The sequence below is a fragment of the Eutrigla gurnardus genome (assembly GCF_963514095.1).
Source record: "Eutrigla gurnardus genome assembly, chromosome: 4".
NCBI lineage: Eukaryota > Metazoa > Chordata > Actinopteri > Perciformes > Triglidae > Eutrigla > Eutrigla gurnardus.
The window spans coordinates 27,530,401-27,669,668 of record NC_139918.1 but is presented as its reverse complement, the minus strand read 5'-3'; the positions used below and the strand labels follow the sequence as shown (position 1 = coordinate 27,669,668).

The following is a 139,268-nucleotide window of genomic DNA, read 5'->3' as shown; positions in this document are numbered from 1 at the left end:
CAGCCACAAAAAAGTTGCTCGTTAGCGCCACCTAGCGTGGCCATTCACTAGCCCCGCCACACAGTAACTCCGATTGACATGAAATTTTGCACACATGAGCGGACGAGTGTCCTCTACAAAAAATCCTCTTGGAGTACCAAAGTCCGCCTACCGAAATTTTCCGCCATCTTGGATTTTATGAAAAACCAGATGTTACTAATTTCTCCGACACCGTTGACCCGATTTGGACGAAATTTGGTGTGTCTACTCGTTAGACCTAGATGGGGTCATGTCCCAAAAAGGTTTTGAAAACATGGTTTAATTCAGAAGATATTGGCCAATAAACATAAGAGGGTTTTGCTACCAAAACGGTAGTCAATGAATGGATTATTATCCGTTTTAAAATGGAGTAGCTCAACGTATAACCACTGAGCCCGATGAGGGTTGGGTTTAACTGACACCCACTAAATGACTGAACTGGGAGCAGTTTTTCAGCCTGGCTGTGTGGAAGGTCCAGTCTGCTGGTTCATCAACCACTTTGGTCTTCATTGAAATGTCTCAACAACTTTTGCAGGATATCTGAATTTAAAACTGCTTGGGAAACTTGAATAAAAATAGTCCACCTTTTATTTGGCAACAGCAAGCAGAATACCCAAGTGACCATAACTGTGACTGCGTTACATCACTTAAAAAGTGGATCTGCCGTATCAAACCCAGGCACAACTTCGTTGGGAATCATGTGGCGTTCAATCAACGCTCCAAATAAACGTAAACTGGGTTGCATTCTCCTTTTCATGCCAAAGCGGCAGACTTCAAAAAGGAAAAAAAACAACAACAAAAAACATCCTCGCTCGAATCTGAGCGGCGCCTCCGAAAAGTGGATCATCCCCACATCTGTCTGCTGAGGTCACGGCCCGGGGAGCAGGTGTTGCTGCCTCTGTCCTCTCTGCTGATTGGACGGATGGATTAGCTGCTTAACGAGGTGAATTTGTTTAATCTGATAATTGTCTCGGCGATGAAAACATATTCAGTAAATCTCTGTGGCCTCGGTTTTTTCCTGTCCTCCTGATTAAAGACACTTTTTGGCGCACACACACACACACACACACACACACAGACACACAAATAATGGAGCAGTTGTTATTATGACCAGAAGACAATGCTCAGAGGGTATACACACACACACACACACACACAGTCCCCTGTGTGTAGCCCCCCTGTGGTATGGTAATGAGCTGCTAATCTCTCTGGTTTACACAGCCAGAATGTGTGTGTGATTGTAAGTGTGTGAGTGTATGTGTGTGTGTGTGTGTGTATTTGTGTGTGTGCATTAAGGTGCAGTGTGGAAAAGCCTGAGGAATTCTCTTAGGCCGTCAACCTTCTGCTCTCACTTGGGCGCAGGCTGTCAACACATTAAGTAGTTGAATCTGTGTGTGTGTGTGTGTGTGTGTGTGTGTGTGTGTGTGTGTGTGTGTGTGTGTGTGTGTGTGTGTGTGTGTATCAGTGGGAGAGAAATGTGAAAGTGAAAACTCAGCAATAACACACTGCAAAGGTGAGAAAAAGAGAGAGAAAGTGAGGAAATTAGGGACCGAACAGAAACACTATGGATCAGACAGCATCAGCGCATTTGTTTACTTCCCTAAATGTACGTTCTCCCTATCTGATCTGTAAATCCTGACTCCCCTCTAACACTCTCTTCTGTGTCCTTTTGTGTGCGTGTGTGTGCGTGTGTTTTGATGCTGCAATGCTGCGTACGTGTGTGTTTATTTATTATGCCGAAGTCACATCACTAATTAGTCCCTGGGAGAAGCCCGAGGCCATTTGCAAAATCCCACTGATTAAAAACAAGTCCAAATCCAACCTTGTGTCGTGTAGGTACACACACACACACACGCGCACACACACACACACACACACACACACACTGCACTCGCACATCCACACGTCCGTGTGTTGCTGAGGAAAGCTACTTACTGTCAAGGCTGGAACACGTGTGGGCGAGTGTTTTTTTTTTGCGAAGCGGGGCCCGGGCATGCATGTTGAACGGCTGTTGAGCGGGTGTTAGCGAGCTGTCAGTTTGTTAAGGCCAGTTTAATATTTAAACTCGCCGTCTAAAGTTGTCACACCCCAGGGTGGCTCCCGTCACACACAGGAAGCACACGAGCGTGCACGCGCTCCTCAAAGCCTTCAGGAGCTCCGGCTCGTCACAAATCACATTCGAGATGTCAAGGGCATCGCGTATTAGCCAGCGTGACGGACGGAGGCAGAGAAACACACACACACACACACCAGAGAGAGAGAGAGAGTTTCCACAATAATTTGATCTTCCTTTTGAATTATATTTACATTTTTTACGCAACCTGCTTCAGCCCCAACAAAAACATTAAAGTCCCGCCGATTAATCCTATTTGAATTTTAATTCCAGCAAAACAGGGAGAGCGGATGGATGTGATGGATGGAGACGGAAGGAGGAGAGGAGAAGGAGGAGATAGTGACAGTGTGTTTGGGGGGGTGGGGAGAAGAAGGAGGAGGAGGAAGGAGTGAGGGATGATGGGAGACGTAGAGAGGAGGAGGACGGCGATGGTGATAAATTGCTTTGAACTTTAATGGACGTCTCAGATGCTCCTCTTGTGATGTGTTCGGACAATACACAACATTACTGGCACACGTGAGGGCTGATAGCAGCTGACAGCCAAAGAGGCCTGTCCCCATCGACCTACAACACACACACACACACACACACACACACACACACGCTGCACCATCCAAAAAGTCAGCTAGAACAAGAAGGCGGGGAGGCAACTTCTGAGCAGAAAGTGCAGACGAGAGGAGGGTGAACAGATGAACTGTGGGTGAGGGACAGGAAGAGAAGAAGAAGATGAAGATGGAGAAGAAGAGGTTGACGTGTTAAGTCTAGAGGGAGGACCAGAGAGGGAGGAGAGATGGGAGGAACGTGGAGGGGGAGGAAGAGGAGTGAGCAGGGGAGAGGTGTTGCCATATGGTCAGGGTTGGGTTCAGGCAAATAAAATGTTGCCTTCTCTCCACAATGGTTAACTACACACAAATGAATCACTAATGGAGCGCTCATTCACGCCGACGAACCCATAAACACGGACACACTCATGCGTGCACACACACACAGACACAGACACACACACACACAATGGCTGACACTTGAATGAAACTTGAAGACATTCACACAGGAGGAGCAATAAATGTAGACGGAGGAGGGCGGACGGGCTGGGAAGTACGGAGGGTTCGAGCTGTGTGTGTGTGTGCGTATCGTTGGAACCGCCCCACTTCCCTTCCACCCGGCTGCCTCTCTGTGAGTGTGTTAGTGTGTGTGTGTGTTAGTGTGTGTGTGTCAACCTGTCTTTGTGTGTGCTTGAATGGGGGGTTTGTCCCTCAATCTGTGCCCCTCCACTTTGCCAGATTTCTAATGATTTTCCAATGATGATTTAGGTTGTGTGTGTGTGTGTGTGTGTGTGTGTGTGTGTGTGTGTGTGTGTGTGTGTGTGTGTGTGTGTGTGTGAGAGAGAGAGAGTATATGTGTCCAAAGATTCCACCATGTTGCTTTGAGGTGCTTTTCTAAGTGTGTCTCACTACAACACTAATAGTGTCATGTGACTTTCCAGCTGTGGTAAAAAAAAAAAAACACACACACACTGTCCACCTTCCCCTCCCTAACAACCAATAAATAAATCCCCAAATTTCCAGATCAATAAGCGGACTCACTACTTGTACTTTTGCGTCCCTGCCGATCGTTCCCTACAGTTTACAGTAAGATTCAGATTCATTTCCTACCTTCCTGACGGCTGTTGTGTTTTTTTCCCTCCTCCATTCATTTCAGATGTTATTCAGCTTGCAGAGAGGCTTGAAATAAGCAAATTACCACAGAGAAACACTTTGTCACTCTTGGTTTTTTTCCTTGGGTAATTCTGCAAACTTCCTTTGGATGTCTTTCAAGGTTGCGCCAACATCCACAATGGCAGCGTGGGCCACAATGGAAACACATTCATGTCAGGAAAATAAAAAACCTCGGAAAAACGACGACCTTGGACATTGCAGGGAGGATTAAGTGAATATGTTCGCCTCTTGAATTCAAAAGGTGAACACAACGACAGTGGAAGATTTGAGCCGTGCTTGTGATGTGGGTCTACGACTGAGATTCCCATGACCTGCTATATAAACATTCATGGTCACCAGAGGATCATTCCTGCTGGCCGTTTTAGAGCAATGTGGACGGATCGTCATTGTGTCTTAGCTTTTATCCCATTTGGTCAACCTCAACCTGCTTCTAGTCACGTTTTAGTTGAAGTCTGGATAGTTTAGTCTTATTTTTTTTTACCACAAAGAAAATCGTAACTATTTTAGCAGTTTTAGTTTTAATCAATGAAAATGATTGCAGATTATTTTAAACATTTCTGTCAATCTCTTAATGGAGCCAAAATATGACCTTGTTTCTGTCTCCCAAGCCCTGTTGAATTTAATATTCCATCATTACATTTTATTTTGTCCAGACTAATGACATTCCCATCAGGTTGTACTTTTTGATTAGTGGTGCTGACGTTAAAATAACATGGTGGCGGCTGTTTGGATGTGGTGGGCTCTGACTCGGGAGTCGGACGGGGGGCGTCTCCACGACTCCACCAAAGATGTTGGGACAGGACCGGCCATCTTACCGCCGTGACGGGGCGGTGAAGCGGTTCCGGTGTTACCGGCACGGCACCTTTCTATACGGAAAAACAATCTAAAGTTCTCTCCATTTTCAGTTTCACACGTAGTATATTTAGGCTTCTACTCTCTTTCCCCCACCAACATTCAGCCATGAAGAATACCGGGGTCAGAGCCAATCAGAGATGAAGGGCCAAACTCTACTCTCACCTCTGATTGGCTGAGACTGTGATATTCTTCTTCACTGTATGCTGGCGGAGGAAAAACAACAGACTAAACGTTACACCGGTGGGACAGTTTTGGTTGCTGGAGTCCCGTTTGGTTCTGTTAAGTAGGTCAAAATTTTGTTGTTGTTTTTTAACCAAACTGCAGATAACTTGAGGAAGTCAAGGTAAGGTTTGTGGAGACGGACTTGGCAGCCGGGGACCCCCCGAAGCTTCTGCCATAAAGCGAATGTTTAGTCCACGTGAATAGAGGATGAGCGCCGAGAGCGTGTATCAGTCTGAACCACAAGCTGAATATTTCATGGCAACACAATGGGGATATATTTGTGTTAATGTTTCATAACTGTACGTTTATCAAGGCGCCGAGGCACGAAGTACCCCCCCGCCCCCAACCACCCCCACCCCACCCCGCCCCCGTTTGAATGTTTGATGAAGGTTTGAGGTTCGAGGAGGGAGGTGTTGCGTGGTTGTTTACGCCTCGATGCGTCCTCTTTGGGTTTATTCGCAGGAGGATGACCTGTGAGCTCCAACGTGTGGCAAGCATCCATGTGTGTGTGTGTGTGTGTGTGTGTGTGTCTCATAGTGTGCGTCAGAGTGTGTGTGTGGGCAAGGGAGTCATAAAAGATTCAACTCCTCTGGCTGTATTGTCGTGGAGATAACAAATGTTTCCATTTAGTGATCATGCATGAGTTATAACTCACAGGACGTATGCTGTTTGGGTGTGTATGTCTGGATTTGTGTGTCCTCACGCTCACCCTCCAACGCGGCTAACGAGCGGTCAGACTCCGGCGGAAGGAGCCCTGCGACGACGTTTTTCTGTTTTTTTTTTATGGCCTCAGGTGAAAACACACACATTCCTGCTGGGCTTCTAAGAGAGCTTTGTCCAAGTCTTCACATTGGGCTCTATTCTTGACACACACACACACACACACACACACACACACACAAACACACACACACACACACACACAGCTCTATTATGCAGTAGACCCCTCCATCCAATTGATCACAGGCATGAATTTCAGAACAAAAGGGAAATATTCCACCTCAAAGAGCAGAGAATTTCTAACAGAATGCCTAAACGCGGCACACCGTCCTCACCGTATACTTCTAAAGCCTTTGTAGCGCTGAATGAGTTATAAAAGTGCGAAACACTGTGTGTCCACGCATGTGTGTGTGTGTGTGTGTGTGTGTGTGTGTGTGTGTGTGTGTGTGTGTGTGTGCGTGCGTTCCCGAAGGTAAGCCGCTGAGCACTTCAAACCGAGGGCCTAATCAGCACCCCAAAGCCCACCCACACAACCTCTCTCTGCATCGCTCCGTCCTCGGCTCATCTTATTTTCATTCCCTCTTCCCCTCCCACGGACCTGCCTCTGCATTCTTCTCTCTCTCTCTCTCTCCTCCTTCTCTCTCTCTCTCTCTCTCTCTTCCTCTCTCTCTTTCTCTCTCTCCCCTCCTCTCTCTCTCCCCCCTACTTCTCTCTGCCCCCCCCCACTGCTCTCTCTCCTCCTTCTCTCTCTGTCCCCCCTCCTTCTCTCTCCTTCTCTCTCTGTCCCCCCTCCTTCTCTCTCTTTCTCTCATTCCCCTCCTTCTCTCTCTTTCGCTCATTCCCCTCCTTCTCTCTCTTTCTCTCATTCCCCTCCTTATCTCTCTCTCCCCCCTCCTTCTCTCTCTCCCCCTCCTTCTCTCTCTCTCTCTCCCCCCTCCTTCTCTCTCTCTCTCCCTCCCTCCCCTCCTTCTCTCTTTCTTGATAAGGCAGCGATGGTGAGGGTGAGGAGAGGGGGGAGGTGGGGGGGGGGGGGGGGACACGATGACCCCTGGGAAACACTGGGCACATCTTCAAGGTCAGCTGAGTGCTTTCCCCCGTCCTGGTGGGTGAGGACACGCCGGGCTGATCTAGGATCTGTGTTCCCCGGGGAGCAGGCGGTGACAAGGCCGCCGGCGAATGCTATGACGCTGCTGAAATATTAAAGCTAATGGGATCGCAGAGCTGCGTGGCTGCGCACGCATTGTGCGTGTGTGTGTGTGTGTTTGTGTGTGTGCGTGTGTGTGTGTGTGTTTGTGTGTGTGTGTGTGTGTGTGTGTGTTTGTGTGTGTGTGTGTGTGTGTGTTTGTGTGTCGGCGTGAGCGTATGTTGCTCATAAGTTAGCAGCTACTTGAAGTGAAGTGGAGGGAACAAAGTGGAATGGAGATGGATTATGCATTACACTCTAAACAACGGCACGGACGGGAGTTTGTGGCGATGTAATAGGACTAAACCTACTTCTGAATGTGAAAGAAAAAGGGGTGGAGGAGAGGAGATAAGAGGAGAGGGGAGGAGATAGGAGGCCAGGAAAGGAGTCGGGAAGAGAGGAGACATGGGAAGGGAAAGGGGGATGAGAGGAATCAAGAGGAGAGGAGATAGGGGGTGAGGAAAGGAGATGGGAGGATGAGAGGAATCTAGGAGGTGAGGAAAGGAGATGGAAGAGGAGATGGAAAGAAGGGGGAGAAAGGATGAGATCAAATTAGAGGAGGGGGGAGGGGAAGAGGAGACATGGGGGTGAGGAGAAGGGAGGAAAAGAAAGGAGACATTAGAGAGAAGAGTAAAATGAAAGGAGAGCAGAAGAGGCAACGAAAGGAGAGGAGATAGGAAGTGAGAAAAGGAGATGGGAAGAGAGGAAACAAGAGGAGGGGATAGGAGGTGAGGAAAGGAGAGAGGAGAGGAGATGAAAGAAGGGGGAGAAGGGAAGGGATGGGGTGAAATGAGAGGAAATGGAGGTGGGAAAAGGAGACGGGAAGGGAGGAGAGAGAAGGAGGAAGGAAGGAAAGAACATAGGAAGAAAAGAGAGGGAAGGACAAGAAATGAGAGAAGAGAAAATAGGAAGAAAAAAATGAGTGTTAAGATCCCTCAGCTGCCAATAAGTAGGCACACACACACACACACACACATACACACACCGGCTTCGAGCTATCACACACATGGCCTGGAGCACAATACAGCTCGTTAGTGGATACATGCTCAGAATGAGTCCCTCTCCCTCTCAGCCCCTCCGTCTCTCAAGCAGTTGTCAATATTATTATTTCCAAATGAATTTCGCCCAAATGCAACACAACAGAAAATTGCTATAAATACACTCCACGCCTGTGTGTGTGTGTGTGTGTGTGTGTGTGTGTGTGTGTGTGTGTGTGTGTGTGTGTGTACGACAAACACACAAACCGAGCAAAGGAAACGACAAGAGTGCCACGCTGCAAAAACAGCAAACTCTGTGATGCTGTATGTTTGGGGGAGGGAGAACATGAACAACAATTAAAAATACAGTAGTAGGTTGAAGCGTGTGCACGTGTGTGTGTGTGTGTGTGTGTGTGTGTGCATGTGTGTGTGTGTGAGGAAACACCCACAGCAAAACTTGTTCATGCGAGACCTGAGAGAGAAGCGTGTTGAAATCGGTGTTGCTGTGTGCAGCTCGTGGGCATTGCGGGTTAAATTATGGATTTCAGCTCGCCGCCTCGTCTCCGTCACTCACTCGCGGAGCAGAAGGCGGATGTGGGATCTCGTTGCTGCGAGATATAGACAGAGAACGCCGTTTTTTTTTTCTTTAACATCAACGACTGTGATGTTAATTAAAATCAGACAGACGTTCGTTAAAAAAAAAAGAAGAGAGAATTAAGTTGAGCTCATTTCCATTTCCTGTGCGAGAGCAGGCGGCGGGAGGAAAAAGTAGGCCACGCTTTTTCGGAGGCGCGTCACCTTCGCCTGTTGTCCTATACAGATGATAAAATGAGTGACAAATCGGGGAGTCGCACCCCCCAACCCCCGAGAATCCACACAAACAGCGGTCTGCCAATGTGTCACACACTCTGGTTGTCACCCATCAGGTCCCCAAAGGCTGGAAGTGGGCCACGGCCTTGACTGTTGCTAATTCTTGCCCTGTTCCCCTCACATGGGGCCCATTGATTCGTCTGATGGGTGAGCGCCACTCCTCAGCCCCGATGGCGAGCCGTAAAGCTCGGTGGCGAGGCACCCTCGTCACACAACCTAATTTGCATTTAAAAAAATGCTTCCCATCATCCCTTGGTGGAGACACACACACACACACACACCTAATTTCCCCAAAACCCCTCACAGTACGCGCCCGCCGAGATCCAAGGATTTAAGGGAATTTGCCTGCCAGAGGGAATCGTGCTGGATTTCATCATTCAAAATGTGTTATTCCGACGCCTTAGGACAATGTGTCGCGTATTCGTGAGCACTCACTACTCGTTTCCATCGCCAGAAACAAGACAGAAAAGTTTTCCGCTCCCGTGCCGCTGTGAATTCACACAGTGAAAATAAAGTGGAAAAAGGTCATTCTGGCAATATGAAAGAGGTTTTTTTTTCTCTCCCTTGCAGATAACAGTCTATTTTCTGGTTCAGAAGTGATAGATGATGTAAATTTCAATCAGATGAAAAGATATTCTATTATTCCCGCCAAGTTAGTATCTCCTGTGCTTCATCAAGGAAGTGGCCTCAGGAGCTACGCGGGTCTCTTACTTTGTACCAGAAGCACTTTCTTTCGTTTCTGGATTTGGCAGAGAGATTTTCATATTCACACAATATTGATTGGACTGGAAGGTCAGCGTGAATCTGAGATTTGGGTGAAATGGTCGTCTTTGAGATGGATTTTCCAGTGGTGGAAAATAACTGCACCTAGGTACCCGTTTGAGGTACTTGCGCTTTATTTCTACTCCATTCAGAGGGAAATATAGTACTTTTTACAATTTCACAAATCAAAATCCGATGCTTAGACACAAAACTTAAATTGTTTAATTTAATATGGAAAGTGCTGCTGGAATGATAAGTAACTGATGTAATTTCACAGTTTGCCCAGCAGATTGCTATAAACTATTAAACTATAAAACAAAAATGTCATTTAAGCGTTTCCTTCTATTTCATTCACTCCAGTAAAATGTAGGGCTTTTAGTTGCCTAACTACTTTACTTTTACTCAATGTAAGAGATCTGAATACCAGAGGTGGAGGAAGTAAAAAGTACTGTTACTTTATGGAAACAATACTCAAGTAAAATTGCTTTAAATGTCGACTTATAGGAAGATTTAACAATAAATAAAACTAGCTAGGCACAAAATGGCGTCTGAAACTACTTCCGGAAACAACAGTAGCATTAAAACCTCACCAAAGCGTGGACATAACAATATAGTCATAACAATATAAACCCGCAGAAAGTCATATATTACAGCAAAGGATATTAGACTTTCTTTTAACAACGCTTTTTACACAGGAAGTGGGCCTACGCACCCACGTTGCTAGGCAACACTGTGGTTATTGGTGTATGTTCGTGGTACTCACCTGTCTGTCTGAACGGCACCGTGAAGTCCTCAAGAATCTGGTCCGGATTCAACTGGCTCCGCTCGGTCGTCCACAAAGCATCATGTGACCAGTCGGCCTCTGTGTCGCGAGCCATAGGTCACCGCTGTTGGCATGTAGCATGTTAGCCCGGACCCCAGTCTGCCTCCACTGTACAGGTACACGCCGCTGTTAGCATGTAGCATGTTAGCCCGGACCCCAGTCTGCCTCCACTGTACAGGTACACGCCGCTGTAGCATGTAGCATGTTAGCCCGGACCCCAGTCTGGATCCACTGTACAGGTACACGCCGCTGTTAGCATGTAGCATGTTAGCCGGGACCCCAGCCTGCCTCCACTGTACAGGTACACTTAACTGTACGTGCTCCTCCCAGGTGACACATTAAAACAGCCATTTATTAAAAAACATAGATGCAACACTTTGCCAGACTTCATTACGTAACCATTTTCGGTGCGTACGAACACGGAGTTACGCCCCCGTGTGGCCGCAGACACACCTGCAGCTTCTCCAGCACAGTTTATCAGGACTTTTTCCTTGTTTTACTTGGTAAATAAAAAATGTAGGCCTAAAATATATACACATATATACATATATATATACAAAAACAACAGCAATGACATATTATCTGTTATCTTCAGTGTCATTTGAGGTAAAGACCTATGGACACCATCTATAAATAAAAGACTGGTATGAGGACGTCCAACCATTATAATATTGCCAACTGTTTTTTATCATCAGCCTGATTTTCTGTGTTTCACTAGGGGTTGTTGTTTTATTTTTTTTCTTTGTCAAGTTCGAGATAAAGTAGCCTAACTCACAACGTATTTTTATTATTATATTTATTCATTCCCCTGAATGGCTGTCCACGTCAGCCCGTCTGCAGATGCAGCCAATAGCGGACGTTTCATCTGTCTGGTTAGAGTCGGAGCCCGGTGCGGTCCACGGGGGGGTGTGGGGGGGGGGGGTTTGCGGCTACAATATAACTCCCGCTGCTCGGACCCATTCGGTACTGTTTAGCGCGGAAAGGCCTCTGATGGCTTTTGTCTCGTGCGGACTAATGGCAGAAAGGCTCAGCACGACGCTGCCTTTGATACGTCCGACGCGCCTCATTAACAGTTTAAATTTACACCTGCCTCGTGCATTCCTGCGGGATCCCTCCGCGCGCGCACGTGAATGGGAATGTTTGTTCTGCATAACCAGCCTCACTCTCTGATGTCATAATGGAGTCGCACTTATTGATTTTTTTGCATAAATGTGATTCCTTTTTGTCAATTTAACAGCAATTGTTGTCCCGTAGCCTAATAATGCAGACAGTCTGGTGTGACTTCTGATATTATATTTAACAGGATGGTTACTGTATTTAATCTATTATTGCTGTATTACTGCTGCTCACATAATAAGAGGTTCTCTCTGTTGACGTTAATAAGCCTCGATTGATCCACTTATAGACCGACCATATAGCCTTAAACTAACAATGTGAAGAGAATTTCACTTTAAGAATTCAAACCCCAGGCTGCGGCTCCGCTGCTGGAGGCTTTTATCCTTAGTTAATAAATGCAAACATTTGTTCCTGATGGCTCACTTAACCTCTTAATTTATGTATGACCACCGGAGCCCCATTCAGCGGAGAGCCATCGGTCAAACAGGCTTTCACAGAGAGGCACCGCATGGCCCTTTCCCCCTCTTTCATCTCCGCTGTAATCACCGCGTGTTTCACGCAGCAACGAGCGCCGCCGCGCAGCCAGAGCCGGCGCTAAAATGCGCCTAATTGTCCTGCGTATTGACGAGGCCGGTTCCGGCGTATTACTGATTCTCCACAGCTTCGCGACGGAGCTCTGCCTGGGCTTTTTTTGGGGGGGGGGACATCTGTGGGGGTTCAGGGGGTGAGGGCAGCCCCGGAGCTGCGTCCATCTGCCCAACAAATACCCACGTCTGAGGACTACAAGGCCCGCTAAACACCTCTAATAGCCTGTATCACATTTGCATTATTAGACCCTAATGAGCTAGAAGACGTGGATGGAGGAGCCTATTTAGTTCTCAATGAAGAAAAAAGGACATCTATAATAAATGATCGCTGTGAAAATAAAGACACGGTGCCGATCTCTCCCCAATTCTCTTGGCCAGAAGCAGCACAGCCTTGATGGAGGGGCTCTCTTTGTGCAATCAAATGATATCAGGCTGAATCTGGGACACAGACATGAAACAGCAACTTCAAGATGGTTTTCCTAATATCTAATCTTTTCTAGGAGGCCAACTCCGAGATGTGTCCTTAAACTCACGCTGTGGATTTTTGTCAAATATTCAGTGCCTCTGCCTATAAAAAAAATATGAATCCACATTAAACACCAACACACTCTATATATCTCTCTGTCACTCTCAATCTGCTTCATTGACACGGGTGACAGGTGAACATTATTACCAAAGCAACATTTAAAATAAGTGCACTAAAATAGATTCATAAAAACATACAAGAAAAGTAGAATTTTACAGACTTTTTACTTTTACTTCCTACATTTCAAAACATATACTTTCCTACCTTTTGTAGCTGTACACTGATCAAATATTCTGTTTCTCTGGGGAATACCAGGCAGCAACCTCCAGTTCTTTAGAGTGAAGCCAAAACTAAAGTGCCTTAAACTTGCATTCTCTCTGCTGGCCATCAGGGGGCGACTCCTGTGGTTGCAAAAGGAAGTCCGATTGCATTGAAGTTTATTAGAAAATGACCCATCTTCTCCTTGTTAACATGAGTTTATGGTCTCAATCTTTAGTTTCAAGTCTTGTTCAACACAGCATGATGTTCATTTAGTAAATTATGGTCCATTTAGAGTCAAATAGACCAGAAAGCAGGGGGTGAGTTAGGTCGCTACCACAGCCTGGCTTCCATGCAACCAATTAGCTACTAAGATAACTTTAAGGCTTGGCCGTGAAGTTTATTGCAAATGCTGGACACTAACATTGTTAACTTTGCACCAAAAGCCTGATGGAGTCTGATGCAGTAAGGTTGCAATGGCCAAAATCCAAGATGGCAACACCAACACTGGGACTTAAACGCAACGCCAGCAATCAGTGAACAGAAACATAGGAGTGAAACTTAACTCCAAACCAGAGAGATTCAGGTAGAAGTTACAATAGTGACCGGTGAGGGCAGTAAACAATGAATGAATCAAAATCAGTCACGCTTTAGGCCGTAAAAACCAAAACGACGAGCTGAAAGATGCTAAAACACGCTGTAAAGCTGAGAGGATAGTAGTTCCAGCAGCTTTAAAGGACAACACGGATGCTGACCAGGTAAACCGAGGCAAGAAACAGAGTCAGACAATCAAACCGGTTTTAAACAGAAGCCCGTTTCGCTAAATGAAGGCAGATTGCTACCACTTCTTAGCCACCTTTTTTTACTTTGTCGAGTAGAAACAACCGCCAAGGCATCGGGAAATAACAGCCCACATGGAAATTAACCCAAATTATATTCACAAAAATATCAGTAAGAAATCTCAACACCTGACAAAGATGTCATTCAGTCATTGTTTCTGAACTCCAGCTGAGAGAGAGACAGCGTGGGGAAAAATATATATAATACCACCTTTCACTTCACTGTATATCAATCTGGGTCTGTGATGTAACCGACCTGATTGGATCACTTAAGGACAATTTGTGCTTCAAATCCGACAGGCTTTATTATGTAGTCCACCACACCAACATTCTGCTCAGCGTTGGTGAGATCCAGGTTTTGAAGGACCCGTCTGCCCCCCCTCCCGGTACCCCAGCCATCCCCGCCCACCAAACACAAAACAAAGGGGGACCTTGCTCTGGCGGAACGAACCGAGTTTGGCCCACTCGTTGCGTTTGTTAGCCCACAGAGACCCTGAATATAGAACAGCTATTCTATCTAATGAGGCAGAACTTCATGGCTGCCTCTATAAAACTTTGTCAGCCTTCTGTTCTCTGGCAACAAAGCCTGAATTTTTTAAAGTTTCACCCATTTTTTCTCTCCCCCCAGTGACACACAAACTGTTAAGATGAATCGAAACGCGGGCTTTTTCTTTTTTTCTCTCTCTCCCTCTCGGTGACGCGAGACAAGCGTTGCAAACAAAGATGAGTATGTGGAGAAATAGGGCGCTTATAGGCGGGAGGAGCGATGAGAATAACGCCTCCGCGGGGAGAGCTTTGATGACACGGGGTTGTAGTTTTATGAAATAGCCTACATTTGGCTTTGTGTCGAGGGCTCTGGGAGGAATCGTGAGTGAGGATGCTTCTCCTCCACTTCTTGTATTTTCATCTATGAAGACACTTCCTAGACCCAATACTAATTTGACTATTCCTCATTTATTGTGAAAAGATAATTGGCTGGTGCCTGCTGAGCGTGAGTTAGTTTGCCTGCAAGGATCCCTGTGTTTACATAGCTTGTTTTTTTCTCTTTGAAGGCAACAGAGACCCCCGAATGTAGCACGATAACAGCGTTTCATAACTTTATCGCTCGAATTAATAGTCCAAACTGTAATGCCTTTTATTTCGGCATTTCGTAACACAAAAGTGAAGTCAATAGAAAGGGGGGCAGATCTGGGATCAAAGATTTCGCCTCGCATTTAGGGACCAAAAATGATTTCGGAACCTTGTAGGAAGAAAAAACAAGCTCCTCCCCAGGGTTATAGATGTTTTCTTTGATCCCTCCTCTTGACTTTAAAATGCCAACATGCCATGTCAAAATAATCAAACTGTGTACAACTTGTTCAAACCCTGTCCCAATTTAAACTTTAATATCTTCAGGGACGACCGTTTACAGGTCTTTGGGGGGGGGGGGGGGGGAAGTATACAGGAAGTATACAGGAAGTATGCAAGTATGCAGGAAGTCTTTTTTTGTGGTTCCGATGGGAGCCGCGTAAAATGTCTGTAGTCCGCATCTCTGCCGCTAGCATAACACACGGAAATGTCCAACAGAACCTTCTGCAGTTGAGCTGCATTTTGGGTAATGTAGGAAATAGGTTTTTACAAGGTTTCCGTGGAATCAGAAAGTCTGAAAGCTGCATTGAGTTTGACAATGTTTGGAGCGCAACAATACGCGTTAACTAACATTTAGTTATTTACTTAAAACTACTTTCAGGGTTGTGGGTGTATGACACTTGATCTAGACAACATCTTTAAGTAACTTGACGATATTCGCGATTATTCCGATAGTGAAAATTCCGTACGATCAACTTCATTTGACAGTTTTTTTATGATGAATTTTATACAATCCCATCCCTCGTTGAGTATATTACAAAGCAACTAGGGGACTTGTTAACTAGGGGAAAAAAGACCCTCACCTCGTTCCTGAGGCTGTTTTGTTCTCTTTGCAGAAACATTTTGTCTTTTTGTATTAAATATTCAAACCGCTGCTAAAACACAACATCCCACATCTATTTGCGGTTGACATTTCCCCCCCAAAAGCCCCTCAGAACTCCAAACTCTCAATTCGGTGTCAATCCATCAAGTGTAATTTATTTTTGCCTACCGCGGTTTTTCCCACATAAAGTGCGCCGCGTACAACAAACAGCAAAGCGGGGATCCAGGACTTTGACAAACGGCGGATCAGAGGAAACCCCGGCTGTGCTCTCACAGACGGATGTGCCTTCTCATGAGCTGTCATGCAGCTGAAAAGGTCTCGAGCGCTTCAGTGGCATCACGTCCTGGGGAGCGCCGCTGATCCAGGAGATCTGAAAGATCATTTTGTCCTTTTGTAGATAGCCTACCTTGGTGTGGTGGATTGCCTTTGCTAGCCTCGCCTCATTAGCCCTCTCGTGGCCCTGCATGAACAATCAAGGCCGGTGCTGCTGAAATATTGATTAGCTCTATAGAGAGCGGAGATGTATTTCTGTGTTGTGTTTTTTTTTCATCGCTGTGAGGCGTTTTCGGATGTTGAATATAGTTATTTGTCTTCGGTGGGCTGTTTACTCCCAAGGGGAAAACAATGCCTTCCTTCAAAGTATCGCTGGAACATGCGGAGAGGACACGCGACTCGTCGCATAGTGCCGCGCTTGTGTTGCACGTGCGCCTCCTCCGTGCACGTGCATGGTAGGCGGCCGTGCGCGGTGCCCCCCTCATATTTTGCACCGTTTTATACGAGGCATGTGCTGTAGCGTTTCAAAGAGAATTATATAGTATTGTTTATGGAGGTCGACTGCATAAACAGGGGGAGCTTTAATGCTCCACGAGGGAGGGAACCACACCGCCGGGTTGACTGCCAGCTGGACTTGTGTTACCTGTACAATCCTCTTTAGCCACATTAATACAGCCTCCCGTGCCTCCGCTCTAAATAGCACTGCGGGGAACTTGAAACTTGAAAGTGAGAAAAATAGAGAGAGAAAATGTGGGGGAAAAAAGGTACGAGGAAGAGGAGTGGGAGAGGAGATAAGAGAGAGGAATTACAAAGTGATTGAGTGTGGGAGTTCTGTTGCCTATCAAATAGGCAAGTTTAAGGAGCGTTTCCACCTTGGCTGCCACTGCACTCGCCGATTGTCTTGTGTGACTCAGAGTCTATAAAGTAGGTTAGTGGGTTATTGCTTAAAGTTAAACAGCTAATCAGCCTCAAAAGGTTTGTTTTTTTTCTCCGTTGATGGGGGTCGTCTGTCATAAAGTGTTTCTATATGATGAGGAAGTGTGACGCTTTAAACCCACACAACAAAATAAATGACTTATTTGTTTGTTAGACTGCAGACGAAAATCTTTGATGTCATCTCAAGTGTTTTATCTGTCTGATCAGGATAAAGAAGGTATTTGAGAGGCCTCGTGTTTGGAGAAATGTCAGCAATCACAACCTTTAAATGGAGGATCTGTTGCTATAAGTAGGGAGTGAATGTAAAACACGCATACTATTATCATGCACCTAAAGTGACTGTGATAAAACCCAAAAGTCTACGAAGTGGACCTTCAAGAAACTAGTCTTAGAGGCCGTCCACACGTACTTTTCTCCGTTTTTCCTTGGCGTCGTTTCAAGAAAATCTGCATCCACACGAATCCACTGAAAATGACTCGGCACACGTTGCTTGACCGGATGTTTGCCGTTGCTATGGTAACACTCGAAAGCTACGGCTACTAGCCACCTGGCCACCGATCAATAAACACCCATAAGATGACAATTTGGCCTCATATTTAAAAAAAACAACAATAAGCGTCATCCTAAGGACCTTAACGAGGCGTTGTCACACATTGTGATGGATTAATTAGAAAACTATATGCCAACATTCATGGGAAGTTAGCTAGCGGTTGTTTGTTAGCATCGTAAAAAAGTAGCAAATCTGCGACTTTTTTCCTGGAATATCGCCCCCCTCTCTCGGCTCCGTTTTCATACAGCGGGCCTTTTTGCCGTCTACACAAAAACGAGCACGAAACGGAGGGGCGCCGTTGTTTTCTTTTTCACCCTGAGAGCTGGTTTCAAAAAAGTGTGTTTTCAGGCCGCGGAAACGCCGGATCCGTGTGGACGGTCGGCCGAAATGCACAAGACTTGTGCGTTTACACACAAAAAACGTTTCCGTATGGAACGGTTCTTGGAGCTAAATGCTAACATAAGCATGCTAACAGGCAAAAAACAACACCGGACTTTCACACCACGTGTCGGTTACCTCACTGAGTTATTCTGTTGCCCAAACCTCACTTTTGTTTTGTTTTGTAATGTATGTCATGCTGAACAATTCATGTCACTACGAAACCAGTAGATCAGATTTCCTGGATTTCCAATGCAAACATGCTGATAACGTCTACTTTTTAACCATGTGCCACCTTTGGTAATTAGCATTGAACACAAAGTATAGTTGAAACTGATGGAAATGTATATTTTTGGTCATGCATGACAAATAATAATCTTAATCTGACGATGCCTCCACACTGACCACACAGGTTCTGTTCCTACCTTTCACAATAAAATCCCTAAACATGTCACTGCGTGCCAGAGGAGCTTAAATTACAACAAATTAGTTTACGATATTTACAGTGAGCTCCCCGGATAGAGAGTACAGGGAGGAGTGATTTCAGACACAACTCACAGACTTGTCTCATTTGTCGCTTTCTCATTTTTCCTCCAGCGCAATGCATGATGGTACGTAAAGCTTGGCGGTTGAACCCTATTAAAAGAATCCACTGTATCGAACATAATAATTATTTGGACAACAAAATGGCGAAGGTGTGAGTGATTCAAAACACTACAGTGACTCAACACTGCCCCTCGAGGTACAAAGCTGTACTACAAGAAAGTCGGTTAGATGCCTCTGCAACATTGACCTCTTTGACATCAACGTCATAAGCTCTTCATATTGCTAATAATGTTTTACTTGCTCTTGCACACATCGGTACAGGCTTTATTCTCTGGGCATCATTTTCAGGCGATCCATCACAGAGTCCTGCTGCTAGCCTGGAGAGAGACAAAAATAAGTAGAAACAAAACTTTTTCAGTTGACTTTTCAGTGACTCACACTTGTCAGTTCTAAATAACGACGCGTGATTGAGCTGATCTGTCTCCGGAGCAGCTGTTGAGAAGTGTTACTCCATAAACGCCGATCTAATGCTCTCAGTTTAGCCGAAATATTCATCTTGGAGCAGCGATGCAGCAGATTACTCACTTCTCATCGCAAGGTGTCTAAGTGAGCCATTTGGCCAATAAAAGTGCTCAGACAATGTGCCATTGATTGATGAATTATCACAGTGCACTTCTGGCGATACCAAGCAGCTCTCGGCTAACACCGACCTCACACTGTCAAAATGTGGGAAGCTTATATTTATTTGTATTTAATGCACGTGGTCCATGCAGAAGGGGGGGCGAAGGAGAAGATGGGAGACATAACTTCACATGAGTGATATGCAGACGCCTGCCATTCCCTCCCTCCATGCTTCTCTTAACTCATCCAGCCCCATCTGTTCACCCAAAACACGCCACAATCTGGCGCACTGCAACCATCAGGTGTCCCCCCTCCCCCTCCCAGTCTTTCATTACCTCACGCACGTTTAGCTGCTGAACTAAGGCATTCTCAGAAACATCCTCAGACATACAAGCCTTCTAATTCTTTCCCCCGGTTCTCCCGTTACCAGACGGAGGCAGGGGGCCGAAACTTGGTAACGCGTATCGTTCTTTTATCCGGGTTCTGGATCTTTATGTGCGCACCTCCCGACCTCCCCTCAATCACGGCTCCAGAATGTGATGGAAACAGCTCCAGACAAAAGCGGATGAGCCTCCAAAGCAGTGAAAGGGAGAGTGGGGGGGAGTTTGGAGGGAAAACGGGGCCTGCGAGCTTTTAAATCATCATTGGAAAGTCATTAGAAAGCTGGCGGGGCCGGGCGGAGACGGCCGCACAGATTGCGCGCTCCCGAGCACAATACTGGTAATGAAGTGGAAGCTAAGAGGGAGTGTCCCAGGACAGATTTCTTTGCACTGGTTACTCCACTGGCCCTAAAGTTTTACCCCTCTACAATCTGTGTGTGTGTGGGGTGTGTAAAAAGAAAAAAAAGAAGCTGCATTCATGAGATGTTAACAGCTTTGTTTGCTGGGAAGGAATTTATTCAAAGTGTTGCAGCATCAGCGACAGATGGGCCGGACGGTGATGGATCGGGGCAGAAGTTAACTAAAGGAAAGAGGGAGAAAACAACCAGAGAATAAATGTTTAATGTGACTGGACGTTATCAATCTGGTGGAGCTCTGGTGCCAGTCCGGGTTCACTGCCTGTTGCACCATTATGTGCCATGCCGGGGCCCCTGCTGGCGCAATCAGCATGCAGATTAGCAGACCGGAGTGTCGGTTTATTGTACCGTTATCAATTATGGTGTTGTTTCCCTTAAAGCGAGGAGATTTGCAATGAGGTTTGGTGCATTGTCTTCATGGCTGAATGTGTTATAGTCTGACTTTTTGTGTCTCACGTCACCATCAGATGTCTGGATTAGTCTGGATAAGAAGCAGAAACACAAATATGTATAGTTAAATATAACATAAGGGTGAGAAAACATCAAATTCTCACATTGGTTAACGAATTACTAAAGTATGAATTCAACAAATGTATCTTTTCAGATCTTGAAAATAGAATGTTTGTCGTTTTTACAAAGTGAAACAAACAATCAGCCCTTTAAAGTAAGTTAAAAACGTAAAGAAGTCGTCACGTTTGGCCTATCACACAATTAACTGTGTCAAGTGGACATTTCACTGTGAATGAGCTGAACAGGAGCGCCAGACTTCGGCTCTGCAGCCAATACAGCCTTTAATTTTCACCTTTTAGGGGCCACACAAAGGAGGCCTAATTAACCTGCACACCACTTTATCATGCGTTCAATTTTCCACGAGAGTTTAGGGGATAATACAGGTCTGAATGGGGCGTAAATGAAGAGCTTTAAGACCTCTATACACGGGGGGACATAGAGTTCCTCAAGTATTGCACTCTCGAGCTGTTGGGCGCATTCACTCCTAATCATTTTCATCAATAGTGTCATTAGACGAGCCCGGAGTGCGCTTTCTCCGACGGAGAGGCGATAATTGGATAATTAGTGCGGGGAACCAATTAGGGCTCTGTGCTTGTGATGGCACGCGAGTTAAGCAAAGGTTAGCTGGGAGGAGAAAGGGTGAGGGGTGATGGGGGGGGGTTCGGAGCTCTGATCGATTACCTTAGACACCCCCTCCCCCCCCCTCTCTCCCCCCCACACGCACGCACACATACTCCTTTCTCACCCTCCTGCTCTCTCCCTCCCCACTTTCTCCTTCCACCGCTTATCTGCTGGACAAAAGACACCAAATCGCCCATTTCCATCTCAATGAGTTAAGCCCCAACGAGAGGCAGGGATCGGGCGACCAGCTTCAGACCCCCAAATACCCGGCGATCACTAGAGCAAATGGGGACCACAATGGGGAAGAAAGGAAAGAAAGGGTGAGGAGAGAGAGGGGGGGGGTCTCTAAAGATATATTTATATACGTTAAAGAAAATGCTAATATGTCCCGTGCAGAATAGAGGGGATTTCGGAGACTCTCTCTAATTCTGCTATTGTTGAACTCGCGTGCAGACGGGCGAGAGCGACACGGTGGTCACGTGACAGAATGATTTCATTCATTTTTTTCCTCTTTTCTTTTAAGTGTGTGTGTGTGTGTGTGCGTGTGTGTGTGTGTGTGTGTGTGTGTGTGTGTGTGTGTGTGTGTGTGTGTCCTTCAGACGACAGCTTTGCTTTTTGGGGAGGTGCAACGGGATGCATGGAAGAGCCCGTCAAGAAACATTGGAAAGTCTGTCTGGTGCACGCGCACGTGCACGTGCATGGGAGTTTAATCCGCGAGGCGAGACTCAACATAAGAGTGTAATTTGCCTTTGATTGCTCTGTCTTTGTGTGTGTGTGTGTGTGTGTGTGTGTGTGTGTGTGTGTGTGTGTGTGTGTGTGTGTGTGTGTGTGTGATAGCTCCCGTGTTCCTCTAATATATAGAAATTAGAATAAACACGACGGTTCTCACGCGACGCAGCAGCGAGAACATCACTGTTATTGTTGTTATTATTATTATTATTATTATTATTATTATTATTATTATTATTATTATAGGAGCTCAAATGGGCTTCCCACAATAAGAGGGATCTGTTGGATCAGACCTAATGTTGCTGCTGACACGAATTCATCAGCTGCCATGATCACTCAATACTCTGCACCCTCCACAGATCACTCACTAATGCTCCATGTGTCAGTCTGACCATTAACATTTGCAGGGGACGTGAAAACAAATATTTGGGGAATAATGCAGCTATTCGTGGTACATCAATAAAAGCTTAATAAAGTGTGGACAAAAAGCTCATATATAAACAGTTTATAGGGTTCCTTTTCTCTGAACTCTCCTCTGGAGTCAGAAAAATAACTGCATCATCTTCCACAACGTGTCACGAACGTCTTTAATCAAGTTTATAATGTCTTCATAGAACTTCCAATATGGGGTCTTGTCTTTTTTTATGTATTTAACTTGCAAAAGAAAGGCTTTATATTGAATAATCCACTTTATGATCTCTTTGTAAAAAGTGCCTGATTGGAAAATCGTTACCCATATTTTCATAAGGGATGCTCATTTTGGTTGTGAATCCTAAAATGACGTCTCCTTATCCTTCCAGACAGGCCTGACTGTGTCTAACTATGCAAGCTGCTTGACTAGATGTTGCCCATTCAGGTGTCTCCTATTTGACTTTATGTGGCAGATGGGTTCTTTATAGAACATGCCAACTGATATTAGCTTCCACTGCAAGGCAAGTGTTGCCCCCTGAATAGCTGTGTGTGTGTATGTGTGTGTGTGTGTGTGTGTGTGTGTGTGAGAGAGAGAGGGAGAGAGAGAGGGAGGGAGGTGAGTATGGAAGAGAGGGAAACAGTGAAAGAGGGACTTATTCCAGGGAAAGAATGAGAAAATCTCCGTGACGGGGTCTAAATGTATTTTAATAGGAGGGACCCTGATGTCCGGGGCAATTCATCTCCCATCTCCCCTGTAATGAAAGGAGGGGAAGGGGGGGCAGGTCTGGGGAGAATGGGGATGGAGGGGTGGTATGACACAAAGGCTGCATGTGGCTTTGCCTCATTATGCTCCAGTTAGACGGAGGGCTGCATGGAGGCAGCGGGGGTGAAAGGGTCCCCCCACAGACCGGCTCAGGGGCCCACAATGCCGGCATGGACGGCTGCAAAGGGAGACCCTGCCACGCCATTATCCCGTCTGCTACTAACGAGGGCTTCATACGCCTTTGATATAATCTCACTATTGAAATCACGATAAATCCCCCCCCTTCCCTTGCGTTCACAGCCAAATCCCATTTGTAACGGGCGCGCGGAAGACTGAGTGCGTGCGTGCGTGCGTGAAACGCCAATGAGTGTGTGTGTGTGTGTGTGTGTGTGTGTGTGTGTGTGTGTCTTCACCTGCGCCTCATGTTCTGGCAGGCGAGGCCGAGTTGAGTCTCATGTTAAACCCGTCCGTTACACTGGCTTTGATTTTTTTCTTTTTTTAAAGAAAGCCTCTCTCGCGCGCAAGACGTCTCGTGAGCCGCTCTGAGCTGAGACCGAATTAGAATAAAATCAATGTTTAAGTGGATTTTATAGTCCCTTTCTCTAAAGTCTCAGATATGATCTGATGGGGGCCAAACAATTACTGGATAACAACACACCAGGGGGATGAATAATACACGACAGAAGCCAAATTTATGGAATTTATTAATGAGAATAAAATGAGCAATAAAACGACGCTATTACCACCAGTTACATCCACATTCCTCGAATCCCGGCCCGGCCGTTACTCAGCGCGTGGAGCTGCCTCAGCATTATGGGAGTCTATCAGAAGTGCATTATGTGAAATCTTATCTGTCTGGAGGGGGGGGGCAGTCACTCAGAAGGACAAATCACGTCATATATATATTCCTGCACTCACGAGAGTTTTTTATCCTTCCGGAGGGTGGAAGAGAGGTCACTGGGACAGCTCGGCCCATGCCTTCACTCTCCGGTGTGTTACACGCGGGACACGTGCGTGCGTGCGTGCGTGCGTGGAGGGAGGGGGGGGGGGGGGCAACCTTACGGTGCTCACGCATAAATCTCTTTATAGGGGAAAAGTGCGCCTTTATATTATAGCATCCCGAACAGACACTCCTATTCAAAATGCTTTGTCCTCTAGCTCAGGGACACTGCGCATCTCTCCCCTCCTCCCCCCTCCTCCTCCCCCCATGTGTCGGTGCGCAGACTCATTTAACGGCCCCGAGGAACATAAACAAGCAACGGAAACTATAGCCGTATTAAATCAAGCTCCGCGTTTAGCCCACATATCGGGATGCCAAGTTTCTCCGCACAGTCCAGGAATCTCTAAACAGGGTTTTAGAGGTCTTTCAGAAGTCCCCCTTTTTCTCTCTCCCCCCCCTTCTCTCTCCCTCTCAAAGCGCGGATTGGTCACAGTGCGGCTCATTTGCATGCCTCGCCGTATAAACCCTCCCGCAGACACTGCAGCCCTCTCGCGCTGAGAGAGCAGCACACCTCAGTAGAGAGTGAGAGAGTGAGAGTGAGAGAGAGCGGAGTGCATCCAGAGTGCGCATTGAAAGACATATGGAATATTTATTGCTGGCTTTATACATAAAGATCAACAACCCGGGAGAGTCGAGGAGAGCGGAGGACGGATAGCTTCCAGTCTTTGTGTGAAACTTTAAATCCGACTCACAGTTTCTGAAGAATTTCAGAGTGTTATTTTGGGGGGTGAAGATGGGAGAAACAGGGGGGACCAGGCTGTTGGCGCTAATGTGCGTCTCTTTGGCGAGCCTGGCCGCCGTCGCGCACGGAAAGACGGTGAAATATCAGACGTTTGAGGAAGACGCGCCGGGGACGGTGATCGGAAACTTGGCCAAGGACGTGGTCACTTCTTCCTCCTCCTCCTCATCCTCAACGGGATCCAGGACCAATTTCAGGATGATGAAACAGTTCAACTCTTCCTTCATCCGCCTGCGGGAGAGCGACGGGCAGCTGAGCATCGGGGAGCGGATAGACCGGGAGCGGGTGTGCAAACACACCCTGCACTGCCTCATCGCCTTCGACGTGGTCAGCTTCTCCAAGGAGCAGTTCAAGCTCATCCACGTCGAGGTGGAGGTCAAGGACATCAACGACAACTCGCCCGAGTTCCCCCGGAAAGAGTCGAGTCTGGAGATCTCCGAGAACACGGCGGTGGGCACGCGCATCCCGCTGGACTTCGCCGCGGATGAGGACGTCGGCGCGAACTACATCCAGAGCTACCAGATCTCCGTCAACAGCCACTTTTCCATCGACGTGCTGAGCAGGGCCGACGGGGTTAAATATGCGGAGCTGGTGCTCATGAAGGAGCTGGACCGCGAGACCCAGGCGTCTTACGCGCTGGAGCTGGTCGCCATGGACGGCGGCAACCCGTCCCGCACCGGGACGACGCGCGTCAACGTCAAGGTGAAAGACTACAACGACAACAGCCCGGTGTTCGACCGGAACAGCTTCTCCGTGGACCTGCCCGAGGACGCGCCGGTGGGCTTCCTCCTGCTGGACCTGAACGCGGAGGACCCGGACGAGGGGCTGAACGGCGACGTGGTGTACGGGTTCGGCAACCAGGTGCCCGCAGAGATACGGCAACTCTTCAGGGTGGACCGGAAGACCGGACGCCTCACCCTGGAGAGCCCGGTTGACTTTGAGAGCAAGAACACGTACGAGTTCGACGTCCAGGCCACCGACCTGGGTCCGAATCCGAGTCCGGCCATCTGCAAGATCGTGGTGCAGGTGCAGGACGTGAACGACAACGCGCCCGAGATCTCCATCACCCCCATGACGTCCATCACGGCGGGCATCGCGTACATCACCGAGGCGGCGGCGCGGGAGAGCTTCGTGGCTCTGGTCAGCACCTCGGACCGGGACTCGGGCGCCAACGGGCAGGTGCACTGCACCCTCTACGGACACGACCACTTCCGGCTGCAGCAGGCGTACGAGGACAGCTTCATGATCGTCAGCACCAACCCGCTGGACCGGGAGAAGATCCCCGAGTACAACCTCACGGTGGTGGCGGAGGACCTGGGCTCCCCGCCCTTCAGGACCATCACCCAGTACACGATCCGGCTCACGGACGAGAACGACAACGCGCCCGTGTTCAGCAAGCCGGTGTACGAGGTGGCCGTGGTGGAGAACAACGCGCCCGGCGCGTACGTCACCACGGTGGTGGCGCGCGACATGGACATGGGGTCAAACGGGAAGGTCAGCTACAAGCTGGCGGACACGTACTTCATGGGCTCCCCCATCTCGACCTTCGTGTCGCTGGACCCGGCCAGCGGCTCCCTTTACGCGCTGCGCAGCTTCAACTACGAGGTGATGAAGCAGCTGGAGCTCCGGATCACCGCCAGCGACGGCGGCTCCCCGCCGCTCACCGGCAGCGCCAACGTCTACGTGAGGATCGTGGACCAGAACGACAACGCGCCGGTCATCACGCAGCCGCCCCTGAACAACGGCTCCGCGGAGGTCCTCCTGCCCCGGGACGCGCCGACCGGCTACGTCATCACCCGCGTGGAGGCGCGGGACGCGGACGAGGGGGTGAACGCGGAGCTGTCCTTCGGTCTGGCCACCGGCGAGCCCTCCGTGTTCAGCGTCAACAAAGCCACCGGGGAGATCTACCTGAACCAGGTGCTCAGCCACGACGTGGACGAGACGCTGAGCGTCACCGTGACGGTGAGCGACAACGGGAGGCCCGCGCTCACCTCCACCGCCGCGCTCCACTTCCTCATCGTGGCGGGCTCCCCGCCGAGCGACCGCGCCGTGTACCAGCCGGGCGGCGCGGGCGACGACGTGCACGCGCAGTGGGACCTGTCCGTGGTGATCATCGTCGTGCTCGCGGGCAGCTGCACCGCCCTGCTGCTCGCCATCATCCTCATCGCCACCACCTGCAACCGGCGCAAGCGGGACAAGAGCAGCGGCGGCGGCGGCGGAGACGACAGCGACTCGTACGGGGAGAAGGGCACGCTGGAGCGCGGGCGGAACCACGTGGCGGACAACCCGCTGCTGCCGCTCCACGGGGCCGGGGGGGGAGTGAGCTTCGACGGACAGTCTTACGGCAGCCAGCCCGGTGGGTTCACCTCGGCTCACCCCGGGGGCAGCGACATGTGCTCGGCCTCGGAGGACGGCAGCGAGGTGCCCTGTGTGTATGACTCAGACAGCAACAGCAAGCCTCGAGGGAATAAACACGAGGTGAGACGCACCTCCGGGTGGGGAGAGGGAGGGGGTGGGAGGTGTTGGGTGGTGCGCACAACAATGAGTAATCACGCAATGTGCTCATCCAGCAGACACTAACCTGTGTTCCTTCTCTGGTCTCCTTCCCTGCAGGGGTACTCCACTCTGCCCGGCTACGGGAACGCCAAGGAGGCCGTGCGGCCCATCACCATCTGGAAGGGGAACTCGTACACCACCATCTCCGCCAGGGACCCGGCCTTCAGTGGCAAAGACAGCGGCAAGGGAGACAGTGACTTCAATGACAGTGACAGCGATGTCAGTGGAGACACCGGGCTGAAGAAAGACGGCATAGTGGTTCCTCCTATGGGGGGTCAAAATGGTAAGGGGAGACATTATAAAACCGGATTATGATATTTGATGTCTTTACGCGTCTGAATCTAACCCCACGGTGTTCTTCCTCTCCAGCTCTGTGGGCTTGCACCAGTGAATGTAAGGTCCTGGGTCACTCGGATCGCTGCTGGAGCCCCTCGGCGGTGAGAGCCAACGCGGCGCCCTCTCCGGCCCCCACCCTCTCCTCCTTCAGCAGCCTCTCCAAGACGGCGTCCCTGCCCCGGGACACCCACCGCCAACGGGACAACTACTACCAGGCGCACCTGCCCAAAACCACGGGGCTGCAGAGCGTGTACGAGAAGGTGCTGCACAGAGAGTACGACTACGTGCTGGTCACCCCACCCAGGCCCGTGAGGGTGCAGGAGATCAGTGACGTAGCCATCCCCGTTTACACCCCCACCCCGACACACTGCCCCAACGACGACGTCTAAGGAAAAAAAAAAACACAAAAAACAAGACATTGCACATGCGCACCCAAGCCCACTCAAAGAAATGTATAGTGCGTTCAAAGTTTTAATTTATGTTTCATCGGCTTGTACATGTTTGAAAGTTAGAGCGTGCATATATATATATATAAGTTTATATCCTAATATTTGTGTTGTTTTATTGTAAGAGCCACATTTGACGGCCGTTCAATCACTTTAGACGTTTTTCTGTTGGACATGAAGTGTATCATATGCAGGTTTTGTACATACAGAGAGTCTATTTTTTATAAAAGTAATAATGAAGCAAATATATGTACATAGGAATTGTAAGTATTGATCTTTTAAGCACGTTGACTATTTAAAAATGCCCCCCTCCCCCCTCCACTAGAAACAGTTGGAAGGGACCGGAAACCCACAATGTATCAAGTTGATAACGATGTATAAATAATTATTTGAATGCAATAATAAGTAAGTGTACAGTTCTTTTTGGAATCATCACAATATCCTGAGGAAAATAAACTTTGAAATACTGTTCTGAAACACGAGTGATGTGTTTTTGAAGATCCAGGTGAGAGCTGGATGTTTGTTTCAGCCGACAGGCGTCGCTGTTATTGCAGCAGTGAAGTCTCTGTCCTTGCAGCCCACCGACGAAGGTCAGCTGAGTTTTGTTTTTTTTTCCTTTAGTGAAAACGACTCTGCTGGTGAGATGCCAGAGCAGACGCCAAGGTTTTCTAGCAAATCACCCTCACAGCTCATGCATATCAAGAGCGAACACCTTCAGAGGCTTTCTCTCTCTCTCGTTCTCATGGATGTAATAACGTTTTGCGTTTTACTGCCTCAGACCCGCATGTTAATGCAAGAATTAAAAGATTATGCTGAGGTTTCCCCCCATTAGGCGCGCATAAATCATCATCACCACCTGAAACAAGTGCGCGCGCGGTGGAGATGGTGAGATCGGCTGTGCGTAAAAGGCGCATTTACTTTCTCCAAAAGCTGGAGTCTAACAGTGTCTAACACGAGGTTTCATCGAAAGAGCGAGGCGCCCTTGTGAGCAAAAGAAATCCTCTTGCCACCCTGTCAGGATGTGTTTTTGTCTATCTGCCAAATACGCTTACGTAATACCCCCCCCCCCCCCCCACACACACACACACACACACACACACACACAGACACACACACACACACACACACACACACACACACACACACACACACACACACACATTATCATTCATGGGTTTAGGGCATTTTTCATAACGCAGTTCTGGACTCGGATAAAGAAGAGAGAACGTCTGTCCAACGAGCCTCCATGTAAACACACAGTCTCCAAGCTGGTGCCAAATTCCACCGGAGTCACCTTTGACCTGCAGGAGTCTGTGGAGGTATTGACAGAGAGGGGGGGGGGGGGGGGGAGAGGAGGGTGCTGCTGAGGTGTTTCCAACCTCACCCTTCCTTCATCATCTTTTTTAATTTCCCAATAGATCTTAGTCTGCACTCGGCGGTGGCCTCGGTGATATGAGAAGCAGCATCAGTAGAAAGCAAAGGTTGAACAGCAGAGATATGACATTGAAAAGAGAAAACACCATGAAGGAAAAGAAAAGAAGGATTTTTTTCTAAAAAAAAACACCTGATGTTTATGATGCTGATGATCCCCCAGCGGGAAGATTATTAATGAAACATCTGCCTTTTCTTTTCATTTTTAAATCACATTTTCTTACATTACAGCGTGAAACATGACCTGTCTGTGTGGATGTGGAGGGAGGGATGGGGGAGGGGGGAGGCGGGGGGGAGGGGGGAGGGAGAGAGAGAGAGGGAGAGAGAGAGAGGAGTTAGTAGACTGGGGTTCCCTTAGGTGTTTGGCTCCAGTCATGGCCGGGAACTCAGAGAAAGTACCGATCGCCTCGGCGGGACCGGAGGACCTGCAGCACTTCATGCCCCCGGTGAGTTTTTCCAGCTCGGTGCGTTCGGATAATCCCGGTTAACGGAGATCTATAACGACCTCGGGTATAATACGGTAGGTGTTGGGGTCAGGGGCCACATCTTTGACCTCCTATTCGCCGCAGAGATGACCGTCTAACCCATCATACTTCTAATTGGGTCGTCACATCGTGTCGTTATCTCCCGCGGTGATGTTGCGTTTGCGGACGTGGTAATTTTGTGTGTTTTTCTTTACGGTATAGGCATACTCTGCCGTGGCCGTGAAGCCCGCGGCCACCGGCCGCCTCCTGAAGGCCGGCATCGCGGTGCTAGTGGCCGGGGCTCTGCTGCTGCTGCTGGGGGCAGTGGGAGCTTTCTACTTCTGGAACAACAATGAAAAACACGTAAGACTGATGTGTTATTGTTATTACAAGAAATGTGTTTATTAAAGGGACTGGTGGGAAATAATTAGGGAGTGAGTGAGGTAGAAGATAAGCTACAGGTACATTTAGATTTTGTTCAAGCCTCCTTTTAAAATATTGTTAATAGTTACATTAAAATCAACTGTGGAGGTCACCAACATGCAGATGTGTTTATTCTGATATATGGGTATTCCACATTAAGATATTACAAATAAGATATTCAAAGAAAGCATCAATTACCAAGTGGAAGATGTTTCTTTTTCTTTTTCTTTATTTTTTACAAATGAAAACATAAGGCTCAGCCCACCAATAACATCCACGCAGTCCCTTTGGACTTAATCATAAATCTAGTCAAAGGAAATCTGCTAAATAATTCCTTTTGTTCCGAGCACACTCTGCTGTTTTAAACTGTGAAATGAAGTTGTCATGTTGGAACGTTTAGGAGACGATTAAAGGAGACTCCAGAGTTTTCCAAGATGGATTTTTTCCCCCCCTCCGCAGTGCAAACAGTAAAATGTAAATGAAACTCTCCAGCTCCACGGTGCAGTCTGCTTGGTGAATGGGGGCGTTGTGTGTGTCGGAGGATCCTGGCAGGGTGGAGGGGAGGGGGGTTCGGGGAGTAGGGGGGGTGGGGGCTCTTTGGTCCGGCTGATGCTCCAGGGGCAAGAGGTGAACGAGACCAGAGGGAAAATGTAGGTTTTTAAGTGTTTTTCTTCCAATATAGAGTTAGAAAACGCTATTAAAGGCTGGATGAAAGGCTCCGTGGGTCATCGTCACCTGGAGCTGTACGGATCGTACCAACGTGTGAAAGAGAAATCCAGAAAAGAGATTGGAGAGGGGCGGCGAGGAAGAGTGTTGAAAGAGGAAGGATGACTCTCGTACCTTACATGCCAGTCTGACAATGTGTGTGTGTGTGTGTGTGCAGATCTACAATGTTCACTACAGCATGAGCATCAATGGCAAAGTGGAGGAGGGCACAATGGAGATCGACACCACCAACAACATGGAGCGCTTCAGCACCGGCGGCGGGGCGGACGAGGCCGTGGAGGTCCACGACTTTGAGATCGTGAGTCGGATCGAAAAGATAGTTCAATCAAATCAAATGAGTGAAGCAGCAGTTTTGGCCTTTTAACTATGAACACATGTCACCTTTAATCATAGCGTCCCTATTAATGTTTTCAAACCTAGACTATAATGCAGCGTTGCCCCGGGACGTCATCAAAATCAGCTGATTAGCCCCCGAGACGCCTGCAGAGTGTGACGGGTTAAATGCCGTCTAACACACAGCCGCTTGTTTGCCCTCTGACCTTGTCCAGGGAATCACAGGGATCCGGTTTTCAGGAGGCGAGAAGTGCTACATCAAGCCCCAGGTGAAGGCCCGGCTGCCCGACGTGGAGACTCTCAACAAGGACTCCATGACCTTCGACCTGGTGAGTCAGTCTACCTCCTGAGAAACTGAAAGGCTTTGGTACAAAAAGAGGAAGCAAAGAAAATTCTTAGCAAATAATCTTATATAAGTAATAAGAGACTAAAAGGATGAACTTTTGTCCACTTCACTTTCAACAAGTCCTGACCAGATTCATGGTCCCCAGAGGATAAAACATACTGACCTTGTTGACCTTTTCTCTTCACACCACCAGCTTGTAGAAATGTGCATTTATCCAGTCAAATATCTCATCCTCTAATAGATCAACTGAACATCACAACATATGGTACCGACATTCATGTCACCCAGAGGATGAACCGCCATTAAATGTCGAGCTGTATATCTGAGAGATTGTTTTTTTTCCCCAGGAAGATTAAAACAATGGATTTTGATATGAAAAACACAAAGAAAGCAATCATTTAGTCATTTATGGTTTAATATGCGACACCAGGGAGGCATTTCTCCATCATTAAGTCTAAGTTTTAATTTGTCTAATACTTTAGTTTATGACCAGATACCTGGGAAACTAACATCCTCCCCATCGGCCTCAGTTGAACTTTGTATTTAGTGCTACTACTTAAACATGAAACCAGCTAATCAGCAGCATTAGACACTGTAAGCTTCTTAGCATAAATCCACGTTTTACAACTTAAACCAGCTACAACCGCAGATATGATCGACCTTTATTAATGACTTCTACACTTTCTAATGAATATGAGGATCAAATCCGAATGTTACCTCATTAAGAAATGCTTACGAGCTTTTCACGTTCTCATAACGAGACAGCGGGTAATTCAAGTTATGCAAGAGGAGGATATACGCATCAAGGGGTATTCAGAACCTGGCAACCCAGAGATTGTTCTACATTGGCGTTTTACTGCTAAATCGTGATTTAATAAACCGCATTCATGAAGTTACAACTTATAAATCCTTTTATGCAGCGAGCGTATGCTGATGTTAGCATGAATCACCCAGGCCAGGGAGGAACACACGGGTGTTTTTATGTGGGTTGCCATCACGTAACAACTTGGTGGATTCAACACTAGAGGAAGACAATCCATATCTGTGTGTGTGTGTGTGTGTGTGTGTGTGTGTGTGTGTGTGTGTGTGTGTGTGTAGATGGTTGTCACAACACACAAACACCACTGCCTGGGATTGTTCAATTGAGACTGTCTGATAATTAAAATCATTTAGCTCTGCATAAGCCTCACATCCATATAAATCCACATCACCAGAAATGCCCTCGTGAACGCGTGTACACACACACACACACACACACACACACACACACACACACACACACACACACACACACACACACACACACACACACAGTTAATTATCACGCAGGGCTGCTCTTATTGCCTCTCTCTGCCGAAACAGATCATTTAATTCACGTTTGTGCTTTTGTGTGTTCTTGTGTTATTGCCTCTCTTTGCCTCATAAATGATCGTTTGGCTCACATTTGTGTGTGTGTGTGTGTGTGTGTGTGTGTGTGTGTGTGTGTGTGTGTGTGTGTGTGTGTGTGTGTGTGTGTGTGTGCGTGTGTGTGTGTGGAGACAGGGAGATGATGTTGTAATGGTTGCTGCAGGCTGGTCATTTGCTAAAATTTAGAGTGATGGCAAATATGGGTTAGATAAGCATGTGTACACACACACACACACACACACACATACACACACATATACACACACACACACGTTGCCATCCAGAGTGGGTCAGATAAACTCTTATCAGTGGAGAAGGACCCTTGCTTTTATTTGTCCCTCCAGCAAATCATTTGAGCTGGAGGAGAGAAAAAAAACAGCCTGTCTGAAAGGTTGCAGGATAACCAGCCGTAAACATGGCCGCCGTGGCGAGAGCAGTGCAGCCCTCAGGAACAAACGCCTCTGGGCAAAATCATCCCCACTGAATTCCCCCCATTTACCGGCAGGCTGTTGATACAGAGTATAGATATAAATATATATATGTGTGTGTTTACTTTACACAGTCTCTCCTCTGGAAACCTCATTAGCGTATCCACGGAAACCTGCAAATTTAGGCCATCCAATCTCCCCTTCCCTTCAGACTCTGACGAGTCTTGACATCGTGTATACAGCTAAACGTTATTGCAAAGTGGGAACTGTATACTGGAGCCTGAAGGGGTTTTCTTTTAACCGCTTGATTTTATGTCGCTATAAGGAGAATTAATAGCCTGGCATTAATCTGACAGGATGCAAAGACTATTTAAAGGGGAAGTCTAGTAGCAAGATCCCAAAATACGTGTGTTATGACTGGTTTGTTTGAATTTGGGTGTCTGCTCACCTTGACTCACCTTCTTCGCCCCCCCTGAAGGAGGACGAGGTGATGCCGGCCAAGTTTGAGGACGACCTGATCTGGGTGGCGGCCGGCGCTCCACTCTCGGACTCCGCCTTCCTCAGCAACAAGATAAAGGAGCTGTGTGGAGACCTGCCCATCTTCTGGCTCCGCCCCACCTACTCCAGCAGTAAGCAATCACAGCTCGTGGCACAGAAATGAGAACGTAAAACACTCAAGTTTTTGTGCAAGTTTTTTTTTTTTTTTTTTTGTTTGTTCACAAAACAAAGAGAAAACAGGTCAAACGGTCTCTAGAATTTTCCATTTAACATCGCAGTTGTTTGAGCCGCGGAAAGAAAAACAAGCTTAAAAAGAAAAAGCACAATTTCTTTTGAAGTTTCAGAGCTTACAGTTTACAGTTTTTTTTTTCCCAAAGCATGCTGGGGGGTCAAAAGTTCTCCAAACACAATTTTATTCTGCTTCATGTGAGGACTTCTGAGGGAGAAAAAAACAGCTGTGCAATCAGGAGCTGTGCCACTCGGCTCCTGAATGTGTCACAAAATGAGACTGTGATGTGTTGCAGGCGGACAGAGGGAGAGGAGGGCCGCCGCCCCCCGCCGGCGCCGCCAGGCCGCCGAGGAGGAAGAGGACGTCGAGGCGGAGTTCAACCCGGAGAACCCCTATCAGGTGAGTCACACTTCTTCTCCAGCTTCCGTCCAACTTTCTCGGCTGTCCGTTCGGATCTGGAGGGTCCACCTGAGAAGCCCTTTTTGCAGAGGAGAGTTCCTCACAGCTGTGAGAGCGGCAGCAGATGCCGGGGTCACGGCGTGGGTGTGTTTTCTGTGCACGGGTTTCTATGCGAGGCTGTCCAAAAGCTTTCCTTTGAGCAATGAGGTTGTATGAATAATTCCCCTCCCCTCCTGCTGTGGCCCCTTTGCCCTGCTGAGCACACACAGACTCCCATACATGCACCCCCCCATGCCCTCGATCCTCACCCCTATGTTGGGCCCCGTTTCTCCCCCTAATCCCTCCCCCAAACCCCGGCGACACACTCCTGACAACCACAGAGGGGGGCGAACAGCAAGCGCTACACTGAGAAAGAAAAATATTTGACAACAAAAAACCAACATCTGACAACATCCCCTCCTCCCCCATCCCGCCTGTCGGAAACCCATTTTTAATTGGTTTGAAACGAGCGCTCCCCGCCCGCCATCACGCGGCAGAATGAAACAACTCTGACCGCCATCCTCTCTCTCTCTCTCTCTCTCTCTCTCTCCTCGCAGAGAGGACTCGAAGGCGAGGAGGCCACCATGGAGATCGACCCCAGGCTGGACCACGAGGGCGTGTGCTGCAACGAGTGCCGTCGCAGCTACACCCACTGCCAGAGGATCTGCCAGCCGCTGGGAGGGTACCACCCGTGGCCGTACCACTACCGGGGCTGCGGGGTGACCTGTAGGGTCATCATGCCCTGCAAATGGTGGGTGGCGCGCATTTTGGGTATAGTGTAAAAAACGAATCTCGCCCCAATCGGAAGATTGGTAGAGTCCGGGAGGGGAAGAGGAGAAACTAGGGAGGGGACGGGAGGATCCAAGGGGGAGGAGGGGGGGAAAGGTTAGGAAGGGAAGACGGTGATTCTTATAGTCATCTACTGTCGTGACCCGTCGGTCTGAGCAGCATCAGTAACTCCCTCACGTTAGAAATGCATGATACAGAATCGAGGATGGATCTCAGTCACAACAGTCTTATTAAACATGCAAGAACGGAGGTTTTGATGTGAAAACGACCCCAAAGACCCGTTTTTCAATCAAACGTATTGATTCCAAATATGTATCTTATAGGAAATGCATTTATATATTTATAGAGCTGATAATCGTTCCTTATTTTCTCTCATTCTTTGATGTAAATAAATGTATAGGGTGCAACAGCAGTCTTAAAACACCCGTTATCTGTTTCACTCCTCATCACTCTAGTGAGATATTATTTTTAACGCTCTTCTCCCCCCCCCCTCCCTGTTTCCTGTTCATGAGTGGCTCTCATTAAAACAATGTGCTGTACGTGCTCGCTCACAAACTTCCCATCTGCATTGAAGAAGCTATCTCAACGTGCAATATCAACGAATAAACTTTTTTAAGTAAAACTTGAATCTCTTTTGTTGTCGACCTAATGACTTTTTTTTATCCTGTTTGTAAAAACATACTGCTTATAACTTCATCATTGGGTTTATTTGGGACCAGCCTCTCTCTCTCTATATCTGCCTGTCTCGCACGCTCAAAGACACGTCTTCCAGTTCTGAGATGTGTCACATCTGGTAGCCGCTCCAAAAGGGATGAGCAGAATGAAGTTTCCAGAGTTCTTTAATGTGAGAGTTGCAGCTCTAGAACTCTTTAATGAGACTAAAGACTCTGTAGCCGTCACGCTCCCAGATCTTACCCACGATGCAAAGCGCTTAGCTTTCTTTTGATGTCACAGCGCTGCCTGGGGCGGGGGTAGGGGGGTAAGGATGGGGGCGGTGTGTTTGTGTGTGTGCATCGGGGATAGAGGAGTGTGTGTGTGTGTGTGTGTGTTGTGGAGCTCCATCTAGAGCCACAAACGGGCGTTTGATCGTCACAAGAGATGAAACGATGTGCGATGAGTTTAACACTTAACTCAGTGTGAGAGGCTTGATGATGCGGCGAGGAGGCTGATCCATATTAATGCTCTCTGCCGTGGCAGGACGCCCCCTCACTGTTACAGCAGCCGCATATATATACTGTGTATATATATATATATATATACAGTATATATCCAACATCGCCATCTGGAAAAAAACACCACTCCACCTCGAGGCGGTGCGTCCGCCGGCCAAACGACTCTCGATAACCGATCGAACCACGATACGGAAACAACATGCATCCTCGAGCCGTCGGCCATGTCTGAACCGCCTGCGCTCATATCAGCGATGCCACATTTCATTCCTCCCAGCACATCATCGCAGAGCGCGGCTCTCCGTCGTCATATAGTGCTGTATATGACATACGGGGGGGGGGGGGCCAAAGCAGTTTCCCTGGAGACAACGGACCATAAACTGCAACACAAAGTTGGTGAGCCAAACAACATATCTTTTATTTACACTGAAGTTTGAATCACACTGAGGGGAAAGGACCGGCTGACATGCCGCACACGTTCCAGACAGTCAGGATGTTGACTTTTTAGAGTGTAGAACGAAAAAAAAAAGAAAAAAAAATGCATGTGCCACAAAAATTGTAATCGTAGCTATCATTTAAACATCTCTACCGGCTCTTATTTTTTTCCGACAATTTTACATTTTTGTACAAGTTCTGATAATAGGAAGGCATAAAAGGCTCCCAAATAAAAAAGGCTGTGGGCGTTTTTTTTGGTGAGAAAACCAGAAGAGGCAGAGGAGAGAGAAAAGAATGATCTGAACGTAGAATTGGAGCATTTCAGATCTGCCAGTCATATTTGAATCCAGACTTCCCTTTATAGTCCATTGGCCATTAAAATCAGATGTAAATCAATCTGTTTCCAACGGGTCATTTGAATGAACTGACCCCCCAGAGGAGGGGGGGGGGGGTGCTCAGTACTTCTTGAACTCCACGTCCTCCGGTGGGCTCATCTCCACTGTTCTCTTGCCCACATCGACCCAGTTGGTGCTCAGGACCGTACCTCCAGACTCCATCTGCACAGGGGCGAGAGACAGCACTCCACTTAGTCTCTCTCTCTCTCTGCTTGAAACAGGCTTAGAGATAAGACTTAATGAACAAGGTGGATTTTCTTACAGCGTACTTAATTTTTCATTTTCCTCGTTATTTCACAATAAGCTAAAGAGAGTCAAATAATTAAAAAACAGGATCACGGTTCTTCTGCTCCGGGTCGTTTAAAGCAGAAATGGCACGAATGTTAGGACACCGTGAGCTTTAAGGTAGAACGCTGATTCACCCCAATCATCAACATTTAATATCCTTCTGTCCATATAAGGAAGCTCAGGAACTAGATATTCTACAAAGCAACCAAAGGCTTTTTTTCCCAGGACATCTTTCATTTTTGGACGGCATCACGGTCCACCACTTTAGATTGAAATACTTTTTTCATAATTTGATGGATCGCTGTGAGATTTCTGAACAGACATTCATGGTCCCCAGAGGACGAGGCCTTAATGACTTCGGTGATCCGGACTTTCCTTCCAGCACCACAGAGAGATTGACATTTATGGTTTTGATTGAAAAGTATTGACAATCTGGATGGACTGAGTGAAATATCGTCCTCACGTGGAACAAAATATCACTTTGTTGCTGGAAAACTAATGACATGACCGTCGGCCTCAGCGGCACTTTGTGTTTAGCGCTAATTAGCCAATGTTAGCATGCTAAGAGGCTGGAAATATGATGGCGATGATGTACACTTGCCTAGCATGAGCATGTTAGCATTGACATGGTGAGCATACTAGCGTAATGGACCTGGTTTCCTTCATTCCTTCCTGCCTTAAGGCGTTTCTTTGAACTCAATTGTTTAAAACTATTCATGGAAAATAACTTTTTATTTTTGGAAGCTTTCGGCGGCCCGAATATGAGTGGATTTGCTGGAGTTCTCGAATCTATATCATTGAGGTGGATAGTCAAAATTTAGCGTGACCAATAGTCATAGAAAAAGACCATGGTGGGGGGAAAAAGGCGTAGATTTTCCTCAAGAAAGCCTTTCATTGGTAAATTTAGAGAGAAGATGCAGAACATGCTGTAGTTCATAACACCACCTCAATCTAAACCGGATGGATCCCTGTGTGACGGGTATCGTTGGCTGCCATTTATGGTTTAAACGTTTAAATTAAAGAATTATTACTCGCCAAAAAAAAAAGAAGTATAAATACTTACGAAGGACTTGTTCATGGCTCGCTTGACCTCGTCCGAGCCGTCGCAGTAGATCTGCTGGAAGAGCTTGTTGAGTGCCGCGTCTCCCTCCAGCTTCTCGGTTTTCTCCTCCTCACCGATGTCCACCACCATCTTGTCCCATTTGCAGGCATGCTGGGACGATGATGGGTACTGATCTGATGGAGGAAGGGAAACAAAAGGTTAGGTCGCAGTTCATATCATTTCACTTAAGAGCCGAGCCGGAGGGATTTTAAGTCGGCTTGTATGATGAGCTCTTTAGACACACTGGAATAAAAGAGGTTATTGCTCATAAACATGCTTTTAATTTGACTTTTATCATCTAAAAATCACACCAGGATGTACCGACTGAATTCATTTGTCAACTGAATCATCCGAAACACACATTGTGATTTGATTTCTATATTTTTTAGGATGAAATACGCCCACCATAAATCCCAACAACGGAGACGGAGAACGGGAAAGTGTAATCCAGACGCAGATTTACATAAATACAGCATCAGACGTGCAAATCAGACATATTCAGGCCAAGCGTGGACATGAGGCAATGTGTTCCCATTAAAAAAATAAATAAGAAAAAAAAGTTGTCAAATATCACATATAAACGTTAAACAGCAGTCCAAGTTAGCAGGAAAGCAGGAAACTTATACTTATAGGTTGAGCTGTTTGCATGAAAGGAACAGTTTGGCTGCCCACTTAACTTTTACACCCCCTTCAACACACACACACACATGCAAACACACACACACACACACACACACACGCTTACATAAGTAATTAATCCTGTCAGTAATGGGAATGTGTGGGCTAAAATACTGAGTCATGTTTAGCTGTCATACCTTTCCCTCCTCACGTATACTTTGGGCGTCAAGACTAATGAAAGACTGTAGCAGGGCTTGACTGCCCACCCTCATCTTAGCACAGAACAGACAAACACCGGAGCTTATATTGATCTTTGCAGAGAGATAGAGAGAGCGAGATAAGAAGAGGGTGAGGTAGAGAGAGAGAGACAGAGAGATGAGAGCAGAGACAGGCGGATAGTTTGAGTGTAAATGCAGAGGCTGTGGACTGACTTGGATCGAAGTGTTTGATGTTGGACTCCTGTCCTTCTCCCTCCAGCTTCTCCCATCTGATGGCATCTGTCTTCTTCATCTTGAACTCCACCTGACAGGAGAGACGAGGGGGAGAAAGAAAAAAGGGAGGGGGAGATAACAGCGTTAACCAAAAATTATCTTCTTTGTTGAGCGGGACAAAAATAACGCTTCCATGAGAGTGACATGTTAAAAGTACAGGACATCAGATCATTATTGAGGCCAGAGAGGCTGTCTGTTCAGAGCCGTCATCGAGTGTGTGTGTGTGTGTGTGTGTGTGTGTGTGTGTGTGTGTGTGCGTGTGTGTGTGTGTGTGAGAGAGAGAGACATCAGGGATATGCGGGGGCACAGCTCAATCTCGAACCTCACTGACAGACATACTGCACTAACGAGATGCCTGTCAGCCAGAGGGCCAGTGTGAGAGACAGAGTGAGCGGGCGGGGGGAGGAGGAGGAGGAGGAGGAGGAGGGAGGGAAGAAGGGAGGAAGGGAGGGAGGGGGGGAGATCCTAATTCCACACAGCAGCATCTGATCCAAATCATTACACCAGGAGAACATGGGAGAGGAGGAAAACAATGAGGGGAGAGAGGACACGGACGCGTTTTAACACTGAGCTGCATTGACAAGGCACATACCAGCGAGACACGCGAGCCGCCGCCGTTGTCACCCCCCCCCCTCCCTCCCCCATCCAACCTCCCTCCCCCACTTCCTCTCTCACACACACACCCTACCGCCCATTAACGGTGTGTGTGCGTTTGATATGTGTGCATGTGAAAGACAGCGCTGGTTATGTTGGTGCAATTAAGGAACATTTCTGCTCTGCTGGGCGATGTGATGATTCATTTATGAGGGTGCCAGAGGAGGAGGGGGGGGGGGGGGGGGGGGGGGGCGGAAAGGTAGACGAGGTGGCTGAGTGGCAGCGAGCGAGGTGAATAAGACATGGTCGCTGCCACCTTCTCTGCTGAGGCGACGAGCGAGTCGGAGAAGCTGATAGATCACTTCAGCGTGTGTCAGCGCTTTCTTTCTGCCTCCCCCCCACCCTCCCCCCCCACCCCCGTGCACAGAGAGGCATCTGTGCAGTGTCCGAAATTAACTTTTTGGCTCACCTGCGAGGAGGGCTAAAAAAAGGAAGACGTCTGCCGAGAATACAGGTCACTGCCCAAATAATTCATATTATACATCCTTCAAAAGAACTTTTTTTTTGCAAGTTAGGTGACGTCAGAAGATCCGTTACCTTTCAGGGAAACGTCGATCCGACTCTCACACCCACTTGGTGTGACGAGGTGAGAAAGGAAGCAGGTTTTTGAATCGTACAACAGAGTCCAACACTATGAACGCCTTCCAGGGGAGACAGCCTGACAATGTGCCTTGTTTTACCCCACATTTACATAATTTATCACGTCTTGCCCCTCATTTCAACCCACTTTCAAATGTGGTCGTTTGGATCAGTTCTGTTTAAAATAAGCATACTGTACATACAGTATTACGTTCGAGTAACTGAACCACTTTAAACGCTGCTAGAAAGTTATTTTGGGTGTCCAGGGTTCTGGAGGTAACCCTCTTTCATGGAATTCATTTCATGCATAGACAATGTTAGGTTACCATCTGTTGGAGCACTTCAAAAGCCTGGATTTGCATGAAAGTCTCTGGGCTGAATCATTAATACAAAAGACGAGCTACCGTTTTCAAAAATATCCCGTTCTTTGAATAAAAAATTCAAAAAAGGTACATGTTAGGAGGAGCGACGTCGACTAAAACGTCCGAGGCACAAGCGAAAAGCAAAGTTTTTTTGCTCATCACACATTCAGCCTTTTAAAATCGGCTCGCTTTCAGATTTTTGGGTCAACGGCGGGTTAATTCAACAAATAGGGTGCCGTGTTTGGTCACGACAAAAAGAAAGAAAATGCAACTCAATGATTAATTTATTCCAGTCTAATCTGCCAACTTTCTCTGGTTCCCGCTTCTCAGTATGATTATTTTAATTACCCACGATACACCAGTGTTTCGGTGCTGATTTTATTAAACCCAGTTCATCCGCTGCGACCGTGTTTGATAAACTGATTAAATCAATTTTCGAGGCAGCCCATCTTGGCATATTAAATCATTTTTGTTTCTTTGACAGGTGCACCTGCAATCTGGGCCGCTCCTTTGAGCTCCGTTAGGGGTCTCATGGTGCTTTCAAGACTTCAGACTGGATCACAGTCCTGATTTGTCAACCCGCTCTAATGGCTGACAGATACGGCTAATTGGCGTTGGGAACTAATACGGCCTTTGTAGCAGCGCTCGTTATGTGCGAGTTTGGATTTCTTTATGGCTTTTATTATGCATTTACATCTTTTTGGTTTACGGTGTGGACGAACAGTTACATAACTCTGTTATTAAAGTCGATATAATTACACAACCCAATTATTATTTCTACTTGTTAGGGACGCAAGTACAAATACTTAACATTCCAGTACTTGCCGATACATGTAGGAATAATACAGTTACAACAATAACCTTGAAAACAACTTCAAAAGCAAACAAAATACATGTGCTTATGTAAACTAGTATAATCACACTTCCATCCATCAATCAATCTGCAACTTTTAGCGACGTGGGAGGTGTGTGTGTTCGGATTTAAACCCCCCCCATGTAATGACATACCACTCAAATATTCTGTTTCACTGTGAAAAACCCGAAGCAAGTTAGAAGTTGAAGACAAACTCACTGGGACTTTAACTCTAAAATAATCTTAGTGGAGTTTTCTCAGCCTGTCTGACTGTTTAAAATGGATTTCTCAATGATCGTAGAGGCAGAGACAAATTCTTTTGTACCATCAAATTAAATGTAATCACCTTAAAATGACCATCCTGGATTTCAGGTGCCATTAATTGTCTGTAATATCTGTAAGGTGCAGCAGGACTCCAGCCGTGGCTCTGTGTGTGTGTGTGTGTGTGTGTGTGTGTGTGTGTGTGCTTCTATTCATGCTCCTGGGCCATACAACATTAATCTGCTGCCACATCTGTGTTTCCTGGCTTCTAAAGGACATGGCAGGCCAGACGCCATGTGTGTCTCTCTGTGTGCGTTTCTGTGTGTGTGACAGCCGAAAACGATGGTTCATAAAGGGATGTGACAGCAGAACCACATACTGGGGCCACCACCCACAGGACCCCAGGGGCCGGACAATACAATACTGCACACACACACACACACACACACACACACACACACACACACACGCTATTTACAGAAGGGCACTGAGGTCCCGTGTCGTTTGTCACATGCGTTTGTAACCATCGCCCCCCCACACCCCTTCTTTCCTGCCATGACTCCTCACCCAGCATCCTCTCCCCTCTTTTTCCAGATCCCTGCGGATTTCAAAACAAACTCGGCGAGAAAGACGCATAAATGAAATAAATATAAACATTCTTAGACGTTGACAGGCATGGAAATTAAAGAGCGGAGACGCCACTTTAGCTATTTGCCAAAAAAGAAGATGAGTTTGGAAGCGAATGAACGAGCGGGCGCGGATTCGTACAAAAAAATAAATAAAAAATTGCAATCGAGTGTGTTTGTGTGCACGCGTCCAAGTGTGTGTGTGTGTGTGTGTGTGTGTGTGTGCGTCAGCCGTCTGTTCTGATCAAACACACTGGTGTGTAATTGGCTCCCCGTTGTCGTGGTGACCCCTGCGGTTGGAATGTCTGTCGTGCTGGAGGACAGGAGGAGGTCGCACTGACGATAATGTGCTACACACAACACTCATGCACACGCGCACACACACACACAATGCAAATACTTTGTGTAAATGGCACAAGTGTGTTGAAAGATTACTGTTCAGCCTCTGTGTGTGTGTGTGTGTGTGTGTGCGCGTGCATGCACGCTCATGCCCGGCTTAGCCTTCCCCCTGCTAAGTTGTCTTTAAAGACAGCGAGGAGATGAAGCGTAAACATCGCGGAGCGAAGAGTGCAGGGCAGCCTATTACAGAGACAGACAGGCCGCCGTCGGTTGGGAAGCAACAGCTCTGAGGGCAGAAACGGGTTTTTTTTTAACACTCATTAGGGATGCATGCCAATCTGGGAAAAAACTTGATTTGCTGATGCCGTTGTTCATTTGAATTTTTCTCTCTCTACCAAACCCCCCCCCCCCCCCCCCCCACCCCCAAGTGGCCCTTTGGCTTTAGAAAAATGAAACTGCTCCAAAATATTTAAATGAGACACACATCGAGACCCAGTTTGTTTGGGTCTCTTCACATGGTCGTACACACACATTTAACCTGTGGAGACTTTTAAAAAGACTGAGGTGCCGTTATGCCGTCTTGAACATTTGAATGCTGCAATTACCAAGTGAGGGTTGTGTGTGTGTGTGTGTGTGTGTGTGTGTGTGTGTGTGTGTGTGTGTGTGTGTGTAGGGGCCATGTGGACCGGAGGAGCCCAGTGGACCAGGGAACAGTCAGGGCTTTGTGGAAGAGGAGGAGGGTTTGAACACTCTCTCGTTATCCTAGAGAGGTAGAGGTGTGTGTGTGTGTGTGTGTGTGTGTGTGTGTGTGTGTGTGTGTGTGTGTGTGTGTGGGGAGGACATAGAGAGAGAAAAACATAAGGCAGGTGTGTGTGTGAGAACATGGATATACACACAAAACGAGGACAAAGAACATAAATGAGGAAGAAAAAAAAAGAGAGGGTAACGGGAAACGAGAGGAAGTGTGCGACCGTCTTCAGCTGCGGTCTCTCTAAGACTGAGCCCTTGTTTAAGCTGCAACCCACGTGCACCTCTGGTATGCGGTGTCTGCTGTTGCCATGGAAAAGTGAGAAAGTGAGTGAGTGTTTTTTTTTCTTCAGAGGGGGCAGTTTCTTGTACAGGTCAGTCTCCGGCTCGGCACAGTGTAGCCAGGGGATATATAACGCACACAATGTAGACGTCGGGTTATGTAAGGCTACTAATCACATTTTTTTTGCTGCTGTGGCACCAAACAGTGTATATTTTCAGCACCTGCGATCATGCGCTGCCCTTTCAGTTCCCCTGCGGCCTCGCTGGAAAGTAAACTAGAATAAATAGCCTCATTGCTTTCAGCGACTAGGGCTGGACTGGGGATGTTAATACCATCGCATATCGTTTTGGCCATTTGATGTAACCCCCCCCCCCCCTGGTTTTTTGTTTATTTGCTTGTTCATCAATGTTACATACATTCAGATTTAATAGCAACGTAAGGCTGGGGATTGTTAGAATTACATACCTGTGTTTTAGTGCCCATGCCACAATTATTACTTTAAAAGCAACTATAACCAATTCTTTTATAATAAGAATATATTACACAGGGTTCCCACACCTTCTCCAAAGTCAAATTCAAGCACTTTTCAAGCAGTTCAAGGTATATTTTCATGCTTTTCCACCACCTTCCAGCTGTGGTAAACTCCATATTTGTATCAATCCAATGGTCAGTATTCAGTCTACTTATTATGTCACTTGTTCATCACGTTAAATGAGATGTTATTGTCCTCTAAACAACCAACATGATGTTTGGAGACAGCTTTTTACAGAAGGACCCCGAAAGGAAAAATAACGTGACTAACACAACGACAGAAATATAATCACCAACTATTTTCATCATCTGTTCATCATCAAAAGTCATTTTTTCAGTCCCTCAAATATGGAGATCTTCTTTTCTCTGTTCTATCATAGATGTCATCACATAGAACACACATTTCAAGCACTTTATTCTAAATCCAAGCACTTTACAAACCTTGAAAACGCCACACTAAAATGCAAGTGTTTTCAAGGATTTCCAGCACCCGTACCAACCCCGATTACAATTTGGGCTTATTTTTCAACTGTTTTGGTTTACTCTCACAGTGTCATCTAAAGTAGGCAGCTGTGTTTTGTTGTTGTTTTCTTTATTTTTAGAGGAAAAACCCACCGTACACTTCCTTCTCAGCATCAAACGACACAGCTAGACAAAAGCTGGTTAAAACACTGCAGCATTTATGAGCTAAACAACCAGATATATTTTCCTCCGGAGGTGGTAACAGACCAAAAACACAGCATAAGGGAGTCAATATTGGACTTACATTCAGTTGGTAATGATTTTTAATTCGCCTGCAGGCCAAAGAAACTACTCCTTGCAAGTTTGAAACCAATACCAACATCACTCATGTTTCAAAGTCACCGAGGCTTTTTGCGGCTGTTTAAAATCACCCATTACAGGCTGCACTGTTGACTTTAGAAATGACATTTATATAATATGCTTGACTGCATTTACCTCAGTATTCTAGAGAAATATCATCTCCACTCCGCTCTACTTGTGTAGGTGGCTTTTTCTCTTTTTCATTTCCATAAAGGTCATCACTTTTATAACATAACTACTTCTTAATACCGCCATATAATCACTTCTGAGTAATAAAGTTTTGCTGAAGTTAATATCACTGAATTATCTTCTCTAGACCAGAGCGTATAGAATATATGTATAAAAATATATAGCGTTGAAGCAACAAATTAATCGAAACCTGGAGCTAACTTTTGCATTTTCTGAGTAAGTCTGGTCTAAGAGACAATTAATGGTGAACTGATCAGCTGTGGGTAATTATCCTTTGGTTTATAATAGAGAGATACAACTAAAGATGCTGTGAGAAGATGCTGTGAGATCCACCACCATCAGAACAATAGTTCTTTAGAATTAACTGGATCCCTATGGAGGAAAGCAGAGCTATATGTTGTACTGTATCGGCAAGACCAGAGTGATCAATGGCCTAAAAAGACAATTTCCTCCTCCTTCACGATTAAAAAACAACTCACAGAGAACTCGTCTCTTGATCCTCAGGCTAAAACTTGACAGCGGTCTAAACCCTGAATCAGCAAACACTCAGCCAACACACTCGTTAGCTTGCATCCTCTCTAACACACTAATTAGGCTGTAGCAAAGAAGTGCCCTTCCTCCTCATTAGGCCCATAATCACCTTTAACAGTGCCGAGGAACTCTCGCTGTTCAGATGAACTGCACCAGCGTCTCCACGGGCGTCACACTGTTTATACAGCAGGAGTGGGTTTTCTCATTTGGGCTCCAGCTACAGTGAGCTTTACCAGCATTAAGGAATTAAAAGGCAACGGCAGCCTACTTTACACTGCTTTAAAGTACTGAACAGATTTAAGATGTTAATCTCAGAGAGGTAACACAAGTAATGATCAGTCAAAATTTCAGTGAGCTGCTTAAACTCGACATTGATCTTCTTTTTTTTTAAATTATCCAACACCTTTGGAGTAATTTGCATTTTTAACAAAGACACAAAAGCCTGAATACTCAGAGATACTATCATGTCATTTGATGTTTTCTGCAACGACTGCAGTTCAGAGATTTGAAGCCTGGTCAGGAATGTTTCCTGGATATGTTAAATAGTCCGCTGCTTTATTGTCGGGAGGAACGACCGGGACAGCGAAGCTACATCCGGTGTTCTCACTGACTTAAAGTTAAATTTGAGAACTTTTTTCGCCTTGAAACGCTTCCGTGACCTAAAAATGTTGTTTCTTCCTTGTTTGTTTATGTTTTTAAGTCTGGGGAAGTTGTAACGTGGTAAACAGTTTTATATTCCACTACAGGGTTTGCAGAAAAAACATCTGAAAACCGCCATCTCAGAGTCGGGTTTCGCTACTTATATCCTGAATCTAATTGATTAGTTTCTATTCAACATCGATTTGATGAGGGATGTTTCATCTAGAATGAATTGGTTGGATATGAAAGGGAGTCTTAGAGATTCTTAATGCTGTAAAATGAACAATGGACATGGTGTATTATTAAAAATATTAATGTTTACATTAAGACTGAACAGCGACAGATCGTAACAATATTCGTTTAATGTGTAATAAATATATATACCACTTTAGATTAAATATCAGGCTGCAGTGAAGTCTAAGAAAGCAGACATAATCTAAACCTACATAATCATTTCAATGTTTTTCATTGGAAATCGAAAAGAAATTTAATTCCCTCTGACATCGAAAATCATATTGCAATATCAGTCAAAATAAACGCAATTAGATATTTATTAAAGTACTTCAGCCCTAATTAAGAATTGAGCCCCAAGTAGTTGCATTAATGTACTAATGGATCTACGCTGTCTTCATGGATTTTAAAATTCAAAATGTGACCAGACATCTGCCTTTAGGCTTGCGGTGAGGGCGCCTCGAGGCCCAAATGCACTGAAAGCATCTCACGCGTACGTTTTAAAGTAAACCTCTTGTTTTCCATCGCTGCCCAACAGCAGAGCAGTTTGAGGTCCGTCAAACTGCTTCGACGCCTCTCCTCCAACCGTGTCTCTATTTAGGAGATTCAAATGAGGACACAGAGACCAAAGCCGTTTTATCTGCAGCCTCTATCTGACTGGATGGACCTAAAGGGAATAAAAAGCCACGTATTTTCCCCAGAGGACGATGTTTTATTAAAGAAATGCATAATTAATTACTACAACTGTCGCTTTCACTGGTTAAAGTGACAAATCTCACCGGCAGTAGGTCACATCAGCCGTCACTACTTAACGTTTATTCCATTTGTAGCTTGAAGGCCGGTTCGTGTGCTGTCTGTGCAGGGGCGACGGCTGCACTCAGATTGTTTATAAAGGTAAGAGAAGCTTCTCTTTGCAACACACCACCGTGTTTCGTAACCGTGTTTCTGTAGTCCCAAAAACTCCAACAGTGACACGACTTCCATCTGAAATCATCTGATGCCAATTTCACATCATCTGTTCAAACTTTCATTCAAATCGTATCAATAATTCGATCTGATCCATTTTCTAGTTTTTGAACCAGGACCTTTCATTATTTAGATGAAGTTAAAATATTAAGCGCTGTCTGCAATGTACAAAAACGTTGCCTAAATAGATTTGTTCTCCTCAAACACGGCTGGTTCTGTGTTGTTGGCATTTTAAAGCTCCATTTCACGGCCCTCATCCCGCATTGTGAACAAGAGAAGTTGGAGAAAACAACTTCTAAGTTAAGTGCGATCTTGGTGCGGTTGTCTTGTGTTATTAAACGTACAAAGTCTCACACAAACACTTTTTCTGCGCCCCCAACTTCTGGAATGAAACAGATGCTCTGTCGATCCCTGTTGAGACTCCGCTGCCTGGCGCCGCCTTCAGCGGAGCTCCCGGCATGACTGGATTCAGCCGAGGTTTGTTAGTCGGGTTTAAGCTTCACGCATCCACGGGGAGAAAGCATATATTATGTGATATTACACGACTGATCTCGGGACTTTATCAGATTCAAATGCAGATCAATTTCAAATCAGAAAATCCATTTTATTTAAACCCACATCTCGTGGGTTCTATTTGTTAAATTCCTCGTTACTTCAGTACCGTATTTCCTGACTTTCCTTCGACTTGAAAACTGAAATTATGTGAAACATGACCGATCCTGGCAGCTACGCCACCTGCTTTTTAGGCCATTTTATCACCAAGTTATTGCGTGTTCGTCAATCGTGGTCACCGTGACCTCAGAAAAGGACAACAATTTGTTTTTTTTTTAATGTCCTGTGCGCTCCCAACATCAGAGAACGCACATTTGATGTGCCTTTTAGTCCTCAATGGACCATTAAACAAAAGTGGTTTCTGCTCTATGAGCGTCCGTCACAGCGTAACGTCTGTCAAACCTGCCAAACCTGCCAAAACGCGCGTCAAACCATCTAAAACATACGCCAGAATGCGAGGTTCAAAATCAACATTTCCTTCCTTATCGAACTCCCAGTCGATTTGGAAAAGCTTCAACAACACACAACACAACTGGACTGGCTGGAGTCAAAGGGACTGCGGTGTACCTTGGTGGAGAGGACCTTGAAGTTGCTCTGCTGGGGGACGATGGGGTGCAGGAGGTGGAAGTGGAGGTTGTAGTTCTCCCCTGATGCCAGCCGTATCATTGCAGAAACCTGAAGAGACCACAAACATTAGACTTTGCCATTAAGCAACTAGGAAAACATACAAATCTGTATGACTCTTATTTATAATCTCAATATTTTTAAGGGTATTTGTGTATGATATAACGGTATTACAAAACTTCTACAAACGTGGACTGGCAACATCAGGGAACATCTTAATAAAACGTATTTATTGGCTTGTGTTTGGGGAGGTGGATCCTAAATGGAATATGATTCATTGAGTTAGCAGCCTGCAGTAGTTACAGTCTGACTGTGGTTTTAAGTGAACTGGAGCTCAGCAAAAAAGCAGATTTGGAAAAAATGTTTTCATTTTATTATTTCAATGTTTTTTTTTTCAGCACAACCAAAATGTTATTTGCTATACACGTAAAATGGAGAAAAAAAAGACTTAAAATTGTCAGAATTGATTTCATTTGATGCCTTCGGCTCATTACTAAAGGACCTAGAATGTAGAAGTATTGGAAATTGCCCCTGTGTATAATTCCTATACAACTATGAAATCCCAAAACTGTCTTTTAATTGCGTGATAATTGTGCATTTTGTTTGTAAGAAACTGTAACACATTTGTTTGTTTTATGCTGCCATCTTGGCCAGGTCTCTCTACCTGGTTAAATAAAGGTTTAATAAAAAAAAAATTTAAAAAAGAGTTTACCGAAGGCTGACATAACCTTTATATCTTCAATAGTTTGAAAATATGTTGCGTAGATGCTGTTGGACCAGTGCTGTCGCCCCTCAGTGATAAATAGACAGTGAAAATGATGTGTTGAAGGTTGGCAGCGGTAAAGACGGTTTTGCCAAATTCATCACCAGTGATGAAACCAATACACCGCCCACCCCCATACCGTGAAGCAAATCACCCATTTGTTATTCCGGTTAGATAAGATGATAATTGAATGAAATTTTAGGATCTAAATATGACTCTAACTGCAGTCTTAACAAATAGGAAAAAGAAATATAAACGAGGAGCGTGGGCGGTTGAAGGCGTCCGCTTGTCCACGAGAATTAATCGTGGGATGCGGCCGGTTTGTCGGCCGTGGAGGATCCTCGCTCGCCCACCCTGTCCCCTTCAGCCACAGGTTGACCAGTGATGATGGGGGGGTCAGACATCTCCTAGCAGCCTGTCACTCACTGGGATTGGGTGGGTGGCTTCTTTGTTTAGAGGGACATGGACTCGGCTGTGGCCCAAATCCTCACATTTCCTCTTAGCAAATGCTGCCCCCATATAGAAAAGCACTAAAAACTGCCCACTTTCTTTTTTTTTTGCGGAGGAACAGTACATCACTTCAACTTGTAACCATTTGCAATTCAACACCTACCACTTAACTGAAAGTGGACTTTCACATTCAGGACCAAATGTATGTACGACTTCGTTCATCAGGCATAAAAGCTTAGAAAGTTCGCTAAAATAGCTTCTGGGCAATTCCACAAAACTATCGAAGACTTAAATATTCATTTCCAGTTGAATTTCTCTCTCTGTAGGTACACAGCTGCTGCATACTCAGTCGCCAGGGAAAAGAAGTGGAACCTTTCATCTTTAATTTCTTTTGTATATACTGACCCAGTAATAAAAATAATATATATATGAACTTATCTGTACTTCACACCGCAGACAGTGGGAGCTTAACAAGTGACTGTGGGACTCGGGAGCGAGTGAACTACTTCTTTTGAAATGGGGTAAACTCAGTTTGTTATTCTATTAGGAAAGACAAAGCCGTTCCCTGGGGTGCCCTGCAGTTACCCCGCAGAGAGAGGGGAAACAAGTGCAGAGAAGCAAAGGAAAAGAGAAAAAGAGGGTTGTCCCCGGAGGGCTCCGCAAGTTGATCCTAGATCAGTTATGCCGTCTATCTACGTCTATCTACAGACAATTAGTAGGTTGGAGGAGCTGGGGAGGGTAAATTGTTCTTAGATCTGTACTTTGGGGGCAATGTTAACAAGGCACCACTAGAGGCATAGTTGGGTCCATGGGGATTGTATGTATGTGTGTGTATGAGACACATCTAATGGGCCCCCCTGAGGAAACACCCAAGAGCTAACACACACACACACACACACACACACACACACACACACACACACACACACACACAGAGAGAGAGAAAAAAAAACTCTTCACTTCCATTCCATGTTTAAGTGTGTGTTTATACCTCCTTTTCCGTGAAGTTGGCACACACACCATCCTTGGGTACATTTTTTGCCATTACTGTGACGATGACTTGAGACTCTGTTTGGTACCAGTCGTGTCTGCAAGAACACACACACACACACACACACACACACACACACACACACACACACACACACACACACACACACACACACACACACACACACACACACACACACACACACACACACACAGAGAGAGAGAAAACTGATTAAGTCTGAAGGCCGTTTCTATTTCCACCACTATTATAAATATATAAGCTTCATGAAACCAGGTCTTCAAACAACAAAACGCAGCTCATCATTAACGTGCCTCGGCTGTATGCATTTTATCTAGTTATACAGGACGCGTCTGTTTAAGGCTTGCTAATCATTACGCCGGTATAATAAATAAAATAAACATTCAAAACATAAAACAGATGCCTAGATAAGGGGTTATTTACATTCGTGCACTTACTTCACAGGAGGAACCGCTGGTGTCTGCTCGGTCATTCAGCCCCCACGAGACAGAGATAACAATTAGAGAGAAGGATGTGGTGATAAGGCAGAGGGATGAAAAAAAAAAGGACAGAAATCAGAGAAAACACAACAACAAAAGAAGCTTAGTAAGGCTCATTTCTTTGAACAGGAGCAAACACAAGGAGACTCTCTATGGATGATGCTGAGAGCAACAATGCCACCAGGTGGCCGTGCAGAGAAACTCACCCTGTTGCTGCTCCCGGTCTGTGTCTGCTCTGGAAGGAGAGAAGAAGAAATTAGGTTGAGTGGCAGGTGGAAACATCTTATATATGCCCTTATGTTGCCTAAATCAAACTCTAGTCTGTGATGGCAAAGAAACTAAAAAAGACATCTGTCCATATTTAAACAATAGCAGGCGAATTCACCCACACCAGAGTTCATAACACATTTATACCAATATATTTTCATGATTTTGAGGCGAACATACATTCTTATAAACGCCAGCATATACATCCAAATTTAATAAAAAAAGTATCTTCTCACAATTTATAGATAAGGACTATTGTGAATTGGGTCATGATGGATTATCATTTTTAAAAAGTGGCACCAAAGGGAAATTTGGCAAACATTGCTGAAGAGGATTAATTGAAAAGATAAAAAAGTAAACTGAAAAGGCGGGAGAAAAACGCTTCTCGCTTAATTAAATGTATATATAAATATAATGAACTGCAGTAAGTAGCAGCCTACAAAGTAGAAGAAATCCGTGCAGCAGGCTAGATAACAAATTCATTTATTTTAACCAATTCAAATCATGAAAGTCCTAAAAACATAAATGTAAGTAACATTTTTCGTGGTTTCCAATGCTGGGGGAAAAGGGCTGCTGAGGCTCAGCGGCTCCGGCGGTCCGGCAGCCGCACCATGATCAGAACAACGTTCATATACTTTATTATAAAAGGTATTCATGACTTTTTAAAAATGCCAGGACTTTTTGGGGGTTTTATTCATTTTTACCAAAATTTGAAATTGCTATTTTCAAATTCCGTGCGTTTTCCAGACTCTACACGACCGTACGAACCACTCAGACACTCGCCCGTCCTCCACCAGTTTGTTTACTGGTCCATCCACGCCCATTAAAAGCCCTGTGAGCCCAAGCAGGCCTGATCACGGTTTACCAGCATGCTATCATACATTATTCAATGACTTCATTACAGAGAGAGAGAGAGAGAGAGAGAGAGAGAGAGAGAGAGAGAGAGAGAGGGAGAGAGTAAAGAGACAGAGATGACGGGAGGCGTGTTAATGTTGTCTTAATGAGGTCGCATTTGAAATGGCGAGGAAGGGGTGGGGAGGGGGGGTGTTTGGAGAAAAACACTGTGTGTCAGAGTTTGTGCATATTTTTTTTAAAAAGCAGGGTGCCACGTGTGATGGAATAACCTGGCACTGCATGTGTGTGTTGGTGGTAAACACACTGTCACCAGAAGAAACAAAGTTGTGCTGCTGGGTTGAGGGTGAGCGAGCACAAGTAGGGTACTTTCAAGTTTTAGAGGGGGGGGGGGGGGGGGGGGGGGGGGGGGGGGTGATGTACACCCTGGTGTGCATTTGTCTGGCTGTGTGTGTGTGTGTGTGTGTGTGTGTGCATGCTTGTCTGCGAGCAGGCCTGTGAAAGGAGTTGGGTCTCATCGGGGGCTTTCAAACATCAGTAACGTTAACTCTGATGAATCACACCGCTCCTGGGAGTACGTGTGCATGCGGGTGTGAAGCGTGTTTGTCAAAACCCATGCTCTTGTTTACTTGAGATGATCCAGAGGGCCCAGGCATCACCAGCAAACAGAAACACACCACCCAGACACGCCATGCATCTTTTATTGGACCGAGCAAGCTCTGCCTAAACACTCACGCTGTCGATGTGAATGTGTGTAAGCTGGTTTGTTTGATCAGATGGGCTGATCGGCTCCCTGGCTGTGCCATTTAGCTTGGTGTTTGATAGCAGAGAGGAACTAACATACAGAGGTTAGAACTGGTAATGGACTTTGAAGTCTGAAACCAGTTTTTTAACTTAATCCGCCATAGGCAATATTGTGTACCAATACTAAACGTCTTTGAACATTTGAAATATAATTAAAAAACAACCTAATAAATATTAAATTGAAGGCCAACAACAGCTGTAAATACAGGTCTAACCTTCATAAAAATGCAGGCATTATAGAAGTTTCAGGTCGGCTACTTACCTCCCATCATCTCCTCGCAACGCTTGATCCACATCTCAAAGGATTTGTCAGAAACTGTGGAAATCACACAAAAAAGACGACATTTTCTGCCTTGTTTTCTTAAGCATTGAGGGCATAACTGAGCCACTAATTAAATCTGAAGTGGTTTGACTCAGAGAATCGTTAAGTCATACATTTAATAGGTTTTTTCCCCAAAGCAGAAACTACAGAGGATGCGTTATATCTGCTGCCCGAAGCACATTTTACAAGCAAAATTAGTTTAGCTCAAAATTGGTTTAAACATGGATTCACAGCTCTTTTGATTTTTTAAACAATTTCCCACCATCTCATTGATTACATTTTGACCATTTATACAGTTGTCAATAGAGTCCTTTAGGGTCATGACCCCATAAAAAGTTAAATAGTCTTTTTTTAGACACAATATCATCTGTGTTCTGTTATATCTACACAAATACATCCATTGAAACTAAATAATGCGCCTTGATGAGAGTAACGATGTTACAGCCATTGCTTTAGCATGTCCTTGTTCACCTTCTGCTGGCTTGCTCGAGCTGTTTTGGGGATTTTTTTCAAAAGCAAAGCTGCTTTAAGTGTTACAAAAATAGTACATGTTTCTAGGTCACTGGTAAATCGAACATTAAGTATATACAAACATAATGAAGCGAGAATCCTTGTGTTGTTGTTCATGTTGAGGGAGGATTTGGGGGACAGCTGTAGCTGGAGTTAAAGACATGAGAGAGAGCTTGGGCGCAGCCGATATGTATATTGAAAATGGATTTAAGATTGGGGTTGAGAATGGCTACAGCTGTGGACAGACACCGGCTTCACTATCTTGCATAATCAGGATTTGTATTAACACTTGTAGTTACTGGTTTAAAATCGTTTAGTCCTTATCTGACATCTTGGAGGAATCCCTTGAGCTAAACCCAATACTGGTTATTTTTGTCTTAAAAGCACAAAATGCACAACAGCTCTTTTATATCATCATGTGGCCTGATGTTCCTTAACTGTAATCACGCAACGCCACCAACCCACTCAGCCCTGCTGAAGGATGTGATGCAATACGTCCAGCTACAAACAATGCAATCTATTAGAATTATTTAAATAAGGACTGCACTGAAATTACCCTTGAAGATATTAGCAACCTGCTAGTTGTAGAATTGGAATTTTACACAATTTATGGATCAAACATTTGATCTTTTACTTGAGGAAAATACTCTGCAGGTTGATTTAGAATGGAAATAATTGTTAATTGCATGACTGACTGAAGGTCAATTTGTTTGTTTGTTAAACTCTGACATGGCTGATTCAAATACCACACTAGTATAACCATCATTCAGATGCACATTGCTCGACACCACGAGGCCATATGGAGTTAAATGCCTGCTCCCTGTTGCCATAAGGACGTGTGATCAGAAATAATGTAGTCTTAATGCCCTAGGCTCTAAAAATATACACTGCCTCTCACTTTTATTGCTAGTACTGCTATGGAGCTGTTTTTTCTCTCTATTTTTTTATACCTTGTGCATGCATAAAGGAACCCACATGCACTATTCCACTGATCTACAGATGATGGTAACGGACAAAGTATGCTAGCATCAACTATAGCATCAAATACGTGAATAATAATAGACAAGGTCTCGAGGTTGAGTCAAAGAATAACCCGAAGAGTGAACCACCACGTTCATATCATGGCCAGACACCACAGAGTCATGGGATCAGAGTTCAAACGGTTAAAGTTTGCTTTGTAGTCAGTTTGACCCACAGTTAGCTTAATTTAATAACCTAATAACTTGAGTGCATTACATAACTGGTAATGAACTGAAAATGCTGTTGTTACCTGTAGTTTAATATACAGTACATTTTTGACCGTGGTTAAACGGTTGACCAGAACTATGTTTGAAGTGCCTGTTATTACACTTCGGATACTAGCTGTCAGCTGGATAACAACTCTCACAGACGGAGAGCAACTTGATTCTTAGATACATATTACTCCACTAAATCTTTACATAGCATAATAATAATAATAATGTTCAGAATTTGAAATACAGCTCCTTTAAGAAGAAGAGTGCGGGATGATAGGTAGTTTGCACTGACGGCCAAAATAACCTGTCCTTACCATCCAGTTGGTGTCCCTGAGTGAAGGCCGCACGCGCTGACTCATAGTTGTTCAGATGGCATTCTGCTATTCTGTAGTTGAGAGACAAAAACGGTGTTGAAATCATGTACCTTATTAAAGAAGTGAAATCAATACATACACAAACGCTATGGTGGCTGGAGACAAAAGTTAAAACTTCTGCAATATTATTATGCATTTAACTGTCACAGCAGAAGTGATTACAAACACCTATGTGATTTCCCCTAATTTCTTTATCAGATTATAGTACGCACCCTGTTCGCATGAAAGCAAGAGGAAGACTAGGTGTTAGCTGCTGTGCTTTTTTGGCATCATCAACAGCACCTGCAGAAAGAAAACAACATTAATCCAGCCTTTATCACTTTTCACTAGTCATTGCAGTCTGGTACCAGATTATCAGTTCAAGGATCTCATAGGAAATGTTCTTTTGGGTATTGTGGCCAGTTAGCAAAATAAAAAACATAAGTTTTGAATATATTTTGCAGAGAATTATATTTCCTGAATACAAGTAAAAATCGCGCACATTCATTCAAAGGGATTGTGTTATAATGGTGTAGTCGACTTACAGCTGTAGTTTGTGAGAAGTATGTGGGCATAGGCTCGCTGGCATAACCACTCAGCGTTGTCAGGGTCTGCTTGCAAGGCTTCATTAAGCTCCTACAGCGAAAGAGAAAGTGCACAGATCACAGAACAGTTTCGATTCAGGCGGAAACAACCGTTTTTTTCGTAGCGGTAATGCGATATAAGGGAGCAGTCACCATTATTCATGTGTGAACCAATTAATAAATATGAGGAAATGTGTTTAAATGCTAGAAAGTCAATGATTCTAGTAGATAGAAATCGTTACAGACTTCTAGTTGAATATATGTATGATTATAATCAGACATTAAAAACACACTGCTTGTCAACAACGTAAGCTAGTAATAACACGTTATGATTAACACATGTATATATAATGATGGTAAATAATTTAAAACTAACTGTCCTGCTAACGTAGAAATGGTGCCGTTGTGTTAAAATTATAGTGATTTCCTGCACTTCTTGCAAAGTGATGCTAGCAGGAAACGTTAGCTAACTCGCTAGCTAGTTATAGTGTAAACTAGTAGAAAGAAACGTTAACACGCAACGACAAAAGAGTCGAAAAGAAGTTACGGTAAATGTGTGAAGAAGAAGCCGCTTTATATGAAGTATTTGTTTAAGGCTAGCTAACGCTAATGTTTACCTCCAGAGCTTTCTGTGGATCTTCGTCAACGAAGCTATCGGAGAAGCTGCTAAAACGAAAGGAGAGACCAACAGTTAAAAAAACAGCTGCGGAGGAAGAACAAAATAAATGAATTAAAAATGAATAAAAGCTAATTCATATGTTTAATTTGGTCTTGCCGTTTGGTTGCCATGGATTTGCTGCGGGTGCGGACAGTGTTTCTGGAGTGGCAGGAAGATTCTAGCAAAATGTGAAGACTTCTGGAAACGTGATAGCCGCAGCCGTCACACAAGCTCGAGCCCCGGCAACAGGCCTGTCAACATCCGGCTGTTGGTGCACGCCGCTCGCACACTGCCACAGCTCCACCTACCGGCCTGGAGGAGTCATGACATGACAGCGTTCTGGAAATACACAAAAGTGTATACAACTCCTAAAATACTGTATTTCGTTAACATCTATTAATAATAATAATAGGTATTATTATGAATCATTCATTATTTATACTAAACAATAAGACTAGTTTACAATTTGATAATTTTAATGAGGTTAGGCAAAGAAGGGACTAATTTGACCTAATTTTTAAAACCCTACTACATACTGTTGTTTCATCTAAAACAAAACATCAAACATTATACACTGATTCTGGTTCCATAAAGTCCTCTATTCAAAAATATATTAGGGAAAAAGTGTAAAAGTCAAAGTACTGTAAAAAGACTCATTTCGGATTTATAAACATTATGTAATTGCATCCTTTTTCTTACTTTATATCCTGTTAGTCAATTTCCCCGTAGGGATCAATAAAATCTTGTCTTAATAAAACATTATTTGATGATCATATTTTGTATTACCATATTAAATCTGTATCTGCAAAGTAACTTACTTACTTAACCTGTGAAATACATGACATGGAGAATAAAGCAAAGTTTCCCTGTGAATTGTAGCGGAGTAGAAGTAAGAACTAGCAGAAAACAGGAAAATTCAAGCTAAGTAAAGGTACCTCAAAAGTCAGTGACCACAAATGCTGGTAAACGCATTGGGATGTGTGTGAATGAGTGACGAGGAATTTCACAAAGACAATAACAAAATTGAGTTTATTTCATATAATAGACCATTATCTTTTCAACATCTCTGGACTGCATGAAAGCAAACGCACCAGAATAAGGCAACAGAAACTCCACCTCTCCCTCTGCTACAAGCTTACACATCAATATCAGTAAAACTTACAGTATCAAGAGACCTCCAGGTAAAGCAAAGTGAGGGGGATTCCAAATAAATGATTTACTCAATAATAAAGTGAAAACAGTTTTGCATCACGGTGTCTGGGGAGGGGAAAAGGCAGTTACAAGCATCTCCTAAACCAAGTTTAGCCTCACAGAAGTCGGCCTAAATCATACCAACTCAGGATTTCATTTGGAGTGAGGTTTGGGAGGTTGAACTAAGATCACCTGAAGGGAAAACATTGAACTTAGCTTTACTTCATTATAAAAGGGCCAGCCGTTTTACTTCTTGCATATAGTAAAAAAAAAGCAATTTTATATGAACCTGAGGGAGAAAATGGCAACAAGGCACAAATTTAAGCATGTTCACGGACATACAGTATACAACACACAGTACATAAAGATACACTTTAGAGGTCCATGTATGCATTTACGTTTATATGACTAATAACTAAACATGTGCATAGCAGAAAGGCTAAATAGTAGCAGTATGACTCTATGCGAGGCAATATATCCAAATAAAAGGCATTTCACTGGTGATTGTCAACAAAAGGAAAGTCCACCGTGTAGATACATCAACTACAAACAGCAGCAGTGCTAAATAACTACTCTAGAAATAACAGTGATCCCTTGTTTTCAACATTTCAAAACACAAACATAAATCAGTAATCTTAAAAAAAAAAGAAAAATAATAATATGGAATGTTTTTTCCCTCAATAACCTAATGATTACCAGGAACACAGGAAGCAGGGACAGGATGGACTGAGATCATCAGGCACTTAGAGAACAAACATACAGCAGAGTAAAACATTAGTGCAAAGCCATTTTCAAGGCAGAGGAATGATTCAGCATGTGATAGTATATATAAAAAAAATTAAAAAAAAAGTGGGAAAGAGCGAGCGTAAAGGCAGAGCAGGAGGGCAAAGTGTGCCGATCAGATAATCTGCTCTGCGACGCTGGAGGCGAAGTGCAAGCAGAGGTTGCATCTGCAGAAGACGCAGAGAGGCCGTAGATTCCAGTGCATGTCTGTCTTTGGTGTCGTTGATGGCTAGAGAATGACAAAAAGGCTGAGATAAAGCACATGAGCTTTTATATTCTGTTACAAAACAAAAATGTGAAATGGTTTGAGATTTTTGGTTCCTGCCACCTCAGATGTCGCGGTAGAGAGCAGAGATATAGAATTACTTTTGTTACTAATTCATAATATTATCTAAAACGCAAAATAATCCGAGATCAATACTCACACTCTTAACAAAAAATAGGCCCTTGTGTGCAGACATCGCCACATCAAGGTGAAGCTCTGTAGCTGATCCTGAGTCAGTGGAGTGTATGTGCATGTGTGTGTGTTTTATTTTTGGGGGGGGGTTACTGGTCCTTTTCTATTGGTCAGAGCTAATAAGGGGCACCAGCTGTGGAGTGTCCACATGTGAAGTTGTGTGTCCTGGGTGTGACTCTTCATCCTGTGCACCCTCCCGGTCTACAGCCACCTCGGCAGCAGCCTGCCGCTCACACAGGCTCCCCAGTAGCTGAGCCGTTTTGAAGACGGAGGCGTGACCGGCGGGCTGCAGGGACTGAACCTTCTGCAGGTTCTTGAGGGTTCGCAGCATCTCAGCGGACACGATGGGCAAGTGCTGCTCCTGGATCAGGCTGGTGCTGGCAGGATGCAGGACGGTGTCACGCAGGCCCGAGGGCCTGGGGGCCAGTCTGGTCCGCTGGTTAGCCGGGGCACGGACAGAGCTGGACGACGTTTTCTTCAGTGGCGGGGGCGAGTCTTCCTCCTCCACCGATTGGTCGCTAGAAGGTACAGTGCTGTCGTCGGACTCGTCGCTCTCACCCTCGTCGTTGTCGTCGTGATCGTCGTCTTCTTCCTCTTTGACGCCATCGCCGTCTGTGATATAAATCATATCTTTGGGCAGCGAGGTGAACTGGTAGACGAGGCGCTGGCCTTCAACCTTATTCAGGATGCCTCTCTGGTAGTAGTACCTACATGAACAAAAAGGCTCCATATTAACAAAACAAACACATTTTCTTCAAAGTAAAGACCATACTAATAAATATAATGAATACAAAATAAATAATCAAATGGTTTACCTGAGCGCTCTGCCCATTGTCTCATAATTCATATCCGGCTTGTTCTTGTGTTTGCCCCAGAGTCTCGCCACTGCTTTTGAGTTGACCAACTTGAAGATTCCTGCGTGCGGATTAGTCCATTTAATGTAGCGGGGGCAAGCCTGCCGGTCCTGCAGCAACTCCATCAGGAACTGCCACAGGTACAGCGTGTTTCCTCCTGAAGCACAAACACAGGAAACATGAGGGATAAGGAAAGACAAAGAAAGGGCACGTCAAAAATTGCCATCACACTCAGGTATGACGCATGCCTGAAAGTGGGCTTAACTCATTTCGTTATGTGCGGCAGTACCTTTGTTGTATTTTTCCTTCTTCACTATGATGTCCGGTGTGGGAGAATCTGCCCTTCTGTGTCGAGGTTTTCTCCCTGAGCAGAAGAATAAAAGTAGGTCATTTGATCACACAATTATTAAGAATTCAGATAAGGTAAAAAAAGAAGGTGACTGACCTCTCTTTTTGGACTGCAGCTGTGACGCAGGCTTCTTTGTGTGCAACGAGTGCCACTGCGCCTGGTCGAAAGCTCCCACAATCCCCTCTGCCGATACAGTCACCTGGGTAACAGGAGTAGTGATGACATCCCCCAGTGACGGTAAGAAGGTCTGGGCTGCAGGGGGGGGGGCATAAACACATTTAATGAGAGAGAACAGCGCTGCGACTAGTATGTCTAAAAATAACTAGCTCACAGTCAGATATGTCCTCCGTCAAAAAGCAGAGGTGAGGTTTTATGAGGGCATCTTTTCACTCTGATAGCGTGCGTGTGAGTAGTTACAGGAGCTTTATGTAACATTCTCAACATTTATTGAGCAGCAAACAAATATTAGACATGTAAAGATATGAAATGTATGCCTTTAAGTGTGTGTATTCATGTGTGTGTGTGCTTACAGTAGTGTTCCAGTGACAGCGTGTCGGGACAGTCCATGTTGAGGAGGGAGTCAGCAGCAACAAGTGTCTCCATGGTCTCCTCCTCTCCACTTTCACATTGCTCCACTGGAATCCACAGAGAAAGGGCGTAAGATACAAAAACAGTGAGCCGGGCGACGACGGTGGCATTTAGAAGAAGAATTAAACAGGAGAAGCACAAGAGAGCAGCAGGACGAAAGCTTGATCCAAATCACACAAAACATCCTCTCACTGCTACAGATATCTAGCCACAAACATGGTGTTATTTAACATTGTAAGATCTGTGCCTCTGAACTTTCTGCCATTCTAATACAACCGGAGTGAAAGGAATTTAATTTAAAAAAAATCACTTTGATATTTTAGGTATTTAATTTGCTGGAGAAGCCTGGCCAAAAGCAGACATTCATGTCTGGTGACTTAATCCATAAATGTGTTCTCAATTTATTTGGCAGACAAAAGTATTATATCGTGATGTACATGAATCACAGGATATAACACTACAGATGTTGTAATTAGAGGATTAGATCCTCTATTTTCACCCGACGTGGACTCAAGTGCCCCCTTCATTGTAACCCCTCATCAGATGGGATGGGCTTTCCTGGAATTGTTCAATAGTAATTCACCACAAAAGCAAAAATGTGGCTGAGATGGGCCTGTGGCTGCACACATGAATTCATACATAGTGGTCCAGTAAGTGCCAATATTTGCGCTGAACCTACATCTATATCACAATTATCTCGGCCAAAATAACTGCGATTCACGATATTATTATATTTTTGTGTCTGCAGAAACTTTAAACATTAAAATAAAAAATTTCAATCAAATACTCAATCAAATGGTTGCATAAATAAAGTTTAAAACATAGTATTCCCTATTACCCAAATCACGGCCAAAATAATTGCAATTCACAATATTATGACATAATATTTATGTCTGCAGAAACTTTACATTTAGATAAGAATTTTTTCTATGGCATCACAGATAAAACATATTTTTTTCTTTTTTGTGAACATCCTTTTCAATCAAATACTCTTAAATAAGATGATCATAAATCATATGGTTGCATGAATAAAGGATAAATGCATTAAAAATATATATATATTATAAATCCTATATCGTCCCATCACTAACCCAGGTTGTAGAGGTTTTTTGTAGTTTGGGTGAGCTAACCCTTTAATGACGGAACGGTACGTTTATTAATTACGTCACCCACCCTAGTGCACATTAACATACATAATACTGATGTATTGATTGTGATGTTTCTCTGCTTATCGTGCTTTTACTTCAATAACAACGTGGCCAAATACGTGCTTCACATATTTAAGCACACATCTGCAACATGTATGCGCCCCGGAGGCGACGTATTACGAAAAAAAGGAGGTCTATTTTGTTTTTGTGCGCATTTATACATATGAGCGGTGTTGTGAAGCGGCGAGCTACCAAACATCTGCTAGCTTAGCTAACAGCTGTAACCGTTAACAGTTTCTGCCGCCGGGAAAACCCAACAAACAACCTTCACAAAACAACGCAGCAGCTGTTTAAAGAAGAAACGCAGCAGGTGAGTCAGCTTTTTTAAAAAAATAAACGGTTTTAAATGCTGAAGGGAAACTGTCCGCGGCTTGTTTTCGGTTGCCGTTAGCTAAGTTAACCGAGCCTCGCCGTGAGCCCAACTTTCAAAAACAGCGTAAGACAACGCGATACGGTGACGTAACTTACTTTTAATTCCCAGCATTGGCGAGGAAAAAGCCATAGCATGTGTGCCGTAGCCCGAATCGACCACGTCTACATCCTAATATGATTCATTAACGGGCTTTTCCCAGACGCCAGAAATGTTTTGCTTCACTTCCTGGGTTTTTTTTTTTTTTTTTTCGGAGGGAGGGTGGTCCATGTGCGACCAGGCTTGCGACTGCGCATGCGCAGGGTTTTCTTTGGCTTGAGTTATGGGACTTTTAATTTAGCTTAACTTAAATAAAAAACCTCCACAAACAAAACTGAGGTCGTTAATAACCATTTTTTTTACTATTACTCGACAGGCGAGCCTTAATTATTAAAAGTAATTACGACAGGTAAAGAAAAAAAGTGTGTGTGTTGTTGTGTGTGTGTGTGTTTTATGCACTGACCTTTGAACAGCTGCTGGTGATGCTCTCCCTGTAATTGTTCACATGCTAGACCCGCATATGAGAGCTGGTGTGAATGAGGAACCTGCTCCACGATCACCGCTGGGTAATTTGAGTAACCCCCCAGCTGCAACACATAGAAAAATCAGATTAAAAAAATCAGGTTTTTGCAATTTTGTCGGATGGAAACAAAGAAAGTCATGGCATTTACTCACCTGTGACATGTTGACATGGTCACTGGCGAAGTCAAAGATGAGCTCTGACTGCTGCAGCATGGCTGAATATCCCAAAATACAATCTTAACTGCGTGAAAACAGCATCACAGCTTTCCCCCCCTGAAGACTATTAATAACCCGAAACTGGTCTGGTGTTTTTTTGTATCCCGACAGATCCAGGCTTTTGGAAGAGACTCTTTTCAGATTCTCGGCGATTCACCGTCGGTGCAGATGCGGAGCAAACCTCCCCTCCCAGGATACGACGAGGCCCGTCTCTTTCCATGCAGCGCAATTCAAAACTGCGAGAATGATGTGAGTAAACTAATTGACCAGAGACAGTGAGGCGTCACAGGAAGCTCACTCGCTCTGCCTCGACTCTCGATGAGGAAGCGGGGGCTGCTAAAACTGTGGTCTGGCTGAACCTGCCAGATAACAACAGAGAGAGAGAAACGAGAGCAGACGTGTTAGCCGTTGGAGGCAACAAAACACAAAAAAACACACACAAAGTGAGAGTACCACACCTGCACGACGGTGGCCAGTTTAAAAACGTTTTAAAAATAAAATGTCCAAATGCAGTCATGTGGTCACAGGGATCGTGAGAGGCAACAGAAAACAGCAGTTCGCTTCCCTCTTTTAATATAGCTCGTGCTTTTTTGCTCTTATCTTGCTTCTAAAAGAGGCTAAACCAGCAACAGGAAGGAAGCGTTTGCACTGCAATGTGTGCCCAGGCTGTGTGTGTGTGTGTGTGTGTGTGTGTGTGTGTGTGTGTGTGTGTGGTATGAGGAGGGGGGGCAGCTGTTGAACTTGACGTCTAGTCTTTGCACAATGTTCAAGGTTTCAGGGCGCTACATGCACATTCCTGACAACATGACGATTGTGAAGGGAGACATTAAGAACAAAAAAATCAACTTTTCTTCTCCCCGTTATTCTGTCCTCGTCGCTTGTTGTTTTTCCTCTTTCTTCCTCCTTTTGTCCCCCCCCCCCCCAGGCCATGGTAATTCCTTTGAAATTGCGGTCTCAGTCCCCTGACCATTCCCTGTTCCTCTCTCGTCCTTCATTTTTTAAGTAACTCTCAGGCTAAAGTTAATCATTGAGTCTTTGTCAACTGTCAATTTATGCTCTTTACATGGGATGTTTGACGCTCTTGATGCAGTGTTGGTACGCTCAAAGTTGCTGAGCGCACTTCTGTGTGTGTGTGTGTGTGTGTGTGTGTGTGTGTGTGTGTGTGTGTGTGTGTGTGTGTGTGTGTGTGTGTGTGTGTGTGTGTGTGTGTGAGTGAGATAGAGGCACAACATGTTTGGGTCAGTTATCACACAGGAAGCACAGCTCAGTTAGGAGGCACCACTTCCTGCGTTCCTGCACCAAACCGTTGCCAACATCTTCTGCCGGCAGTGGCTCTCTCTCAATTTTTGTGACTTCCTCTGATGTTTGTGGCTCAGTGATTTCATTAGAGACGCGTAGAAGTGAAGTGGAGGATGGTTCACTTCTCTAAGCAGCATTTTCAAGTTAGGGAGGAGAAATTGTCCTTATATTATTAAAAATAAAAATAAATAAATAAAAAAGTTTGTTATGCATTATGCAAAGCTTGGTTAGAGGAGAGGTTGGAGCTGAAACCGAAAAGTAAACGACACCTCTAACGGTTTTCATTGTTGATTAATTGTTTAAAGGTATAATATGCAGAACTTTTTTTGCAGACTGGTACAAAAATAATCCCTCTCATTCACCCCCCCCCCCCCCCCCCCCCTCCCTGTACAATTGGCAAATTTGTGGCAAATTTATGAGGCTATAAATGTGTATTTCTGCTTTGCATTTCTACATGGGAGTCAATGGCGCTTGACTTACTTTAAGAGCCTGCCTCAAGTGGCCATTTGAGGAACTGCGTTTTTGCAGTTGGCTTCATTTCTGAGCACCTGAGGTTGCCGCTTGGTATAAACACAGAGATCGTTCCCTCCGCCTGTATTTTCTTCTAAATTTGCCGGGATCGGGATGTTTCTGAACATTTTAATTTCTCTGATTCGCTGCTTCGTTTCCCATAATGCTGCATTCACACTATAGAATGGCCAACTTTGAATGCTGTGTGATTATAAACAGCAATCACCAAATGTACCATATTTTGTCTTTTTAAATAGATTTTTAAGCAAAATATATCATGAATTTTCTAGTTCCAGCTTCTTAAATGTTAATTTCTTAGTCTTCTATGATGGTATGTTTAATATCTTGATATCTGCTCGTCAGACTAAACCACCACCTCAAGACATTATCTGGAGCTCTACTATTTTTACTACTACTACTTTTTTACGAGAATAAAAAGTAGTTGCAGCCCAATACGTGATATTTAAACAAAATCACAGTTGTTTTTTTAAATGAACCGACACAGACTTTTATTTCATAGCCTCTTCTGACTGTCTGTAGGTATTGGGTTGTAGTGCAGGTTGAACATAATTAACTGCCACCTACTCTCCACTTCATAACCTGAAAATCAGGATCTGGTTTACACTATGGCAGGCTGCCATGCTTTTTTTTGTGTTTTTTTTGTTACTATCAATAAATGAAGTGTACAAAACATACAGAATGCAGCTTGTATTTTGTGCCGTTTCTCTTTCTTTTGAGCGGTAGCCACAATTGCCTGCCTTTGTGCCGATGTGTGTGTATAAATATATATACATACTGTATATGTTCATTGTTCGCATGGCCCACGGGCCTGCTGCTTCTATAGAGGAGTCACTTTACAGCACAGAGCCTTTGTTCATCAGTACTCTGGTCACATAGGTTTGTCTCTGTGGCCTCGGCACTGGGATCTGAGTCTGTGAAGTGGTTGCCAGGCCCCTAAGGACACTGATAAGCCCCCATAACATTCATTCCCCAGCTTGTGTGTGTGTGTGTGTGTTGTGTGTGTGTGTATGTATGTGCTGTGTGTGTGTGTGTGTGTGTGAGAGAGAGAGCGTGCGGGTGTGTTTGACAGAAAGGGGTTAGAGAGAGAGAGTGTGTGTGTGTGTGTGAACTAGGCCAGGCTGATAACAGTATGGCAAGAGAGCAACTGATAAGCCCCCCTTGTTGCTTGCAGTAACTGGGCCTTGTTAAATGAACACAGTGAAAAGTGTGTGTGTGTGTGTGTGTGTGTGTGTGTGTGTGTGTGTGTGTGTGTGTGTGTGTGTGTGTGTGTGTGTGTGTGTGTGTGTGTGTGTGTGTGTGTGTGTGTGTGTGTGTGTGTGTGTGTGTGTGTGTGTGTGTGTGTGGAGAGGAGGAGATTGGGAATTGGAGGGAATGGCGGAGGTGGTCCTCTGATTTCCTGGCGCACATACTCGTGGTTTTAACTTTAATTTCTGGTAAATTATATTTTTTATCAAACATTTTCTGTCGGCCTGTTTTTAAACTGCGTCAAACCGCCCCCACAAACACACACACACGCACACACACACAGTGAAAAAATACTTTCACTTTCCCTACAGCGCATGTCATGCAACATAAAGTCACCCGAAGAGCTACGAGCCCGTGTTTCTTTCGCTCTAGTGAGTGTTTGCCGTTGCACAGCGCGGCGGGCCTGTTGTATGGAATACGAAGCAGAGGCTTACCTTGTGTTTATAGCCTGTGTCTTGTTTGTGGCAGAGCAGCAGCTGCCTGGACGATCCAACAAAAAAAGAAAAGAAAAGAGAAACGGAAATGGTTCTCATCCCTTTTGGAGGGGGGGCAAGAGAGCCTTCGTCTGCTTTTAACAGACCAGGGATCAGTTTTCCTCTTGTGAATTCCCAGTCACTGTGTAAAAAGTGCCACACAGATAAGCGTAGACCGTGTTGATTTGACTTCCCTTCAGACCTTGCTAGTTATTGCTTCCTCCTTTTTTCCAGAGAACTGCCCCCGCTGTGAGCTCTGATTGGTTACCTGTGTTGTGAGTCAAGGTAACCCATAGTGACCATTGTCAGTGTGGAGCAAATGTAAACACGGGCGTATTTGCAATGTAAAACAGCGTAGAGACAAGCAACTGATCTGCAAACAGCCCAGTCGGCTTTCTATACAGGTGGATGTATGTGATGATGTCACTCCATGTCATAATAAACCAGTAGGTCGGCTTCAACTGAAGAAAATAGGACTCTCAGTATTATGGAGTTCTGTTTGATGCCTTGTACAGTTAATGTTAACATAAAAGGCTGAAAAATAGAGACAAAAAAACAACAACCTTGCAGACTCACAGGAAGTTTAATGCATGTAGTGAAGTCTGTCCTTATCCCTCATGCTCCCTGGTGGCAAAACTCTGCAACAACACCCCCAACAACAAGCGTGAGCTTCATGTCCTCTCTCTCTCTCTTTCTTTCTTATTTATTTATTTTAAATAGATGACAAATGTACAAAGTGTGTCTCGGTGCTGTTCAGAGGTCTGCTACAGACTCTGTGATCACGGTCACAGCTGTTTCTTGCAAATCATCAGCTCTCAACATGAGAGCCGGGGCCCTCTGCAGCCAGGCATGCTGTCTCTGTATACCGTCACTGCTGCGAACGGTTGCATAACTAACCTGTCTGTGAACCTCATAAAAGAGAAGCAGTCGTATATGTTCACATAGATAAAAATGAATCGTGTGTGATGAAGTTCTTTGACAACAAATTGAATATGCTGTGTGGAGCTTTATTTATTTGTGGATTTGTGTCTTTTATATTTTCTGCAACATTTCTTCTAATCTAATCCACACATGTAACATCTGTGGGTGGAGTCGGACTGAAATCCAGAGGAAAATAAAAAAAATCAAGCATACCCTACATATCTTTTTATTGTCCCCCCCCCCCCCCCCCACACACACTTCTGCAACAGCAGGCAGCTTCAAGAATGTGCTGGTTTGGCTCAGAAGTAGGTTAACTCCCATAATATTTTTATCAAGATACAGAGGGCAGGGTTTTATTATTGCAATGTGTGTGTGTGTGTGTGTGAGAATGAGAGGGTGATATTATTACCGTGAAATGATTGATTACCTGCATGTTATCCAATGTACCCCAAAGTAAAGTACAGCCCTTTTTAAAAAAAAAAAAGTCTATATAATCATCACAAATCAGGTTTTTGTTCGTTATTGGTATATTTTTTTAATGCACATGCATGTTGAACCTTCTCTTGTGTGGTTGTTGCAACAGAACAACCAATTAGTGTAAGTTAAGTGCCATGTTGCACACACGTGCAAGATTCAGGTGGTTGCAATATGCCGCCAATCCTAGAATCTTAATTATTTTCCTCTGGTCAAACATCAGACAGCCAGGAGCATGCTGGGTAGCGGAGTCACCCAAGGTCCTAGCTGGTCCTCTCCTCCCTCTCTGAGGCAGCCGATTCCGCTAGCTGTGGCGTTCGGTCCGGCTTCTCTCATATGCCCCTATGCTTCACTAATTAAGACAAAAAATCTAACAAATTAAGACAAAAAACAATGCGGCTGCATATGCATGTGACGCTGTTTTAAATTATATATTTTATTCCATTTATGCCAAAGGATGCCCCTGAATGCAAATGTCATTGGTGGTTGCACATTAGAAGTAGGTTATTAGGGCCGACCTACACTCTCCGGCCACATAGTCGTGGCATCACATAGTCGGAGGAGGAGGAGGAGGATGGATTCCTTCTGCTCGCCACGTCTGTTCACCTTCTGCTGCTTCTACTGCTGCACTGTGTGTGTGTGTGTGTGTGTGTGTGTGTGTGTGTGTGTGTGTGTGTGTGTGTGTGTGTGTGTGTGTGTGTGTGTGTGTGTGTGTGTGTGTGTGTGTGTGTGTGTATGTGTATGTGTGTGTGTGTGTGTGTGTGTGTGAGAGACATTCATACATCTGTGAGAGAGATCTTGCTTTTTGTGTGAAATCAATGGTGTATGCGTGACCAAAAACAGCAACATCAAATGAGACGAATACGTAGTCAGCTTTATTCACACACAGACACACACATACACACACTTGCATGCAATATGCACCGGGGCGTCAACACTCACTCTCTAACTCACTCACACTCTCTCTCTCACTCTCTCTCTCTCTCTCACTCACACACTGATACAGGGATTCCAGCTCACATACCTTTTGTGTTTTGTTCTCATAGGCAACGTGAGGGCTCGAGTTTGAGTTTGGTTCAACATTTTTCCCTTGAAGTATTTCCATGGCTGAAGAGCACACACACACACACACACACACACACACACTCATAATGTTGCATGTTTTCTTTGCCCCCCTCCTCGTGCTATCAATCTAGAATCAATACTCATAAAACAGAACTTTTCATATGCTTTTTAAGGTATTTAATATCTGTCAGATACGGTGCACTTGAACGAGTCCTGCCTGTACATCAGATATTTGAATGTTAAGTCAAACATCAAGTCCTACAACGGCGGATTTTGAATGGCCTTTGAATGCATCACAACGCTGGCACAAGTCCTCCCAACACGCTGTGTAAATATGCAAAATGGTGGATTGTTGGGGTAGAAAAACACGAAAGAATGTTTTGGAGAGAGAAAGGCCAAACCAGGTCCGTTCACACCCCGACCAGAAAACCCTCCAATCCTCGTCATGTTCCAGGACTTTGTGTTGACTTCTAAATCTGTGGGGAGGAGAAAACAGACTGTGTGTGCTGGTATGTGGCGTCCAAATGTACCGCACGTGTGTGTCGGAGGGCGACAGTGTGTTTGCCTGAAGGACACGCAGACTCGCCGTCCGCGGTGTTTGTCGAGCGCCAGGAAGCTCAGCAGTACATCTATCAAACGTTTTATTGCTCATTAACCTTTTTAGCATCAATCTGCTGCAGTTTTTTTCTGCCCTATTTTCCGGCTCCTAAATAGCATTAAAAGTGAAATTAACTCCATGACAGACTGCTGTAGCACTGTGTTAGTTCTGGATGAGCTGTTCCTCCATCAACTGTGCTGAAGTCTAGATAGAAAGTTACAGCATGACACCACGTGAATATGTCATTTCACGATCATCCCTGCCAAAATAATTCACGATATTATTAATCATCAAAATGTGCTTGAAACTCTTAAAACGGCACTAAAAACATGCTGGAATCGTTTTACAGTTTTGGGAAACACAGATAAGAACAAATAACAGTCAAATAATCTTAAATACGATGATCATAAATCATTAAATAAATAAAGGGGGAAAATTGTATCCTATTTTTTGTCTACCGTGATAATGAGCTGGACAATGTTTTCAACTCACTCCTGATGATATTACATATTAACATATGTTTTTTTAGCACGAGCCGCTATTAAATCCTATATTGTCCCTAATTAATAAAAAAAATTACAGCTGCTTTTAAGAATAAGGAGAAAGACTAAACTGAATATTGTCAGAGAGCATCGAGATATTACTATTACTTTAAAGCGATGCATTTTGGGAAATTAATTAATAAATAATTCCTTTCTTGCCAGGAATTGGATGAGAAGATTTCTATGCTAATGAAGCTACAACAACTGGCTATCGGCCAGAAGCTAGAAGGGCTAGTAGCAGGACATGGATGCAATTTAACATCCTAATAGTTGCTGTATTCACGCCAACAAAATCTGCCTCCCAGCACCTTCTGAATGAACATGTTATATCTAGTTAATTTGATCCCCAAACAGTGAAGTCAACAAATAAGTATTTATCTATTTTTTATACTAAGATGTTCCATTGTTGGCATGTGGACAGCAAATGAAGAATTTCATTTTAACACGTTTCTTTACTGTGCATATGACAATAAACCCTTTGAATCTTGAATTGAATCTGAGATATATTGGAAGTCAGGTTTTTGTTGTTTCTGGACAGAACTTGGCGACCTTCCCCTCGTTTCCAGTTGGTTTCCAGGGTTACTGGTAGAAGAAGTAGTTCCAGCAGCCAGTTAGCTTAGCTTAGCATACTGTGAATCCAAGTAACCCCTCATTAAATCCCAAATTGCTTCAGATTAAACTGAGCTAAACCAGATTTAGGGCCCGTGGTAGTCAATTTATCATAGGCTTCATACATGTGGTATCAATCGTCTCATTTCTGGGCTGGAAAGCGAATAAGTCTGATTTCCCAAAGTAGCGAACCATTCCTTTGACGCTAAGTTTGACTTGGTGGATCTCTTTAAGTGTTAAACTCTGTGTCACCATAAATCAGGGCTTCCTGGGCCAATGCATTATTTTAATTTCAAACATGCATTTGTAGCTCACTGCACAACATGTTACTTTCTTTGCGACCTTTCGATGACTCTTATGTTCTTTGTGGCAGGGGGATCTTTAGGGGACAATCAATCACACCAGTAGAGAGGCCAAAGCCAGTATCCACAAGCTAAATATACCAGTTCAACCCTGTTGGGAATAGAAGAGAAACAAAAGAGATGGTTGAAGGGAAGAGAGGGTATTTAATGTGATTTCTTTGGGTTAAAGCCGCCGACGGCGCTGGGTTTGAGTTTAGATTTCAAACCACACCGAATAGTGTGAAACCAAAATGGAGGAACGGAGGCAAGTAAGGGGGGGTTTATCAGGAGCAGAGGAGGCAAGGAATGCAGGGAGATGAGGGGGACGGGAAACCAGGGGAAGAGGTAGAAAAACATGAGAATGAAGAAGAAGAAGAGGGAGCGAGGGAAAGGATGAAGACATGGTGGTGAGAGATCACAGGACCTTTGACAGCTAATGTGACGTGCGTGACACTGGTTTAGCCTGGAGGAACATTCCCAGGTCACAACTGTGTGTGTGTGTGTGTGTGTGTGTGTGTGTGTGTGTGTGTGTGTGTGTGTGTGTGTGTGTGTGTGTGTGTGTGTGTGTGTGTGTGTGTGTTTGTTTGGAGAGAAGAAGAAGTTGGGAGATCACAGTAATGTTCTGTGTTCGCCATCACATGATGTTGCCTGCCGTCACACTTAAATCACACACACACACACACACACACACAGAGTCAACCGGGTAGAGCTAGAACATTCAGTCATAAACGATTATGAACGTCTGTCCTATCAGATGTTTCCTTGCAAATGCTTAAAAAAAAGTACACAATTTCTCATTTATCATATTTGTTTTTATTTATTTCCAAAAGAACCCCCCCCCCCCCCCCCCCCCTCCCCCTCGAGAACAGGCTCAATATCCAACACTATAATACAACAGTATAATACAACAGCTGCAGGGTCACACAGCTGGAATCGCACAAACATCAGTAGTTCAATAACTAGTAAGGGGGGGGGGGGGGGGGGGGGGTTGACGATGGACGTAAAAAGGCACTAATGTAACGCCAAGGCATGCAACATGTTCAATACATATATTGTAAAAGAGAAATGCATAACAAAAACAATGTAAACAAGAGCATGAGATTCACCATTTAAAGTCTCGCAAACACGTTAACGCAACGACTTATTGCGAGATTCATTGCGTCAAAGTAACATTCACCATCCGGGCTGCGAGCCCGATGTTGCTGTCTTTGCTAATCGATCCCTCAACCCCCCACACTTTATGCACTTGTGCTGACCCCCCCCTCCCCCCAGGCTGAGTTCTCAATATTTGATTTAAGACACCATTTTTTTGTTTTTTTGCCTTCTTCTCACACTTGTTATCCAAAAGTTCACCGTTGCTTTAAGTCTTCTTGGACAGGGAGTGTATATAAAAGAAAAAAGTGTCCAGAGTTTTAAGGTTAGAAGGAGTTTCTTCATATCATATCTACTCCTTCCTGACTCGGCGCTCCCTCCTCAGGCCGTGGTCGACTTGTTGGTCATGCGGGAGTTGCTCTGGTCGGAGGCTCGCTCGGTGACTTTCAGCTTCATGCACGACTGCTTCTCATCCATCAGCATCTCGGCCGGTAGGCACCAGCAGCACAGGCAGGACTGGAGGACGGAGAAAAAAAAAACGTGGTTACGAGGGCGTAGGTTCACAATGACGGGTCGCAAATCGCGTTAACTTTCTCACCGAGACTTGTTAAAAAAGTGCGATACCATGTTTTTTTCCCTTTCAAACAAAGCTAGTTAGCTTAGCTTAGCATGAGAAGTCGCTGCCCCCCTGGCCAAGAAAGTCATATAACTCCCCCCCAAAAAATACAGATTAAAACAAATAAGATTTCATGTGTTTTAACGAGCCGGTAGGTTGATTTTTGTTACCTTCCGACAGAGTTTCCGTTTCCAGTCTTGATGCTAAGCTACGCTAACCAGCTTTTTCATAGCAATCGTACGGTATTGATCGTCTCATTTAAGTTGCAACTTACCCGAAAGCAGTTCTTGAAGCGCTTGCTGACCATGTAGAGGGCGATGGGGTTGATGCAGGAGTTGACGGACGCCATGTTGATGCCGATGTAGTCCAAAACCAGGAAGAAACTACGAGGGCGAGACAGAGACGCGTTTAGTCCGACCGCCTCGGTCCTACCAGGTGATCCGGTCTACTGAACTCTCTGTAACGTACCTGAGCAGCTCGCAGCGGTTCGGGTCTTTCTCGTCGTAGATGGTGAGCTTCAGGATGCGGCTGAGGTGGAGCGGCAGCCAGCACAGAGCGAAGACCAGAACCAGACAGAACACGGTCTTAGCCACCTCCCTTCGCTGAACACACACACACACATTCATAAATCATTGTGCAGTAACAGATTGTTCTGATGGTGTTTTTTTGCCCAGATAAAGACATGGTGGAAATTTGGACACAAAGGAGTCTTATATGAGTGGAAACTTTTTGCCTAAAGGTTTTTATTTTTTTTAATAAATCAAAACAAGCTAAGTGTCAAGTTAGGTCGAATAAAAGATTGTTATTTGATTTTTATAGATTTAATTGGACACGCTTATGCGTGAAGGGTCTTGTGTTGAGGTTTCAACATGAAAGATTCCTTCTTTTATTGTAATTTAAATGTAATTTTAATTCTTGGCTAGCTTTTAACACTTCATGTGAGTCCGGAGTCACTAAATGAGCACGAAAGGCGTCGGCGAACCTGTTTGAGATGGTCACTGAGAGCGATCTGGACGCCGTTCTTCTTCCTCAGCATCTCGCAGGTCATCAGGGTGTAGAAAATGGCGGTGCAGACCAACGGCAGGCAGAAATACGCGCTGAAGAGCCACCAGTCCTTCGCTGATTTATAAAACTGCACAGAGAGAGAAAAAGTAAGGGGAGTTATGCGCGAGCATCTGTGTGAGAGGATTTACAGCCGAAAAACGTTTCAGTAAAGTAAAAAAACATGTAAATGGGAGCGTAACCCGAGTGTGACCCGGAGCGGAGGGAGACTTGAAGGTGCGTCTCAAACTTCACTTGTTGACTTTCATTTTAAAATCAATTCATCAAAGAACCTCGGTGGAATTAAAACTGTTTGCGTTTGTTATTTTAAAGTTGATGGAAGACACGTGAAGACACATTATACACCCGCTGGCACGGCCGTGTTTCCTCTCTACTCCTGTGATCTACCGGTTTTTCCTCTTCTGCTCCATCAGAGCTGTTCTTGCTGAGGAAATCTTTCAAGCATGCACATGTATTCAGTCAGTGGGCGTTTCCATCTGCATCTACAGCTGTGTTCCTCCACACCGAATCATACGTATATATATATATCTCACCCTCATGAAGTCTGTTTTCTGCATGGGGTGCAGCAAGCAGATCCTCAGTTGCTCGCCTTTGTAGTCCATGGTGATCATGTCGAAGGCGATCGCCTCGGGCACAGCCAGGATGATGGATAATATCCAGATTAGCGCTATTTCGATAGCCATCCACTTTGGCACGCCGATCCCTTTGATGCGACTCCAGGAGGCGACGGCGCGATACCTGGAAGATATCACAGGAACCGACACATACGCTTTTAGTTAAAGGAACAGTTTGACGTTTGATTGATTGATGTTCTTGCTGAGAATTAGCAGAGAAGATCGATTCCACTCACTGATTTTTAAAGAACGCCAGTTAGCTTAACTGAGCTAACCAGCACCAAAAACACAACGTGCTGTTTTAGTAATAAAATGAAAAGTAGAGGTCAGTAAGTGAGCTTTAGAGGTGCTGCTATGCAGATTTTGTTGCCTTTGGACCGAGCTCACTGTTTCCCGTCTTTGTGCTAAGCTAAGCTAACTGACTTTAGCTTCGTTAACCATACAATCATGAGAGTGACATCAATCCAATCCCACTGAAGAAACAGTTTACCCTAGCTTCAAGGCCATGCAAGTATACAGGAACGTCTGAAGTATGGGAATGTTAACAGAAACTTTCAATAACAAATATCAGATAAGGTGAACTCCTTATTCCAAGCACACAATGCAGTGGACAGTCATAACCGGCTCAACAAGGTTGTCCATCGTCGGTTGCCATGGTTACCTGTCGATACTCAAAGCGCACAGACTCAGCACCGTGATCCCCACGGAGGCCTTTTGGACGAACGGCACCATTTTGCACAGAGTCACTCCGAACGGCCAATCCTCGGCCAGCAGCTGAGGAGAGACGGAGAAAGAGAGACGGATGACGACGGAGTTAAAAACCACGAGAGGGAGTGAAGCCAATCGTCTGGCACCTCGTTATTCTCCCCAAGCCGCAGGCCTCCGCTGTTGACCAGATATGCATGAACCTGAACTCATCAGTGTCTGCACATATCCAGAGCTTTTTCTTTTTGTTAGAATTTATTTTCTTTTGGTCTTTTTTTTGAAAACATATTGAGGGCCTCTGTTTGGCCCGAAGGAAGGGTAAACGCAGACGGGATCCAACGGCTCCTGGAGAATAACAAAACTCTGCTAAACCTGCACAGTATTACAAAAAAACGTTCATGTCTGCTTCGGATGAGTGTGTGGAATGTGAGCGTGGATCAATTGAAATCATATGGAGCCATGGATCTCCTGCAGTACCACCCATGTCTCTCCTGTCTCTGCTCTGGTATGCAACAGCAGCCATTTTTTTAAACATGCTTGCCCCCTTACCCAAATATACAGATACCTCTCAGTCCTCTCTCTCACACACACACACACACACACACACACACACACACACACACACACACACACACACACACACACACACACACACACCATGGGCCTAACAGACAAAAACATGCCAGAGACATAAGGGGATATAGAGGGGCTCAGGATCCAGTAATAAGTAATAACATGGGAAAAGCCCTTTCAAGACTGTGTGTTAGGAAAGGGTGTGTGTGTGTGTGTGTGTGTGTGTGTGTGTGTGTGTGTGTGTGTGTGTGTGTGTGTGTGTGTGTGTGTGTGTGTGTGTGTGTGTGTGTGTGTGTGTGTGTGGAAAGGATTTATCCAGCAAAATATTTGCATATGACCTTCAACAACAGTTGCAGCAGGAATTGTTTGAAAATCGAAGGAAGATTTCAATCGACAAATAACAGAAAAACTACATAAAACCGATGCCTGTAACGCGGTAAAGGCTCACCTTGTAAACGTTGATGGGAATGCCGATGATGACGTGCAGCAGGTCTCCGAGCGCCAGGCTGCCGATCAGGATGTTGGGCCCGTTGCGCATGCACTTATTCTTGTAGATGATCCTCAGCAGAGTGGAGTTGCCGATGATCCCCACGACGAACACCAGGCAGGACACCACCGTGTTGATGTACTTGAAGGTGTCGCGGATCTCCGTGGGTCCCGTGCACATGGGAGGTAGCCGGCGGCGGGGCATGGAGATGTTGGGCCTCACCGGGCCCTGCAGGTCCCTCTCCACCAGCCCGGGCCTCTGGGTGACGGCGAGGAGATCCTGGGGCGTTTGTTTCTTGGAATCCAGCTGCCCGCCGGCCACGAGGACGTGACCCGCCAAGACGAGCAGCTCCAAGCAGATGAGACGAGTCTTCATCCTGCAGCTCGGCTGTAAATATGGGTTTTTATCCAAATGACGCTCTTTGGGCGTGCCTGGGACATAAATCAGAAGACAGATTTTTTTTTATCGGACTACATGAAAGCTATACTTTATGAAGAATGTCCAGTTGGGGATTATTACGTGACTTTAGCTCACTCGGCTGCATTATAACTCACTAAAGCTCACAGTTAAGATCCGCAGACACACCCTGCAGAAACATGTTAGTCGGTTTTTTTTATTATCTAGAGACTGTAGGGAAATGATTGGGGTCAGAAAAGGGGGACGATGTTGTTTTTTTTTACTTTGGCTGAAGATAGAGAGAGCAGGGACGGATCTTTATTTTTGTTGCTTTAACTTTCCTTGTTGTCAAAAAGACAAATTGCACTTTTACATATTTCATAAAGCAGCAGTTTTTTTGTTATCGAGAACGTTGGTGACACTTGAAAGAAGTTCTGTTAAAAATAATCTGTTTTCGATTGATGTTTATGATGAAACACGTTGTACCAATTATTTGACATATGTGGAGTGACATTTCAGCTTAGTGGATAAAAGTAAAAATGCACAACCAGAGGGAAGCGATCCCCTCCCCACCACAATCACTTTCATACAGTCCCTAAATTAGTCAATTAATGTCCTCCAATCATTGCAGCGTAAGCTCTTATTTACCTAACTCCTCGCTGAGGCAGAAATCCTCCAATATTTGGGGTCTGTTCAAGAACTTTCCCAGTAACTCTCAAGCTCTCAGGACAGAAAAAAGTGTCCAAATTGGAGGGATTGGAGGTTCTTGAAGTGGCCGTCCAGTCATCTCCACCAGCTGCTCCGTCACCGGTGTCAAAGTGGGGGGAAAGAAAAAAAAAAGGTCTCTGTGCTCCAGAGGCTCTAGTCGACTCCTCCGGTAGCTCACTCCTCCTCGGTACTGGCCGCTGAGTCTCAGCGTACGCAGTGTCAAGAGTCTGCTGAGTTGATCCCTGCCCTCCAACCCCTCCTCTCCCCGAGAAGAGGAGGAGGAGGAGGGAGAGGAAGACGGAGCAAGGCAGGCAGGATGTCCACAAGTTAGTCAGCCTTCATCAAATGTTTTTTTTATGGAGAAAACAGGACAAAAATCATAAATCTGTGTTGGTATCTCTTTATAGAATTTGTATATTTTTTGCATCATCAGTTAATATTCCTACAGCGACTGATCAACTCTATTTCATTTGTCGTGTTTCAGTTTAATATGACAGTTTCAGATATGTCGTAAAACAGCACCGGGGACAGGCTAACAGCCTTTTTTTGTGTTTTTTTTTTTATAGCTGTAACGGAACACATGATTGGGCGATGCTTCGCCGTGTCATCGGAGTGCTGAAACAAAACAGTTGAGACCAGATAATCTTTGATTTGTAGCACGTTATGCCCGTCAAACAGCGTCGGCCATCAGTTCGTAGCTCCAGGCCGCCGGACGTTGAAAACAACTTGTCGCCTGTTGCTGCGTAGCTCGTAAGCGTGAACGCAGCGTTGTCACATGACCTCATCGACCTGTCGATGTGCAGACACATTGTAGATAACGGGTTCGCCGCGCTGTTCCTCATTTCAATGAAAAACCACTTCCCATCAAAACTACGTTACAACTTTTTACGCATCAAAACTATTTGCTGTTAACCGTAAAATGTTGTTTATTTGTCCTGTTTGTAATGGAAGTCACACAACGTAGAAGATTTGATTTGAAAATAACCGAAAAAAAACAACAAAACGTTTTGTCTATTGCTTCATCATATAAAGCTGTTAATGAACCTTGAGTTCTTCAACAGGAGTCTTAAGGTGTGTTCAACTAGTACAAATTTGACCGCAGATCATTTGTGTGTATTTGAATTTTTGCGTAATAGCGCCGCAAAATGCCTACAGCATGCTAACATGCTATTGGTTAGCAGGTTTAGCTTGTTCACTATCTTAGTTTAGTGTGTTAGCGAGCTAACATTTGCTAATTAGCACAAAATGTCAAGTACAGCCAAGGCTGATGCGATGTCATTAGTTTTGCAGGTCTGTTGTAAAGTCAGTAGGATTCCTCCTCTGAGGACCACGAATGCCGGTACAAAAGTTCATGGCAATGCAACCGATGTTGCTCGGGGACCAAAGTGGCGGACGGACCGACTTCTCTAGAGCCGTTATCTTGGCTAAAACCACACAAAAGATATGTCTCCCTATATGTGGCAGTATTTATTTTACTTTCACGTTTGAGTTGATGTCACCAACTAATAAACCATATTGATTTGGTTCACATTTACAAATGGGACAATGGTCAAGGATGGACTTATAACTTATCTTTTTATCTCTATAATCAGATTTTTGCATCTGCGTTTAGAACAGGACAAAGAATTTGGCACCGGAAACGTTCTGGTTTCCCATTTTCTATTCCGCGAGGGAAACTTTTTTAGTATTTTGTATTTCCAGTAGTATTTATTTCTTTGCTTGCTCATTTTACTGTCTTTGATTGGATGCAAACAGTACAGCGAACAAGGACAGAACATGACACTCAGGTTATGTAACTCTGACTTCAATAGCATGAATATCGATCAACACATAGACTCTGTTTTGTTTGCGAAAATCTGCAGTTATGACATTTCACATGCGAGGGTCGGGGAAGGAAGCGGTCATACGCTAAATGATCTCATGACTTTATAAGCTCATCCTTTTCTCGGTGAAAGTGATACTGCGACAACCGTCTCTTTGTTTTCGTGGACTTCTCTGCTCGGAGTCCTTTTTTCCCATGAAACCTTTAGACGAGATGTTTTCTCTCGTTGTCCCTTTGATTTTTACTCACAAGGATGGGAAAAAAACCCAATGTGGAAGCATCGTAACCAAGGCAACATAGAATATATTACATGCTTCACATTGCAATCATCATGTGCAAACAGCACATGAACTTTGACCCCTGCATTAACCCACAGTTAAAGGCTCAGTGTGCTGCTGTAAAGCGCCTGAGGAGCAACTTTGGTTTCGTCTGGTTAGAGGGGCGACCCGCTCTCCCCCCTCTCCCCCCTATGACTTATGGGAAATGCAGTTAACGTGCCGGTTATCGCTACCAGAACCTTTTGGTTGCCTCTTGTTTGCTTTGTGATGCTTATCAGATGGTTGGTCTTATTATTTGTATTACCCCGGCTGAGCGGTGATCCTCCCTGTGAGAAGAGTCTTAGTCGCCACATGTGCTTCTGTGTTTTTAGATTATAGATTACCGTGCCAGCGGAGCATCGAGAAGTTAAATTCTCTCCACTGTGTGTTCTTCTACTTCATCGTAGAGTTCAAGGCAAGGAGATGCTTATTTTTATGAGTTATGTGACACATTTAAAGACTGTATAAAAATGATTAAGGGGCTGGAGGGAGAGTTAGCTCATATTGATGACATTGAATCCATCAAAGTGCAACTACGGGGGAAAATATGACGAATTCCACCGCTTACAGGAACCATCAGTTTTATTATCATACGGCTGAATTGTTAACCATAAAGGTGGACGGGTGTTGATAATGAAGTATTTTAAACACTCCTATCTCAAGAGCTTAATAAACCAGAGGAGCCAAAGTGAGTTCATGATAATATTTGTATCATTATTCAGAAGGAAATATTATACTTTTTACTCCATTTATTTGACAGCTGTAGAAGATTTTGCATACAAATCTTATGAAACATCATGCATTAGACCAACCTCAACCAGGTCCAGGATCTCAACTGCTATAAATTGGAGGTACAATAGTAGATGTTGGTCAAAAATATGACATTTTGGCTGTAAAAAGCCTAAAGTTTGGTGGTTCAAACTTAGCTTTATTGTCAATTTACCAATGTAGCAGACATACAAAGGAACCGAGAAGACGTTTCTCACTGTCCCACGGTGAACCAGATAAAGAGCAGATAAGACAAGACATTTACTGATACAACAAATAAACAATACGATAGAAGTACTATATACTATGTATATGTAAGAAAGGTTTCTGTATATGTGGTAGTCAGTAGTAGCAGCAAAAAGTTTCTGTATGATATATTGTAATAGAGCAAGAGACAGTTAGTCTGGAGGTCAGGGTTCAGGGTGTTTTTTGGAGGGGCGGGGGCAGAGAGGAGGGGGTGGGAGAGATTTCAGCTTCTTGACAGTTTTTACACTGAGAACCGTCCGGTTGTCTTCTGGGTCAATTTGACCCCCATTCAACGTTTCACATGTCTAAAAAAAGCCCGGGGCAGGGTTGTCCATCATATTTGATACATGCTGTTATCTGAATGGCCTCCATCAGAACACAAACAACTGAATCACATGGCAAGCCCCATACATGGATGAAGACCAAGAGCTGTGGCTGAAAGCTTTCTTTTATCAAACTTTAATTTGTAAGGTCAGTGTTGGACCTTTTGTTGAGATAAGGTTTAGGTTGGATGCCAGAATATTAACATATTTCAGAGAGCAGAATGAAATCCTGTAACTGGAAACATCTGAGGTTGTAGAGAAGAATCCTCTTCTTAAAGGGAGAGTTCAGATTATTTGAAGTGGTACTCCATAGCGGTCGGGGAACCACCGTATAAGTTAGTCTTTTTCTGCTGTGGTCGACCCATTTTATTACACATGAATTAAACTGTACATTCATTTATCCCTCTGGTTTCTCAGATTTGCAGTACATCTAGATATCTCATCACAAACGTTTCCCTTATGCCCTTCCGTCCCTCGTTGACCACGCGTGCGCTTTCCTTTTTCCCGAAACCTTCGACACGCCATGAGAGCCTTGTGAGGAGGCAGACGGTCCTCCTGGCTGGGGTTCAAACCCCCGAGCCAGCAGGCATCAGACACTGGGAACCTTACATGACTCGCAACAAAGACAGAGATGTTCTCTCTTCGAGGGATTCATTAACATACATTTTAAAGAGACACCAAATTCCACATAAAGAAACCTCAAAATGGATCTCTGCAAGAGTTTGACGGGTTAATAGAGTTTAGGTAAATTTAACAACTCAACAGAAAAAAAACTAATGTTTGCCACAATTGTATACACATTTATCTAATAATAATAATGTAAACCCCATACTGTGAACACACAAAGACATTTCTTTTAAATTTCATATCATTTTAAATCTTTTTTCACTACTTTTTCACTAACAATAGAGTCAGAGATGGTACTATTTGAATTTCAATCTTTCCATTAAGGAACCAAAAACACGTTTTACGTCAACATTTCTACACGTGTGTGTATATAAACAGTGAGACGCGAACGCTGGTCTCCTGGGCGTTTGACTCATCCATTCATTGATTAAACTGAATTTTTCATACATCAAATAATACGGGAGAAAGTGAGTTTTCTCAAAATGTGGTAGATAATTCAGATTCTTTGTATGGGAATGTCATTTTAACTTTACTAAGGTTTACGTTACGTTACTTTGACAGATTGTGGGTTTTGCTTGTCGGCCGTCTTTCTGGCAGATCGTTGGATGTTTGGTATCCGTTCGGTCCCGGTGCGTTCAGGTGACTCGTTCCCGTCGTTACCTTTACCTTTACCCTTACATTTAGTAAGTTTAGCCACAGAAATGTGCCACGTTGTCGGGTTTACATCTCTTACTAACCTTACTCAACTCAAGGAATTAGTAAATTCCATTTCTAGTGAGCAATATGCCCTTTTAGTTATTAGATTTGTTAAGTAGCAGGAATCCTTTAAGTTCTCAAATCGTCTTGCATGATTTCCTACTCCCAAAGAAAACCCTGACATCATAACTCAAACTACCACCTCCCATATTAGTAACAGACTATCACCGTGATGTCCATGCATTTAAAACAGAGGGGGTCTCCCTCTTCATTCTCACTATGTGTGTGTTTTTTATTTTATGAGGTCACCTCCTCGTCTCTAAAAGCTGGTTTCTTTGAAAGCAGAGTATCATCTTCAGTTATACCAGATTGGACGAGGACAAAGGGCCGGCTTGTCCTTCTTGTTATGGCGAGGGTTCAAATATGAGCGGGACAGCCTCACTTTACGACTGAATTATGGCTGCCATAGTGTTTTTTTACATTTTGTGTGTGTGTGTCCTTGTCCCCGAGAGTCAGAGCAGACTTTTACCCCGCGGCCTTTTTATCAGGGCGCTTCGGTCAATAGAGAGTGATTAGCTGCTTTTATTAGCTCTATAAAAGAAGTGTCTCCTGGTTCCCTTCTTCACCCCCCATCAACGCTTTTGTTTCCCTCGGCTTTGTCCTCAAGTGCCTTTTTGTTCCCTTTTCATTTTTCAACCAGATTCTTCTGTCAAATTGTATTTGCACATTGAAGTTTAGTTAAAAGGCTTCTGTTTCGCACAAATAAATATTCAATTCTCTTAAAAAGTAATGAACCTCAGGCTCCCCGTGATGGTGCACTTTTCTGGAATAAAGAGATCAGAGCATTTTGAGTTTCCTCTGAACATCCGTTCTTCTGCTGTTGACCTCGTTTGTTTAATCCAAAAGCATCTTCAGTCATTCTGGCAAAAGAAAAAAAAAAAGTACATGAAAGTCTTCAGAGAATTGTTTCCGACAAAATGTATTATTGTGTCCTCAAATCATAATGAAAGAATATTCTTTATTGGTGAATGTCTCCAAGGTGTTCACCATGTGTGTCGAGGGCAGAGAGCGTGTTTCCGAGAGACATCTTGGATTTGAACCCGCAGCTGCAGCTTCGTGTGATCGATTTACTGTTGTTTAACGGTGATGAAGACCATGAATGCAACACTTTCAGACGGATTTGAGTGAGAGGCGTCGGTGGTTCGTCGGATGTGCACGGTTCAAGAGCCAAGAAATAGTCGTGTAAAGAGAGAAAAATCCAAATACTGACTAGTTTGTCGCCACCTGGCTGATCGTCGTCAGTTTCTGTGTCAGATCAGTTGTTCAACTGTATTTATTGTATCATTATATTTTTTTTATTGTATTGAAAAGCCTGGCCAGGGACAAAGACTGCAAATTAGCTGAAGCTAGATGTCTTATATACATCACATTTTCCCATATATATATATATATATATATATATATATACATCACATTTTCCCAATTATTTGCAGCAATGTTGGATTTATTGTCCTTGTTAGATAAACAATACAATAAATAAATAACCCCATCGCCATTGGAAAGGGTTTGTTTTTGTGGCACGTTTCACCATGTTTACCGATGTGTACTGTACATGGTTCTCCTCCTCCTCCTCCTCCTCCTCCTCCTCAGATGACTAATGATTTAACTTGAATGGCCAGCAGACACATTGATCATTGTTATTACAGATTAGCCCCGTTACACAGCCTGTTGTGAAACCCCTCTAACCATCTCCACTCTCCCTTCTGCTCCCTTCTGGAGTTGTTGTTGCCCGGCCGACGCTCCTCGCATCAACAATCGGGCCCCGATGAAATGACTAAACTGCAGCCCCTGGGGCTACCGCTGCACTCAGGATGCAACGCTACTTGTGTGTGTGTCATTGTGTGTGTTTATTCCCCCCGTAGGCCATCTTCTTCCCTTCTGGTTCCCTCTCGTTCTGCTCGTCCTCCTGTGATGATTATGACCCCTTGAACACTGAGCCCTTCTTGACCTCGACACAATACGCTCTTATGTGTGCGTCGATCTGACGATCTTCCTAACTTTTTTCTTCTTCTTCCAAAAGATCAAATATGCACGAGTTAACACAACACACAGATCGGGCTAATGGGCAGAAAAACCTGCTGACTTCTCTCAGAGACGATGCTTGTGTATTTATTATTTTATCAACATATTGGACAGTTACGAATGGTGGCCCAGAAGCAGGAGAACATGCTCCCACACCCGTTCACACTCAGAATGAAGGCAATAACTGTATGAACTCTATAAGCCATGATGTTATCAGCTTTCACATGATGTGTGTTTGCATGCATGTGCAGATGTTAAACGTCCATGTGACTTTACAGAAGCTCTCCACAGCGATACGGTCGTCACAACACTTTCTCCTTCTTCCCTTGTCAGATCTCTCCTCCTCCCTCCTTTGGACTCCTTCATCATGAAGATATCACACTGCCTGCCTCCCCCTTTTGTATATATATATATATATATTCTTTTTATTCGCTCCCTTCTTTAAAACGAAAGATTTGTGTTGTACTCTCTCAGCTGCTCTCCTTCCTCCTCCCCGGAAAACCACTGTGTTTATTTGACATGTGGCCTCACACACACACACACGCACACAGAAATAAAACAGCACGGCACCACCAGCGCGGGAATCGATTAAAGACTCGCCTTCACCTTGGACGGGGTCAGCATCACCACCGAAGCCGTGCTTATCTTTGCAAAAGATAATAATGTGTCCTCGTCCGGAGGGAGACGAAGGCGGCGGAACAGCCGAGCATGAGAGTTTTAGGAGATTCACTATGAAGGGAATTTTTGTCCCTCTCTGTCTTTTGTCCTTTAGTAAAAAAAAAATTAGTACTTAAACTCTCCCTCTAGCAGTGAAACTTAACGCATGATAGTTCTTCACATGGTTGCGAGCGGCGATGGAGGAGCTTAGTGCATGTAATACAACACACAAAGGAGGCTCTCTCTCCGTCTGTCACTCCGTCTTACGGTTCCTCACATCAGGACGGCATCATGCTGTGCAGATGAAAAAACAAACGACACATGTGAAAGTTTTCCTACAACAAAAAAAACAGCACAGTTTCCTCTCCATCTCATGACCTGTTGGTGTAAACAAAAACAACCTCGAATGAAACTCGAGCACATTCATTTCATACAACATATTGGGGACTTTGTTGGCGTTAACATCCTTCTGATTCTGATTTTCTTGCAGCATCAGCAGCTGCATCTCTATTTGTTTTTTAAAAATCCTTTTTTTTCTCTCTCATCTCCTCCCTTTTTTGGGATTGTTTTAATTTGAGGTCATGAAATTTGTACCAGAAAATGTGTTTTTTCCCCCCCTTTGTTCTTCTAATCACACTCGTGTGTCGTTAATATTGCTTTCCTATGTCGACAGAGTCACAGCTGCAGAAATAGCTAATGTAGACAGGCTGACTAATATGTTTCACATTAAGACGGATATAAAAAATGTTTTTTTTTTTTACCATTGTGGCCAGACTTTCCAGTCCAAGTCAAACAGGTTTTCATTGAGCATCAAACCCACCGGGTCCAAAATCAGCCACACCAGGCTGACAAAATAACGGGGAGCACCTTCTTCTCTGTTGTCATGGCTACCGGGATGTCACTGGGATGGGTTTGGGAGTTTAGAATAAGACGGCACTCAGAGGGCGTAGCCTGTATGAAATCGACCTTTGGTGACCCCTTAACTTTTAAACATGTCCCCCATCTAGATTATCAACCAAACATCTGTAAAACTATTGATTCTTCTTGTTTGCTGCTCATGAGTAAATGTTGGTAGATGGTGAATGATTCCCGACTATCTCTGTTCTTCTCACAGGGGAGGACGTTTGTTTGGTCCTCGCCGTAGCGGGTCGAGAGCATCGGGAGGAAAGTGACGGATAAGAGAGGGAGAAAGACAAACACACTGTAAGTAAGTTAACAGAGGAATGGAGTCTTAATACCAAGATTGGTGATGCATGCCTCCCATTACAGTGACCCCGTGTGTGTGTGTGTGTGTGTGTGTGTGTGTGTGTGTGTGTGTGTGTGTGTGTGTGTGTGTGTGTGTGTGTGTGTGTGTGTGTGTGTGTGTGTGTGTGTGTGTGTGTGTGTGTGTGTGTGTACACATGTTCACTGCACATCTGCAGGACTACTGAGAAAATGAGAGATGCAGCATTGCAGAGAAAATCAATGTCAGTTTACCAATCTAGGTATGTTTGGATCTATATGTGCTGACGGGGGGAAAACAAACAAAATAAATGCCATTAAAGGGCTTTTTCTACTTAACTCAATAACATTTCCCAACCTGTTTCCTTTTATGTTCCCTATCTTTTTGCTTTTTATTTATTTATTTATTTTTAAGTCAGGTTTAAACACCCAATAAATGCACACACATGTAATATAACCCAGATTTCATACTCCTATGTAAATTAGATAATTCCCAAGTAAATATTGAATGCATTCCTAATTCCATAGATTTCATTTCATAATGTGTAAGCCCTCTGAAAACAACCATAACGATTTTAAATAATGGATCAGATGATGTGAAAGGGCTCGCTTGTAGTGGCAACCCCCCCTTTTTGCCCTTTTATTCAAGCTACCCAGCACCCAGTGACTGACAGGTCACAGTTAGTGATTAACCGGAGAGAACATAGTGGGGCATTTAGGAGGCAGATTTTTTATTTTTTTTGCCTCAAAGAGGGTGAATATTGGACTCACATTCTTCAAATGAATGCTAATCTCGCTCCACGTCCGTTTAATGGGCATAAAATTACACATTCACCATCCAAACATCACTCGCCAAACATAAGACCTCATCAAGTAAATTTAGAATTTTGTGGAAATATGTCAAACACACACATGAAAAAAGAAATCATAAACACATAAGAGGATTAAAGATTCCTTGTTAACCCAATAACGGAAAGAAGACTTAATTTGGCTTAAATATTAACGCATCACACGCACAACAGAACGATCTTTGTGAGACCGCCTTGACCGTTAAAGAGACACCTTTTTTTTCAACAGCACACTGAGCCTCTCTGTGTCGGCTCATATCAGATGGGCTCGCTCGTTTAAAGGACACGTTTTATTGGAAATTAGTTTTATAAATCCAGTAGCTTTCAGTTTTTTGTTTGTGTATCTGAATGTTTCTAGAAAGAAAAAAACACACAATGCTCCCTATTGATCAGAAACAAATATGAGCCTACATCTGTTGACACATTATTTGGAATATTTCGGTTGTGTGTGTTCTTTGAAATGTGTCCATGCGGCATGGACATGTCTTTAGAGAGAGGGGGGGGAGGGGGGAGAGAGAGAGAGAGCGGGATAGAGGGAGAGAGAGAGGGAGAGAGAGGGAGAGAGAGGGAGGGAGAGAAAGAGAGGGGGGGAGAGAGAGAGGGGGGGGAGAGAGAGAGAGGGGGGGGGGGGAGAGAAAGAGAGGGGGGAGAGAGAGAGAGAGAGGGGGGAGAGAGGGAGAGAGAGAAAGGGGAAGAGAGAGAGAGAGAGGGGGAGAGAGAGAGATAGAGGGGGAGAGAGAGGGGAGAAAGAGGGGGGGGAGAGAGGGGGGAGAGAGAGGGGGAAGAGAGAGGGGAGATAGGGGGGGAGAGAGAGAGGGGGGGAGAGAGGGGACATAGAGGGGGAGAGAGAGAGGGAGGAAGAGAGGGGGAGAGAAGGGGGAAGGATGAGAGAGGGAGGAAGAGAGAGGGAGGAAGAGAGAGGGGAAGAGAGAGAGAGATAGAGGGAGGGGGAGAGAGGGAGAGAGAGGGAGGAAGAGAGAGGGGGAGAGAGAGAGAGAGAGAGAGGGGGGGGGAGTGAGGGGAGAGAGAGAGAGAAGGGGGAGAGAGTAGGGAAGAGAGAGAGATAGATGGGGAGAGAGAGAGGGAGGGAGATAGAGGGGGAGAGAGAGAGATAGATGGGGAGAGAGAGGGGGGCGAGAAAGAGAGAGGGGGGGAGAGAGAGAGTTGTAACAGGCCTCTGACCTCTGACCTCTGCAGTAACAGTAGTGGGATTGTTCCCTCAGCAGATGACTGCATGATATGAAGCCTCATGCCTTCACAGGACATGTGACTCTGATTTGGTTGAGATAGGAAGAAGAGTCATACTGTGGCTCTCTCTCTCTATTCCGCCCTCAGAGTGTACACTGTGTGTGTGTGTGTGTGTGTGTGTGTGTGTGTGTGTGTGTGTGTGTGTGTGTGTGTGTGTGTGTGTGTGTGTGTGTGTGTTATTGGTCTATGAACCCCAGCAGTGCCTGGTCTGCTTGTCTAATTTGCCACGGTGGGGTTGAAGTCCCGGTCGAACCCCCGTGAAGCCGCTCGGTGTGAAAAACTAGTTCTAAAACAGTGAAAGTGGTACAAATACAGTCGTACTGCATTATTTATACGAGCGCTCCACGACGGGCCGCCGGCAGGCAGGTGGCAGCTTGTCCTCGCCGAGGTGGTGAGTCCGCTTCGGTGCTTGTGAGTTGTGGTTATTTTTTTCCCCCTAAACTCTCAGATGACACGGAGCTCAGACAGATTTAGTGGGAAAATTCTCAAATACGTCGAGTACAGTGACGAATCCGACTCCCGCTTGCCGATGTTGAGCTTTAGCTCACCGGGGGAAGTGGAGGCTTTACAAAACAGCAGCAAAGTTGGATCAGGAAACATTTGGAATTACCTTTTTAAATCGTAAGAGAACGAAACTCAAAGAGTCGTGACGTGTTCGACCGCTTGGATGAACTAAATCTGTGGAGATCTTTCCACTTCCTGTTGGTGTTCGGCTGGGTTTGAGATCTGGCGTCTGTCAATCACCAAATGTTACGGAGGTCCGGAGAGGCCATCCGGACAAAAGGAATCTAATATCTCTAATATCTATATGGAGGCCACGTTTTACGATATGGAGCACACGAGATACAACTCGTTCCCACGTTTTAGTTAATTTGTGGCCACGTTTTAATTAATCGTTCCCTCGCTTTTATTAATTTGTGGCCACGAGATAAGTTAATTTGTGTGCTCAAGATAGAGCGAAGGCAGGACCATTACAGGTGTGTGCGTGTGTGTGTGTGTGTGTGTGTGTGAGTGTGCGTGTGCGTGTGTGTGTGTGTGTGTGTGTGTGTGTGTGTGTGTGTGTGAGTGTGTGTGTGTGAGTGTGTGTGTGTGTGTGTGTGTGTGTGTGTGTGTGTGTGTGTGTGTGTGTGTGTGTGTGTGTGTGTGTGTGTGTGTGTGCGTGTGTAACTGGAACACATTTTGAATTATCTTTATGTAACGTCGGGTCATGCAGATGATTATTCGATTAGCACTGTACACCCGGTTATTTACATTTTACACGATTAAAACACGACCACAAATTAACTAAAATGTCGGAACGAGTTGCATCTTGTGCGCTCAATGTACTAAAACATTTAATTGATTAATTAACTAAATGAACATCATGCTGTATTGACAAAGACTTGAAGCTAGCAATACATTAACTCATAGGCTTCCATGCAATCGGAAACCAGAGGGGTCGCCCCCTGATGGCCGCCAGAGACGATGCACATTTAAGGCACTTCAGCTTTGGCTTCACTTTTCAGGAAAAAAAAAAGTCTGAATTGAGTGGAGATGTCTTAACTTTTAGTGCCTTGGTTGTTTTGATGCTACATTTCCCATGATGCAACTTTTCTTCATTCGGTAGACGTCACCATTTGATCGTAACCTGCTGTGTATTTATATACATATATTTATTATTTTGCTTTAGATCTATATCTTTATCTGTGCAATGCTCTGACTCACTTATTAACACTATTAATACAGTACATTATAACTAATATTCTTATATATATATATATATATATATATATATATATATATATATATATATATACTATTCATGCATTTAATTAATCAGCGAACCCGTTTTTCTGCGTTATCAATTGTTACATATTGTAGTATACCTAATTTACGTATTGATTATTTATTTTTCTCCATATGTATTGCCATTATATTGTAGTATAATGCACATATTTTTACATATTTATTTGTTTTTGTATAATTTTCCTATAATTATTATATTATTTCTATTCTGGGAAGGGAGCAACTGTAAAGCTTTCAATTTCCTCCCGGGGATCAACAAAAATATTTCTGATTCTGATGTTTATTTATATTTCCTCGCCGGAGAACGAAGACGCTCGCTGCTCCTCTTCTCCGCTCCGACCTGAAAGAAGGCTGCGTCATTTAGCCGTGAGAGTGACAACAAACAGTCGGTTTGTGATCTGTGGTGGATTTGTCTCACCCCGATGACATCACCACGACATCATAGGGCACATTCGCTCAGACTTGACAAAGCAGCCTCGAGGCTGCTTTTTTAAAAATGTTTTCAGAGCCCGGTGCTGAAAAACGCACCGTCTTATTATAGAAACTATATTTGTGTTCACTGTTTGGATCTGCTCGAGGGTCAGATTCTGTTTTTTTTTGTTGGTTTTTTTTTTAGTTTGAGTGACATAAAGTAAATATTCCACCGACTTACGCTGGCATCGCAAAAAAACTTTCTTTCCTACCTCGGCTCTCAAGTCAAAATCTGTCAGAGCCAATAACTTTTTGTCTCGCAGCCCATTTGTGTCTGGAGTCCTTCGCACAGCGGCTGACAACCTCCGTCTTAGAGGCTTGGTACGGATGCTAATTGGAACGCAGCAGAGAATCAGGACACGTGTTGCGTCCTCTCTCCTTGTCATCTTCTATTCTCTTTCTTCACTCAATTTCAGCTCCCAATTCCAATAAACTTTTCACCGACTCCATCTAACATCTCAAACTCATCCGTTTTTATTTTCTCTCTGTCCCTCCACCTTATCCCGCCATCCCTCTCCCTCTTCTTTTTTTTTTAAATGGGGGGGAGCGCGAGATAAACAGAACAGCCGCTCCAGACTGTGCTGTGTTATGTGGGAGGGCTCCGGTGTCAGCCAGGCTGTTTGTATGGATAGTGCATGCTTCGCCTCGGGGGCAGGGAATTTTAAATCCAAGGAAACTGATACCCGCTGAATATTTGAATATTTATTCCTTATCAGAAGCTGGGATATTAATGAGGGTAGCTGTGACTGAGAGGGTTATAGAGAGAGAGAGAGAGAAAGAGAGAGAGAAAGATGGGTGGTGACAGGAAGATGGTTTCATGTCTGAGCTGGAAGGAAGCTCATGAGCGCTGCCTGGTGTTTATCTTGGGAACTACATGAGACTACATGACAGTAACACCTGCTCTTCTGCAGTCTGGTCCCTTTTTTTTTTTCTTTTTTTAGAAAAAAGCAGGATAAAAGGAGAAGGGTTAGAGAAATAAAATCACTATATTATATGATGAATTCACTATAAAGTCACTGCTGACCATCGTGTAAAGTGCTTATATGCTTATTCAGTAAAATGACATGATATCTGATATATACAATATATAGTTGTAGTTCAACTTGTAGTTTTTGCTTGGAGTAGGCTAAAAAAAAGGTGCAAAGTGTTAGTGAGCGTAAATGTTTTTTATTAAGCTTTGAAAAGAGCACGGCTAGCTGTTTCCCCCTGTTTCCAGTCACTAAGCTAAGCTACGCTAATGGTTTCCTTGAGCTGCAGCTATTTAACGTCGATCTTCTCATCTAACCCCAGTCAGGAAATAAGCATATTTGATTTAACCCTTTTTTTACTTCAAGGAAAAATACATTTAATAATAACAACCTTTTAATTAATTTGACATTTTAATCCAACAATGGAAAATATATTGAATCAAAATGATTGAATCAGCAGCTGATCAGTATTTCTCTTATTGTGGCTCTTCTGAGACAATTTTACCGTTCAAAAGGCCGATGAAGAACAGATTAAATGTAACATTCAACGTGTTATTAAAGCATTATAATTTGTTAAATGGGTTGAAACTTAAAAAAAAACATGTTTTTCTCTGTTAATTGGCTAGTTGTTGATTTTAAATGTGCATATATGTGTCACTTTGAGACTTTGTTGGTTAAAATCAAGGATGAAGCTGCAGGAGGAACTTTCCAGGACATTTGCCATAATGCCAAAAAGCATAAAAGGTCACATAAATCAAGCTGAAATTTAAAAAAAAAAGTGTTTAAACCCTCTAGGCTCACATCACCGGTCACATTGTGCACTCTTTTACTGAAAAATCTATTTATTCCTATATATAGATCTTTTTTTTACATCAAAATCCAATATCTTTCTTCCTGGAAAACGAAATACATCAGCTGGTACCCATTTCAACCAATGATATCATGATGTCCATCAATCAATCTGCAGCTTCTCCACAAAGAAAGAGAGATTTTCAAATTCCTCCCAACGTTAGGCCCCGCCTCCTGTCCTGTTTCACTCCAAAATACGTCACAGGAAGCGAGACGTTCCAGTGTCAGCCCGACTTTACAGCAGTCAGATGTCACCAGAACATTTAAAGCGTCTTCCTTAGTGACTCTTCTCAACTTTCCCCGACTCTCGGAGTCACCGAGTCAAAGAGGCCACAACACGTGGAACCAATCTCGCCTCCCTTTATCTCCTTCCACATTCACTCTGTTGGCCCGCTCCCCGTCTTAATGGAACAATGTCGCCGCATTACCAGCGGCTCATCCTTGTGATCCTGGCTCCCCGGGGCCCCCGGTCCCCTCCCGCTGCTGTGCAAATGTAGGTCGACTGTGCTGTTTGGCGGGTCGCTTGTTTGGATGTTCTGCTGTTTTTTTTTTGTTTTTTTTTAACAGAAAAGAACTGCAGGCACCTTTCTCACATTGTCTCTTATTAATAATGATAGACGGTTTACAAAGTGTCATGATGCTACATTGTTTTTTTTATGCACGTTTTAAGTTTGAAAACACTGAAAAATGCTTTTTTTATGCTTTGCTGAGTTGGAAGGATAAAAACGTGAAGCGCGCTCGTTACTTGAGAGACGAGACACAAGAGTGGAAGATCTGTTTGGATGGAAATACACATTAAAATTAGCATTTTTCTTTTTCTGATCTTCTGGAAATTCTGTTCTTATTTGCGCTAAATTTGTCTCAACATGGAATAGTTTGACATGTTGTGAGCTGGATGAAGAAGTGATTGACGTGTGCTAAATATGAAGCGTGTTAGCCTAGCTGAGCATAAAGACTACAAACAGAGGGGGGGAGTTAGCCTGGTTCTGTCCAAATACAATAAAACTGCAGCCACCACTAACATGTTATATCATGTTGTTGTATATTCCTGCTCACTGTGATATCTCTTTCTAAGCTCTACGACAGAATTACTGATGTTTTTTTCTGGGAAACAGAGTTCCTGAAAGCATCATTTGACATTTGCAGGATCCATCGCCTCCCCTTGTTTGAAATCCTCACTTTGTCAGCTCGTTGTTCAGACCAGACGTAGCCGTACGATTCATCACAATATTCACTACAGGCACAGTTTCAAATTGCAGAAGGCTGCACTTTTTCTCTCTCTCTGGGAGAAAGATGTTCGAGACAGCTTCCCAAGCAAGGGATTTTGATGTTCTGCAGAATCTGCGGCCTGTAAACAACATATTTCCAGGCGGGGGGGGGGGGGGAGGGGAAATCATTCAAACTAAGCAGCCGGGCTGCACATCTTTCAAAAAGCTGAGAACGAAAACTGTTGTATTTCAGCCTCATATCTCAACTGCGAAATTGAGCAAAAAAAAAAGAAATTGCAATAGGCTTGTGATTTATTTTCCCCCTCTGTCAGCACTGTGCAGCCCAGAAGCAACAAACGCCTTGTTCCAAATGGATCAGCAGACGACGATAGATTTGCACTCGCATCCCTTCTCCCGTGTGTTCGCGGGGAGAGCGGCGTTCTCATCAGACAAAAAAAAAAAAACGCTAAAAGAACAAAAAGAAGAAGAAGAAAAAACGGAGGGCAGAGGGTGTTTGGAGCAGAGAGCAGAGCCTCATCCCTCTGACAAAAAAAAGCTCACTCTGATCCCTGGAACACAATAGAGCCCCCCCCTCCCCTCTCTTCCCCTTGCACCCTTGGGCCAGGCAGCAAATAATACCCATAATGCAGCATGTCTGTGACTGCCGGGAATCCCCCGTGGCCTCACTTGTCCAGCATGTAGAGGGCTGTGCCAGAGTGGTGGAGCCTATAACGCCAAGTTGCAGATGGCACACATTGTTCTTCTCGTCGAGCAGCAGCCGGTCTCGTGATGCCCTTCAGGTCTGCTGGTGTGTTTACTGTACACAACGTGTTGACACCAACACACAGACCGCCATCGTCTCCGCCGTCACGCTTTGTTTGGACTCGTAGCGGTTTTCCAAACGCAGCCGTGCAAAACAATAACCTGGCAGCACGACTCACGGTGGCTTAGATGAACCAGATACACAACGTTCCTCACAACAAGTAATAAGTCCCGTGGTGATGCTCCCTAAATAAAAGAACAAGGCACACACACACACACACACACACACGCTGCAGGTTCCTACTCCCCCGAGCTCCCGTCATCGCCTCAAAAAACAGCTCTGATGAAGGAAAACTGGGAATTTACCCACAAGAAATAAAAGCCCAAATTACATCTGGGTGCCCTGAATAATTCACAAGTCAGTTTGTGGGATGCTGCATGTGTTTGTTTGTACGTGTGTGTGTGTGTGTGTGTGTGTGTGTGTGTGTGTGTGTGTGTGTGTGTGTGTGTGTGTGTGTGTGTGTGTGTGTGTGTGTGTGTGTGTGTGTGTGTGTGTGTGTGTGTGTGTGTGTGTGTGTGTGTGTGTGTGTGTGTGTGTGTGTGTGTGTGCGCGCGCGTGTGTGCGCGTACGTGTGTGTGTGTACGTGTGTGTGTGCAATCCCCTCAGAAACAACACAACTTGTGCTAGATTTGTGGGCCCCAAAGTTAAAGGCGTGGGAATTTAAGAAGACTGATGGATAAAAACAGGTATTTGGTTTCAACTGGGGCGAGTTGCCAGTGTAGCTCCACAGCGCCCCACTGTGGTGAAAACCAAGCACAACACCGACAGACTGTTTTTTTTCTCTTTATTTTAAACGTAGAGGAGCCTTTAACACAAACATGAAAAGTAAACTTTCACTTTGGCAAAAAAATAAAATAAAAGATAGCAGCACACAGACGACAGCCAGCAACGTATTCATTCTTTACAACGAAAAAAAACAAAAGCTCACAGATCGTGCAAATACAAATAAACCTGGAGGTAGCTGTGGATATCATGCAGTGGTTTAAATACCCTCCGGTAATGAACATGGTCAAACGAGCGTGTTTTGGATGTGACTTAATGGTGTAAACATAAAAGCAGGGATATCATATAAATAACTACATAATGGCTGCGTTTGTGATAACATTCATTTTTACAGCAACGTAAAGGACAACAACTGTCCCCGGGCGTTATTTACCGTCTGCACTGGCTGGGTGAGGGACCGCTAGTCTCGCCACATATAGGCATGTGATGCGTGTGTGTGTGTGTCCGGTCCAAGCACACACTGATCCTCAGGCTGTTTATACGTCTTGATATTTATTACAGTACACCATGATGTATTCTTGGCTGTTAAATACTCCGGGGAGACTCTCAGAATAATAAATCTTTTCCACTCAGCCAACTCTCAATTTAGAAAAAAAAATAAAAACACCACCACACAGTCCAAGTTTGTCAACTTGTGCACATAAATAGTTTTTCTTTAGAAAAAGGGAATTATGGCTCCGATTGTCAGCTGCTATCCAACATTCTCGGTCCGCATGCAACTCAGGCCCGTTTCACAAACTAAGGCACTCGATCTGCAGACCGCTTAGAAGTGCAGGAGACTGAAAGGCCTCGTGACATTAGAGCCGTTTTAAAGCCATTTCTGGCAGAAAAGAAAAAAAAAATGCGTTGGTCTGTTATTCTTTTCCAATAAATTAGGTAACATGAACCTAAGGGGCCGTTATCTATATATTTAAATGAGCATTTAACTGTAACATAGCACGTGGATGAGCTAAAACATCAGATATAAGTGTCTTCCACACTGAGCCTTGAGGAGACATGTAGCCCCAAACGGGAACCAGCCGCCCCCCCATACATGGGGTCCACACAGAGGTTCCATCAAGGACCCATCACCATCCAGCCATTCCACGATTATTTTGGTCCTCTCAGCTCGTCTCGGGAGCGTGACCACGTACTCCATCTCTTCTTCCTCTTCTTCACCGCCACGTCCCGCCGCTCACACATTGATCTTCTTCAGCTGTTCATACGTGAGGAAGAACTGGATACAGAGTGAAAGTCAAGGAACATACGCAGGAGGGGAAAAAATTTGATTTTTTTTTGTTGAGCACAAGAGGCTCAGTGAGGAATTTTGGCTCTTTCTGGGACTTCAGCTCAAAGCCTGCCTTGTTACCTCAGACTACTCAGCTGTAACAAGTCAATAATCTCATTACATTCAGGCCCGGTTGGAGCGCGATGGCAACCTGACAGGCCTCGTCTTCCCTCTGTAACTCTTTGGCCTTTGCAGAAAGACTTTCATAAAGTTCACCCCCCCTCCCAGATCCTCTCTAACCAGATCCAGTGGGGGGGGGAGGGGTAGAGGTTTCACACGGTTACATAAGAGAGTTAGCCAACCTTGAGCTCAGCTTTCCTGCACTTGAAAGCATGGCTTGTTATAACATACGTCACCGAATGCATAACCCAAATTTGCAACTTTTCCCCACTGATTTCAGCGGCTCAGAAAGCTATTGCATCACACGTGTGTGTAAACAGCGGTGAGCTAATGAGATGGTTAAAGGATACAATGATGTTCCACGGTCCCAGGCGGAGCCAGTTGGGGAAGAAGCCCTTGTAGAGGGCCATGAAGCCCTCGGAGCGCCACGTCTGAAGAGAAAAACAAACATGTTAAAAACCTCATTTTATCTTATTATCCTCTGATGATCGTTCTAAAGTCCTCTTTGGGCTTTTTTTTAAGCTAGCATAGGGAAATCAGTGACATTTAAGGTCTGATGAAGATATTAAACATTACATAATTAAATATTCCTTCAGGAGGCAAAATTCAAAGTCTTAAATCTAATTTGATGCCGTTTGCTGCTTTAAACGTCTGATGTTTGTCAGTCGCAGATGAAAGTGATGAAGATGTTTGTACTTAAAATAAATGTATGAATACACACAAAGTTGTGGTAGTCACAAGAGACCAATAGAAAAAAAAACTATTGTCAAACTTGAAGCAGCAGAGGGTGAAAGTTCCAAACTTTTAGTCCCTGGAGGTGAAACTTCAAAACACTACATTTCCCAGAATGCAATCATACATATGACATTACATCTTGGACAGGAGTTATTTTCTCAGAGTTTAAAAAGCTCTCCCCGGAGACTGGGCTGAACACTGACCTGCAGTATGCAGTCCAGGGTTCCCTGGTACACAGCTCCACCTCTCTGGTTCATCATGCGTGTCCGGACTACGTCCACTGGGTTGGAGGCCAGAGCCCCCGCCAGACCACACGCAAAGCTGGACCTGCAGGACGACCAGACACACGGGGGGGTCAACTTTTCATTTCACTTTCATTTCGTCCCTTCGTTGAATACTTTGTGCTCAAAGTCAGTGCTGCGGTGCACTCGTGCTGCTGTCACACAGATGTAATCAAGCAATACTTCCTGTCAGGCTGAGAATTTAACAAGATACAGCACGTTGTGGGTTGAATAACAGAAAAAAAAAATATGGCTGCTTAGTTAGTCGTAGTAAGTACAAAGACTTGAAAACAAGATCGCTAAATCAACCTTTCATTACAAAGAAAAGAGAAAAGAAATGAGATTTAAAAAAATTAAAAAGTAATAAAACTCATTAAAAACCCTCTCTACAACATGGTGGGTCTGATAAAGTGCAAGCTTTATCTAAAGTGCTCCGTATCGTCGAAAACAAAACCTTTTTTTGTTCCTGTTTTATCACTTCAGCCACCCTGATGCCAACGTGATTGTGTGAGCAACGATTTATAGACACATATGCTGAAGATGTTTGCAATCTAATGATAACGTACAAAACGTACAACATGCTAATTGAACAGGGCTGTGTCTCCTCTATTAGTTCCACCTTAACATACTGGAATGTGTCTCGACCTGAAAACATCACAGGAGAGGCGGTTGGATCTCCAGGCGACTCTGTCAACTTACACAAAGTGTGTGTACACGTTGTCCCCCATGTGACCAGACAGGATCAGGTGCTTCTTGGTGATGTCATAGACCGGTAGCTCAACCCCGACCACGATGGCCGCCCGCTGAGCCGTTAGAGAGACACCCTGACGCGGAAGGAAAACAGGGGAAATGTTACGAGATTTTAATGTGGAACGGCGGTTGTTTTCTGAGCAGCAGAAGTGTGTGTACCTTCCACAGTCCCTTTGTTCCCTCCTGCTGGTAGATGTTGATGAAGTTGCCCATCATACTGCCCTGGATCACATTTCCCTGAGCCTGCATGCGGATCTGGAAATACAGGCCGACATAACGTGAGACAATGATTGTGTGGAGTGCTGTAGGTCCACCGAGACGAGGAGGGGGAAAGAGTCTGTTAATTAGCAACCATTGGAATGCAAATGTAGGCGAAGTGTCTCTTTAAGATCACTTCCAGGGATTCTCCGACTCTAGACTTGGTTTCGTTTAGAAAAAGGCTGCTGTTTGTCGGTTTCATGTTGACATGACGGGCGTCGCTCCAACACGCTCGAGGAAACAAACAAGAATGTGGACGCAGCGTAATTACACCTAACAGCACGGCGAGAAGAAGCAGCCGCGGCAAAAAAACATTGCATGTGGCCCAAGCACTAATCATATTCATGCACCCATATCGTTGTCAGAACACTATGTTAAGACTCAGAGGCTTCAATCTATAAATAATCCACAAGTGGGGTCGAGCTGGCACTTAGATGCCCTTCGCTCCACTCGGCACGCCACCAGACGACCGCATCTACAGCCCTGCGGCGGCGGCTACGAGCTCATCTCGAAAGCAAAAAATGTGTTTGTTTTTCAAAAGAATTACAGACTTACAGTCCTCCTTTTGCTGTATATATATTAAAAAAAAGGACATGAAATGAAGGAATACTTTTTTCTAATGTGCACTTTTACTTAAACGTAATATTTGTGTTTTTAGATTTTCTTTTATATAGTGTTGTTATTATTATGTGATACATGTTCTGTCATGTTGTGTTTTATTTATGTTTTATTTACTGATACAAAAAAGAAAACAAGGAGATAACGTAAGCCACGTGTGCAGATAGCTACCTTCAGCACATCGGTGGGGTTGGCAATGGAGGACGAGATGACTCCAGATAGAACGCCACACATGACGTTGGTCAGCAACGTCTCATCTGCAAAAAGGAGAAGAGTGTGAGGCAAGGCTGTAACTGTGAACAAGCAGCGTTTGATACGACGCATCAGGCGGTGAGTTGCATTTTGCTTTTACAGCATTTTTTTATTTTTTTTTTGCAGAAGCACAAACACAAAAAACGTGTTTAAATAGGTCACACATACATGTGCGTCGAGCCTGTGACATTTCAAGAGGAATGTGCATCTGTCAAAGGGGGGGCTGGGCCCAGGATGTATGCGGAAGTGTGTTATCGAAAGAGAGAAACTCACCCTCTGGTCTTTCAACCAGCAGCCGCTTCAAACTCTGGTATGTGCCGATTTTTATGGTCCCATAGGAGGCCTGGCGCAGCATAGCAGGAGCCAATCTGTAAAAAGTGCACAGAAATCACAATAATGGGCTTTATGGACCCTCAACTGTGTGTTTTTGTTGGCCCAGCTAAACTCTAAGACAGATCTCCATCTTTATGTAGATGATGCTAAAAGCTAGCTGGACAACAACTGTCATAAAAACAGGAAGTGCACAACAAGTTTTTTTTGTTTTGTTTTTTTTAGTGCACAACAAGTAGGATCACAAATAAGGTGTAGTAAACGTCACGTGGAGTTGGAAGACCACGATATATAGACGAGAGCCAGATCCACCGTACTGACCCTGAATACAGCGCCCGGAGCCCCTCCTCTCTTCCTATCCGCGCTATGGCATGGAGCATGCCTCGGTACCGGATCTCTCGGTACTTGCTGTCGCCTACTTGGCCTTGAACCTGAAGACGTGTCTTGGAGAGGTCTATCGGGAAGGTCCCTGTAAATAAAAACAGCGTGGTTAAACCGAGTATGTAAATAATTAACGGTAATCCGCGCGGTTCGGGCCTCCTCCGCTTCCTCCTCCGCCGCCGCTCCGTGTATCACTCACCGCACTCCGCCGTCATGGAAGCCAGTCCGCCGTAAACAAAGGGCTTCCAGTCGAGGTTAGACATTTTTACCTCCAACCGTGTAAAAATACCGACAAACGATGAAAACCACCGGAGAACCGAGAGGGGGCGTCTAAGTGAAATGCTGTAGCTAATGCCTGAAGGTGCAGTCCTTCCCTACCGGCGTTTGAGGAGTCTAGCCTCCTCGCGGCCCCTCCTGCTGCCGGGCTCGACCGAAGCCCCGCCCACCGCTCCTCCACTGGCCACCGTCTTAATGCTGCCTTCACGTGGCGTCGGAATTATGACGAGTACGTGTCGCCGACTCGGAAATCGCACATGAACGCCTCCCATGAAATTGTACTAGTGGGAAAACTCGGACATAATTTCATCCCCGAGTCCCCGAGTTGGGGTGGGGGGGACCAGAACCTTTCAACATGGCGGAGAAGAGGACACACTCAATAATGGATTGTACGTCATTCTTTCTTTTTTAAACAACAAGTTTAGACCAATTATATTTATCCATAAAAATGGACTCGCCCCCCCCCCCCCCCCCCCCCCCACAGCAAACCTTACATCTGCTTTGTTTTCGTCCCGACAACATTCTCCCAATTCCGATTTCTTGGGAAGTAGGATCTTCCGACTAGCACGTGAAGGCAGCACGCCCACTTCCCTGTTGCTAAGCAACCACACGAGAGAGTAGAGAGGAGCAGTGAGATCATAAAATAAAAGACAATGTTGCTTCCTTTGATTTCGCAATTGATTATGGAATAATTCAAGTAAAAAAAATAAGAAATTAAGAGAATGGAGACGAGGGTTTCTCCTACATGAATACATATTTTTTCACTACTTTTTCACTCTTTGCTGTGTTTAATCCATTTCCCCTACGTCACATAAAGATGCTTTGCTGAAGTACAGACACCATGAGAGCTCGTGTTTTATTTCACTCTCCATTTTTTCATTAAACAATGTTGTTTTTACTATAGCTCCCTAGATCTCTGCATCTTCTTTAATGACCCTGTGTTCCCATAAATAAACGTGATCCCAGAGAGGAAATACAACGTTTCTTCTGCCAAAGTCCGCAGAGAGGTCAGAGGCCACAGAACATCTGTAGCCCACATGGGATTCATCCTCCTTAATCCGTGCCGACGTCCAAAAGGAAACTTTCGGTTAAGTGTAGCAAAGGTGAATAAAGAATGAACAACAATAGACAATATCATTGAATAATACATCAAGCGTTACCGACAGAACTATATTCATACAGGAGGCCTCACCAATCATCCACATTATGTGTATTGCTGCCTTTCGTTTCTTATTAATATAACCTTCAGTTTCCTGAGCGTGTTGGGCCGTGACTCTTTAGCCATGACATGTGAAATGCAAACACAGTTCTTGAGTCATCTTCAGTGACCTCCACAAGAGGCAAGAATGTGAGCATTGAGGTGGAGGCCGCTGACCCGTGACACCTTTTATCCTGGGGCTGTAAATATCCAACCCAAGGAGATCTGAGACTGCCTGGGGTCCACACGGACAACCGGCTGTAATCTCTCCTCCAAAAAAGACTCAGCACCTGCAAAAGTGTAACCCAGATGTCCGTGTGCATGTTCTCCATGCATGGTCGGCGTCCTGCTGCTGTATTCTGAGCTGTGTGCTGAGAAAGGCAGAGTGACTCAGGCTCTTTCTGTCTGGGAGGTCAGGAAGCTCCCTTCGACAAACATCTTAAACATTCCCCTCATACCACCACAGTGGGAAGAGGAGCATTCTAGAGATTCCTCACAAAACCTTTCTTCAAAACCTTGAAGAACTACTTATTCCATCATTTAATCAATAGTCAATCAACATCATATCAATGTGCATTTAGCACATGTCGATGTGTCATTTTGCCAATATGTCACCGTGTGCAACTTAAATATCAATACATGTTTATGATCAGGTGGTGCTCTGCCTTTTGTTTAACGTGTTTGTGGGAGGAGGTGTGATTATTATTATTCTCAGTGTGTGTGTATAATCGGTTTATTGGGAAATTACACATGGGCCACTACTTTCTCTTCTATCATTAATCATAATGTTCCCATGTTGTCAATAACATCAAGTTTCATGTCAACTTCCATCTATTTATGTCTGTCTTTCTAAATGAAATCTAATGAAATTGTGTTTTATTAGCGTGTTTATCAAAAGAGAGCTAATTGATCAAATATGAATAAAACATGGCGTTAAAAATAAAAGCAAAACATACTCCATAAAATTAAGAAAACTCACAAATAAAGGTAGTTTTTAGTTATCTTGTAGTTCCATCTCTCTGCCACTAGATGTCAGAACAACACTAGTGTATTATTCCTCCTGTGCCTATTTGCACAGACCGATGGAACCAGCAACCAAACCACCTCTATATCAAATATAGGCCAATCAATCCCTACTTAATGAGTGCACGTTATATATGCATCCAATTAGGAAACACAGATATGTTTACAAATGCAGAGCAGATGCTGACCCAACAACGTGTGTGTAGGATTCTGTTTTTGTACGGACGACACGCTTGAGTGTGAGACAGATCTCCACAGGAAGAACACATTGCCCGTGTGAAATACCTCGGCTTCATCTTATCTGCTTTCCATCACATTTGTCCTTTCTTTCTCAGCTTCTGGGCAGCATCGAGTCTCTCCTCCTGACTGCAAGACACTCATCCAGCGCATATTTATTATGATCATATGCTAGTTGTATTGTTTGATTAATGGGTTGGCTACGGGTCAGTAACCACAGTATTGCCATCAGTACATTATTAACGACCAAGGAGAGAGAGGAGTGTGTGTGTGTGTGTGTGTGTGTGTGTGTGTGTGTGTGTGTGTGTGTGTGTGTGTGTGGACGGATGCAATGCACGGCATCGGCAAAACGGAAATAGATGCATGGAAATATTGCAGTTTTATCTGAAACCAATAAGCAGAGGGAAGTGTGGCGCCCAAAAATGGTCACGTTTAATGTGGTGATTTGTCAAAAGGGATGCATGAGAACGGGCCGGGGGTGTTAGAGGAGGGGATATATCTGTGTTTGGAGGTGTGCAAACCAGAAAGGAGAACACAGTCGTGTTACTTTCGGATAAGGAAGTGAGAGTACACACACACACACGGCAGCCTTATTTTCATTTCTTTGACCTTTTGCGTGTGTGTACAGTTGGTCTGGGGATGCACGGGCCGAGAATAGCACACTTAGTTGTATGATTGTATTACTGGCTGCTCAAACCAACCAGTAATACAACCAGTAATGTGTGTTCACACAGCCACATACTCGGCACGGATTGTTCCTTTATCCTCCGGGACAAAGAGCATCGGGATATTATTGTGTTTTTGCAGACAAACCCAGAAGTTAGCATCGCACTGGTTCCCCTCCACAAAAAGCAAAAAAAGGGATTTTTTAGATCATCTTCATAAATAAACACCCGTTTTATGATTTGTTCAGTGTGAATGCAATCAGGCAGAAGCAAAAATCTAACGTAAGGCTGAAAGATTCAGTGTGATTACATTTGGTGGTCTGATTTAGCTTCTTGTTAGCGATTGTATTTTTTAGGGTGCTTAAAAAAAGCGGTATCTAACCCTAAAAAACTCCTTGTTTCAGCATCTAAAAACCTATGGACTCATTCCAGCAGCACTCTATAGGGAGCCTTATGTTGTGGGAACATTAATGTCACTGAGCAACACTTGACTTGGTGCACATTCATGTGTTTACAGTCACGTTGTTCATGTTGGGAACAAAACGTCCCCGTAACGCTAATAAATACATTTCAGACGTGGTTTAAGGTTGGATTCAGGCTGCAGGAAATGAATGTAGTGTGTGTGTGTGTGTGTGTGTGTGTGTGTGTGTGTGTGTGTGTGTGTGTGTGTATGTGTGTGTGTGTGTGTATGTGTGTGTGTTTATATTACCGCAACACATGACAGTAAGCTAAGGTGACTGGTCGTCATGAGTACAATGTGTGACGGAGGATGTATGTATGGGCGAGAAAATGTGCAGTTATATAACTCAGAGCCGTAATCAGGCCTATAGCCAAAACACACACACACACACATGCACAATCATAGGAATACCCTAAAGAAGAGATTGACATTTTGATGGAAAGAGCTTATTCCCTTTGTTGCAGAGATTATTTTACTTTCTGCATGAATTCTTTTTTCTGCTGCAGGAAAGAGTCCTAAAACCAAGAAAAAGTCCTGCATCAGCATTTTTTGCTCCTCCGGTTCCGTCTTCTCAAAGTCTGTTTTACACAATGGATTTCAATATTTTGTTCTGCGATATTAATATGTATCAATACTCCTCATGAATTTTCAGGCCGACTGGTCCGCCTTTACAGCTCATCGTGTTCAGACCTTCATGCTCTTTTCCTCTTTTTGCATTTACGCTTAAAAAAAATCCATGGTGTTCATTTGTGGAGATGATCTTATGAAACAAAACATGTCACTGTCATAAATCTGTGTTCACTGCAGAGTTTCGTTTATGCAATAATCCAAAACCCACTGAAAATCCCGAACGGGGTGATGCTAACTTCCGGGGTTAGCCTACAAAAATACGTCATCATGGCAACGCTATTCCTTTAAAGGGACAGTGCGTAGCATTTAGGGCGGGAAAAAACATAATTTAAGTTTTCTTTGTTTTATAATAGTCTCCAAACAGGAAGTTGTATGGAAATCTAGAAAAAGCTATTTGCCACTAGGAATAGGGAGAAGTTTCAGTTGGTTGCAATCTGCAACCTCACCACTGGAGGCCACCAGATCCTGCACACAGCACCTTTAAGCTCAGAAGTACATTGACAACACTAATGGAAGTCAAGGGATGTGCTGAAGCACAAGCTGCCTTTTCACGCCGAACGGTTTAAACACCCACACATGTCCTACATAGAGGACCCCCCCCCCCCCATGTTTCTCCCCCCTCCTCAACCCTTTTCCTCTTTTCCCTCCAGGAAATACATTTAACTCCATTTTAGTGGGAATGACTCCGAGATGATTGGAAATCCTGATTGCACCCCGGAGATTACACGACTAAACCGTTGTGCTTTCATATGCTTCATACTGGTTACGGTGTGATCCCAGTTTGTGTGTATGCCTTTAAAAACGAGCCGAGCCCAGTCTTTTTAATAAATACGGGATTCAATTGGAACCATCATTATGTTTCCTTCAATTAAAATAATTATATGCAGGAGATAATCGGTGAAAGGTGAGAGTACACTGATGAGCACAGCCTCTCTCTCAGACACACACACACACACACATACACACACACACACACACACACACACACACACACACACACACTGGTTGTTTTGGCCCTTCTCTTTGTGAAGTATTTTTACCCCGTCCTCAGGGCAGCACTGAACTTAATGGGAAATGAAGGCTTGTCCACTATGGTTAGTGTGTGTGTGTGTATATATGTGTGTGTGTGTGTGTGTGTGTGTGTGTGTGTGTGTCTGTCCTAGTTGTTTACCGCGCTCCCCTCTCTCTCTGCTCCTCACCCTCCAGCTCTGACAGCGTAGACTCATCGCCACGACGATGAATGCGACATGCTGCTCCCCGATTGGCCAGACGTGAGCCGTGACTCCGCCTGCTCCTCCAATCTCCATCCAGGCTGGATGTGAGAGGCGCGCGTCGGCTACATCACGGTGACGCAAAAAATCCAGAAGCAAAGTCGCATTCGTTCCCATAAATCCATGCTTTGAATTTTGATTCAGAACGCCATATAAGGTATTCACATCCGACGTCGTCACGAATCCCAGAGGAATCAGTGAAACGCCTGTTAATCTTGTGTGGATGAATCAGTGATCCCTTACAACACCTGAGGATCTGCAGAAGTATTCCACTGAGTGTTTGTGGGTGTGATTACCTTGGTTTGAGATCTGGTCGTCCACTAAGCATCCTGCCTCCTCGCACCGTCAACAGGATTCCTTCTCAAGGCCTCCGAAGAGCTGAAGGTGGATAGAAAGTTCTCTAAAAGTGGTCAAATTGGATAAAAGCTTCATTCTGCCAAGGCCGTCGATGTTGACCTTAACCTTCTACTAGTGAGAACGGCTGACTCACACCTCCATCTGCCCTCGGGGAGGAAAGAGGAGGCAGCAAAATACGAGACTAAATCTGCTGAGATGCACACGAGTACTTGGAAACGATCAAAAACACAATGTCTTCATGTTCAGGTCTTTCTACAGTCCGGACTAAGGTGCCCCACATGATCCTCAGCTATACCTGCAGAAATCCGTTGTACTTCACTCCTGAAACAGAAACTTTTCTGTCCTGTCATCTCACGAAGGCCACGACTTTGAAAAACAGCTCAAGATTGTGATCGACCTCAAAGAAAACATTTCATTTTCTAGGAGCTGCACGCACACAAAGGTCAGGAGACACGAGAGGCATTTCTAAATAGTCTGCGGTCAGACTCAACAAATATACTACACATTAGAAACTCTTGATAAACCTCGTAAAAAAAGTTTGGAAACGTTATTTCGGTCGATTATCCTCCTCCTTTAATGATACCAATTGGTATGCATTTTATATCGTTGGAAAGCCTGATTAGTCACCTCTATAACGAGGTACACCTTGTAAGGATCATGCATACACACAGGTGTACCAACAGAAGAATATTGGAGGGGATTTAGGCACATTTCTTTGGGCCACTACCCACACGGTTAGCTGTGTTGCTCAATCCATGAATGCATGATCCTAACAAGTTGTACCTCGTTGTAAAGGTGACTTATCAGGCTTTCCAACGATATAAAATACAATACCAATTGGTATTATTAAAGGGGAGGAATACTCGACCGAAATAACGTTTCCAAACTTTTTACCTATATAGGATTTAGTTTACCTAATCAATACTTTCTGATGGACGGAGATTGAACTCCAGACATTAAAACCAACTGTGCTGTGAGAATAACATTGAGATGATCCTCCCGCTAATTGATGCAAAGTGTGTTCTCAATAAGGTGTGTGTGAGATAATTGCTGGTTAATGAATGCTTGCAGGTGTGTACGAGACGTCAGATCCCGAAAAGAGAAACCCCGGTTCGGAGTCACCTAGAGTGCAGAAGAACGCCCATAATTCCTAGCGACACCCCCGGGCACATTTATAACCATCGGCAGCCCTCCTCTACTGCGTTCAGGTCTGTATTTAGCACCATTAGCCCCAACGTATGTATCCTCGTCTCCCACACTCCTTCACTCTGCTCCCTAATAGCCCCGGATTAGCCGGCGCTTTAATAGACTCATCCATCTCCTCTGTTTATTCACTAGTGTCTCTCTCTCTCTCTCTCTTTCTCTCGTTTTGTTCATCCCTCCATCTCTCTCTCTCTTTGCTCATGGGCAATTACACAAACAAATGCAGTTTGTTTTCTCCTCTCGGTCCGACTGGAAGGCAAACGAGTGGGTTTTCAGCGGAGCGGTCGCATTTTAAATTTAAGGTCAGTTGTTTTTATCATCGCTGAGATAAAAGGTGAAGTCGTGATGTCACTCACTTCAGTACGCACAGTCCATTAGTCATGTAGATTTATGCAAATTCCTGCCGTAGTGTTGCGCTTCTGATTGGCCAGAGCTTCACTCGCCCTGCAAAGCTTTAATCCCCCCAAAATTTGCATAGTTTGACAGGAAGTGGAAGGCGAGGAAGAAAAGGGCTTTTATTTTTTTGAGTCAGCTGATGTCGGTCGTCAGACATACGTAAGACACCCACGTATGATCCAGACAAAAGCATGGATACGGGGCAGCACCAGCTTTGAGTCTCTGCCTTCTGAAGGGCAAGTCAAGGACAAACCTCGGAGTTGAATACATCTCTGAAATTACATGAAAATGAGCAACATTATTCCTGTTTGCACTGAAACACAACGAGAGTTCCTCTACATTGTTTCTAGATTTTTGAAAAGGCCTTTCAAAATAAAACCCACTCTAAATAACTATAAATACACTGGGATGCAGCAATGTGTGTGTCTACATGCTGTTTATTGATTGTATGCCATTTCCTCAAAATCAGCCTGTAAAGTATAGGGCAGCCACACACACACACACACACACACACACACATGCACTCATGGGTTTTAAACAAAAACGTGTTCGACCTACAATGTTACTGTAAACGATGACAGGGACTTCCAACGTCTCAGACACACACGCACACACACACACACACACACACACACACCTCTCCCCCACATGCCGACCTCTCACTCCACATCTCCTTCCTGCGTGTTTTCGTTTTTGCTTGATTCCCTGAGGAGAGGAAAATTCCTCTTATCAGCCTCAACCAGATGCAGCACTCTCTCTCTCTCTCTCTCATTGTGTGTGTGTGTGTGTGTGTGTGTGTGTATGTGTGTGTGTGTGTGTGTGTGTGTGTGTGAGAGGCTAATCCCTTTGCTTTCATTGGCTCAGCACTAACCCATTTTGTTTCTTTTTTTTTGGTGTAGCCGATGACTTGGGGTTTATTTTAGAAAGAGCATGTATTTCATTTAGGCGTTTTAAAGGTTGAGTCTTTTTTAAATGGCACAGCGGTAATTACGACGCGAGAGATCTTAGGAGTGGCATTTGCAGGAGAAATTCATTACAGGGCCCTGTAACTTAACCGTTGGTTGGCCGGCTTGTATTTTGCATTTGCACACGTGACTCATGGAGCTTGTCCGAGACTGTCAGTGTCACGTCGGCTCGTCCTGTTCTCCTGCAGAGAATCTGCTTCGCTCGTCCACACCCCCCCCCCCCTCCATGTTTCCACTCAGCAAAAACCACCACGGTCTGCAACACACGTGGGCATGAACACTGCTGTCACTCCATTGTGGGATGATTTCACCATCACCAATCATCACCACCATCAACATCCATTAAGCTGCCTTTCTGATTCATTCCACCATTCAGCGGCTCGGCCACGATCACGTGATGCCCCCGTGTGTGTGTGTGTGTGTGTGCAGAGCCCTATTGCCAAAATTGAGAAAACGAAAAAAAACTCCCCCTCCTCGCTGTAGTTGCCATAGTAACCAAGGATTTGCCGCATCTGGCAAATTATAGGGTTGCATTGAAGGGCGAGCGGGTGCGTGTCTACGTGAGAGTGTGTGAAGTGTTGGTTGTGTGTGAGAGTGAGAACTTCTCCTGCATACCAAAATAAAGCTGGACGTTCAGGTGAAGATGAACGGACGATCGATGATTAGGATATTTGCAGCCAACCACCAGTTATCAGACTCTAACAACCCGTGTGCAGCTCTCTGCAGTGATGGTGGTGTGAATGGAGACGGAAGAGAGACGCTGACGGTGACCTTGCAGTGACCTCCATCACGTGGGTGTGTGCAGGTGTGGAAGGGAGAGGAAGAGCAGGTGATCCAATGGAGGCGTTGGGGGGGTCAAAGGGATTCTCCTCGTCGCTGTGACGTAAAACCTGTAGAGGAAGTTGAAGAGGAAGCGATCGTCCCCTTCCAGTTGTTATTATAATACCCTCCTATCAAGAGCCATATATTGGACATTCAAGCTGGTTGTTAATCCAATAAGGTGAACCCAGGAGCACTTGATATGAAGGGGGGTCCAAACGACTTTTTTTTTAAAGGTAGGGGGGTTCCAACCAGAGTCTGATTTTTCATTCATGTACAAAAACAATATCTTTAAAAATATGATGATTTGAGGAAAAGTCTTGAATCCAAATTGTCACTTAAAGGCCCGAAGTCCACCCTCACAGTAGTTTTCACTTCTCACGTCCCTCCCTCACTCCCCTGTATGTTTTTTTACATAATGGCACCCATTTACACCATTATTATGGGTTTTATATCTTATTTTATTGCGGTGTAACATTTACTCTATTCATCCATCTTAATGTGGCGTTTTCAAGTTCAAGCAGGAAGACAGTTATTGGTCTTATTTTGTTATCAGTCTCTATTCCCAGTGAAAACCCACTGGGATTTGTTCTCTACCTTTTGGATCATTTCTTTTTCGTAAAACAATTCCCATCTCCCCCCAAAAAAATCCACAAAGAGCAACCGTACATCTGCTTTTCTCTGAGCAGTTAGGGACAGTTTGAGATGTATGCAACACAGCAAGCAGGCGGGATAAACAGGAGATCCGCTCTGCAAGCGTTGCTGCATAAATCACAGGGGGGTAAATGGTCTGTTCACGGTTTAACCACTCCCCATTACAGAGTCATGTATGGCTGTCAGCATCGGCTTTATTGGGAACGTTAAGCTATTTATAAAAAAAACACACACATTGGTACTCCAGTGCGTGTCCGTTTAGCCTCGTCTTCACCTGACGGACTCTCGTTTCCGCCTTTGAACTGAACCAGACTTTGACATCTTTATTTCTTTTATTTCAATGAACTGAGAAAAAAATGAATTGGGAGCAGAGGAGGAGGAGGAGGAGGAGGAGGAGGAGGGGAAAGGAGAGGAATGAGAAGTAAAGGGAGATACGAGATGAACGATAGAGGAAAACAGAGGGAAGAAGAAGGTGAATGATGGATGGATGTGTGTTTGTGTGTCGGTGTGGGCGAGCAGAGACGTATACAAAGAGAGAGAGAGAGAGGTGTGTGAGGGCGCCATTAAAGGCTTGTACTATAAATCTCTGACAGTGTGTGTGTGTGTGTGGAGATAACAGAGGGATGTCTCTCTCCATTCTGGCTCTGTCAGTATGATGTATGCATCCCTTTCTTCCCCCCATGTGAAATATTACAGCCCCCCCCCCCCTCCCATGTGTGTGTGTGTGTGTGTGTGTGTGATCTCAGCCGGCATGTGGCCCACATGTTTGGTAATTCTTCACCTCTTATCAGCGCTCACATGAGGTATTGTAGATGGGAGACTTGTGGCCGCCTGGGAAAAGAGACGAAATGACCCATAAACACACACACACACACACACACACACACACACACGGCCAGCAAACCAACAGAAATGAAAGAAAGTCGGGTACAGGGGGAGGAAACGGTGCAACAGCTGACAGTGACCCTCTTGACGGAGGGCTGCGAGCGCGACAGGCATGATTGATCACATAATGGCGAACACATTTCGGGACGCTCTGCTCTTCATTTAGCTGACAGCGTTTTCTTTATGGCACCTTGTGTTATGGTATCATAATCGTGCCCGGTGCCGCCGGCCGGCTCGCCCCGAGGGATAAATCTTTTTAATTCCCCCGCCACCACCCTCCCACCGCCAACACATGAGGTGCAACTGAGCTGTTGGCCGTCACTCAAATGACCACATCGCTCAACGCCGTCGTGGACGACGAAGGAAGGGATGTTAGAGTTCCTCCTCACCTATAGCCTATAACCCTCTAGAGTCTTTAAAGCCTCACTCATCCACATTCAAGCAATAGATGACATCACTTTTAGCCTCTTTTTGCTCCTTGTTTTTGGTTTTCTGTCTCTCGCCACCTTGTTTTCCAGCATGGTTTAGCTCTGATAAGCATTACAGGACATGGGGAATGTAATGGGAATTTTGGATGTTTGTACTTTATAATCAGAATATTTGTCAGGCTGACGCCATCCGCATCTCCTCATCTGACTGTTATGCTATGACGAAAATGAATGTCTGTTTGTAGATGATATGAACATGAGTGCCACATTGACATAAGATAATTTCAGGACTATGACGCCTGTGTTCTGTAAATCTTGACCTTGCCTGTACATCTTGTCTTTGTAAGATAGGACATGATCCGTCCTTTGGTTCCTCCTCCTTAAAAGGGAGACTGTTGTTGGACTCAGGGTCGTTCCTGCTGAGTCTGAACCTTTGTATCAGAAGGCAGGGGTGAACCTCCTCTGCAGATTAGAATACTTATTGGAATAAACCTCGGAGAGCAAGCAGATCCTGGTTGTTGATCTTTATTGGGCAGATTCATTTTTCCACAACAGGAACTAGGATGAGATGGGAAAACAAAAAACAAACAAACAGGAAATTAACATTCTTAATATGCAGAAAAGCCCCTGAACATATGTGTATTTTTTTTTCATGACCTCCAGAGGTTTAACTTCTCACCTGGTTACAGTGACGCAAGCATGTGACATCACTGTTGGGTGTGGTTACAGACACAACAGAGCACACAAAATACAAGCATAATAACAAAGCGTTCATGTCTATATAGATAGATATATTTCCTTTATGGATGTGTGTGTGTGTGAGAGAGAGAGAGAAAGACAGAGGAACGATATAAACGTATAAACCAGCCGTGTGGATCTCTGTTAGGTGTAGTTTATGAAGCATACACCCTCCTGTATCAACTCCAGCCCTTCACAACAGCTTCATATCCTCATTCTGTCTCTTTTAAAGAGCTCTCAGATGATATGTTGTCTTTTCATGGTTAATATCTTTTTTTTGCTATGATCCGTTTAAACACTACCACCTTTAACTTCCCAGTAGCGAGCATCTTGGACATCGGACTGCCTCTTGTACAGCCATCATTACAGATTAATTGATCCGTTTCATCACCTGATCAGAAGTCATAACATAAAGTGGGCTCTTTTTACAGAAATATCTCCCGGCATGGATGGACAGGCCGGCAATGAAGCGTGGAAAAGGCCGGGATACTGTGAAAAGTGGGAGGCGGATGGATGGATGGATGGATGGATGGAGCGGAAGAGAGGAAGGAAGGAACCGGCTGAATGTAAAAAAAAAAAAAAACACCCAGAAACGACGAGTGAGGAAGAGACAGAGATGGAGTGAGGGAAGAAAATGAAGAAATACAGAGTTGATGAGTGAGGAAATGATGAATGGGCTGAAAGAGAGACAGATGGGGCGGCTCCATCAGCGAGCTGTGTGGCGGAGAAATGGAAAGAGTAAGTGATGATGATGATGACACACATGCACACACATATATCTATAATAATAAAAGTCCCAGAGGCTGGAACGTCCTCTTAAATAGATTTCACATTAAACAAGCAAAGCATGGGTAATTATAGAAATATTAGCAGTAAAAACCCCTCGGCAGTTATGAGGAAACAAACAAGGGAGTCATTTAATAACGCAAATACGATAAAGTGTTTCTACTGCGCGATATAAAATGAATGAGCAGAGAGGTGAAGACCATTTCCTGGACTTCTAATGGAGGAAAATGAGCTGATAAACCAGGAACTCTTTAAATGAGATTATAGCTGCAGGGCCAGATGGTGGATCTTACCTCGAAGAGTTTCACTGCTTTGTTTTATTAACAAAATATTTGCTCACATTTCCTGGCAATCTATACAACTTTACTTGAGTTTAAAAGAACACAATAAGCATATAGTCAAGCTAGTGGAGGAAATCTGAAAAGCATGAAGAAGCCTTTGCCTACATGTAACTCGTTATCTGACTCAAAATGCAAAATTAGGTCTTTTATAAATTAATATGATTGTGCTATATTGCAAGCAGGCCGTTAGCTTAGCTTAGCTTAGCTTAGCACAAAGACTGAAAACTGTGGTGGTAACAGCTAGTCTGGCTTAAACCTACAAGTTGCAAGAGCCACCTACTACAATTTGTATTAGATAAATAAAGTATGTCTTAATTAGTGACATTTAGTGGTTCTGGTAGGTGGATTTTACATTTGGACAGAGCTAGGCTAACTTTTCCCTCTGCTTTCAGTCTTTATGCTATGCTAAGCTAACCATCACTTGCGTTACTCTTTACAATACCAAGAGTGGTATCAATCTTCTCATCTACCTCTTTGGAAGAAAGCAAATATGTTGAACTATGAATATTTTGTGTGAACTATTGTAATATTTTTAACACACGGGAAGTCGTGTTAATTTATAGATGTAGCGATGTTATAGCCTGTTAGTTACCTGAAGAGCATTTTATTATCGCAAGCTAATGAGGGTCCTAATAAATTAAATGAAATGGAAAAATTAAGGAATGCCTCACATTGCAGGCCTTATTGTATTTTAAATGGTGGCGTTCAAGAGCAGCTTGTGATTTCGAGGTGTTTTTTTGTTTTGACCTGTGACTCTTGGTTACAACACACTTTAATTTACTTGGCCCTCACACTGGAAAATTGTAATTTCGTCCAATAAATTAATCAATACCTCACTTGTTTGGTTATGTAGTTTGTGACGTCAGCACCTGACATTTGGGTACCCCCCCCCCCCTCCCCTTCCATTCTGTTACACAAGACACACACACACACACACACACACACACACACACACACACACACACACACACACACACACACACACACACACATAACCATAATGGAGCAATTATCCCCTCCAGCTCCGATCTGCTCCTCTGATTGTAATTTGCATTTATTATTAGCCGTCAGCCTGCCGGAGGCTGCGTCGTGACGATGGATCGTCATACGCCGCATCGCACCGAACGACCTGCACAGATGCTGCGTAAACACGCGCGCGCGCGCGCCCGAGGACACGAGCGCGCAAACACACACACAAACACACACACAAACACATGACAAAGTTACACGTGCAGCTACACAGATGAAGTCGTTACGGCGGTTCGTTGTTGTTCACGCCGGTCCCCCCCGTTAATGATGGGAACAGTGTGTTCGGTGGTGTCCCGTCACACAAGTACATGACTCACATTGTGAAGTCCTGAAGGACCCCCCTCCCACACACACACACACACACACACACACACACACATACACACAATGCTCTCTATTCTCCCTTACAGTCAAGATGGCCTCGGGGTTCATCATATGGAAATTTGTGAGAGGCAGAGTGTCTCAAGGCACATACAGTACACACACAACCTGCCTGCACGCTAATGGACGTGCATGCTGGCACACACACACACACACACACACACACACACAGAGAGAGAGGGAATGTGCAGGATCACCGGAGTGTGAAATGATTCTGTTATCATGTCGTCTGTGTGGAATATATTTTCCCATCAACCGTCCATGGCAGGTGTGCCTGTGTGTGCTTGATGGGCTGCTGGTGCTGTGTGTGTGTGTGTGTGTGTGTGTGTGTGTGTGTGTGTGTGTGTGTGTGTGTGTGTGTGTGTGTGTGTGTGTGTGTGTGTGTGTGTGTGTGTGTGTAAGTGGCTCTCTCCGTCTGTCTGTTGTTGGGCAGGAGGAGTTGATGGGTGGCCTGGGTGGGGGTGAGGAGGGGTGAGGTTCTCCAAGGTGAGTGTCAGAGCAGCTTTTGGGGATCACGTTCCACGTTGGTTTTTGGCATTTCACTTGATTTATTTGCTAAACTTCTATAAATCCAGTTCTTGGTTGGGTGTAGAAACACGGCTCAGATGAAGAAGTTGGAATTAGCTAATTTACTTAATACTTCTATTTTTTGGATATCGATGACCTTTAGAAAGACTCCAAAAACCAATGGAGACCATTTTTCTGCAGCTTCTTACTATTAGCAATGGTATGAATGGTACATGCTCCATTTCTGTTTTGTTTTTTGTAGCCAAATGTTATTTTTTACCAGCAGCTGGCATTGTTTTAATTATCGTGGCAAAATGTAACTCTGGAGACACAATGTTTTGAATTGTTGTGGAAAAATGAATCTGCCCAATAAAGATCAACAACCAGGATCAGCTCTTTCTCCGAGGTTTATTCCACTAAGTATTCTCATCTGCAGAGGAGGTTCACCCCTGCCTTCCGATTCAAAGGATCAGAATCAGCAGGAACCACCCTGAGTCCAACAACAACCTCCCTTTTAAGGAGGAGGAACCAAAGGACGGATCATGTCCTATCTTACAAAGACAAGATGTACAGGCAAGGTCAAGATTTACAGAACACAGGCGTCATAGTCCTGAAATTATCTTATGTCAATGTGGCACTCATGTTCATATCATCTACAAACAGGCATTCATTTTCGTCATAGCATAACAGTCAGATGAGGAGATGCGGATCGAGTCAGCCTGACAAATATTCTGATTATAAAGTACAAACATCCAAAATTCCCATTACAAGGTCATTTGAGATTCAAATTTAGGCAGAAAGATGGGTGTGGGCATCAGCAAGGCAGTAGGAAGCCAAGCCAGGTAGGGAAAGTCATCTCTTTCCATGATGTTTGAGCTCATTCCGACTTTTCAATGAAGCTCCATGACGTTTACACTGTTTGAAATATGCAAATTCAAGATATGCAGCAGATGTCTTGTGCATCATTTTTTACACATGTCCTCCAAAATTCAGCTCTTGGTGTCTTTAGAAATAGGCTCTCCTAGAATTTAAAGTACATTTCTGCAAGGTTAAACAGTGTCTGATTGCACAGTCGAGGGTCGAGGCTCAGAGAGGTTTACAGGGTTAAAAGGAAAAGATATCCAGCTCAAAATGTAGGTTCTCGACGTCTTTTCGCAAGCTTTAAAGTAAAATAATGTCATGTGTGTGATGCTGCAACAGGCGCGGCGCTACTATTGGGCCTGGTGGGCCTGGGCCCACCCATTTTAGGCCTGGGCCCGCCCATTTTGACTCATGCCTACTGATTAGTGAGTGATTTTCTTTCTAGCTGTTCATCCAATAAGCAGCCTGAGGAAAGCTTTGAGTGAAAGCTTCTCAGCCAATCAGCAGCTTCTACCCCGTGTGGACTACTAAGCCCGCCCACAGGCTGCATCGTCACCAGCAAGTGATCCAATAAAATGAATGACTTTGGCGCGCAAGCTTTGAGATGAGAAATCAGACAGAACAGACAGACCATGATCCATGAGATAGACACAGACGGTAGCTATTAAATAGACCCTCCAAAGATATAATTCCGTTTCAGTCTTGTTGTATGAACGTTCAAAAGAGATAAATGAAGTCAGGCTTACTGCCAAGGTCTTTGTCCGCTTCAGCACTGAGCTGAGGACAGCGACACAAGAGCCACACAGGTAGGCTACTGAGTCGCTGTCCTCAGTGCTGAAACAGAGATGAAGGGGAACCCCGTTTTTTTTTGTTTTTTTTTGGCTTATTTTAATTGGCCCATCCACTTTTCTTGTGGCCCACCCACAATCAAAATCCTGGCGCCGCTAGTGTGCTGCAAGACATTAATGGGCTTTTATTTTGACGGGAGAAGGCACAAACAGATTTACATTAGCAACATTGAATGAATCATGACTTCAGAGGGTTAACTCTATACATCTTGATATGGAAATTTTGTACTTCTTGATGAGAGATATCTGAACTGAAGACTTACACATGAGAAGGTTTGGTGTGAATGTAAATGTGTCCTGTGACCTGTGACCTGTGACCTGTGGAACTGTGGCCATTTGTGTGTGTTTTGCAACCCGTGTGTGTTTTGCGACATAGGTGTGGTTTATGACCCAGGTGGGGTTTGCGACCCATGCAAGGTTTAGATAAACATCTGAGTTTACGACTTCCATCCCTGTGAACTGAGTAAAAACACACCCACAGAAGATGGATAAATACCATGTTTGTCTCACAGCACGTTGAGTTTTCACTTTGTAACGGACCAGCATGTTGCTCTGTGAATTCTCCTCTTGATCAAGATTAAATCCCTGTTTGGACCTTGAGCTGACTCCGATCTCCTTCCTCCAGTTCTAAACCATCGGGTAATTATTTTAACACATCTCTTCTATTATTTGTGTTTGCTTGTTAATTTTCTAGCGTTTTTTAACTGACATGGGTGAGTTGTTGTCCATTTCTTTGCTGGGTTTCTTCCACTCCTGCAGTGACAAGGCAAACTCTATAAGACTGATTGCCTCCGCTCCACTTTTAAAAACACAGTAGCATTCACACATACGCACTAAATACACACAAGCACACGGTTCAATGGCATGTCGCTGTGCATGAGAGGGCTCCCTGAGGGAGAGCTCAGTCTGAGCAACTTCACTGCACTGCCTAATTGATGTGCGTGTGTGTGCGTGTGTGTGTGTGTGTGTGTGTGTGTGTGTGTGTGTGTGTGTGTGTGTGTGTGTGTGTGAGTAGGAAGTGAAGAGAGGGCATGCACATTTTACAGTCCAAACTAGCCTCACATATTCTAAACTCAAAATATTAACGAGCCTGTCAGTCATGTGCTAATTTAGTCTGTGGGACGTCTGAGCCTTCAGCCTGTCAGTCTGATGGTTTATATCTTCCTGGGATTATAAGACAACCGTGAAACAATACAGCCAAGTGCTGAGGAGACCTGAACCTATTAACCGCACACACGACGCCTCAAACCTCCCACACACACACACACATCGACACACAGATTCAAGACAGAGGGCAGCTCTTTCGATGTATGCGCAGCTAATGTAGCAGTTACAGCTACTTATTGGATGAAATATGGCTGACATGGAGGATGGACAGGAGCAGCTAGGCTATGTGTAAGAGACTGGGAGGGAAGAAAATCTCTTATTTCTGAGCTTTAAAAGTGTAAACATGACTTTTTGCTCATTCAAAAGCAATTTTATCTATTTCAAAACTGTCAAAATGCAAAAAAAGCGTTGCACTACTGTACGGAAACGGGATACAAACAGCATAATAATTAATAAAATAGTATCATATATAATAAGATTTAAACTTTTATGTTTTATAACACTTTATATACGAATATATATATCCTAATTCAAAGTGTAACTACTCATTTTAAATGGAAAAACAACAACGTACAGCACTAAAAGCACACCTTTAAGTAATTTCCCGACAGCCCCTGAAGGCAGCATTGACTCAGAGTCGATCTGTTACTATGGCAACGACTGGCCGTAACCTAGCTAGTTAGCTTAGCTAGTTAACCGCAGCGCCGGGGGAACGTCCTGTTCGACCGTAATTGACATTTGAGGAAAGTTTCCGATTTTAAAACAGACATTTGTACTTTGTGTCGCGGTCGTTTTTCTTCCTCCGTGAGCAGGTGAGCTTCCTGACATTAACTACGCCGACGTGAGTTCATAAAAATGATTGACGGTACGCTTTATCACGCAACGTTAGCTAACTCTACCTGCTAATTTGAGCTAGCACGACGGTACTAAATTAAGCTAGACATTAGCTTAATTTAGTACCGTCGTGACGTAGTTTCAGCAGCTTTCAATGACTAAATAAAGTACTTAATTTACAAACATAAGCACAGTAGGCTACACTGAAGTGTTACACACGAAGCTAGAATCAATATGGCAGCGTTAGCATTTTATAATCCATGCTAATTAATGATCAAACTATAAAAATGTCACGTGATTACGCTGCTGCTGTTTGATATCAGGTTAGGGCGTTTGGCGTCCACAGAAACAAGTAAACGCCAAGAATAGTCAACAACCATTTTCCATCTACATATGCTAATTGGATATATGCATATATTACATTGTTTATATTGTTGTTTGAGTAGTTATACTTGCCTTGCTGCTGTACGTCTGGCAAGTCACTGTATGAATACTGGAATAAGTTTGCTCTCTCTACCTGGACTTAGTTGGCAGTAGAAGTCACCTCTGCTCATGCTGAGATGGACAAATGTAACGGTAAGAAGTAATTCAGACTTCCCCAACAGTGTTTTTTAACGTGAGACATTAAGATTTCACTTACCCCTCACCAGCTTTTCGTGGCACACTGGGAAAAAAGACACTCGGCGATAAGCCTCGGTAAGAAGTCTTTGCAAATACAAATTCATAACACACAGTGTTTGTCCAGTATGTCTATTGTTTCATTTATTCACATAGTAGGTGATCGGACAAATGAAATATTGCCAACACACAGTTTTAAATCTCAAATGTGGTTTCAGGGTCGGAGAACATGCACCCTCGACTGCAGTGGCTGAAGAAGAGCTGAAAATAACAAACTGGAGGATCCTTGAGCCTCCAGACTCAACAGTAACAGGTAGGTAATTAGTGAACAAAATGCAAAGTAAGAAATGTGGCGAGAAATAAACTGACGATGTGGTAATCCTTGAGAAACAACACGTTCTCCTCCAGCAGCTGAGTCAGATGGGGAAGAAGAAAAGACGGAGGAAGAGGATGTTGAGGATGAAGACCTTACAGCACCAGTGGAGCTGATAATGAAGGTAAAGTGACTGATCACCGTCATTGACTTCACGCTCCGCTGAAGGGATCGGCTCAACTGTTTGTTTGATTTCAGATGCTAAAAAACATTTTAATCCTTGGGTTTTTAGGAAAATATATTTTAACTCAACTGCATATTGAAATAAAAATTGAAACTCAAGTGAAACTGTGTGGTTTCAGTTCCTCAGAGCTGTGATGGACAGAGACTTAGTGCCGGCCAGCAAACTGTGTCAGATGAGTATGTATCCTGCATCCATCAACTGTACGTCTGTCAGTCAATAAATCAGCCAATGCTCCAAGGCTTCTCTTCCTCGTTCCAGTTCTCATCTTTGAACCAGACAACCCTGAGGCTTCTGAGTTTCTTCCGCTGATCCGGAAGAAGCTGTTGGAAAGTGAGAGTTCCTCTGTTTCTACTAACACAATCACTGTATAATCGAAAACACACTATGAGTTTGTATCATGCCTTTTTCTATCAGAGCAAGAGGCAGAGCAGAGCACCGAGGAGGAGGAGGAGGACGACGACTCAAATGGCTCCGGGAGCGATGAGGAGTCATCTCAGAGTTCGAGCTGCTCCTCCTCTCCACCATCAGATGATGATGGTGAAGAAATGCAAGTAAACAGACACAAGCCGTGTCCTCCTTGTCAGATTCCCCCTACATCTATGTAAGGTAGCATCTTGTTACTTTTGGAAAATGTAATACATTTTTGTTTCAACTGAAAATAAACTATTTATTGTAGACAAAGCTAAACGTGCATTTTCTTTTGCAGATTTGAAATAGAAAAATTGGTTAAAATTTGCATTGCATTTGGATGGAAACTTGATTTACGTGACAGAGCGTCGTTCTAAACTGATCTCAGCAAAGCCAGCAAGTTGAAACTGGCTCTGCTGATGCAACCGGGCGGGTTGAGGAACTTTTTTAAGTTTTCCGTTATTACAACATTTTTGTAAGGTACAGTTTCAACACAGGAAGATGTTGAAACCGTGACACTTAACCGTGGCATTAGCTGGAAATGAACACATTTGGAGGTATGATAAGACGTAGGTGATGAGGGTTGAATCATCACTGCAAAGGTTACAAACTCCCACACACACACACACACACACACATATGACTGATCCATCCTAGCCGAATGCAATCAGCCGATACATTCAGAGTTATTATCATGTGACGGCGGAGCTCATCTTCGTGACTCGTGAGAAAGAGAGCACGGTCGCCATCTGATAAAAAACGGGCTGTTTAATTTGCAATGACTGAATGAACATAATGGCCGGTCTCTGGCCATTCAGTGGAGCGGGACACGAGCCGGAAGGATGACAATAAGTCAACGCCCTCCAGGCTGGCTTCACTTTGATGCCTCGGCGTTATTGTCCATGGCAGCCGTTATGCAAAAAAAAAAAAAGGGGTGCAGGTCAAACATTATGATGCATACGGCGTTGTCATCTCCATGAAGGTGAATATTACAGTGTGGATGGATGGGTGGACCCCCCCCTCCACAGACACTAAGATGTATAAATTCTGAACTGCCCATAAGCCAACAGTGTCTGTCATCTCAAGGTCAATTGCTATGTAAGCCACTCAGAAAACATTTCACATCTCCTTCCTGTGACACCCACCCACCCACACCTGGAGACGAGCATAGGGGCTGCGGGTGCACGTCACTGGTGATTTTCCTCTTCTTCTTTTTTTAGGCTTCTTAAAGTGGATTGTGGCTGTCAGCAGCACTCAGGGAAGCTTCATTAGGCGTCAGAGGGAGGCAAGGCTGTGACTCACGCTTGCGTGAAGAGACCAATGGGCATCCAGAGTCTGAGATATAAATAAGGAATCAAAAATATATTTATTCTTGAGGGAGAAAAAAGGGTGACTTGCGCGCCGCTGGATGGGATTTTATTAGTGCGCTCTGTTGGTATTCCGCCATCGCAGGACTGTTGCTTGTCGCGCCTTTCGGTGGCAATTGTGACTTATAGTTTCTCTGGACCCGACAACCTGTGAGCCGGTAAGACGCCTTCCTTCTTCTCATTCCAGCGGCGCCCTCGATAATATATTGACAGCGTTCATATTTCCTTTTTTTCCCCTCATAGACGAACAGGTGATTTTAACCTCGAAGAAAGAATCTGTTATAATGTGGTTTGGAGGAAATGAGTGACAGAATGAGTTGCCTCTCGTGTCACGATGACATTGAGTGATGATGCTCGGCGATGTTGCTCGTTCAAAGCGCAACTTAATTGAAATGTCGATTGTCGAGTAAACTGGTAAATGACGTAGGTTATTTATAGTTGCATCCTTTCAATATGTGCGTAATAAATCAGTCTTATTCCCTTAACACGGCAGAATGCTTGTTCTTTTTATTCCTTATATATCAGGTGTGTTATGATCACAGCTCTGGTCTTTTAATGGTCTGGTGCTCCAGACTGATATGAAAGAAAAATGATCATGTTTCCTCCAACGAGCCACGAACGAACAGTGACAAAGGAAATATGTATTTCTCGTGTGTGATAACTTTTGCATTTTATCTCAACATTCTGCTCGTTAACGTCAGATATAACCCCTGCGAGTATTTAATGCCCCACACTGAAGGCTATATCTCCAAAATGAATGAACGCGCCCGTAGGCATTAGGTTATCAGCGAGGCGATTTATCCTGACGCGCGTAATGCTTGTGCGCAAATCCTCCAATGATTTACCCAAGCTATCCCCCGGGAATAAAACGCTCCAGGGGGCTCAGTCTATAACGTGGATGAAGTCCTTCACTACCCATTAACATATAACATATAACCTAACCTTGGACTGCTTTGTTTTTGCAGTTTGAATTATTTCCCAGTTGGAAGATCCGATAACAGGGGGACTTGATGGCCACGTCTGAACCGAGAGCCGCCGGCGGGGACCAGGACCCCAACACCGCCAATTTGATACCTCCATCCGCAAGTAAGTCCTCGCATCCCTCACCCTGTTAATATAACACCTCGGTCCCCGGAGGGCTGATCTCTCGTTCAGGAATCTGCCCAACTGGAGCTGATAGGGATTCGGTGCCTTGCTCGAGGACACTTACGCAGATCTATCACCTATACACGGAGGCTTAAACCCAGCCCCCCCTCACACTCTCCCTCCCTCTCTCTCTCCCTCTCTCCCTCCGTCTCCGTCTGATAAAAGCGAGTCTCGCCTGGACCATTTGCTGTGTGGGCTCCGTCGTTAATCATTCCGGTTAAAAACAGAGCCATCACAGCTGCCTGTCGCTGTCTAGCGGATCAGCGGTGCGCGCCGAGCAAAGTGGACCTGGCGCCCAAACGATGCGCCATTAAAGCTTTTGGAATTCATAACGACCCCATGATAACATTTTTTAAATAATATTAAATAAATAAAAATGCGTTTTCCGATCGAATATATTCCCATAGTTTGAATATTCCCATTGTAGCGTTTAATGGGTTTTAATCGGACATTTATAAATGTTTTCCACACATTTTGCAAAAAAAAAAAAAATATCAAGATCATAATTCATTGTATCTCGTCAGGATGTCTAAGGCCCTCGGGGCTGTACACATATTATTTGCTCTTGGTGACATATTTTAGCTTTTAATTTAAAAAAAAATCTGTTTAATAATAATAAGCAGGTAGACTATATTAATGGGGTTTATTAATAATTTTAAGCCTTCGTCGTATGCACAACATCATCTCCGTAATAGTGCACTTGAGCAGCCATCTGCAGTGCATTGCGAGGAAATCATTAGTTTTTTTGTCTTCGCCCGAATGTAAAAAGCTTCAGTTCCAGGGGCCCAATTCAATTCCACGTTTTTCTCTCTATCGAATAAGTTATTTTTTTAATAGGTTTTATTTGTGGCCCTTGGGTATCAATAAACACATCTTTTAAAAAATAAATAGATAAAAAAAAAACTCAGACGTATTTCGAATGTGAAAGAAAAGCCATTTAAAGAAGAAGGTGTTTGTTTTGTCTGATTTGCTCGTATACTGCTGGATGTTGCCATTATCGCTCTCTCCTCCACGCTCCATCTCACGCCTGGCGGCTTGTAGTGTCTGCGCGTGCCTGTGTGCGCGCGCGCGTGTGTGTGTGTGTGTGTGTGTGTGTGTGTGTGTGTGTGTGTGTGTGTGTGTGACTTGGCCTCAGCACCTCGGGCTGTTCTCTGGTTTTCTCTCTCTATTGCTTCGATAAAATTTGAATACTTCTCTTTGGAAACTTTTCCATCGGGTTCTTTTTATTTCTGTATTCCCTCTGGCTTTTTCTGCTCCATCGCTGCTCGCGCATGACGTCCACGCTCGCGTGCATGCGCCGCACCGTGGACCCCACTATGAAGCTTCTGCATCACGCCCGGCCACAGACATTTCCAGCTCGCTCCAGTCACATACTGTGTTTCACTCAATTAATTCCTGCCCTCCTCCGTGAGCTCATTTCACGGGCGTTAATTCCAGTCCGCCCCTTGGCTGGGTGTGTGAGCCGTGGATGTGCCTTGCGGGGCCACTGTCACTGCCTATTGATTGAACTTCAAATCGGAAATGTTATCAGACTCATCCCCTTATCATAATTAAAATAAACAAGTAGAAATGAGAAACAATGAGAGACAAAAAAAAAAAAAATACAAAAATAACAGCGAGTGCTCAGAGTCACACACCCGGCCAAGAGCCGTCCGCATCCCGCCTCCACTGTGCTCACTGTGCTCCACCAGCTTTATATCCATCAGCCGCTCGTCCACGTCGCCTCCGCGGCCGCATGCACGCCACAGACTCAAAACGCTCATTCTGTTTTAGCCAACGAATACGCGTGGATGCACGGATGCACGCGGAAACTGGGGATGAAGATTTGTGGTAAGTTTTTTTTTTTTTTTTTTTTGGTACACAAAACGTTGTCACATTTTTATTTATTTTTTTTACATCTTAGAGAAATAAAGCAGTTTTTGAAGAATGTATAATGTATCCATAATAATCTAATCCTTTTAAATGTGTCATCTAGCTTCTGTTTTATATATATATAAATAAACCAATTTAGAGGCCTGAAGTAGGCCATGATAACGGCTGTTTAGAGCCATCCAGGACTGTCACAGTGGGTTTCCATCTTCTAAAGGTCAGTGGACATTAGCCTGTAGGTCTGATGATGAGAGACCCGGATAACACCCCCCACGACCCCCCCACGTCTCCTCCATTTCACCCTCAAGAGGAAAAATCCTCGAGACAGGCCTCGAAAGCCCCTTAGAATAACCGGTATTTTCATTTCCCATTCAGATCTTTACAAATAACAATATATACGATCTTTATGTTGGAAAGTCTCACTGGCATCCTGAGAATAGTTTGACGTTCATTTCGACTCAAAAATGTAAATAAAATAAAAAATAATTCTTGCATGAATATCATGTACGAGCCATTGAAACGTGGCATCGTGTGCCTGTTTTTTTGTGTGGCAGAAATCGATTAACACCAAATAATCGAATACGTTGACACCGATAGACTTTGATCGGTCTCAATGACATTTTAACGGACCGGAATCGAATGTGAATGGGAGTATTTCTACACGTGAGACTTTGGCAGTTAGAGGGTGTCGAATATTGATTTCAAATATGTCATATAGGACGTAATGAGCATGGTGTTATGGTGTTTCCATTAAACAATTATAAGAGACGATCATTTATACGCTTACAGATAACAAGTGTGTGTGTGTGTGTGTGTGTGTGTGTGTGTGTGTGTGTGTGTGTGTGTGTGTGTGTGTGTGTGTGTGTGTGTGTGAGACAGGCTCACACGTGACCACGTTATCCTGCAGATATAAAGAACCTATAAAATGATCAATATGAGATTTCAAAGCATATGCAGGCTCGAGCGCTCCAGGGCTCTGCGCGGCCTCCATTAACCCCTCTTTGTGGGGTGTTCATTGGGTTGTTAGCGCGGGTCGGTCCACTGAACCGATCCGTCTGTGGACTGGGTGCTTCCTCACCGGGGTGTGGTTGTGACGTCACAGGGTGGCGCTTGCACCCACCCATTCCCCTCTTCCCTGCGCGCGCGGATACATATATGGGCTGGAGATTGGTTTCCAAGTGAAAAACGTATTGCTCATGAAAGAACTCAGGACATTAGGAGCTAACTTATAGATATTAACCTTCAGAAAATCTACGTATTTGGACATTCATTATTCGTTTATGTATTTAATTATTTTATAAAACTCTGTTTTTGGTCCCATAATTTGGTCTTTTCCCTCGGGATGGAGGTGTTTGGTGATAACTCGTGCCCCCCGCCGTGTAACACCCTAGGGTTCCTGCAGAAGAACAACAGCCTGGACGAGAAAGGGAGGCTCGCGGGCCAGAAGAACCTGCTCTCGTGCGACAACAGCGACAGGGACGCGCGCTTCCGCCTCAACGACACCGACTTCTCCAACCTGTTCGCCAGAGGTGAGACATGCACGCGCTTCACGTACAAATACATAAATACATCAATTGTTTATTATTTCTCGGAACAGTGCTTTATTAGAGCTTCTGCGTCACGTGGTCAGTCATAACTTCAGATTAATGTGACCGTTAAAGGCCTCCAACCAGAGAAGGAGAGGCCTGTCTTCAGTTTTCTTGGTTATTACCTTTATTTTTATTATCTTTTTTTATTTTTGCTATAATGTTGTTAAGCTCTTTACACCATATAGAAGTATTTTCTAGAGGATGACAACTAACGTTCATCTAGAAACAGAACCAGAGTCTGGGGGTTGTTGCTGATAAAACATTTACACCTACATAATTAAAAAAAATAAAAATAAATGCATGCTAATATTGTATTTGTAATCTCTTGTGGTTTCTATAGCCTACCCGTTGAGACAAACATAACTGCTCAGCTTAAAGCCAACTTTATGCCTATATTCAATTCAATTTAATTCCATTTTATTGATAGTGTCATCACAACAGAACTCAGGACACATTGAGCAGGACTAGAATACACTCAAAATGTCCAGAGTCAATACGATTTCAAAGTCCAACCATCACCCAGAGGCAAGCTATACTACTCCTATATGGAGAAGATAGGCCTTCCTACTGATGATATTAGTCTTGACTTAATTGTTAGTCGACCAAAGAATATAATTATTAGACAAAGGTCACCAATAGGAAAAAAAATGTAAGAAATGCAAAATCAAATTTGGACTAAATAGAATGAGTATTGACTGTTTCTAAAGGCCACTCGATTAGCGGTGATTAACATACTCAGAGTCTGGCTCTTAGTTATTTAATATAACAATATTTCAGTTAATCACTCTAAATGTCCTCCACTTTTCTCCTCACGTCTTTAGACCTGCTGCCAGCCAAAAATGGGGAGGAGCCTACCATCCAGTTTATGTTGGAGATAGTGGACATCCTCACCAACTATGTCAAGAAGACCTTCGACCGCTCCACCAAGGTGCTGGACTTCCACCACCCTCACCAGCTCCTGGAGGGCATGGAGGGCTTCAACCTGGAGCTCTCCGACCAGCCCGAATCCCTGGAGCAGATCCTGGTGGACTGCAGGGACACGCTTAAATATGGCGTCCGGACAGGTAGGGCCAGGACGCGCTCAAGGTTGAGCTGTACCATAGGGCTGCATGGAAGGGAAAAAAAGGGCGGATTGAATAATTCATATGGTGGCAAATTATTTTAAATAGCGTAAGGACACAGAGTGTAAAGCAATTAACCTTCAAACAAAGTATTTTTATCTGCAGGCATATATATAGTCATATATATCTCATCATATGAAGCATAATGTACTCTACTGTGAGGATTTTACAGTGCATTTTATAATTTAATGTGCATTTGTCAAGTCAAACCTACGAGAAGGAGCTGTTTGCGAGATAGTGTGCAGCCGTTTACACTGACTGCCTTATTTATTGTCCCCTTGGTAATTCGGTTGACATCCTCCTTTTCTTTCCCCTCGACTTATTAAAGCAAGTGTCGCCCGAGGGCGTCTCAACACGGGCCGTTTCAAGCTGTTAATAACGACAACGCTCAAACTGTCCCTTGGGCTTTATATATCACACGGGGTCTGCCGTTTCCACAACTCAACACCACTTTTCATTCGGGTGTGTGGGTTTTTTGTGCTCAATCTTGTGAAACCCCACCGGAGGAGCTGTCCGCGGTGCTGAAACATAAAGCCGATCTCTCCCTTTTCCCTCACGCTGCTAAGCAGCACTTTCATTGATATTAGATTTGTTTTTCACGTCTGTGTGTTCAGAACTTACTCACGTATTTATTGTGCGAGTCGTGCGGCACCACCTCCACGAGGTGCTTCTATCCGTGACCGCATTTAGGCTCCGGGCCTGGAGTCTAAATGGCTGTCATATTCCCAATGTAATTATGTACACTGAACAGTGCTATGTCAGGTTTCATGGCTCAACAACTGGGAACATTGGAATGAAGACATTCTTTTTATTTATTTACACAATCATATAGACGGTCAGCTTTAGCCTACAGGACATTTTACTTATTATATATGTCTTCCCAGAGCTAATGGACTCTTTATATAAAGCTTGAGTCCCTCACAGAGGTAGTCCCTGTTCAGATTTACGATATTATAGGGAACATTAGAATTAAACTCACATTCACTAGACAAGAAAAATACACAAGAGAGCTAACACAAGGTACTTAATTAAATCAGACTTGAGTATAATTCACAATATTGATTAAGATGGTTGTATTTTTCATGTTTAGGTCACCCTCGATTCTTCAACCAGTTGTCCTCTGGTCTGGACATCATCGGTCTGGCTGGAGAGTGGCTCACCTCCACTGCAAACACCAACATGTAAGTTATACAGCTCTGTATACGAGGGGGGGGGGGGGGGACACCCTTTACATGTCACAGCAGGACACCTGAGATATCCAAGTGTGTAAGCCACTGGAAACAGCCCCCAGTCATTACCATATACAGCCCTGGTGGAAGTGCTTATTTCGGTTTCCTCTCAGGTCGTTCCACATTTGGGCGGTTATATAAAGTGTTCGGTTTGTCCTGTTGAGACTGCGTATTGACGGGCGGGAGACGGCCTCCGTGCTGTACTGTATACGGGAGGCAGCGCAGCCCCAGGGGTGGTTAGATTGCATATTGATCTCAGGTCACAGTTACATGGTGGCCCAGTCTGATAGAGGGCATGAACCACGTCAGCATCACAGTCTCACACACACACACACACGAACTCTCTCACCCGCACACTCATGCTGTAAATAAGATTCAACTCTGTGTTACGACGACTGGAGTAGAATGAAAAACATGCACACACGAGGTGACACGCATAGACAAGAACATCTATTATTTATGGCTCTGTCAATTCATTATCAGTGCAGGGATGAGTAAATAATATTAGGTTGATTTCCTCATTATAGTAGAAACAAATCCCTCTACAACAAAACCAAGAATAGCTTCATGCACTTTGGAAATCTAGAAAATGAGTAAGTATTAAGAGTGACTTTGAGGGTAAACCAGAGAATAAACTGTTAAGTGCTCTTATGTAGCAACCAACAATTACTATAATATCATTTAATCAGCTGAATCTTTTCTCAATAAATCAATTGGTCTTTTGGTTTGCAAAATATTTAAAAAAAATAGTGAATACTCCTTTATATATATACTTTCCAAAAGCCTACATGACACCTTGAAACGTTGTTGAAAATACTCAATTTACTATCGCATAAGAAAAAGAACAATCCTGAGAATTTAGAAAAATTAAAATCGAATTGATAAGTCAAGTAATTGCTCTTATGTATGAGAAAAGAAAAGCTGGGTTATTCAGTGTGTAGATTATTAAGCTGCTAAAAGAAGAAAACTGACAGAATTATTTTAAAAACAGCTTGAAACCAGAACTGGTCTCTTAAATATCTTAACAAATCTGACAGAGTTTTCCTCGGCATCATGATGTCGAGGCAGAGTTTCATGGTGCAAACCGAGCGATGACACCACGGCAGATAAGTGGTGGGCAGAGGCCAATATGCACAATCTGTCGTCCTCGACCGGCCGCTGAAGCAAAGATCAATGCAAAGATAATAAACTCAGACTCTAAAATAAATTCAGACACTTCACTTATCCGATTTCTTAAAACATTAGCGAAGGAATCCTCCCCTCCTTAGGAAAGAAACGTTCCCTGCTCGTCTCCCGGTCGAAGACGAGGCTATTGAATTCACACTCGGGTGCACACTTTCATAATGACACACACACACACACACACACACACACACACCAGCTCTGACTGTCCCAGATACAGCAGCTAGGGTTTCCAGTCCATTGACTGCAGGCTCATTGTGAGCTGGTCTTAGCAGATAGGCCAGCTGGGCCCCACACTGACACACAATGTTCTCCGGCTGCACAGAAAACCATGTCACACTGTGGAAACTGGCTGCTGCTGCTCCCTGCAGAGTCCTCATTCTGGCTCTATTGTCCCCGTGGATACGGACCGACTCCTCTGAGGGGCTGAGAGGAGAGTGAGGTTGTGTGTGTGTGTGTGTGTGTGTGTGGGTGGGGGGGGTCAGAGGGGTTAGTCACATAGAGACGCACACACACGCATTCAAACAGACTAACACACACAGAGTGCCCTTGATGACGATAATGAGGGCATTTAGGGGCCGTCCCCCAGAGACGGGCAGGTGACTGAGGGGTAATTTTCACCCTGAAAAGACCAATGATTGGCTCTGATTGTGATAATGATCACCATTATTGTCATTACAGCGTGAAATGACTCGCGGAGAGAAGGAGAATTTTAAAAAGGTGAACCGGCTTTGTCCCTTTTCTGCGGTGGATACATTTGAAGAAGACGAATCAAAGGGATACACCCATGTGTTTGTGTTCCTTACATGGAACAAAATTCAAATATATACATAAAAAATGTTTTTAATGAGGCTAGCGCGAGGCTACATAATAAGCCATTTTGTGTTCTTTGTGATTTTATCTGTTTTTGTCCCTGTTCACAGCTGAATCTGGTGTATTGACCAGACTATATTTCCAATCACTTTGTGTGAGCTCTCCCTGGGAATAATTACAAGAGAAACATTTCTTCTCTATTTCTTCATCCTTTTAATCGTTCTTCCACCTATCCTCCACCGTAGCATTCAGCTCTATTCTCCTCTTCTCCCCTATCCTCCACCACTCCCCTTTTGCTTTGTTTTTGCTGTTTTTGTTTCTGTATTCTTTCCTCGCTGCGCTCCCACATCATCCCCTCCTCTTCCTTTGTTGTCCTCTGTCACTGTTTTTCCCTCCGTTGCATTGTTTCCCATCGGCTCCCCCGGAGCTCGCAGCCTTCGTCCCTCCTCCTTCTCCAGCCGAGTTACGAAATCGCTTCAGCCCTCGTTCAGATACTCGTGAACAGAACGGAGGGGAATGGAAGAAGATGGGAGACGCTGGTGTTTTTAGATGGTGGCGGTGGCGGTGATAAGAGTGGAGGAGTGTTGTGTAACTGGCCTCATTACAGTAAAAGCAGGGTAAACGGGGATCCGTCCTAAGGGGGGGTGTTGTGTGTGGGAGCCGATGAGACGGCCTGTCGGTTAGGAACCAGTTTGCTTCCTGTGAGCTACTTTTCCAGGACTGTTGCTCTTTTGTTTTCATCTCTCTGTGAGCCGAGATCAGAAACACATCCACCATTTTATGAAAATCCTCCGTCTCTTGCCTCTCTAAGAATCATTCCTGTGTTGTGGATATTACTTTTTGTCCTCTTTTGTCTTTTTTCATTTCTGTTAATGAAAGGATGAAATTGTCTTCCTCAGTTTCTGAATTTCGGGGGTCAATAGTGAGTGTTATCTCTTCAAAACACTCTCCCTGTCTTTCCGTCTCACACACACACACACACACACACACACACACACACACACACACACACACGTACACACTCCTCTCAGCCATCAAATCAGCCCCATTCAGACTGGGAGATTGGCAGGATTGACAGATAGCCATCAGAGCTTTGTGGGCTTTAATTAAACCACTGAGTGATTTTTAGAAAGCCTTTGAATACGAATGTTTGCGGCCCGACTCCTATCAGACATTTTTTTAATTAGCTCCAGTTTGTGCTCTGTGGATGGAATTATAGTAAGGCTAATGAAAAACCAACGAGCCTGTGTGTGTGTGTTTAGGCTTCCTTATCTGCATATGTGTGTGTGCATAAGAATCTTTTTATATTCCACTCGCTCACCAAGCAGACGTAAACGCCTCCACCACTGCGGCGGCGTCCACTGACACTGTTCTCCGTACGTTGTGATGTCATCGGCAGGTTCACCTACGAGATCGCTCCGGTGTTTGTGTTGATGGAGCAGCTGACTCTGAAGAAGATGAGAGAGATGATCGGCTGGCCCAGCGGAGAGGGAGACGGGATCTTTTCACCAGGTAGAGTCCGTCATTTTTCAATTCCTGCAAACTGGCGTCGCTGTCCAAGGTGCTGACGTGTCCGTCTCTTCTCAACAGGGGGCGCTATTTCCAACATGTACAGTGTGATGATTGCACGGTACAAGTACTTCCCCGAGGTCAAGACCAAGGGCATGTCGGCCGCTCCTCGCCTCGTCCTGTTCACATCCGAACACGTACGTCTCTCACACACACACACACACACACACACACACACACACACACACACACACACACACACACACACACACACACACACACACACACACGAGACATGCTAATAAAGCAGACGCTATGCTTCGTTGGCGGTAGATTGAGGCCATTTCGGAGGTCCGGTAATAATCAGAAGGTCTATTTGAATCCAGGCAGTGGCTAATTTTATGGATTCTTTGCTATTACCGCGTCAACTTTGTCCACACAGCTAAGCACAGCTGACAGCGTGACAGGGAGAGTAGCAGTTACCTCACACGATCTCTCCACTCTGTTATTTCATGCTGTTATTATTTCTAGCCTGAGGGGACGATAGGATTTTATCGCAGATCGCGATTAGAAACACTCGCAATAAGTTGATCGTGGTGAATATCCAATATCGGGATAATCATGGATATCGAGTGATTTGAAAAAAGCTGTCTAGCTCACTATCATGACAGTTGAAAAATACAGGATACCAAAAAAAAAATGTATATTGTATATTAAATATAATTTGTATCCTTTATTTATGCCGGGGGATTTTTGATCATCTTAAATATGATTACTAGATTGTTTTTCACTAAAACATATCTTTATTTATTCAATTAATTCAAATGAAAATATTAGTTTCTTGATACATTTCAAGTGATTCCAGTATGTTTTTGTACCATTTTAAGAGCTTTAAGCACATTTTCGATGATTAACAGGATAATATTGTATATAGCAATTATTTGTGACAGGACATTTATTTTATATCGTCCCATGACTACCTTTAATGAAAGATGAATGTGTCCCTACAGAGTCACTACTCCATAAAGAAGGCCGGAGCTGCTCTGGGTTTTGGCACCGAGAACGTGATCCTTCTGAACACAGACGAGAGGTGAGGAATCACGTTGATTTAAAGCCGCAGTTGATACAGAAAAAGATGGCGTGGTATGTGATGATAATATGTCTTCCAGAGGGAGAGTCATTCCTGCAGATCTGGAGGCCAAGATCATTGACGCCAAACAGAAGGTCGGTAGTTTTCTCCCTTCCTCCCCCTTTTAGTTTCCCCCTCATTCGTGTCCCCTCTTCAACCCTCTGCGTGTTGATTCTGATTCAGGGTTACGTGCCGTTGTTCGTCAACGCCACAGCCGGCTCCACGGTGTACGGCGCCTTCGACCCCATCAATGAGATCGCTGACATCTGCGAGAAGTACAACCTGTGGCTCCACGTGGATGTGAGTAGTTGACGCCGTAGAGATGGTAGGAATGTACGTTCGTCGCTTTGCACACCCGCCTATCTAAGTGCTGTCTCCTCAGGGCGCGTGGGGCGGTGGACTGCTGATGTCCAGGAAGCATCGCCACAAGCTGAATGGAGTGGAGAGGTGAGGGAACGCGCCGCTCTGCGTCACTTATTTAAAGCACCAGTGGATCCGCCTTCAGACATGCTTTAAGACATGAATTCAACTTTGCAGGGCCAACTCTGTCACATGGAACCCTCACAAGATGATGGGCGTGCCTCTGCAGTGCTCCGCGATCCTGGTCAGAGAGAAGGTACCGGAAACACGCACACACACACACACACACACACACACACACTGAAACATATGCAGGTTTTTATTTGTGTTCGTTGTACCTGAATTATTATTATTATCATTCTTTATTGTTCTTTTTGAAAATGACCACATTGCATCCTGTACATGATACTACATGTTCATATTAGTTTACAGAGGTGCAAAGTAAAGAAGTACAAATACTTTGTTCCTTTACTTAAGTAGAATTTTCAGGTATCTTTACTTTTACTTGAGTATTTCTTTTTTTGACAACCTTTTATTTTTACTCCACTACATTTTAAAACAAGTATCTGTCCTTTCTACTCTTTAGTTTTAATGCATTTGAGGAGAATTATCGTTTGATTTCCTTATTAATATGACGTGACTTTTAATAAGCCTCGCATAAAATACTTTTTTTTCCTGTAGTATTTCACTTTTACTTGAGTAAAGAAGTTGAATCAGTACTTCTACTTTTTACCAGTCTTTTTAAACACAAGTATCTGTACTTCTACTCTAGTATAGGATGTCTGTACTGTTGATTTTGGAGCCGTGGAGGGAAAAAAGAAAGATTAACCATGTATTATGTGTGTCTGCAGGGAATCCTGGCTGGTTGTAACTCCATGTGTGCCGGCTACCTGTTCCAACCAGACAAACAGTACGACGTCACCTACGACACGGGAGACAAAGCCATCCAGTGTGGCCGGCACGTCGACATCTTTAAGTTCTGGCTCATGTGGAAAGCCAAGGTGATTAAAAACGTCTTTAACAGACTACAGGAATAGTTTTTTGTTGTTGTAATTAGTGTTGACAGCCTTTTTTCTCCTGCAGGGCACCATCGGGTTTGAGCAGCACATTGACAGGTGCTTGGACCTGTCTCAGTACCTGTACAACAAGATCAAGAACAGGGAGGGATATCAGATGGTGTTTGATGGAGAGGTGAGTTCCTCTCATCTTCTATTCTAACAAGGTTGTTTTCACTATTACATCCTGTTTAGTTAAATAAGCTGAACTGGCATGACAGGAAGCATTTAATGCTTCATAACTCTTCTCTGTCACAGGATTTATCTTGCTCTCTTTTCCCTACATCCATCATTCTTCATTTTGTATTTTGTATTTGTGTGTGTGTGTGTGTGTGTGTGTGTATTAACCGTGTTATTATTTCTGTCTGCAGCCTCAGCACACCAATGTTTGCTTCTGGTACATCCCTCCCAGCCTGAGAGGCATGCCTGACGGCGAGGAGCGGCGAGAGAAGCTCCACAGGGTAAGACACCGACCTGACAGCTATTTCACCACCAGTCATGAAATAACTGTCGCTGATGTTTCATCACTAGTCAAAACCTAGAAATGACTCTAGGCTTATCTTATACAATGTATTTTGTCTTCCTAATTTATAACAAATAGTGTAATTTGTCGTGTTTTTTACTCCACCAGGTGGCGCCGAAGATCAAGGCCATGATGATGGAGTCGGGGACCACCATGGTGGGCTACCAGCCTCAGGGCAAGAACGTCAACTTTTTCCGCATGGTGGTGTCCAACCTGGCAGCCACCCAGTCCGACATCGACTTCCTCATCGATGAGATCGAGAGGCTGGGTCAAGACCTGTAGACCGCGTCGCCGCTCTAGTGGCCGCGGGGCGACGCTGCAGACAGTGCGCTAGACAAAATATTTAAATACCAAGTATCTGAAGGGTCCAGGTACAACAAACATCCTCTATGTGTGTGTGTGTGTGTGTGTGTTCTTGTGATATGTGTGTAATCTAGTTTCTTGTCCGATGTAGTTTGTCTTTTAACGTCTGTGTGTGTGTGTGTGTGTGTGTGTGTGAGAGAGAGTGTGTGTGTGTGTGTGTGTGTGTGTGTGTGTGTGTGTGTGTGTGTGTGTGTGTGTGTGTGTGTGTTGTGAAAAAGGGAGAAAAGCACAGATGAAAATATAACAAACTATCATGAAATTATTCATCAGCTACGCAAAATTGAATCATTGGTGCTTTCGACTGTACATATATTTAATCTCAGTGCACCGACCTAAACCAGTGTCCGCGCCCCCAAAGCTGTGTGTGTGTGCGTGTGCAGGTGTGTAGGTGTGTGTGTCATGTATTCTAAAATACCGCTGTGTTTAAAATAAGCTTATTATGCCCTAATGTGCACACCATGGTAGCACGTGTGTTAAACCTCCAGCAAACTGATCTCCAGTCTGCATAATATATTCTCTGGTAGTTGAGTTTAAGATTAAAGATTTAAAAATGACTACAGCTATCCCAAGTCTGTGACGACTCTCAACTTGTAAAACGCTGGCTCGTTGTCTGTTCCATGCAATCGTGTGATACCCCCCCCCTATAGGTGTTTATGACATTGTCCAACTGTTAATATTTGATTATATAAGAAAAACTCATATTTATTGCATTTCCACTGTTTGCAAGATTCAGGTATTTTATTGTACATGTATCTTTTATGTGTATTACATGTGTAATACATTTGTAAATGTAATCACGGGAACTGAGTAAAGTTTATTTATGGTGATTTTTTTTTTTGTCAGCCAAAGAAAGCAAAATCGGGAACAGAGCAATCCATCGTCCTTCATATAGAACTTCTTAAAGATTATAGGTGTTTGTAAAAATGTTACCGTATTATCGACCCCCCCCCCCCCTTGACTGCGATGCAATTTCTATAGTGTGTTTTTGTTTCTGTGATTGTGAGTCTTTTTGACCGAATGTTTTGAAATGACTGACTGGCCTTTTGATGAGATTAAAGAATGACGTCTATATAATCCCCTGGCAGTCGAGCCAGTTTTACTTTAGAGAACAGCACAAGGATGTTGAGAATGTACTCTCCTCTTGAGACTGGGAAGAAAGTGTTGTTGTATCCGTCTGAATCCTAATGCATTTACTGTAATATAGTATATATTAATTGTAATACATATTACTTGTATTCTCAGTGTTTTATGGGAACTCAATGGAATATCTTGTACGAAGAGTTCTCCTCTGTGTCTTTGCACAATGTTCACCTTTCTTTCTTCCATTGTAAATGGATGTGTACTATGGCAGTATTCTATAAGACTTATGTTAACAAAGTATTTACGGTAACTAGGGACCATATGTGAATGGCACAATTGCATAAATCATATTTAAGGTAACGTGTATGTGACCAATGACTCCTGTATGTGACCAAATCTGTAAGGGAACATTTCCCAGGGGGCACTTTAACAGAATCATAGCATTACGGGGGAAAACTGGATCCTTAATAAAGTTTATTAAAGGGAAAAGCGAGTCGTACTCATTGAAACACACACACACAAAAAAAAAATGTCTCTGCAGCTCATAAAAAAAATAAAAAAAAGACAGACATTTAATTATTGCCCCTCTCTTCCTTTGAACCGGCTGTATCAGTAACCACACACACATACATGAACGCCTCCCTGTGTAATCTGGTGGAGGAGGCTTTGTTTGGCCCCCGGCTGACTGTTGGATTGGCTCTTCTCCCTCATCTCCTATCAGCTCCTTCTCTCCTCTGTTCTCTCTCTCACTCATTTACACTTTTCTTTCCTCCTCCCGTACCTTTTCTTATTATTTTCCAACATCTCTTGCCTTCAACAATAACTCACCAAACCAAAAATATAACAGAGAAACAAACACATTGGTAACCTTTACACGGAGGACACAAACATGTCAAAGCGTGGATCTCCACCGTGAGATCAATGGTGAGGATGTGAT

The 139,268-nt window shown here is 44.3% G+C and overlaps 8 protein-coding genes across 14 annotated transcripts; 4 read left to right on the top strand and 4 right to left on the bottom strand.

Moving 5' to 3' along the window:
- The first annotated feature begins 24,215 nt into the window (after window positions 1-24,215).
- On the top strand, window positions 24,216-28,188 carry LOC311012652 (protocadherin-8-like). The gene is made up of 3 exons (XM_084008234.1): window positions 24,216-26,886; window positions 27,022-27,247; window positions 27,334-28,188. The coding sequence occupies exons 1-3, from the start codon at window positions 24,403-24,405 to the stop codon at window positions 27,687-27,689; spliced, it is 3,066 nt and encodes a 1,021-aa protein (XP_083864360.1). The 5' UTR covers window positions 24,216-24,402; the 3' UTR covers window positions 27,690-28,188.
- Window positions 28,189-29,503: 1,315 nt separating this feature from the next.
- LOC311012105 (leukocyte cell-derived chemotaxin 1-like) lies at window positions 29,504-35,319 on the top strand. The gene is made up of 7 exons (XM_084007441.1): window positions 29,504-29,623; window positions 29,864-30,004; window positions 30,948-31,088; window positions 31,339-31,452; window positions 33,783-33,933; window positions 34,327-34,430; window positions 35,027-35,319. Exons 1-7 carry the CDS (start codon window positions 29,552-29,554, stop codon window positions 35,249-35,251), a joined length of 948 nt encoding a protein of 315 aa, XP_083863567.1. The 5' UTR covers window positions 29,504-29,551; the 3' UTR covers window positions 35,252-35,319.
- Window positions 35,320-36,820: 1,501 nt separating this feature from the next.
- sugt1 (SGT1 homolog, MIS12 kinetochore complex assembly cochaperone) lies at window positions 36,821-58,082 on the bottom strand. Of its 2 annotated transcripts, none has more exons than XM_084007064.1 (13): window positions 57,970-58,082; window positions 57,812-57,857; window positions 57,156-57,246; window positions 56,844-56,913; window positions 56,572-56,642; window positions 54,453-54,506; window positions 52,474-52,502; window positions 52,226-52,248; window positions 51,750-51,846; window positions 49,489-49,596; window positions 39,697-39,787; window positions 38,609-38,781; window positions 36,821-37,419 (listed from the first exon to the last, which is right to left on the bottom strand). In XM_084007064.1, the coding sequence occupies exons 1-13, from the start codon at window positions 57,981-57,983 to the stop codon at window positions 37,318-37,320; spliced, it is 969 nt and encodes a 322-aa protein (XP_083863190.1). In that variant the 5' UTR covers window positions 57,984-58,082; the 3' UTR covers window positions 36,821-37,317. The 2 variants fall into 2 exon arrangements, with proteins under 2 accessions (XP_083863190.1, XP_083863189.1); XM_084007063.1 differs by having other exon boundaries at window positions 57,812-57,860; window positions 57,970-58,078.
- A 780-nt stretch (window positions 58,083-58,862) lies between these two features.
- Window positions 58,863-68,177, bottom strand: LOC311012950 (ETS-related transcription factor Elf-1-like). 3 transcript variants are annotated; one of them, XM_084008786.1, is made up of 8 exons: window positions 67,939-68,177; window positions 64,367-64,788; window positions 64,155-64,278; window positions 62,017-62,121; window positions 61,583-61,738; window positions 61,427-61,501; window positions 61,099-61,294; window positions 58,863-60,990 (listed from the first exon to the last, which is right to left on the bottom strand). In XM_084008786.1, the coding sequence occupies exons 2-8, from the start codon at window positions 64,424-64,426 to the stop codon at window positions 60,387-60,389; spliced, it is 1,320 nt and encodes a 439-aa protein (XP_083864912.1). In that variant the 5' UTR covers window positions 64,427-64,788; window positions 67,939-68,177; the 3' UTR covers window positions 58,863-60,386. The 3 variants fall into 3 exon arrangements, with proteins under 3 accessions (XP_083864912.1, XP_083864913.1, XP_083864914.1); XM_084008787.1 differs by lacking the exon at window positions 67,939-68,177 and adding an exon at window positions 64,888-64,907; XM_084008788.1 differs by lacking the exons at window positions 64,155-64,278; window positions 64,367-64,788; window positions 67,939-68,177 and adding an exon at window positions 63,751-63,882.
- Window positions 68,178-73,389: 5,212 nt separating this feature from the next.
- Window positions 73,390-78,074, bottom strand: ednrba (endothelin receptor Ba). Its single transcript, XM_084006979.1, has 7 exons — window positions 77,638-78,074; window positions 76,573-76,685; window positions 75,831-76,035; window positions 75,218-75,367; window positions 74,704-74,837; window positions 74,510-74,618; window positions 73,390-74,135 (listed from the first exon to the last, which is right to left on the bottom strand). Exons 1-7 carry the CDS (start codon window positions 78,049-78,051, stop codon window positions 74,001-74,003), a joined length of 1,260 nt encoding a protein of 419 aa, XP_083863105.1. The 5' UTR covers window positions 78,052-78,074; the 3' UTR covers window positions 73,390-74,000.
- Window positions 78,075-96,506: 18,432 nt separating this feature from the next.
- On the bottom strand, window positions 96,507-101,914 carry LOC311011737 (kidney mitochondrial carrier protein 1). Its single transcript, XM_084006864.1, has 9 exons — window positions 101,714-101,914; window positions 101,455-101,602; window positions 101,077-101,171; window positions 100,723-100,808; window positions 99,835-99,930; window positions 99,625-99,749; window positions 98,848-98,971; window positions 98,260-98,340; window positions 96,507-97,738 (listed from the first exon to the last, which is right to left on the bottom strand). Exons 1-9 carry the CDS (start codon window positions 101,775-101,777, stop codon window positions 97,697-97,699), a joined length of 861 nt encoding a protein of 286 aa, XP_083862990.1. The 5' UTR covers window positions 101,778-101,914; the 3' UTR covers window positions 96,507-97,696.
- Window positions 101,915-120,262: 18,348 nt separating this feature from the next.
- erich2 (glutamate-rich 2) lies at window positions 120,263-122,229 on the top strand. 3 transcript variants are annotated; one of them, XM_084007113.1, is made up of 8 exons: window positions 120,263-120,391; window positions 120,941-120,983; window positions 121,064-121,109; window positions 121,250-121,344; window positions 121,440-121,528; window positions 121,707-121,764; window positions 121,847-121,918; window positions 122,003-122,229. In XM_084007113.1, the coding sequence occupies exons 2-8, from the start codon at window positions 120,974-120,976 to the stop codon at window positions 122,191-122,193; spliced, it is 561 nt and encodes a 186-aa protein (XP_083863239.1). In that variant the 5' UTR covers window positions 120,263-120,391; window positions 120,941-120,973; the 3' UTR covers window positions 122,194-122,229. The 3 variants fall into 3 exon arrangements, with proteins under 3 accessions (XP_083863239.1, XP_083863238.1, XP_083863237.1); XM_084007112.1 differs by having other exon boundaries at window positions 120,941-120,989; window positions 121,443-121,528; XM_084007111.1 differs by having other exon boundaries at window positions 120,941-120,989.
- A 1,133-nt stretch (window positions 122,230-123,362) lies between these two features.
- Window positions 123,363-137,499, top strand: LOC311011856 (glutamate decarboxylase 1-like). Of its 2 annotated transcripts, XM_084007030.1 has the most exons (17): window positions 123,364-123,521; window positions 124,329-124,449; window positions 126,283-126,339; window positions 127,770-127,907; window positions 128,789-129,031; window positions 130,179-130,269; window positions 133,712-133,824; window positions 133,903-134,018; window positions 134,832-134,911; window positions 134,991-135,045; window positions 135,134-135,250; window positions 135,333-135,397; window positions 135,488-135,566; window positions 136,162-136,311; window positions 136,394-136,501; window positions 136,737-136,826; window positions 136,997-137,499. In XM_084007030.1, exons 2-17 carry the CDS (start codon window positions 124,374-124,376, stop codon window positions 137,168-137,170), a joined length of 1,752 nt encoding a protein of 583 aa, XP_083863156.1. In that variant the 5' UTR covers window positions 123,364-123,521; window positions 124,329-124,373; the 3' UTR covers window positions 137,171-137,499. The 2 variants fall into 2 exon arrangements, with proteins under 2 accessions (XP_083863157.1, XP_083863156.1); XM_084007031.1 differs by lacking the exon at window positions 126,283-126,339 and having other exon boundaries at window positions 123,363-123,521.
- Window positions 137,500-139,268: the final 1,769 nt, after the last annotated feature.

Coding starts and splice junctions, on each gene's coding strand:
- LOC311011737 (XM_084006864.1), bottom strand. CDS start 101,777: ATGTCTAACCTCGACTGGAAGCCCTTTGTTTACGGCGGACTGGCTTCC. Junction 101,603..101,713: donor TTCCATGACGGCGGAGTGCG/GTGAGTGATACA, acceptor TTTTATTTACAG/GGACCTTCCCGATAGACCTC. Junction 98,341..98,847: donor CCCTGGACTGCATACTGCAG/GTCAGTGTTCAG, acceptor TTTTCTCTTCAG/ACGTGGCGCTCCGAGGGCTT.
- LOC311011856 (XM_084007030.1), top strand. CDS start 124,374: ATGGCCACGTCTGAACCGAGAGCCGCCGGCGGGGACCAGGACCCCAAC. Junction 133,825..133,902: donor AGACGGGATCTTTTCACCAG/GTAGAGTCCGTC, acceptor TCTTCTCAACAG/GGGGCGCTATTTCCAACATG. Junction 135,398..135,487: donor AAGCTGAATGGAGTGGAGAG/GTGAGGGAACGC, acceptor TCAACTTTGCAG/GGCCAACTCTGTCACATGGA.
- LOC311012652 (XM_084008234.1), top strand. CDS start 24,403: ATGGGAGAAACAGGGGGGACCAGGCTGTTGGCGCTAATGTGCGTCTCT. Junction 26,887..27,021: donor CTCGAGGGAATAAACACGAG/GTGAGACGCACC, acceptor CCTTCCCTGCAG/GGGTACTCCACTCTGCCCGG. Junction 27,248..27,333: donor TCCTATGGGGGGTCAAAATG/GTAAGGGGAGAC, acceptor CTTCCTCTCCAG/CTCTGTGGGCTTGCACCAGT.
- sugt1 (XM_084007063.1), bottom strand. Junction 56,914..57,155: donor ACTTCTCACAAACTACAGCT/GTAAGTCGACTA, acceptor TTCTTTCTGCAG/GTGCTGTTGATGATGCCAAA. Junction 39,788..49,488: donor TCAAGGTCCTCTCCACCAAG/GTACACCGCAGT, acceptor CTCTCCTGTCAG/GTGGAGTTCAAGATGAAGAA.
- ednrba (XM_084006979.1), bottom strand. CDS start 78,051: ATGAAGACTCGTCTCATCTGCTTGGAGCTGCTCGTCTTGGCGGGTCAC. Junction 75,368..75,830: donor AGAAAACAGACTTCATGAGG/GTGAGATATATA, acceptor CTCTCTGTGCAG/TTTTATAAATCAGCGAAGGA. Junction 74,838..75,217: donor TCAGTGACCATCTCAAACAG/GTTCGCCGACGC, acceptor GTGTGTGTTCAG/CGAAGGGAGGTGGCTAAGAC.
- erich2 (XM_084007111.1), top strand. Junction 121,110..121,249: donor ACACTCGGCGATAAGCCTCG/GTAAGAAGTCTT, acceptor ATGTGGTTTCAG/GGTCGGAGAACATGCACCCT. Junction 121,529..121,706: donor CAGTGGAGCTGATAATGAAG/GTAAAGTGACTG, acceptor GTGTGGTTTCAG/TTCCTCAGAGCTGTGATGGA.
- LOC311012105 (XM_084007441.1), top strand. CDS start 29,552: ATGGCCGGGAACTCAGAGAAAGTACCGATCGCCTCGGCGGGACCGGAG. Junction 29,624..29,863: donor TGCAGCACTTCATGCCCCCG/GTGAGTTTTTCC, acceptor TTTACGGTATAG/GCATACTCTGCCGTGGCCGT. Junction 30,005..30,947: donor GGAACAACAATGAAAAACAC/GTAAGACTGATG, acceptor GTGTGTGTGCAG/ATCTACAATGTTCACTACAG.
- LOC311012950 (XM_084008786.1), bottom strand. CDS start 64,426: ATGCTGCAGCAGTCAGAGCTCATCTTTGACTTCGCCAGTGACCATGTC. Junction 61,502..61,582: donor GCTGCAGTCCAAAAAGAGAG/GTCAGTCACCTT, acceptor TCTTCTGCTCAG/GGAGAAAACCTCGACACAGA. Junction 60,991..61,098: donor ACAATGGGCAGAGCGCTCAG/GTAAACCATTTG, acceptor TTGTTCATGTAG/GTACTACTACCAGAGAGGCA.